General features: G+C 39.2%; 1 protein-coding gene across 2 annotated transcripts; it reads left to right on the top strand.

Annotated features, from left to right (window-relative positions):
• TMEM65 (transmembrane protein 65) lies at positions 59,245-108,090 on the top strand. Of its 2 annotated transcripts, XM_018058546.1 has the most exons (8): positions 59,245-60,058; positions 77,745-77,825; positions 92,663-92,707; positions 95,703-95,770; positions 100,489-100,543; positions 101,424-101,466; positions 103,786-103,891; positions 105,425-108,090. In XM_018058546.1, exons 1-8 carry the CDS (start codon positions 59,755-59,757, stop codon positions 105,524-105,526), a joined length of 804 nt encoding a protein of 267 aa, XP_017914035.1. In that variant the 5' UTR covers positions 59,245-59,754; the 3' UTR covers positions 105,527-108,090. The 2 variants fall into 2 exon arrangements, with proteins under 2 accessions (XP_017914035.1, XP_017914036.1); XM_018058547.1 differs by lacking the exon at positions 77,745-77,825 and having other exon boundaries at positions 59,248-60,058; positions 105,425-107,950.

Here is a 110,946-nt window from a genome sequence, read left to right as displayed (position 1 = left end):
GGTGTATAAATATAAAAGTCCAGGGCTGGTGTAGCTGCTCAGGGAAATCCTATTAACCAGGCTCCCTCTCAGCCTCAGTGAGATCCTTTCATCCCTGTGGTTTCGAAACGGGCACTACCTTTCCAGGCTCTGTGAGCTCACTGGGGCAGGAAGAATAGGGCAGAGCTAGAGGAAACAAGAAGTGCCTGCGCATGGACTTCTGCCTACCCCTCTGGGACAGAAGGCGGTCTTACTGCCATCTTCTGACAGCTACGGAGGCTGGAAATGGGGTTGGTTTTACTGTTTGATTGTGGAATTAATCAAGAACGCATAAGGGAGACTGAGCAAAAGCCAGGCACTAGGTTGACATTCCTCTAAGGCACTAGGTGAAAAAGCCCCTGGAAACAACAAACAGTCCTGAAGAGGAGTTTAGAAGAACGACAGGAAGGAGACCTAAGAGACAAGAATACCATCTATGGAAAAAGTGTTCATAAAATGTACAGTTTACCTAAGAAAAGGCTGAGCAGACTCTTGTTTACCTTCACCCAGCAAACTCCAGTGTGTTTCTGAAAGTTCCAACTCAGACTGGGGATCGCCTTTTTCAGGAAGTCTTTCCAGGCTTCTTTCTCCTTCTCCTCCCATCTTTTTTTTTTTTTTTTTTTTTTTTAAGGACAATGTAAAGCAAAAGATTTTAAATTGTTTTCAATAGGGGAACTAAGGAAAATAATAACGTTTAACAAGTGCTTACCATGTGCCAAGCACTGATGTCAATGTTTTAATTAACCTTCCCAAGAACTCAGTGAGGTGTGTACTCTTATTATTTGTGTTTTAAAGAAAAGGATATTGAAATTATCACACAGGGAGGAAGTGGTGGAGCCAGGATTTGCATGAAGGTCAGCTGGCTCCTGAGCCTGCATTTTCACTTGCGCCGGGTCTTAGTTGTGGCACATGGGTTCTTTTAGTGGCTGCTAAAAGGCTGTAAGATCTAGTTCCCTGACCTGGGATCATACCTGAGCCCCCCTGCATTGGGAGTGCAGAGTCTTAGCCACTGGGCCACCAGGGAAGTCCCTGCATCTACATTTTTAACCACTCTCTGGATACTGCTTCTAAGAACAATTTGACCACACTGCTTTTAAGAAGGCTCTATGATTAGTGCACCCCATGAGTATGCAAGACGGTCCCAGTGGGTGAGAAGGGGAAATACTAAACTTTTCAAATTTCAAATTTTTTTATATCTCATTGTTGAGATCCTTTAATGGACCAGAACCTGGTGGTCCGGAGTCGACCGAGAAGAAAGTAAAGGAGAGAGAAAGAGGCTGATATTCCTTGGTTTAAGCAGAAAGCCAGTGAAGCCCCTGCACAGGGCTTGCTCTGTTCACGAAGGCCTCGGGTGCCCTCTCGATGGGGTGAAGGCACAGAGCGCCTTCTCGAGAGGGTCTTAGAAGCCCGGGCAGGAAAGTGAACACAGAGAAATAGCCGGTGAGAGAGAGAGAAAGCAAGACACGGGGACCAAAGCTCTGATGGAGCAAAGGTGTTTTAATCAACATGGTGTGGGCATATATACTGTAGTTATCCTCAGCAAAGGAAAAGATTACAATTCCAGACTCACAAAACATAGGCAATCCGTATTAAAGAGAGAGAGAGTTGTAAATAATCACTTTTACCATATGGTTCATAAAAAGGAAGAGGGTACTTATCACCGTGTAGAAAAATTAATGAAGGAAATGTCTGGATTCCTCAGCCCCTGGGAGAGGCTTGCCTCTCCTCTTAATTCCTGAATATTCAGGAATTAATAAGGAACAGAGAATTCCTGACAGATCCAAAACAGCACACAGGAAGCCTCCTGTTAAGTGCTTCCTGACATCTCATATCTTTAATTTCCATATCTGCATATATTTAATATAGTACAGAATACATCAATACTATAACTCTTTTCCAAAATTTATAAATAAAATATGTAGATAGAAAGTTTAGAGCTCTCGAGATTAGAGTTGCTGGCTTAAAAGCCTGGGGGCAGTGAACACTTAGTCTGAATGCACATGTGTTACCAAGTCTCTGCAGGGGTGTGTTCATGGGATGGGAAAACAGACTGGAGGGATTGCTTCAGTTCCTTTGTGTGGCTGTATCGAGGGCTCCGTGAACATACTCCCTCTTTTCCTTCTGAGCAATGGATGCTTCTTACCCACCTGGCCAGTCCATCCACCTGTAGGCTTTAGGATGACCTATCACAGCCCAGGGAGAAGGCTGAAGGGCGTTGCTATCCGGCATCTCCACCTGCACCCTCCTCGCCTTGAAACTCAGCTCAGGCATCATCTTCCCTACGTTCCCCAACACCATCCCTCCCTCCCTGCCTCAGCCACACCCTCACGTCTGGAGGGGCTCATGCTTCTTCTAGGGGGCCGTTAAAGTTGCTGTTCATTTTTCATATGTGGTACATGCCACCGAGTACAGAGATCCACCTGGCCGGACAGTGACCCCTTCAAGAGCAGGGGTCCACATTTTCTTTCTGTCCTGACCCTCCGCACAGTGCCTGAGTAAGAAGATGCACAGCAAATAACTGTTCGTGGAGAAATGACTTTTCAGTGACTTCTCTGGCAACTTGGTGGGTAGTACTCTGAACTTGCACTGCAATGGGTACAAGTTCGATCCCTGGTCAGGGAACTAAGGTCCTGCATGCCGTGCAGTGTGGCCAAAATAATGAGAGAAATGACTATTTCAGAGTCAAGCTGTTCTGCTTTAGATGAGCAGATGTGTAGCCACCTCGCCAGCTGAGTTAAGGTGAGTACCCAAGACTCACTCTCAGCAGAGCAGCAGCTAGTGAGCTTCCTGTTCTCAGAAGCAGGTTTACTGTGACATTAATGAAGCTAAAAGCTCAGGTTCCTTCACTTGCATAGGCCCCTTCCAAAGGCCTTGCATGGGCCCCTTCACCACTGTTTCAATAGGTCATGTGTTTGGGTAAAATTTGCACAAGTAAAGATGTCTTCACCACAAGTGGTTAAGATCACCGTGTTACTCCATGCCACTTTCCGCCTGGCCCACTTCCCTTTTGAAGAGTAACCTTCAAGTGGCTGCAGACAGTCTGGGGACCGAGCAGGTTAAGATGAAAATACATTTAATTGGGGGTTAGTGGGATATGCTTATGTGCTGCAATCCACTTCTGTGTGTGGTTAAGTTCTAGCTAGCTGTTCAGGTTTGAGAAGTATACTCCTAAGGCTGACTGCTGACTCATGGGCATCTTGACACAAAAATGCAGGCCAGCTGTCACACGATGACATGAATGTGTTCTCTGGTGCTAAGCACTGGAAGGACACTGTTCGTGGAGGAGAAACCAGGTTTCAAAAGTAAGACATCAGTAACTAGAGTACAGAAAGTTCCTTTAATCTTCCGATAGGTATAATTTTATTTTTTTATTAAAAAATATTTATTTATTTGACTGTGCCAGGTCTTAGTTGGGGCACACAGGATCTTCAGCTGTGGCATGTGGGACCTAGTTCCCTGACCAGGGATAGAACCCAGGACCCCTGCATTGGGAGCACAGAGTCTTAGCCACTGGACCACCAGGGAAGTCCCCAGACAGGTACAATTTTAAACAGAAGATTCAGTTCTTGATAATGTCTGGTTAAAATGGAAGTTGTCTCCTGCTAGGAATATGTTCAATAATGTAGCACAGATAATCATAAATACACTAGACATTTAAAAAATTTTAAAGTAGAGTATCTAATGAAAAATCACATTCAACACAAGTTTTACTCACTAAGACACACTCTTCTAACTCACTAAAAGCACTCAGTAAACTGCTAGAACGGAAGAACAAAGCACAAAAGCCCGAAGCTGCTGGTCTATGTTCCAGCCTTCCTGTCTTGCTGCTGCTGCTGCTGTGCTACTTCAGTTGTGTCCGACTCTGCGACCTCATAGACGGCAGCCCACCAGGCTCCCCCGTCCCTGGGATTCTCCAGGCAAGAACACTGGAGTGGCTTGCCATTTCCTTCTCCAATGCATGAAAGTGAAAAGTGAAAGTGAAGGCGCTTAGTCATGTCCGACTCTTAGTGACCCCATGGACTGCAGCCTACCAGGCTCCTCCATCCATGGGACTCTCCAGACAAGAGTACTGGAGTGGGGTGCCATTGCCTTCTCCACTTCCTGTCTTAATCATGCCAAATTCACTCTCCAGTCTTAGCAATCTTCAAGTTTTCAGGTTTAGCTCTCATTTTGGCAAAACAGCATAAAGAAACATCTCACAAGAAGAAATTTGCTCTAGGACAGGAACATCGATCGCTCTTAGTCATGAGAAGGGAAGGAATAAAAGGGCAACCTGTTTATCAGACATCAGCAGCACAGTCAGTGCATGCAGAAGGCAGGCAAAGACACACATCTGATGGTTGGGGCTCACCTCAGCCTTCCTCTGAAGAATCTCCTGTCATTCAACCCATTTGTCTTAAGAAGTCTAATAGAAAAAAAAAAGTCTCATAGGTAATCTCTCTGACAATGTGATTGGATCCTTTATCAAGAAATTTTTAGGACTTCCCTGGTGGTCCAGTGGTTGAGAGTCTGCCTTGTAATTCAGGGGACTCAGGTTCAATCCCTGGTCAGGGAACTAGGATCCCACTTACCACAGGGCAGCTAAGCCCTTGGGCCACAACTACCGAAACCCATGTGCGGAAACTAGAGAGTCTAATTGGGAAAGATCCCACGTTACACAACAAAGATCCTATGTGACCCAGTGCAGCCAAATTAATTAATTAATTTTTAAAATTTTTAAACCAAGTAGTTGCTGGCTGTGGATTTTCCAAAAGTTTACATTTCTCATGTAAGCCAAAATAAGAAAAGAAAAATCCAGCATTACCCTTCCCTATGCCAACTACATCAGTACAGCTCAGGAGAGAAAATTAAATAGGATAGACTCCTTGTCTTGGCCATGAATTGCCCCTGATACTTATCCACTACATTTAGAACAAGCAAGGGCTGCTTTATTTTCTGTAATTCAACTTAATTTCTATCCTCAAGGTTCCCTTCCTCCCAACTGATAGAATCTTCCCATTGAGGACTGGGCTATAGATTTGCACTTGGAATTTTGACATAATTTCAAAATTATGATGATGCTGAAGTATGGGGTTAAGAGGGTTCTGGTCAGCTGCAACTACAACTGTATGCATTTGCGTGGTCTTTTGGGTCTTCCCACATTGGTGGGTCAGGGGACTTTGGGGAACCTCCCTGTCTTTTTGTTTGCCCAGGGAAATACACTCTGGGATGTGGTGGCTGTTTCTCTCTTTAGCTTGGCCCCTTAGGACCTTTCTCCTCTCTCACTTCTCCATCCTAAATATTTTCAGATTTTCCCTTTTAAAATTTTGCCCCCAGGCTTCTTGCTAATGGAAGAAAATTTCAAATATTGAGGCATGAGGAATTTTACAAGGAATGCATTGATAAAACCTTACATCACATATATACGGTCAACTAATTTTCAACAAAGATGCCAAGGAGATACAATGGGAAAAAGACACTCTCTTCAATAAATGGTTTTGAGAAAACTGAATATCCATGTGCAAAAGAATAAATTTGGATCTTTATCTTACACATATATAAACATCACCTCAAAATTATTAAAGGCTTAAATGTAAGACCTAAAGCCATAAAATTCCTTTTATGGACTTTTATTCTAGGACTTCCCTGGTGGCTCAGCTAGTAAAGAATCTGCCTGCAATGAGGGAGACCTGGGTTCGATCCCTGGGTTGGGAAGATCCTCTAGAGAAAGGAATGGCCACCCACTCCAGTATTCTGGCCTGGACAATTCCATGGACTGTATAATCCATGGGGTTATAAAAAGTCAGAACATGACTGAGCGACTTTCACTTCACTTAAATGTAAGACCTGAAACCATAAAATTCCCAGGAGAAAGCTCCTTGATGTTGGTTCTTCATAATGATTTCTTTGGGCATGACAGTCTCAGGCATGGGAATTCCCTGGTGGTCCAGTGGTTAGGACTCTGCACTTCAACTGCAGGGGACCTGGGTGTGATCCCTGGTCCAGGAACTAAGATCCCTCAAGCCTAAAGGCATGGCCAAAAATAAAAATAAATAAAAGCAAAGACAACAAAGGCAAAATTAAACCAGTGAGACTACGTAAAACTGTAACTGAGCAGGACCCTATGCAGCCTTCCCAGGACAGACTGCCCCCTTCACCCACTATGGAGGGGGACCTTAGGGTCCCCCTAAGGACCATCCTATGTCCTCTGCCTGCCTCTTGTCTGTACAAAAATCTTTAGGCAAAGTATAAATTTAATCAGAAAAATAAGAAAATGCAGAAACAAATGAAAATAGTCTAAAATGGTATGGACCTAACAGAAGCAGAAGATATTAAGAAGAGGTGACAAGAATACACAGAAGAACTATACAAAAAAGATCTTCACAACCAAGATAATCACGATGGTGTGATCACTCACCTAGAGCCAGACATCCTGGAATATGAAGTCAAGTGGGCCTTAGAAAGCATCACGACGAACAAAGCTAGTGGAGGTGATGGAATTCCAGTTGAACTATTTAAAATCCTGAAAGATGATGCTGTGAAAGTGCTGCACTCAATGTGCCAGCAAATTTGGAAAACTCAGCAGTGGCCACAGGACTGGAAAAGGTCAGTTTTCATTCCAATCCCAAAGAAACGCTATGCCAAAAAATGCTCAAACTACCACACAACTGCACTCATCTCACACGCTAGTAAAGTAATGCTCAAAATTCTCCAAGCCAGGCTTCAGCAATATGTGAACCGTGAACTTCCAGATGTTCAAGCTGGTTTTAGAAAAGGCAGAGGAACCAGAGATCAAATTGCCAACTTCCACTGGATCATGGAAAAAGCAAGAGAGTTCCAGGAAAACATCTATTTCTGCTTTATTGACTATGCCAAAGCCTTTGACTGTGTGAATCACAATAAACTGTGGAAAATTCTGAGAGAGACGGGAATGCCAGACCACCTGACTTGCCTCTTGAGAAACCTATATGCAGGTCAGGAAGCAACAGTTAGAACTGGACATGGACCAACAGACTGGTTCCAAATAGGAAAAGGAGTACGTCAAGGCTGTATATTGTCACCCTGCTTATTTAACTTATATGCAGAGTACATCATGAGAAACGCTGGGCTGGAAGAAACACAAGCTGGAATCAAGATTGCTGAGAGAAATATCAATAACTTCAGATATGCACATGACAACACCCTTATGGCAGAAAGTGAAGAGGAACTATTTTAGCCTCTTTTTAGTGAAAGTGGAGAGTGAAAAAGTTGGCTTAAAGCTCAACATTCAGAAAATGAAGATCATGGCATCTGGTCCCATCACTTCATGGGAAATAGATGGGGAAACAGTGGAAACAGTGTCAGATTTTATTTTTTGGGGCTCCAAAATCACTGCAGATGGTGATTGCAGCCATGAAATTAAAAGACGCTTACTCCTTGGAAGAAAAGTGATGACCAACCTAGATAGCATATTCAAAAGCAGAGACATTACTTTGCCAACAAAGGTCTGGCTAGTCAAGGGTATGGTTTTTCCAGTAGTCATGTATGGATGTGAGAGTTGGACTGTGAAGAAAGCCGAGCGCCAAAGAATTGATGCTTTTGAACTGTGGTATTGGAGCAGACTCTTGAGAGTCCCTTGGACTGTAGGGAGATCCAACCAATCCATTCTGAAGGAGATCAGCCCTCGGATTTCTTTGGAAGAAATGATGCTGAAGCTGAAACTCCAGTACTTTGGTCACCTCATGCGAAGAGTTGACTCATTGGAAAAGACTCTGATGCTGGGAGTGATTGGGGGCAGGAGGAGAAGGGGATGACCGAGGATGAGATGGCTGGATGGCATCACTGCCTCGATGGGCGTGAGTCTGTGTGAACTCTGGGAGTTGGTGATGAACAGGGAGGCCTGGCTTGCTGATATTCATGGGGTCACAAAGGGTCGGACATGACTGAGTGACTGAAATGAACTGAACTGAACTGAACTGAACTGAAGGACCTTTAGTTTCTCCTCATACATGGATTTTATTCTGATCCATACCCTTTGAGCTGCTTTGCAGATACTGAAACCCCCAGAGCAAGAAGTTTACTCTGTGCTGACCGCAAGCATGTAGACCCCAAACTGGTTAAAACCAGGACCAGCTAACCAGAGGATTGTGGCTCAGATGATGTTTCAACCACAACTGAGAAGGGATGGCTACTTAGAACCACGTGATAGAAATAATCATCTATGAAAACAGAACATTACCCCCTCCCCAGCATGTAGCCCTTTCCTCTTTTCCCTATCTAATCTCCAAACAAAACCTGGGCATTTGAGAGAATTAATTACAGGGCCCACAAGTCCACCTTCACCCAGGACTGCCAGCTTCCTCAATAAAGCTATCTTTCTTTTTACCCAACACTTGTCTCTCATCATCAGGCTCTTGAGCAATGAGCCCCTGAACCTGAATTCAGTAACAAAGCTAAAAATCTTCTGCATCCAAAAGGAAACCATCAACAAAATGAAAAGGCAGTCTATGGAATGAGAGAAAGTATTTGCAAACCATGTACATAACATATAACCCTTATATATTGGGTTAATATCCAAAATATATAAGGAACTCTTATAACTCAATAGCAAAACAAAACACCAAATATCCAAATTAAATAATGGACAAAGGTGATGAAGAGACATTCTACCATAGAAGACATCCAAATAGTCAATAGGAATTAAAAAAAGATGCTCAGCATCATGAATCATCAGAGAAATGCAAATCAAAACCACAATGAGATGCCACCTCACACCTGTTAGGATGTCTATTATGAAAAAGACAAGAGATAACAAATGTTGACAAAGGTGTGGTGAAAGGAAAACCTCATACACGTTTAGAGGGAATGTAAACTGGTACATGTAAAGCAGGCCTTAGGAAGCATCACTAGGAACAAAGCTAGTGGAGGTGATGGAATTCCAGTGGAGCTATTTCAAATTCTAAAAGATGATAATGTGAAAGTGCTGCACTCAATGTGCCAGAAAATTTGGAAAACTCCACAGTGGCCACAGGACTGGAAAAGGTCAGCTTTCATTCCAATCCCAAAGAAAGGCAATGCCAAAGAGTGTTCAAACTACCGCACAATTGCACTCATCTCACACGCTAGTAAAGTAATGCTCAAAATTCTCCGAGCCAGCCCTTAACAGTACGTGAAATCGTGAACTTCCAGATGTTCAAGCTGGTTTTAGAAAAGGCAGAGGTACCAGAGATCAAATTGCCAACATCTGTTGGATCATGGAAAAAGCAAGAGAGTTTCAGAAAAACATCTACTTCTGCTTTATTGACTACACAAAAGCCTTTAACTGTGTGGATCACAATAAACTGTGGAAAATTCTGAAAGAGATGGGAGTCTCTTTAAGAGACCAGACCATGTGACGCGCCTCCTGAGAAATCTGTATGCAGGTCCAGAAGTAACAGTTAGAACTGGACATGGAACAACAGACTGGTTCCAGATTGGGAGAGGAGTACATCAAGGTTGTATATTGTCACCCTGCTTATTTAACTTATGTGCAGAGTATATCGGAGAAGGCAATGGCACCCCACTCCAGGACTCTTGCCTGGAAAATCCCATGGGTGGAGGAGCCTGGTGGGCCGCAGTTCATGGGGTAGCTAAGAGTTGGACACGACTGAGCGACTTCACTTTCACTTTTCACTTTCATGCATTGGAGAAGGAAATGGCAACCCACTCCAGTACTCTTGCCTGGATAATCCCAGGGACGGACGGGGGAGCCTCATGGGTTGCCGTCTATGAGGTCGCACAGGGTTGGACATGACTGAGGCGACTTAGCAGCAGCAGCAGCAGAATATATCATGCGAAATGCTAGGCTGGATGAAGCACAAGCTGGAATCAAGATTGCCGGGAGAAACATCAATAACCTCAGATACACAGATGACACCACCCTTATGGCAGAAAGCAAAGAAGAACGAAAGAGCCTTTTGATGAAAGTGAAAGAAGAGAGTGAAAAAGTTGGCTTAGAGCTCAACATTCAGAAAACTAAGATTATGGTATCTGGTCCCATCACTTCATGGCAAATAGATGGGGAAACAATGGAAACAGTGACAGACTTTATTTTCTGGGGCTCCAAAATCACAGATGGTGACTGCAGCCATGAAATTAAAAGATGCTTGCTCCTTGGAAAACAAGCTATGACAAACCTAGACAGCATACTATAAAGCAGACATTAGTTTGACAACAAAGGTCCGTCTAGACAAGGCTATGGTTTTTTTCAGTGGTCATGTATGGATGTGAGAGTTGGACTATAAAGAAAGCTGAGTACTGAAGAATTGATGCTTTTGAACTGTGGTGTTGGAGAAGACTTTTGAGAATCCCTTGGACTGCAAGAAGATCCAACCAGTCCATCCTAAAGGAAATCAGTCCTGAATATTTATTGGAAGGACTGATGCTGAAGCTGAAACTCCAATGCTTTGGCCACCTGATGCAAAGAACTGACCTATTTGAAAAGACCCTGATGCTGGGAAAGATTGAAGGCAGGAGGAGAAGGGGATGACAGTGGACAAGATGGTTGGATAACATCACCAACACGATGGACATGAGTTTGAGCAGGCTCCAGGAATTGGTGATGGACAGGGAAGCCTGGTGTGCTGCGGTCCATAGGGTCGCAAAGAGTAGGACACGACTGAGTGACTGAACTGAACTGAAACTGGTAAAACCACTATACAGTATTACATTTCCTCAAGAAATTAAAACTACCATATAATCCAGCAATCCCACTTCTGGGTATATATTCAAAGGAAATGAAATTACTATGTGAAAGAGATATCTGCACCCCCATGTTCACTGCAGCTTTATTCATAATAGCCAACATATGGAGACAATCTGCCTGTTGATGGATGAACGGATAAAGAAAATATGACACACACACACAAATACACACAAACACTGGACTATTATTCAGCCATAGAAAATAAAGACATCTTGCTGTTTTTTCAATAAAATGAAGTTGAAGGCCATTATGCTAAGGGAAATAAGGCAGACAGAGAAAGGCAAATACTATATGATCTTACTTATATGTGAAATCTAAACAAAGAACGAAGGTGAATTCACAGAAACAGAACAAAATGGTGGTTCTGAGGGGGTGGGAGGTGGGGGAAATGGGGTGATGATAAAGATAAAGGTGTATAAAGTTTCAGTTATAAGATGATTAAGTTCTGAGGGCCTAAGGAAAAGGTCAGTTTTCATTCCAGTCCCAAAGAAAGGCAATGCCAAAGAATACTGAAACTGCCGCACAATTGCATTCATCTCACATGCTAGTAAAGTAATGCTCAAAATTCTCCAAGCCAGGCTTCAGCAATACGTGAACTGTGAACTTCCTGACGTACAAGCTGGTTTTAGAAAAGGCAGAGGAACCAGAGATCAATTTGCCAACATCTGCTGGATCATGGAAAAGGCAAGAGAGTTCCAGGAAAACATCTATTTCTGCTTTATTGAGTATGCCAAAGCCTTTGACTGTGTGGATCACAACAAACTGTGGAAAATTCTTCAAGAGATGGGAATACCAGACCACCTGATCTGCCTCTTGAGAAATCTGTATGCAGGTCAGGAAGCAATAGTTAGAACTGGACATGGAACAACAGACTGGTTCCAAATAGAAAAAGGAGTACGTCAAGGCTGTATATTGTCACCCTGCTTATTTAACTTATATGCAGAGTACATCATGAGAAACACTGGGCTGGAAGAAGCACAAGCTGGAATCAAGATTGCTGGGAGAAATATCAATAACCTCAGATATGCACATGACACCACCCTTATGGCAGAAAGTGAAGAGGAACTAAAAAGCCTCTTGATGAAAATGAAAATGGAGAGTGAAAAAGTTGGCTTAAAGCTCAACATTCAGAAAATGAAGATCATGGCATCTGGTCCCATCACTTCATGGGAAATAGATGGGAAACAGTGGAAACAGTGTCAGATTTTATTTTTTGGGGCTCCAAAATCACTGCAGATGGTGATTGCAGCCATGAAATTAAAAGACACTTACTCCTTGGAAGAAAAGTTATGACCAACCTAGATAGCATATTCAAAAGCAGAGACATTACTTTGCCAACAAAGGTCTGTCTAGTCAAGGCTATGGTTTTTCCTGTGGTCATGTATGGATGTGAGAGTTGGACTGTGAAGAAGGCTGAGGGCTGAACAATTGGTGCTTTTGAACTGTGGTGTTGAAGAAGACTCTTGAGAGTCCCTTGGACTGCAAGGAGATCCAACCAGTCCATTCTGAAGGAGATCAGCCCTGGGATTTCTTTGGAAGGAATGATGCTAAAGCTGAAGCTCCAGTACTTTGGCCACCTCATGCAAAGAGTTGACTCATTGGAAAAAACTCTGATGCTGGGAGGGATTGGGGGCAGGAGAAGAAGGGGATGACAGAGGATGAGATGGCTGGATGGCATCACGGACTCGATGGACATAAGTCTGAGTGAACTCCAGGAGTTGGTGACGGACAGGGAGGCCTGGTGTGCTGTGATTCATGGGGTTGCAGAGTCGGACACGACTCAGCAACTGAACTGAACTGAACTGAATGTCAGCTAACAGAGTAGATCTTATGTATTCTCATCAAAGGAAAAAAAAAGATGCATGAGGCGATGGATATTTTAATTAATTTGATTGTGGGAATCCTTTCACAATGTAGACATATATCAGATCATTATTTTGTACAATTTTAAATATATTGCAATTGTGTGTGTGTGTGTGTGTGTGTGTGTGTGTGCGTGTGTGAGTGCTCAGTCGTGTCCAATTCTTTCTGACCCCATGGACTGTACCCTCTGTCCATGGGATTGTCTAGGCAAGAATACTGGAGTTGGTTGCCATTTCCTACTCTGGGGGATATTTTTCATCCAGGGATTGAACCTGTATCTCTTGAGTCTCCTGCATTGTCAGATGGATTCTTTATCATGGAGCCATCTGGGAAGCTCATTACAATTTTACTTATTGTTATTTTATACCTCAATGAAACTAAAAAAAATTCCTTAAACCCTCCATACTTCTGTAATAGTTTAAACAGTTAATGAAGTAATGGTTCAGCAAGGAACTGCAAAATGTCAACACTTTAATGAAACCCTCAAGAGGACTCTCTCAGATCCCCATCTACTTAACATGCAGAAAGTGATATATTGTTCCTAACCCTTATAGGAACACTTATGTCAACTGCTAAGTCCCAAAGATGTTCTAAACTCTTAGATTTTCCCCTAGTCTCTTCAGGGAGGAGGGGAACTACCTAGGAAACTCTAGCCAGTTAGGTCCCAGTCATTTACAAACAGAGGTGGAAGAAAACAGAGCAGTTCTGGATTTCACCTTACTTTTCTTATGAAAAAAATGTTATCCTATTCCTCCCCCGCTTCTTTGTTACTTTTCATATTTCCAAGATGCTCCATCATAACTGTTATTGGTTACATGATCACATCCAATTTTTTTTTTTAGTTCCCCAGGTTATAATTGAGGTCTATTTGTTACACATGCCTCCTTTACAGCTTGTGTGGCTTTATGACTCCTTTAAGTTTCTGTAGCAAATACAAATTAAGTTATAAGTCATATGAACTGTTAAAATACCTATCCGTAAATAATATTCTTGCCACATTCTGAAGGTTTTCTAGCAAATGAAGTGGGTGGAATAGTGAGTGCCCTCCCCCTCACTTGCCTCCACTTGGAATCTCAGGATGTAACCTGAGAAATAGGGTCTTAGCAGATGTGATAGGTTAAGATGAGGTCATACTGGATTAAGGTGGGTGCTAAATCCAATGAGTGCTGTCCTTATAAGAACAAAAGAGGGGAATTCTCTGGTGGTCCAGTGGTTAAGATTCCACACTTCCACTGCAGGGGACATGGGTTTGATCCCTGGTTGGAGAACTAGCCTGATAACCTGGAGCTTCCCTGATAGCTCAGTTGGTAAAGAATCCACTTGCAACCCAGGAGACCTGAGTTGGATTCCTGGGTTGGGAAGATCCGCTGGAGAAGGGATAGGCTACCCAATCCAGTATTCCTGGGCTTCCCTTGTGGCTCAGCTGGTAAAGAATCAGCCTGCAATATGGGAGACCTGGGTTTGATCCCTGGGTTGGAAAGATCCTCTGGAGAAGGGAAAGGCTACCCACTTCAGTATTCTTGCCTGGAAAACCCCATGGACTATACAGTCCATGGGGTTGCAAAGAGTCTAACACAACTGAGCAACTTTTACTTTCACTGGGGAACTAAGATTCCACATGCCATGTGGCACAGTCAAGAGAAGAAGAAGACAAGATGCACAAAGATACACAGAGGAGAGAAGGCCATGTGCTGATGGAGGCAGACTGGAACGAAGCAGCTACAAGCTCAGCCACTTGTTTGTGGGTGTACTCTACTGTCATATTTCTGTGCCAGCATGCAGGGGGCCCTGACCTAGGCCTGGGGACCCACACTAGGTCAAGGGCGAGCTTCACGAGTATGCAGCCTGTGCAACAGCGCATGGCCAGGGGCTTAAAAGGGCCTCGTCCTTGGTTTAACATTCTGCTGTTGCTGTCTTAAAATTCTTGCTGCTGCTGCTGCTGCTAAGTCACTTCAGTCGTATCTGACTCTGTGCGACCCCATAGACAGCAGCCCACCAGGCTCCTCTGTCTCTGGGATTCTCCAGGCAAGAATACTGGAGTGGGTTGCCATTTCCTTCTCCATTAAAATTCTTAGTAATATTTTAACAAGGCGATCCCTCATTTTTCATTTTGCACAGAGCTCTACAAATTATGTAGCTCCATCTTCACTAGAATAGATACAGAATTACTAATGTTACAAAGAGGGTAGAGAAGAGAACCCAGAGTCTGAGGGGATGTTTCACTGAGGCAGCGAGGGAGGAGGAATTCCTTAAAGGAGGCGTTCCTGTGCCGGGCAGGTCTTTGGGGCAAAGAGAACACATGTGACTGACAGGACAACTGAAGGGACCTTGGCTGCGCTGGCATCTAACGCACCACTAGGGGGTGCTCACGGAGAGGATGACAGAGAGGCAAGGGTCTGATCGTGAATGGCCTGTGAGCAGTTCGGAACTTCTTGGCTTTCATTCAGAAGGTGATGGGAACCATGGAAAATGCTGACCCCCATCCAGGACACACCCCTCAAATTTGCTCCTCCAGGATTTCAGCTGATTCATTCTGTGCTCAAAGATCCAGTCCCCACAGACTTGTACATCTTTTCTCATATGGTCATGCTGGGGAAGGGTTTCAGTTCAGTTCAGGGGAAGGGTTTAGAGAGAATCAATCCTCCTTTCGTGTGATTATTGCTTTTTTTTTTTCCCCTGGGTATAACAAATTACATGAATAACAAATATGTGTTCAGAGCCTGCCAGGATTTACTAGCCTGAAACAGGATGGTCCAGGAGGGCTTTCTGGTGAAGCTACCTGGGCTTAGCCCCCCAGTGGGTGTCCAGACTGGTCATTGCTACAGCAAGGTTCATGCAACCCAGGAGATTTTAGGGACACCAGACTTGAATGGGTCCCCAAAGAGGTACAAGTCCTAGCTCCCAGAGCTTGTGAATATGTTACCTTACACAGTAAAAGGAAATTTATGGCTGTAATTAAAGATTTTGAGATGGGGCGATTTTCCTGGGTTACCTGGGTGGGCCAAAGTAATAACAAAAGTCGTAAGAAGAGGGAGATGGGGGCATCAAAGTGCATTGCAGGAGATGGGAAAACAGAAGCAACGGGCTGGAATGATGTGGAAAAGGGGCTGGAATGTAGGTGGCTTCTAGAAGCTGGAAAAAGCAAGGACATGAATTCTCTGAAGTCTACAGCCCCATCACCTCAATCTTAGATTCTGACCTCCAGAACCATAAGAGTTTCAATTTGTGTTGTTGTAAGCAACTAAGTTTGTGTTACAGCAGCAACAGGGAACTAATGCAGATCTTTAACAAGCATTTTAACTCATTCTTTGTAAAGTTCTATCTTAGTGTATGTTTATAATATACATAATATAGTTATATGATACCAAGCACATATATAGCTTAAAAAGAAGTGAAAAGACTTATATTGGGACCTTCAATCCGAATGACAGCTGTGTGCATATTTTAAAATTTTTAGGCCTCTAGGATAAAGTAAGGGTAACAGAAGTCTATAATATAAATTAATATAATTATATAAATTAATTATAATTAGTATAAATTTTCAATGTGACTATACACATACTCAATAATCACAAAAGAAAGAGAATACTGCTGTTAAGCAACTGGTAATATTTTCCATATATTTGGTGGTTGCCTTAACATAGATTAGAAAAGTCAAAGTTTAAAAGCAGGAAATTCTCTGTTCTAGTCTGTTCTCTCGGCTAACAGGCTGGAGAGCATGTGCCTGGACCTGTCACGCAATGATGCTGTTATTGCTCACCAGTATTGTTCTCAGAGAGTGATTTCCACTACAAATCAGTTTTACTACAATGAGGTATTACCTCACACCAGTCAGAATGGCCATCATCAGAAAGCCTACAAATAAATGAATGCTGGAGAGAGTGTGGAGAAAAGGGAACCCTCCTACAGTGTTTGTGGGAATGTAAATTGGTGCAACTACCATGCAGAACTCTATGGAGATTCCATTAAAAACCATATGATCCAGAAATCCCACTTCTGGGCAAATATCCAGAAAAGACAAAAACTCAAACTTGAAAAGATATATGCACCCCAATGTTCATAGCAGCACTACTTAAAATAGCTAAGACATGGAAGCAACTGAAGTGTCCATCAACAGATGAATGGATAAAGAAGATGTACTGTATATATAATTGGACAGGGAAAGACAAATATCATATGACATAGCTTTATCTGTGCAATCTAAAAACTGATACATATGAACTTATTTACAAAACAGAAACAGACTCACAGACATAGAAAACAGACTAGGTTACCAAAGGGGAAGTGGAGGATGAATTAGGAGTTTGGGATTAACAGATATATAATACAATATATAAAATAGATAAACAGCGATGTACTGTATGGCACAGGAACTCTATTCAATATCTTGTAATAACCTAAAATGGAAAATAATCTGAAAAAATATAATATATATTATATATCTTTTTCATATATATATATCTGAATCATTCTACTGTACACCTGAAACTAAATAACACTGTAAATCAACTATACTTCAATAAAGATTTTTATTCAGTTTTCATTCACCCAAGGATGTTAAGATTGTTTTGAAATATTGTTGATACAAACTCATTTTATCAGAGATCATTAAATAGGGTCAAGCATTAGTATTTGGGGGATATATCCTAGAAAAATCTATTATATTTTCACCTGCACAGTGCCTAGTTTGATTTTAAGGAAAATAATTATGCAAATAGTCATATGTTGGAAACAGAGGAGCCTGGTAGGCTGCAGTCCATGGGGTCTCGAAGAGTCGGACACGACTGAACGACTTCACTTTCACTTTTTACTTTCACGTATTGGAGAGGGAAATGGCAACCCACTCCAGTGTTCTTGCCTGGAGAACCCCAGGGACAGGGGAGCCTGATGGGCTGCCGTCTATGGGGTCACACAGAGTCAGACATGACTGATGTGACTTAGCAGCAGCAGCAGCAGTCATATATTTAGAATTTTTTCTGTGCCATTAAAAATAGTTCTCAGGCTTTTAAAAAAATAAAGTAGATAGTTGTCCAGATCAGAAGTGAAAGATAACCCTTTCTAGTAGGAATAAATAAAATGTTCTGAAAGGCGCTGTTCTAATTACTCTGCATCTCTTGACTAATTTAATCCTTAGAGCAACCCTGTACCACTTTTTAAAACATTAATTTATTCACTTATTTATTTTTGGCTGTGCTGGGTCTTTTATTTTTGTTGTGTGTGGACTTTCTCTAATTGCAGTGAGTGGGAGTTACTCTTCCTTGCGGTGCATGGACTTCTCATTGTGGTGGCTTCTTTTGTTGCAGAGCATAGGCTCTAGGCACACGTGCACATGCGTGCTAGGGCTTCAGTAGTTGCAACACGTGGGCTTGGTAGTTGCAGCTCCCAGACTTTAGAGCATGGTCTCAGGAGCTGTTGTGCAAGGCCTTAGTTGCCCCTTGGCATTCGGAATCCTACTGGACCAGGGATTGGACCTGTGTTCCCTGCACTGGCCGGAGAAGGCAATGGCACCCCATTCCTGTACTCTTGCCTGGAAAAATCCCATGGACGGAGGAGCCTGGAAGGCTGCAGTCCATGGGGTCGGTGAGGGTCAGACACGACTGAGCAACTTCACTTTCACTTTTCACTTTCATGCATTGGAGAAGGAAATGGCAAGCCACTCCAGTGTTCTTGCCTGGAGAATCCCAGGGACGGGGGAGCCTGGTGGGCTGCCGTCTGTGGGGTCGCACAGAGTCGGACACGACTGAAGCGACTTAGTAGCAGTAGCAGCCCCTGCACTGGCAGGTGGATTCTTATCCTCTGTGCCACCAGGGAAGTCCTGTACTACCGTTTATTTAGATGAGGAAATGAAGGCTCTGGAAAGTTAAAGGATGTACCCAAGATCACACAGCAGAAGACAGGGCTGAAATTTGCACCCTGTTAGTCTCGTTCTATAGCTTTTGCTCTCAACTGTGGCACTACGCTGCACACCCAATTAACAGAGAAACAAATGAAGATGTACGTTACAGTTTGAATTTGGGATTTTTTCATTGCTTGTTTGTTTGTTCATTTTTTTGGCCATGTGGCATGTGGGATCTTAGTTCCCGGACCAGGGATCGAACTTGCGCTCCCTGCACCAAAAGCACACAGTCTTACCCGCTGGACCACCAGGGAAGGCCCTTGAGTTCTATTTTAAAGTATGCTCAGGTTAAAGAAGGAATTCTTCTTTAATTCTGTCCATGGATTTCTCCAGGACAGAATACTGGAGTGGGTAGCCTTTTCCTTCTCCAGGGGATCTTCCCAAGCCAGGATTGAACCCAGGTCTTCTTCATTGTAGGCTGATTCTTTACCAGCTGAGCCACCAGGGAAGCCACAGATTTATATGATAAACAAATATAGATAGGCAGTCTATCCTTGTGTATGGCCTCTGGGCAAATGGAATAATTGTTCAGGATTTCTATCCTCCAAACTGGTTCCTTTACAACAGGTTTTGATTCTAATTTTCCTTTGCATAGTCTAATACAACGTGTCATATGGTAGAAATACTGCCCCAAGGACTAGAGATTTGGGCTAATCTTTCATTGTCTTCAATAATAGTTATCATTTGCATTTAAAGCACAAAGTGGTGGTCCCTGGTCACATTCCCTTCCCCACCCCCATATAGATTCACTTAAAAGCTAGCCCTAGGGACTTACCGATGGAGAAGAAATAAATAAATTAATAAAATGAACAAACAAAAAGAGGTAGTACAATTTACCGCTACCAGCTTCTTTACAGGGTTGCTCTAAGGATTAAATGAGTCAAGAAATGCAGAGCACTTAGAATAGCCCCTTTCAGAACACTATATACATTTACTTATTTCTGTTATTAGTGTTATCTTTCACTTGTGATCTGGACAACTATCTACCTTTACCTTAACCACTGTTAAGAATCCTCCTGCCAATGCAGGGGACATGAGTTCAATGCCTGGTCCTGGAAGATTCCACATGCCTCGGGGCAACTGAGCTGGCACTCTAGAGCCTGTGCTCTAGAGCCCAGGCTTGGCAAAAAGAGAGGCCACTGAGATGAGAAGCCCACTCACTGCAACTAGAGAAAACTTACAGGCAGGAAAGAAAATCCAGCTTAGCAAGAAAAAAAAAAATTAAAAAACTAGACTTTAAAGGGAAATAAGTGAATGAAAAGGAGTGGATAAATAGTTTCTATTAAATTATTTTTAAGTTAATTTCTTGGTTTCAAAGAGAAGGCTCCAAGGGTTAGAATGGTTCAAAGAAAGAAAGTCAGAAAAATACACAGGGTTGCCTGGGAAATCATCTTCATTTTGGAGTGCCAATTTCAGAGGAAATATAAAGAGCTCAGAGTGGTCAATGTTAGAAGGCGAAATTCCTGGCCAGGGTTTCTTTCTTTCTTTTTTTAATGTTTATTATTTGGCTATGCAGGGTCTTAGTTGCAGCATGCAGGATCTTTTAGTTGCAGTATGTGGGATCTATGACCAGGGATCGAACCCAAGCCCCCTGCATTGGGAGCATGGAGTCTTCGCCACTGGACCACCAGGGAAGTCCCCTGGCCATGGTTCTAAAACCAAGTTCATTACAGAAATGACCATAGACACCAAATTTGATCAGAGTTTATTTTTTTCACACGGATGTCTAATCAGTGCATTTTTCTGCGTAGTATCCTCTAATGACTGCCCATTCGTTTTAAAATACATTTAAAACTCCTTGGCATTGTCTCTGAGGCTTTTTGTGCCATGGGCCTTATCTGTCTCTTACCGAATATTGGGCCTGTCTCCTAAAGCACACTGTGCTCCAGCCCTGGGAGATGACCTCAGCCTCTTTCCTGCTTCCGGGGACAACACACACAGCTGCTTACATCTCGCTGTGAAATGGCTGCAATGCCAGCACCTTCTCAGATGTCTACCCTGGCAGCCTCCCTTTCACTCTGGCTCAGTTCAGCTCAAGTTGAGCTCAGAACTTGCTCCTTTGGGGTCCATGGTGCAGCTAATCCATAACGCTCCCATAGCACCCACCCCATTTGTTTTCCGGTCTGTCTTCTCCGCCACACTGAACTCCTGGTGGGTCATGACTTTGCTCTTTTCCTCTGAATCCCCTGCCTTCTGAGGATTCAGAGCTATGGGTAATCTCAACCTGCTGTTTTTGTCAGTTCTTCTCAACTCCTCCTTTTTAGCCCTGAAAGTATGAAAGGATGGATTCTGTATTAAACGTGCATGTCTTTGAAGACCAGAGGCAACTGCTGTTGGTGCTACACTGCATGGATGACTTAAGAGGTTTCCAAAGTCAATTTATGTCTACACCTGAGTGTTTGGGGCACACTTAAATGCCTGACTCCTGCATAAGATAAACTCCATTGACATTATATTTATTATATACACTTTTTGAAATATTTCAGTTTAAGAATTCTAATGCTATGTCTCAGTAAAGCCCAATTTTAAACTCATTAAGGAGCTTGCTATTTTATAACAAAAGGGAACATTAACGAAAGTATCTCTTCTGGAGAAATAGACCACTATTTGTTTGGATTTGTTTCAGCAAGTGATCTGTCATGGTTAAAAATGAGGACTAGGGCTAATGTCTATAAATAAGAAACTCTCAGGAAGAAGCAAATTAGAATTTTCTTTTTCATCCTGACATTGACAGTTAAAATCACTGGTTTATTTAGACACAGATGGCATCCATTTATTATATTCAGTGTTGCCTCTTAGAAAGGGGAATTGCTGAATTGCACTTAGGCGAATCGAATAGGTCTTATATTTCTTGGTATGGGTTCACCCAAGACAATATTTTATAGAGCAACCATTCTTAGGAGGAAAATGCTCTCACTTCAGCTACTCAGTACAATTTCATAATAAAGCTAAATGAGGATTGAGGTTACTGCATCTGCTAAAACTGATTTCCAGTTTTACCGTGAGTTCTCTTTTCTTGAGAACTTGATTCTTGAGAGTCCGTTGGATAGCAAAGAGACCAAACCAATTAGTCCTAAAGGAAATCAACACTGATTATTCATTGGAAGGACTGATGCTGAAGCTGAAGCCCCAATACTTTGGCCACCTAATGTGAAGAGCCAACTCACTGGAAAAGACTCTGATGCTGGGAAGTACTGAGGGCAGGAGAAGGGGGTGACAGAGGATGAGATGGTTAAATGGCATCATTGACAATGGACATGAGTCTAAGGTAACTCCAGGAGATAGTCAAGGACAGGAGGCCTGGCATGCTGCAGTCCATGGGGTCACAAAGGGTCTGACTTGACTGAGTTGAACAACAGCTCTTTTCTTTGATATCTCATAAGTTAGAAAATATAAGGATCATGTTGGTAGATTACAATGTAAAGCCTGAATAATCATCTGTAAGCTTTAATGTGTCACTGGCAATTTGTAACTTGACTTGCTACCACTCCTTAAGTTTGTGACGCTTCGCTCCTCTCCTCCCCAGTTCTCTCCAAATTTCCTATTTACACCTGCAGAAGCAGAGTTTCCTCAGGATGATCTTGGATTTCTGCTCTGAGAATCACTGGGAGCTCATGTTAAAGATGCAGGTTCCAAAGGGCTTCCCTTGTGGCTCAGCTGGTAAAGAATCTGCCTGCAATGCGGGAGACCTGGGTTCAATCCCTGGGTTGCGAACATTCCTGGAGAAGGAAAAGGCTACCCACTCCAGTATTCTGGCCTGGAGAATTCTATGGACTCGCAAAGAGTCGGACATGACTGAGTGACTTTCATTTTCACTCACTTTCCAAAGCCCTACCCCAAATCCACAGAAACCTTGGTGGAAAATGTACCTCTCTCCATACTGGTTCAATCAAATGGGCTTTTATTTTTCTAATAGCAAGAAGTCCCGAGGTAGGTATGGATATTTTTGGTGGTCCAGTGGTTAAGAATTTGTCTGCCAATGAAGGGGACACGGGTTCCATCTCTGGTCCAGGAAGATTCCACACGCTGCGGAGCAGCTAAGCTCATATGCCACAACTACTGAGACTGCTCTAGAGCGCATGCTCCAGGACAAGAGAAGCCACCGCAACGAGAAGCCTGTGCACTGCAATGAAGAGTAGCCCCCACTCGCTGCAACCAGAGAAAAGCCCAAGCAAATCAATGAAGACCCAGTGTAGCCAAAAATAAATAAATAATTTTTTTTTAAAGAGAGATGGCTTGAAAACAAGACACACAGTTTCTATAGAAAACTATGCTAAGAAAAAAGAAACTTTTGTAAAGTAATTTGTTTGCAATTTGGGGTTTTCTTATCCTGCTTTAAAATTTTTGAAGACATCACTGAATGTAATACATACTAAATAATTTGTCCAAATTACCCAAAAATGTGACGAAAGAAAACTACAAAATCCCTGTCCTCAAGGAACTAACAGAAAAGCAGGGATTTGATAAGTACTTATTGATTTCTAATGCACTGAACTTTGAAACTTGGATAATCTGGCTACTTATTCTGCCACGCCTTCCTGATATCAAATAGACAACCAAAGTCAAAGGATTTCAAAGGTGCCTATTTAACAAGGGACTGCTTCAAACACTGGCAGAATATGGAGTTCATTAAGTACAATTTAATCATTAAGACAGTAATGCTTCTTGCACATACTTTCTGGGGAAAATACCCAGTCATGTCCTTCTGTCTTAACTGCCATCTCAGTTATAAATTATATTTGCATTTACGTACCAAAGGTTACTGCAAAGGAAGGAAGCAACGGTATAATTAGAAACAATAAATTTTTTTGCCCAGAGCTATTCAGAAAATGCTAGTCAAAAGTGGAACTAGGCTTCTAAACACACTGTGAGTATTTGAATATTTCAAGGTCAAAGTCAAAGTAAGCAACTTGGTCCTAGATATTTTTAGCAGTAGCTACAATGAAGACTTAACAACACTGTTTAGGTCTGGAAAATGTCATAATGCCTTACACTGATTATTATCTTGAAATTTATTAAGAAATTCATAATCATTAGGGTTTGGGGGAACAAACAATGGACAGAATGTTTTGCTGGGTTCCTACTATGAGCCTGGTGCTCTATGCTTTTTACATAAATTGTCACATTTAATTCTCACAACAACACTGGCATGCAGATTTTTTTTTTATTCCCATGTTACAGGTGAGGAAACAGAGGGGAAATAATTTGCTCTGCGTCCCAACAGCTAGTAACTGGCAGAACTAAAACGTTTTAAATCCAAAAAATTAACTGCAAAGAAAATTACAAAGGAAGATAGCTGCAATGAATGATCATATTTTGCTGTAAAAAAATTATGACAAACCCGATGGCTTAAGACAACACATATTTGTTCTCTCACAGGTCTGGAGGTCAGATATCTACAGCAGGTCTTGTGACACCAAAATCAAGGTGTTGACACAGCTGTGTTCCCTCCGAACACTCTAGGTAGGGAAAAATCTGTTTCTTTGCCTTTTGAGCTTCTAGATATTGCCCACATTCTCTGGCTCAGGACATCCAGCGAGCAATTGTATCCCTCTGATTCCATGGTCACAGCCCCATTGCTCTGACTCTCGTCTCTTTTTTTTCCCGTTAAGGACCTTTGTGACTAGAAGGGGCCCAGCTGCATAGCCCATGATAATCTAACCATGTTAGGATCCTTCAGCACATTGGTAAAGTTCATTTTATCCTGTAGGGTGATGTATTCACATTCTGAAGGTTAGGGTGGGAACTAGTTTTTAAATTATTTACTTATTACTATTATTATTTTTTGTTGTTGTTGCACTGGGTCTTCGCTGCTGCGTGTGGGCTTTCTCTAGTTGTGGCGAGCAGGAGCTGCTCTTGGTTGCAGTGCCAAGGGCTTCTCTTTGCAGTGGTTTCTCTTTTTGCAGAGCACAGGCATCTGCTAATCCCAAACTCTCAATCCAACCCTCTCCTGCTCCTCTTCCGCTTGACAGTTCAGTTCAGTTCAGTCACTCAGTTGTGCCCGACTCTTTGCAACTCATGGACTACAGCATCACCAACCCAGAACCTGCTCAAACTCATGTCCATCAAGTCGGTGATGCCATCCAACCATCTTATCTTCGGTCGTCCCGTCCCTTTCTCCTCCTGTTTCAATCTTTCCCAGCATTAGGGTCTTTTCCAACAAGTCAGTTCTTCACATCAGGTGCCCAAAATATTGACAAAGTATCCCCTTGACAACCATCAGTTTTTTCTCTATGTCCCTGATTCTGTTTGGGGAACCATTATTATGTCTACTGAAGAGTTATAAAAACAAATTTATGATACAGTAATACATGTGACTCTTTAAAAATATATTAAATAACATGATCCATGCTGGGCCCAATAACTACTGTAACATTTAAGTAATGTTTAGAATAAATAATACTTTGAGATAGTTGCAAAAATTATAATGAAAATATAAAACATCTATGATTACTACTGGGTGGTCAATGTGAATAATACTGTGGTTTGTTTTCTCTATCCATAATTGAAGATATTGCTGTATTTCAGTTGAAGGTTAGTGATAATGAAGATGTAATTTTTTCCCATTAAAGTTTATGGATTTCCTAAATTTTATCCATGGACTCCAGGCAGTGGGGGGAAGGAAAATGGGAAGAAGGCCCTCTGCATTGAACCAATGAACAAAATTCATCAAGGGTCAGTTTTGAGTCATGAAAATATGTCTCTAGCTTATTTTATGGCTAAATATCTTATTTTATGGACTAAAACAAGGCTAGAACTTGAAGGTAAAAGTCTCATTTATTCAACAAATGTTTACTGCAAACCTTAAAGCAGTCCCTTGCCTGCAATGTGAGAGGACCATCGAAGTGGATTCTTCTGTCTCCTACTGGAAAGAGCCATCACTTGGAACCTTGACTCTACCACTGTGTGACCTTGGATAAGTTATTTAGTCTCCCCATATCAGTTTTCTCTTTTATGTGAGACATAAAAGATTCAGCTTATGTGATCTTCATCTTCACACCCAGCTCCAACAATCCATTCATGTACATATTGAATATTTATTGGTGGCTCAGATGGTAAATAATCCGCCTGCAAAGCAGGAGATCCAGGTTTGATCCCTGGGTTGGAAAGATCCCCTGGAGAAGGGAATGACTACCCACCTCAGTATTCTTGACTAGAGAATTCCATGCACAGAGGAACCTGGCTGGCTACAGTCTACAGGGTCACGAAAACACAACCGAGCTACCAACACTTTCTCTTTTTTCACTTTCACTGTTCATTTTAATGTTTTGTGAAAGTTCTGATTGCAATTTGTGAAGTCAATTCTTCTCTCCGGGCTGAGATTTAGACGACTGCAATGTTGATGGGGATCCATCAGAGTATTTGGCAAAAATGTCATGAACTCCTTCACTGAAGCTGAATACAGATGATAAACTGTGAAGCACCCCAACTGAGTCATCCTCTTACCTTCCGCTGAATTTACAGAAGCCCTCTCCAGTTTATACTGCCTAATGTGGCAAGGAAGAGAAGGCAAGAACTAAAAAATTAAAAAAAAACAAAGCATGAAAGCCTGAGAGGATAGGGTAAGGTAAGGTAAGGGATGTTGCCAGAAGTAATTTTCTGGGAGTCTATAGTCGATTTTTTTTTTATAGAAGCAGTGTGAATCACGGGGACCTGATATATTAGTACAGCACTAAATTTGGTCTTAAATTTAGTACTTTTTTTTTTTTTTTTGCCTTGCTTGACATGTCACCACTGAGAAGAATAATTTTTTTGGACAAACATACCCCAGGTTGCAAACAAACAATTTATCAAGCTAGTTTTTAGGGTTCCAGCCATTGACAAATTACAGATTGCAAAAAACAAGTGAATATTTATTGGAGAAGAATTTCAGCAGTTCAATATGAATTGATGGCATTCATATAAGCCCCTTATTGCTTATTGATAAAGGTTGTTATTTTAGATTACCAGTGATACCGTCACTTTTTAAATGTTTAATTGGAGGATAATTGCTTTACAGTATAATTGGCTTCCCTGATAGCTCAGTTGGTAAAGAATTTGCCTGCACTGCAGGAGACCCTGATTTGATTCCTGGGTTGGGAGGACCCCTTGGAGAAGGAATAGGCTACCCACTCCAGTATTTTTGGGCTTTTCTTGTAGCTCAGGTGGTAAAGAATTTGCCTGCAATGCAGGAGACCTGGGTTCAATCCCTGGGTTGGGAAGATCCCTTGGAGAAAGGAAAGGCTACCCACTCCAATATTCTGGCCTGGAGAATTCCATGGACTGTTTAGTCCATGGGGTCACAAAGAGTCAGACACTACTGAGTGGCTTTCACTTCACTATTGTGTTAGTTTCTGCCATACATCAACATGAATCAGCCATCAGCATTCATATGGGGGAGCTCCCTGCATCACAGAGCAAATTCCCACTGGCTCTCTATTTTACATATAGTAATGCACATGTTTTGATGTTACTCTTTCAGTCACTCTTCTCTCTCCTTCCCCTACTGCATCCACAAGTCTGTTCTCTATGTCTGCGTCTCCATTGCTGCCCTGCAGAGAGGTTCGTCGGTGCCATCTTTCTAGATTCATGTATATGTATTCATATACAATCTTTGTTTTTCTCTTTCTGACTTACTTCCCTCTGTATAATAGGCTCTAGGTTCATCCACCCCATTAGAACTGACTCAAATGCATTCCTTTTAACAGCTGATTAATATTCCACTTTATATATGTACCACAACCTCTTTATCCATTCATCTGTCCATGGACATCTAGGTTGCTTCCATGCCCTGGCTATTGTAAACAGTGCTGCAAAGAACACTGAGGTACATGTGTCTTTTTCAGTTATGGTTCCTTCCCTCAGGGTATATGCCCAGTAGTGGGATTGTTGAGTCTCACCATAACTTTTCAGTGATGTAATTGCAAACCCCAATCCATTCACTTTAGTGATGTGTTCTTTTATTTGGCCATGCCAAATGGCATGTGGGAACTAAGGTTCCCCGACCAGGGATCAAACCTGTGTCCCCTGCAGTGGAAGTTCAAAGTCTTAACCACTGGACCACCAGTGATGTGTTGTTAAAGCTAAAGTAATGTCTTCTGATTTTTCTTCTTTCTGAGCACATTTTCACATTTGGGTACATAGCTTGATTGCACAAAAATTATATTTCATATCTTCATTATGCAAAAAAAGTCAACAGGGCAAATAAATAATGCTGGTGCAGAGAGAACAATTGGACTTGACCATGAGCCTGAAAATTAGTAAATATTTATTGAGAATCTAATTTGGTTGCAGGCACTGGGCTGGGCAGGTACTGGGACTGCAATGGAGCATTAGACAGGGTACTACTTACTGCTTTTGGACAGCAGCAGGGGCTGCCTGGAGAATCCCAGGGATGGGGGAGCCTGGTGGGCTGCCACCTACAGGGTCATACAGAGTCGGACACGGCTGAAGCGACTTAGCAGCAGCAGCAGCAGCAGCAGCAGCAGCAGCAGCAGCAGGGGCTTACCTTGTTTTATTGTGCTTTGCTTTCTTGCTTCACAGATACTGCATTTTTGATAAATTAAAAGTTGGCAAACCTACCTCAAGCAAGTCTATCAGTGCTGCTTTTCCAACACTGTGTCTCTATCACATGATGGTAATTCTCTCAATATTTCAAACTTTTTCATTATTATATTTGTTATGATGGTCTGTGGTTAGTGATCTTTGATGCTATAACTGCAAAAAGATGACTTGCTGAAGGCTAAGATGATGGTTAGCACTTTTTAGCAAAAAAGTATTTGTTAATTAAGGAATGTACACTGTTTTTTTAGACATAATGCTACTGCACACTTAATGGGCCACTGCAGAGTACACATATAACTTTACATGCACTGGGAAACCAAAAAAATGTGTGTGGCTCAGTTTATTGTGGTGAACTGAAGCTGAACCTGCAGTATCTCCAGGTATGCCTGCACCTACTAGTAGGGTGAATCAATTAGCAAAGAAACAAATAACTACACAAGATAATTCCAGATCAGGGTAAGTACAACGGAAGAAATAAGGTAAGGATGAAGCGACAGAGAAGGGCTTGAGATGTGGGGACGTCTTCCATGTTGCATATTCAGGAAAGGCCTCTCTCACAAGGTAGCATTTGAGCTGACTCTGAATGAGATCAGGGGCTAGCAAAGTAGAGAGTTAGGGGCAGAATATTCCAGCCTATACATGCTAGAAAAGTACATGCTCCATCTTGATGTAGCGACATGCCTGGCACAGCCAATAAAGTAGCAAGTGGTAAGAATTGAGACCAGGTGGAGAAGTAGGTAGGAGCCAGATCATACAGAGATTTTAGACCAGGATAAGGAATCTGGATTTTTTAAGTACAGTGGAAAGCACCAGGAATTTTAAAGCATGGGAACAACATGTGCATGTTTATAAGCTTTTACACTTTCTTAGAATCATGAGTCTTTAGAACCTGAAGGTTCTTTAGAGATTACTTGGTAAAGTTTTACTTACATATTAAGAAAAATTAAATCTCACAGGAGGTAGATGATGTATTTAAAGCCATACAGTCAGCGCAGGTAGAGAAGTAGGATTTGCCCCAATTCTGGCTCCAGACCACTGTTCTTTCTGTTCTAGTACTTGGCCTTACCATTGTAATCCAGTACTGATGAGGAAGAATTTAGAACCTTCTTCTGAGTCTCTTTGAAAAACTGTTCTTAAGTTACAAGATGATCTATTAACAGGAATGCTGTAGTCATCGAGTTTTAAAACTAATTAATGCAAAGTCCTTGTTAATGTCCTAGGAAAAGTCAATACTAAATTGGGGTGTCAGTTGCACCAATGTCCCATGAACCCAATTATGTCATAGTAAGCTTGTCTACCTGTTCTCAAATCACCTAACATATAATCCTGGAATCCGAATTTTATAACTAAAGGGAACTCTGTGTTCATTTAGTCTAATCTTTTAAACAAGGAAATGGATTAACCTGTGTTCCTCTCTGAGCATACTAAGTGATTTTTTTCTTTTTAATAAAATATCATCTACCTATATACATATCACTTACATTGCAAATTTGAGTTTGGGATATGTTGGTGGTGGTAGGAATGCTTCATTTGAACTGTCATGCAACCTGGCTGATTCATTCATCAGCTGACAATTTAATCAGCATGTATTATGTGCTTATAGTCTATATCTAAGGGATAATTCATTAGCAAACAATTTAATAAGCATGTAATATGTGCTTACAGTCTACATCTAAGGAAAAGCAATGAATGAGGCAGAGAATGTCTCTGCCATTATGAAGCGTGTGCTATCTTCCATTAATTTTATCAGCTGAAGAAAGCTATAAAATAAAGGAAATGTAAGTGTCAGAAGTTTTTATAGCTATTTAGATTAGTATCAAATAGCCAGGAACCCAAATATGCCATAGCTATGGGCAGCATGATGACTGCATAAGCTCAAAGCTAGATTCCTCATGTTCTAAGTATGTGACTGCAATAAAAAAGTGAAATTTGCTATTTTTAGAGTCCATCCACTTATAGTTTAAAAAACACTTAAATGTATTTGTCATTAATTGTCATTAAGGACAAATTATTTGTCTTATTTGTCATTAATTTGACAAGCATTTTTTTGTGCACCTATTATACACTGTTGGCACCAGGGACTCAAAGCTAAGCAAAATAGGCACAGTCTTCAGGGAGCATAGATTATAGCTGAGAATAAGATACTAATCAACTGAAAGAGTGATGAGGAGTGTGTGTGTGTGTGTGTGTGTGTGTGTGTGTGTGTGTGTGTGATGGAGGCACTTGATGGAGGACATACTGTGGTTTGAGGGAAGTGAGAGTGAGAGAAATCTTTGAGGATGTGATAATGTTTCAACTGAGACCTGAGGAATGGGCAGAAATAAACTGGGTACAAGGAACAGAAAGGTGGAGAGAGAAGGAGGGGGCTCCAGGCAGACTGAAGAGTATATGATAGTGTCTAAGCCAGGATGGAGCTTGAAGGGTTCTAGAAGGGACAAAACGCCAGTATGTCTGGAGCTCAGCACAAGAGGGGTCAAGGTAAAGCTGGAGAGGGATCTGGGTCATGGCAACCTTTATGTACTTTGTCCTGATACCAAAGAGAAGCCTTTGATAAATCTCAAGGAAGTGAGATGCTGAAATTTACATTTAGTAAATAACTATGGTTGCTGTGAAGAATGGATCCAGTGTTGGAAGACTCTTTTAGAAGACTGTTGTTATGTTCCAGGTGGAAGATGATTGTCTAGGACAGTGAAATGGGGAAAAAAAAAAAGTGAACCTGAATGATAGCTGTCTTGGCTTTGGAACAGCCGGAGAAATCCTAAAGGAGAAATTCTAAAGAAGGTGTCCCAGATTTCTGACTTGAGCAGCTGGGTGAAGTGAGTGTTAGTTGCTCAGTCGTGTCCAACTCTTTGCAACCCAATGGACTGTAGCCTGCCAGGCTCCTCAGTCCATGCAACTCTCCAGGCAAGAATACTGGAGTGGGTTACCATTCCCTTCTCCAGGAGATCTTCCCAACCCAGGGATCAGACCCAGGTCTCCTGCACTGCAGGCAGATTCTTTACTGTCTGAGCCACCAGGTAAATGCTAATAATGCTGACAGAATACATTGTGAAAGGGAGTGATGGAGAAATAGTGGTTAAAAGAGGGCTTTTCCTTATTTTTCATCTCAACAACACTGTCATGTACACATTACTTTGGAGATTCAAAAAGGGTGAAAGGAAGACTCAAGATCACACAAATAGTAAGTGGTAGGGCTGTGATCCGAACTTTTCTTTTGATACCGAGTCTCATGCTTTTTCCTTCTATATCACATCTTGGTTTAAACCTTGATATCAGTTGCCTGAATCCTCTGTGGTAGAGAGACTAAATTTCAGGGGAAAAGAGGGGCATCTTGGAGACCAGAGTTGGGGAAGGGAATTTCTCACTCCAGGATTAAGGGGATAGTCCTGTAGAGGACTGGGTCAACAGAGGACATTTCAAAATGCCACAAACGCCAAGAATGTTGAGCCAGAAGCACGCACTGAACTCACAGTGTGGAGACTGAAATCTAGAAGGTGAGAAGGATAAGAATGAGAAATACATGCTGTAAAGAAACAGGAACTGGTCCTGGAATTTGGTCCAAAGGGGCCACAGGTCTCCGAACTTGCTTTTGCATCTTAGCAGAGGTCATCAAAAGTCATGAGCACCTGTACAGCTCATGGACCTCACCACCTGCTTCAGTCACCCCAGCTGCCCAGTCAGTGCAGGCTTGGGAAAGAGTGTGTTTCTCAGAGCTTCTTACTGTGGGATGGCCATCAGGTTTGTTCCAGGGGAAGATAATTCTATTTACATATTGGCAGTTTTCACGTCTACACTGCTGTTCAATCTTTATTTAAAAATGTATTTATTTGGCTGTGCCGGGTCTTAGTTGTGGCATGCAAGATTTTTAGTCACGGCATGAAAACTCTTAGTTGTGACATGTGGGAATCTAGTTCTGTGACCAGGATCAAACCTGGGGCTCCTGCACTGGGAGTACATAGCCTTAGCCCCTGGACAACCAGGGAAGTCCCATGCTGTTGAGTCTTTCATGAGAGTACAAGTATGTCTTAGCTCTCTGATAGACTGTGAGCATCTTCAGGGCAAAATGCTGTGCAATATGATTTGTATCCTTCATTTATTCACATCTGCAATATTTATCGAGCATGTTTTGTCAGGCCCTGTGGCAGAAGCAGGGATTTAGCAACAAGCGAGACAGATAAAGTCCTTATTTTCATAGAACTTATCTTTAAAATAGAAATAGACTATAAAAAGTATCTAACTATATGAACAAGGTTATTTCAGATAAAAACTGTTAAATAACAAAACAAAGTGACATGAGTGAGAGTCAGTTGGGGAAACAGTGGAAACACTGGCTGACTTTATTTTTCTGGGCTCCAAAATCACCGCAGATGGTGATTGCAGCCATGAAATTAAAAGATGCTTACTCCTCGGAAGGAAAGTTATGACCAACGTAGACAGCATATTAAAAAGCAGAGACATTACTTTGTCAACAGAGGTCCATCTAGTCAAAGCTATGGTTTTTCCAGTGGTCATGTATGGTGAGAGTTGGACTATAAAGAAAGCTGAGCACCGAAGAATTGATGCTTTTGAACTGTGGTGTTGGAGAACACTCTTGAGAATCCCTTGGACCGCAAGGAGATCCAACCAGTCCATCCTAAAGGAAATCAGTCCTGGGTGTTCACTGGAGGGACTGATGTTGAAGCTGAAACTCCAATACTTTGGCCACCTGATGCAAAGGCTGACTCATTTGAAAAGACCCTGATGCTGGGAAAGATTGAGGGCAGGATGAGAAGGGGACGACAGAGGATGAGATAGTTGGATAGCATCACTGACTCAATGGACATGGCTTTGGGTGGACTCTGGGAATTGGTGATGGACAGGGAGGCCTGGAGTGCTGTGGTTCATGGGGTGGCAAAGAGTCAGACACGACTGAGTGACTGAACTGAACTTTATACAGGGTGGTCACAATGGTTTTGACAAAAAGACAGTGGTGGGGCAACTGGGAAGCCAAGTGCAACATGTGGGAGAAATGGCAAGGGCAGAAGCCTTGAGGCAAAAACAAGATTTATCTGTCCTAGGGTTATAAGGGGCTTCCCTCATAGCTCAGTTGGTAAAGCATCTGCCTGCAATGCAGGTGATGAAGGTTTGATTCCTGGGTTGGGAAATCCCCTGGAGAAGGAAATGGCAACCCAGTCCAGTATTCTTGCCTGGAAAATCCCATGGACAGAGAAGCCTGGCGGGCTACAGTCCAGGGTGTCGCAAGAGTTGGACACAACTTGGTGACTAAACCACCAGGATCTTAAAGGGACATCTGCGCAAATAAAGTGTGGAGCAAAGGCCATATGTAAGGAGAAAAGCTAACAGATGTGGACAGAGGCCAAGTAGGTCATAGAAGGCCCAGTGGGACTCAGTGGAGAGGTGTTTTGGTTTCTTTTTCCTTAATATTTACTTATTTGGCTGCTTCTAGTCTTAGTTGTGGCATATAGGATCTTTCGTTGCAGTCCATGGACTTTCTAGTTGTGGTGCACAACAGTAGTTGCACTGTGTAGGCATGTGGGATCTTAGTGTCCTGACCAGGGATTGAACCCGTGTCCCCTGCATTGCAAGGAGGATTCCTAAACACCTGACTACCGGGGAAGTCCCTAGTGAAGACTTTTGATTCCATTCCAAGTACAAAGGAAAGCCATGGGGGATGGGTAGAGAGGGGTTAAGCAAGAGAGTGACATGGTTGGATTTACACTGTAAGAGAATCATTTTATCTGCTTTAAGGACTAGGGATTAACTGAGTGGAAACAGGGAAACAGGTTTTTGTGGTTATATTGTCCAGAGATGACAAGGCCAGAACTAAAATGTTGGCCATGGATATAAAGGGAAGTGGTTATATTTGAGACACATTTTGGAAGACAGCCCAAAGGTTTGCTGGTGGATTTAGATTTTGAGCATAAAGAAATCTTTAGTTTTTAAATTTCAGAGTGAAAAAGTTACTCTGAGACATTTTTTAGTTTTTTTTTATTTTTTGAGATATACTCCATATACCAAAAAATTCATCCATTTGGTGCCTTAATTCAATGGTTTTTTTAGTATATTCAGAGTTGTACAACCATTATTATAATTTTAGAACATTTTCATTCACTCCAAAAAGAAACCTCCCACCTACTGGCATTCATTCATCAATGCCATCCACCTGGCAGCCCTGTGTATTACCAGGACTCAACAGTTGAAAACAAGAGAAACTTACTTTCTCACAGTTCTGGAAAGCAGAAGTCAATAGTCAGCTGTCAGCAGGACTGCGCTCCCTCCCAAGGCTCAAGTGGGGACGCTTCCTTGCCTCTCTGGCTTCTGGAAGCTTCAGGCATTCCTTGGCTTGTGGCTGCGTCACTCTCGTCTGTCTCCATCTTCACGTGCCCTTCTCTCTTCCATGTCTTCTCTTCTTGTCTTATAAAGACACTTATCATTGGACTTAGGGCCCACCTGGGGAATCTTGGATGCCTGCATCCCGAGATTCTCAATTACATCTGCAAAGACTCTTTCCCAACAACATCATATTCATAAGCTCCTGGGACCAGGACACAGCCATATCGTTTTAGAGGCCATCATTCAATGCAGGGCACCTAGGAAATCACTACTTTATTTTCTGTCTCAGTAGATTTGAATATTATAGACATTTCACTTCAAGGTTTTCGGAAATGTGGGGCCTCTGATCTTCCCTGCAGCATGCAGGATCTCTAGTTGTGGCATGTGAAATCTTTTTTCACTGCAGTATGCAGGATCTTTTACCTGCCACATGTGGAATCTTTAGTTATGGTACACAAACTTTTAGTTGTACCATATGGGATCTAGATCCCAGACCAAGCATTGAGAAAGCAGAGTCTTAGCCACTGAACCATCAGGGAAGTTTCCACTTCTAGGATTTTGACCCAAGAATTTGGGTGGATAGTAGTGCTGCTTACCCAAGGCTAGACCAGGAGTAACTGGTGTAGAATCAAAGAGTTCTCTACCTATGTCACATTTGAGATGCAGATTGGACATCCAACTGGAGATGTCTAGGAAACAGCTAGATACAGGAGTCTGGACATATTAGTCTAGAGATAGAGATTTGGCAATCATTGGCATATAGTTGGCATTTATAGCTGTGGGACTGAATGAGACCACCTAAGGATCAAGTGTAGGTAGACAGAGAAATAAGCTGAGGAACAATCCCTGGAATACGCCGGAGTACTGCAGAGAAGCCTTTAAAGGACACTTAGAGGAAGGAACAGCCAATGCGATGGTAGGAAAACCAGAAGAGTGTTTTCCCAGATGTCAAAAAACAAATAAATATAGGGAATTCCCTGGTGGTCCAGTGGTTAGGACTTCATGCTTCCACTACAGAGCACGGGTTTCAACCTTGGTTTGGGCACTAAGATCCCACATGACTTATAGCACCATCAAAAAAATAAGAGCATTTCTAACATGAGGGGGCTAGTTCATCATCTCGCAAAACTTTGCAATTTGGAGGAAAATCAAAATAGAAAAGTGAACACTGAATCTGGCAACACTGCCCTTATTGTCAGATAAAAGCGGTTTCAGGGCAGTGGTGGGGATGGGGGTATAACTGAGCAGGTTAAAGAGTAAGTGTGAAATATGGAAGTGGAGATGCTGAGCACGAACACCTCTGGTCTGAAGTGAAACAGACAAATGGGCAGAAGCTATAAATAAGTGTGCTCAAGAGATTTATTTTAAAGATGAAAGATAATGGGAGATGCCTTTATGCTTTATCCAGTGGGGAGAACTTAAAGATGCAAGAAACTGGGGATTCACACTAGCAGTGGTCTGCCTGGGCAAGCAAGATCCATAGACCACACCTCTAATGAGAGAAGGAACCCCTCCTCTGTTGTAAAGGGAGAGGGACTCCCCTGGCAGTCCAATAGTAAAGAGTCTGTGCTTCCATATCAGGGGACAAGGGTTTGATCCATGGTTGCAGAACTAAGATTCCATGTGCCACGTGGTGCAGTCAAAAAATTAAAAAACTCGGGAGCTGGTGTGGATGCCTGGCAAATATTTGAGTTTAGCCAGTTGACAACTTGCCAAACAAGGAGTATGGAGAGAGAGAAAGGCAAGCAAGTTAACAGTGTTTCAAAGGGAGTCATGATAAGGCTGTGTAATATAAGATGGGCTCAAAGAGAAGGGAAGACACAAGATGATTGATGGATAATAAAAAAGTAGTAGAGTCAATGGATTGAAGTTCCCCATAGAGTCAAAAACTAGAGTGAGGAAGAGTAAGAATAAGACTGTCTAAAAGAATAGAACATGATGATCAGAGAGAGGAGTGCATTAATTGAACGTTGAGGTTTTGACATTTAAAAAACATTTATTTATTTAACATTTGGCTGCACTGGGTCTTTGTTGCTGTGTGAGCTTTCTCTAGTTGCGGTGAGTGAGGGCTACTCTTCGTTGTGGTGCACAGGCTTAACTGCTCTGCGGCAGGTGGAATCTTCCTGGACCAGGGATCGAACCTGTGTCTCCTGCATTGGCAAGCGGATTCTTAACCACTGGACCATCAGGGAAGTTCAGAGTATTGACATTATTTGTGATGGCCAGGCCAGGTATGACCATGGGGATTAGTGGCTAAAGAGAGAAGGAGTAAAGAATCATTGCAGGGGGGGAATGAGGTCATGGATCTGAGAGGTCAGAATGTCAAGTACAATGCTAAGCATAGAGGAAGTTGCCAATAAATACCTGTAAGTGGAAAAGTGGAAATATATTAATCCTGTTTAACGTATTGTGCTATGGTTAGTCTCAATGGAGGCTAATGGAGACTAAGATAATACCCTAAACATATTTTATATATTATCTTATACAACTTTTTCTCAAATGATATATTTTCCAATGCCTCAAGGACAACATTACACGGAGAAATCATTTGAGGTAGTTAAAACAGGTAATGATAACGGGAAATTCAAACTGGAGGTTAACAAAGTCATTAAATGTGAAGCTAGTCAGGCAACAGATGATTTATTGAAGGAAATTGCTGCTGGAGCTATCAAGAGGGAAAACAGACTTTTTGATTTTGAGGAACCTTCAGACTTACACAGAGATATGTCTGTGCCTAAACTTGGGCCAGGCTTTTGAGGGGTCTCTAGAATCATAGAGACCAGAGGTCTGAATCTGTCTCATTTATTAGCTGTATGACCTTGGGCAAGTTAATTAACCTGCCTGAACTTCTAGTTTCTCATCTAAAAAATGGGGATTAAAAATAGTTCTTACCACATAGTGTTATTAATAAAAATAAAGAGAAGCAATCTATATCAAAGGTTTAGCATAGTGCCTGGGCCATGCCCAGCAGTCAAAAATGTTTCCACTATAAGGATTGTTATTACTGTTATCTACAAACCAAAGATAACAAAAGCTACTTTTGCAAGGCTAACAGGATTAAATGAGATGAACTATGTACTTAGCACAGTGTCTTCCATGTTGTGAATACTAAATGATGATTAGCTATTACTATGAAACTGATCAGCAGAACTAATTCTTTAACTTTATAGCAGCCGGAAAGAGTGGAGGAAGAATTAACTTGAGTTTTGCTTACATACATCAAACAAGCTGCATTTGAGTTTTGCTTATGTGGCTTAAATGGTTTTGTCTGCCTGAAGGATTTTCAAGCAGTCTTCATTTTATTTTATTTTAGCAATATGCCACTTTTTAAAAATCCATTCATCTGCTGAAGGCCACTTTAGTTGTTTCCACATCTTGGTTATTGTGAATGATGCTGCAATGGACACGGGAGAGCAGATCTCTCTTCAAGATCCTGATTTCATTTCCTTTTGATATACCCAGATTGAGGAATCTTCATATTGTTTCCATAATTGTTGGACCAGATTACATTACCATCAACAGTGCAAGAGGGGTTCTCTTTTATCCAACCATTGCCAACTCTTGTCTTTTGGAACTAATCATGCTAACAGGTGTGACGTGATATCTCATTGTGGTTTTGATTTGCATTTCCTTGATGATTAATGATATTAAATGCCTTTTCATATACCATGGCCATTTGAATGTCTTCATTAGAAAAATGTCTTTTCAGGTCCTCTATCCATTTTTACCTCTTATTTTTTTCCTATCGAGTTATGAGTTATTTATATATTTTTATTAACTCCTTATCAGATACATAGTATGCAAATACTTTCTCACATTCTACAAATTGCCTTTCCATTTGTTGATTATTTCCTACGCTGTACAGAAGCTTTCTAGGTTGCGGCATGTGGACTCTTAGTTGTGATGTGTGGGATGAGTTCCCTGACCAGGGATCTAACCTGGGCCCCTACATTCAGAGTGAGGAGTCTTAGACACTGGACCACCAGCGAAGTCCCAGCAAAGTCCCCTCCCTCATCACTTTTAATAAGAACTACTCAGCTCTGTTTGATTAAAAACTAGTGAGCGTTCTTGACAACTGCCTAACAGCTCTCAACACTGATAATAAAAAAAGAATCTATCATTTCCAAGGTGTACATGATGTATTCCAGGCATTCTGCAAAACTCTTCATGTGTATTACAGGCATACCTTGGTGACATTATGAGTTCAGTTCCAGACCATCAAAATAAAGCAAATATCTCACTAAAGCAAGTCACATGAATTTTTGGTTTCCCAGTGCATATAAAAGTTATACTTTCACTATACTGTAGTCTATACTAAGTATGCAATAGCATTATATCTAAAAAACAATGTACAGCCTTAGTTTAAAAATACTTTGCTGCTAAAAAATGCTAACCATCATCTGAATCTTCAGTGAGTGCAGTAGTAATATCAAAGATCAGAGATCACAGAACATTATAGTATATATAATAATAATGTAAAGGTTTGCAATATTGACAGAAATACCAAAATACAGAGACATGAAATGAGCAAATGCTGTTGGAAAAATGGTGTCAGAAGACTTGCTTAATGCAGGGTTGCCACAAACCTTCAATTTGTAAAACACAGTAACTGTGAAGTGCAATAAAGCAAAGTGCAATAAAGCAAAGTGCAATAAAATGACCTATGCCTGTATCTCACTTAAATATATGAATGACTTTGGGAGGTAGGTAACATTATTGTATAAATTTTTTCCAAGAAGGAAACAGAGGAAAGAAGGTTCAAAGAAGCTAACTGGTCTGAGAAAATGCAGCCCTTGGGGGCAGAGGCAAGATTTTAACTGAGGTTAATCTAACTCCAATACCTTTGTACTCATACTTTATTTACATTGTGGCCACAACATTGGGTTTTGGCTTCTCAGTTTTAATAGAACCTTTCAGTTCCCCTACTCTCTATCTTTTTCTTAAGAACCATATAATATTTTCCTGTCTTCCTGGGACCTGGGGTTTGAAGTTAGCTGCTCTTATGACAGCAGGTCTTAAGATCACTGCTCTTTTTTGCCTTTCAAATGACAGTATATCATTGTCGGGAGCCGTGGTAGGCATTACTGACAAAATGGAGGCACGGCCCCAGCCCCCTTTCCTCATTCTGCAGGCACGGACCCAGGATGAAGGAGTTAGCTCTTGTGATTCTGACTTGTTTCTTCCTTTCTTCGGTTGAGTTGGCTGGAAAGAATGTTAAGGTGCTTATTGTTCTTGAGAGAAGCATGAGAAAGCACAAAGCTTTCTGCAGTTGTGCCCAGAAAATAATCTATAAAGTAACCATTGACATTTGTTCAAGGATTTTTACAAAGAATGTCCCAGGATGAGCATGTAGGCTGCAGCTTGAGGCGATGGGAAGGATTGTTATCTGAGACCTCTTTGTGAGGGAAATGTTTATGGCAAAGGAAGTCTGCTGAGCTTAGGGTTTAGGAATAATTAAGAATAGCTAGAAGCCTTTTTAGGAGATAGTGAGCTTAAGATACTAGGGGCAAGCAGGATTTAGAAAGACAAGAAATAAACCGAGGAATGTGGTATGCAGCCCAGACATCAGCATGAGTTACAATGTGATCACAAGTCAACACGATTCTGAGAGAATCGCTGAAGCAGGAACTCTGAAGGGCAACAATCAGACAATAATCTGGGTGAGGGGGAACTGAAAATGTCAGACCTAATGCTTTTGAAAAAGCATAAAAGAGAACCTGATGCTTGAAATAAACATGTAGTCCCGTACCTCGAGTCAAAGGCTACATCATTTCCCACCAACACCACTCATCCCTTCAGGCTGATCCCCTGGCTGCTGGAGCTGGACTCCAACATATCATAAAGTCAAATATTGACTGGCTGAGTGGTGGTTACCAAGGGACAGGGGGGCAGGAATAGGGGAATCGTTCAATGCATATAAAGTTACATTTATATGAGATGGGTAAGTTTCAGGGATCTTCCATACAACACAAAGCCTATAGCTAACAATAAGATGTCATGTGCTTAAAATTTGTTAAGAAGGTAGATTTCATGTTAGGTCATCTTACCAAAAGCCAAAACTAAAACAAAGAGATATAAAAATTTTGGAGGGGATGGATATGTTTATTACCTTGATTTTGGTGATGGTTCTGTAAGTGTATAAATTTGTCAAACTGACCAAATGATATGGGCTTCCCAGGTGGCACTAGTAGTAAAGAATCCGCCTGCCAATGCTGAAGACATAAGGGACGCAGGTCCAATCCTTAGGTTGGGAAGATCCCTTGGAAGAAGGAATGGCAACCCACTCCAGTATTCTTGCCTGGAGAATTCCCATGGGTAGAGGAGCCTGGTGGGCTATGGTCAGTAGGGTTGCAAAGAGTCAGACATTATTGATGCAACTGAGCACACATCAAAAGATAAACATTAATTATGTGAAACTTTTGGTATACCAGTTATATTATCAATAAAGTAGGAAAAATACTGATTGGCTATTTCATTTAAAATTCAACAAATGTATTGAGTGTGTCACGACCCAGATAGTCATGATGATGTGATCACTAATCTAGAACCAGACATCTTGGAATGTGAAGTCAAGTGGGCCTTAGAAAGCATCACTACGAACAAAGCTAGTGGAGGTGATGGAATTCCAGTTGAGCTGTTTCAAATCCTGAAAGATGATGCTGTGAAAGTGCTGCACTCAATATGCCAGCACATTTGGAAAACTCAGCAGTGGCCACAGGACTGGAAAAGGTCAGTTTTCATTCCAATCCAAAGAAAGGCAATGCCAAAGAATGCTCAAACTACCACACAATTGCACTCATCTCACATGCTAGTAAAGTAATGCTCAAAATTCTCCAAGCCAGGCTTCAGCAATACGTGAACCGTGAACTTCCTGATGTTCAAGCTGGTTTTAGAAAAGGCAGAGGAACCAGAGATCAAATTGCCAACATCTGCTGGATCATGGAAAAAGCAAGAGAGTTCCAGAAAAACATCTATTTCTGCTTTATTGAGTATGCCAAAGCCTTTGACTGTGTGAATCACAATAAACTGTGGAAAATTCTGAGAGAGATGGGAATACCAGACCACCTGACCTGCCTCTTGAGAAATCTTTATGCAGGTCAGGAAGCAATAGTTAGAACTGGATATGGAACAACAGACTGGTTCCAAATAGGAAAAGGAGTACATCAGGCCTGTATATTGTCACCCTGCTTATTTAACTTCTATGCAGAGTACATCATGAGAAATGCTGGACTGGAAGAAGCATAAGCTGGAATCAAGATTGCCAGGAGAAATATCAATAACCTCAGATATGCACATGACACCACTCTTATGGCAGAAAGTGAAGAGGAGCTAAAAAGCCTCTTAATGAAAGTGAAGGAGGAGAGTGAAAAAGTTGGCCTAAAGCTCAACACTCAGAAAACGAAGATCATGGCATCCGGTCCCATCACTTCATGGGAAATAGATGGGGAAACAGTGGAAACAGTGTCAGACTTTATTTTTGGGGGCTCCAAAATCACTGCAGATGGTGATTGCAGCCATGAAATTAAAAGACACTTACTCCTTGGAAGAAAAGTTATGACCAATCTAGATAGCATATTCAAAAGCAGAGACATTACTTTGCTGACTAAGATCAGTCTAGTCAAGGCTATGGTTTTTCCTGTGGTCATGTATGGATGTGAGAGTTGGACTGTGAAGAAGGCTGAGCACCGAAGAATTGATGCTTTTGAACAGTGGTGTTGGAGAAGACTCTTGAGAGTCCCTTGGACTGCAAGGAGATCCAACCAGTCCATTCTGAAGGAGATCAGCCCTGGGATTTCTTTGGAAGGAATGATGCTAAAGCTGAAACTCCAGTACTTTGGCCACCTCATGAGAAGAGTTGACTCATTGGAAAAGACTCTGATGCTGGGAGGGATTGGGGGCAGGAGGAGAAGGGGACGACAGAGGATGAGATGGCTGGATGGCATCACGGACTCAATGGACATGAGTCTGAGTGAACTCTGAGAGATGGTGATAAACAGGGAGGCCTGGCGTGCTGCGATTCATGGGGTCGCAAAGAGTCGGACACGACTGAGCGACTGAATGGAACTGACGTACAGGATGTCATGCTAGCTGCTCAAGGTAAACAAAGATGAATTAGGGAAGTTTTCTTTAAGTTGCTTTTAAGTGAAACACCCCAAGGATTAGAATACAAGGATTTCTTTCAGAGAAACTGATGGTGTGGGGGTGGGGGAGGGTGGTGGTGGTGGTTGGAAACAGAGCTCATGCCTTCCTGGAAAGCATCTCCAGAAGCCAATTCAAGACCTTAGAACTGGGTCCTGAAGACTGGGAACGATTTGGTACACAGAGAAATGACAGTGAAGGTGTGCTGCAAGCAGAAGGGGCAGTGTGAATACAGTCCTGGGGAGTGGAACTCTTGGTAAGCACCAAAGGAGTGTTTGGCTCGAGAAAGGGGAAGTAATAAGACCTGTGGCTGATTAACAAGGGTACCTATTGGAGATGGAATTTAGAGGCTTACAGAAGGAGTTAGTCTCATACTGACATCACAAATCCACTCTGTCAGGGTTGGCTGGGGTGGAAAGAAGGAGCTGAAAATGTTTAACTGGTAGAATGTATAGCATTTGGCAAGGACATGTTAGAATTGAAAGAAGAGGTCAAAGAAGGTTCAAATTTTGACTTTTGAGTTGAGAAGGTGTACAAAAGTGTACAAAGAAAATAGAGCAGGAGGGATGGATGTCAAAGGCAAGGTATTATTTCAGGGACAGGTTAAGAAATAACAGCCAGAAATCATTTTAATAATTAAAAGCACAAAACAAAGTTTGAATCCTAAAACTTCACATGAATATACTAGACACATGAATTACATATGTGGGCCCAATATGCAGAGCTCATTAAAACACAAATCCATGCACCACACCTTTGACCTAGCTAAATGAAAAGACTAGCTATTAAAGACATTATTTAAACATTTGATTAATAACATTTGGCTGCATTTTAGAATTCAACTCCCACTCGTCTTAGCCTCTCTTCTTAACCCACTATATCTGACCTCAGCTCCCAGCGCATAACTGAAATTTCATGGCAAAATGTTATCAATGATTTTCTCATTCCAAATCCAAAGAGCACTTAAAAATTATTTCTGTCAAATTTACATTTAGTTTGTAAAAGTCAAATTGTTCTACAAAGTTTATAATCAGTACCCAGTCATTGTGTAACACATGATGATACTTATTGTACAACAAAGCATGAGTTTTTACCAGCTCTAAACCCCTGGAGTTAGGTGTCTCCCTCCTAATCCATTCATCTATGGCCTTTTCTCTTCACATTCAGCAGATTCATAAGGTTATTCGCCTTTAGTGATTTCACTTTCTTACAGTATGAAATGATGAAGGTTGATAAAATAATAATAGGTTTAAAAATAATAATAAAGAACAGGAAAGCAAAGCTAAAAGAAACAGCAACTCAAATTTATTCCTCTGTGAGAGTCTCAGGTCTCCTTAACTGTTTTCCTGTTTTGGCTCTTCAAATCCAGCCTAAGCTAAAATGAAGAGGTATGGTAGATGCTGTTACACATATGCACAGTTCCCAAAGACCCCAGTAGGGTAAAGACCAAAAGGAAGCAAAACTAGAAGATAAAACAGGAGAGCTGGGTTTAATCCCTGATTTGGGAAGATCCTCTGGAGAAGGGAACGGCAACCCACTACAGTATTCTTGCCTGGAGAATGCCATGGACAGAGAAACCTGGTGGGCTACAGTCCATGGGGTTGCAGAGTCGGACATGACTGAGCAACTTTCACTCACTCACTCATATATAAAGCAGTTCCCAACCCTGATCTCCTAATTTCTGATTTTTATTTCACAAAGGCAATTATTTTCAACTCTTTGAGAATTCTCTGCTGGGTACATAAGAGGATCATGCCTTTGATTTCTTTTTTTTTTTTTTTGGCTTTCTTATTGTGTTGGCTATCTCCCTTGTGTCCTCTGGATCTATTCTCTACCCTTCTCCTTGCTCTCCGTTCAGAGAAACTCATCTGTATGGACCACATCAGTGGGCTGATGAATGGGCCTTTTGGCTTCCAGATAAGTTTGTGTTTCTCCTATTGGGAGAACCTGAAGAGGAGATCAGAGAGAGAGAGAAAAGACTGTGAGATCAGAACGTTTATTCCCCTGACTCCCTCCTTGACCATCTAATCCAGCAGGCTGTGTCCTCAACAGGAGACTTCTTAACTCTTTCAGTCTAGATTCTCATTCTAGATTGTGATCCCCATGTACTTTTCCACTCATCCCTGTGAGCCCAAGGCTGGTAACAGTGCAACGGCTTCTAAGCCCTGGGTTACTGCACTCTCTCTTGTGACTTCTCTACATCCATTCCTTTGCAAATAAACCCTCAAGTGATCCTATTTAGAGGGGACAACCACCTGTGTTCTATTGTGATGCTACCTGCTATGCTGACTAGGAGAAAAATTTAGCTTTTTCACTCTCTCTTCCTTGTCCCACAACACATGTCCAGTATAAACACTTAAACACACTTTTTATTAGGAACTGAATGTGTCTCCCACAAAGTTATATGTTGAGGCTCTAAGTTCCAATGTGATACTATCTGGTGGTGGGGTTTGGGGGAGGTAATTAGGATTTGATAAGGTCATGAGGGTGGGGCCCTCATGATAGGAAGAGCACCCTTATAAGAAGAGACACCAGCTTTTTTCTCACACACTTGCATAAGGAAGAGGGTTATGTGAGCACAGAGCTGGATGGTGGCTGCCTGAAAGCAAAGACAAGAGGTCTTAAAAGGAAATCGACCTTGCTGACACGTTCATCTTGGACTTCCAGCTACCAAAACTGAGGGAAATAAATTCCTGTTGTGTAAGCCATGCAGTCTATGGCATTTATTATGGCAGTCGATTAAGATCCTTCTCCTTGCCCATCTGCCTTGCTGTTTTTGTTAAGTCATGTCTGACTCTTTGCCATCTGCCTAGTTTAGATTTATCATAATTTTTGGTTAGATCAGTATTTGCTATTATTGTAATCCTGTATATACTATTTACCTGTGACTTTTAAATTATAATTTCTCCCTAATGTAACTTATTACTATAGTTAATAATGTTTCAGTTTACTTAATTTTGTATTGTTCATCCACTCCCAAACTCTCACCCAGAAGTGTAACTCCCCTTTAATATTTCAAATACATCAGAAAAATGTATTAACTCCATCTCTTTGTTAGAGACCCACCTCCCAAAACCTTCCATTGCCTTGTTCCCAGGCAGACCTGATGCTTTCTAGACACCCTGTGACTGCTCATTTCCTGTATCTCTTGGTTTGCCCCTTCAGTTTGATGGAGTGCATCTTCCAGTGTCTTCTGATAAGATGGATGGGACATAGACATTTTGAGATTTCAGTGTCTGAAACAACCCTCACACTAGATTGCTGGATACAGAATACTAGATTGGAAATGACTTCCTTCAGGATTCTAAAGTTATTTCTCTGTTGACTTCTGGCTTTCAGCAATGCTGTTGAAAATCTGGATGCCATTCTAATGAGATTACTTTTCATTGAACTTCCCTTGACAACCTTTGAGTTTACTGCTGGGAACATTAGAATCTTTTCTTGGTTCCTAGTGATTAGAAATGTCAGCATGACAGGATTTGGAGTGGGCCTTTTTCTCATCTAGTGTTCTGAGCCGTTAAGAACTCTTGATCTGGGAACAAATGACCTTAACTTTAGGAACTTTCCTTCAGATTTGACAATTTTCTCCCTTGTGTTTTAAAAAAACTATTTTATCTTCTTTAGCTCCCATCTACCTCCTGACCTGTTTCTATAATGTTGTCACTTACCTTCTATTTTATCTGTTATATTATCTATCATCTACTTTTAAAGTTTTTTCTGTTTATCTTCCAATTTTGCTACATTTTTCACTTTGTCATGTTTTAATTTTCAAGTCAGTTTTTTTTTGGTTTTGTTTTTTGAATGTTCTTACTTTTAAAAATATTTATTTATTTGTATTTTATTTATTTGGCTGCGTTGAGTATTAGTTGCAGTACACAGGAACTTTAGTTGTGACAGGCGAATTCTCAGCTGCGGCATGTGAGATCTAGTTCCTGATTAAGGATCAAACTGGTGCCCCATACATTGGGAGCACAGAGTCTTAGCCACTGGGCCACCAGGGAATTTCCTGGATGTTCTTACTTTTACATACTCCTATTTTCCCACAGATGAGGTATATCTTTCCTTATTTTGCAAACATGTTAATGTTATGCATTTTCAAAAGTTTTATTTTGCTCCCCATGTGCTCAGAGGTCCTTTTTTTAAAATTCAGTTCTGTTTTTCCATCTTGAAGGCTTTCTTCAGCTGACTAGTGAATTTAGGTTGGTAGCTCATATTTTGTATATAAGAGTAAGACAACAAAAAGCTGGAAACTGAGACTAGTGAAACTGGTTAACTGGTGGCCTGGTTAACTGAAGGTGGCCTGGTTGTACTCTCTTATTGGATTCTCAGAGTGGAATAATGAAACAGAACAGAACCTATGATACGTCCCTTCATGTCCTCTGCCTGCCCTTTGTCTATGGAAAACTTTAGTCAAAGAATAAGTATTATCAGAGAAATGAGAAAATGCAGAAACAAAGGAAAACAGTCAAAGGAGACCAAATAATAATAATGCAGTCATTAAGCAAAGTCAAGGACTTTTAGTTCCTTCTTGAGGGCTATAGATAATATTCTGAGCCATATCCTACGAACTGTTTTATAGTTACTGAACTCCACACCGCCCCCCGCCACAAATAGGTGAAGTTAACTACATGATGACCAGACTGTAGCCATGACATAAGCTGCCACAATTCTGAAAACTGGCCTCAAGGAAATGGAAACAAACTGACCCTGGAACTGAAGATTAACTGTACCTAAAACAATCCAGATGACACTGGTTAGAACACTGCATGACCAGTTTCAAGATGATTGTCAGAGCTGACTGTGCCGTTTCTGCATGTAACACCCTTCCTCTGTCTATAGCTCTTACACCCTGCTTGCCAGTGCAGAAGGAGGCCTCTGGACAGACATCTGTTACTCCCCTCTAGTTGCTGGTATCTGAAATAAAGCAAACTTTCCTTTCCACAAGCCTAGCCTATTTACTGGCTTTTAAGTGGCGAGCAGCCAGATCCCACACATTTTTGTAACAACAGTATGGCTAATGGTGTTGTTGAAGCAGAGCGGGAGAGAGATAAGTGATTCATAAGTCAATCTGTGGCATTCACTTAACCTCCTTGTTTGTGGGTGGCTTCCCTTACCCTCAGGTGTTCCTGGAGCCCCCAAGCTAGTGTTTCTCCACTAGTAAACATCTAGATTTCTCCTGGGGTGAAGGAATGGCAATCCCAGCTGCACGGAATCTGAGTTTATAACTGCTCCATTAAAAGTTTTCACCCAGATCTTCTAATTTTAGTTCAATTATATTTCTACCTTCAGAGATACCTGATGCCTCCAATTTCTATACTTTTTTGAGACTGCTACTAGAATGAACCAGTGCTGGAGAAGACTCTTGAGAGTCCCTTGGACTGCAAGATCAAATCAGTCAATCCTGAAGGAAATCAACCATAAATGTTCACTGGAAGGACTGCTTCACTGCTTCCCTGGTGGCTCAGAGGAGCATCTGCCTGGAATGCGGGAAACTCAGGTTCAATCCCTGCACTGGGAAGATCCCCTGGAGAAGGAAAATGGCAACCCACTCCAGTACTCTTGCCTGGAGAATCCCATGGAGCTAGGAGCCTGGTAGGCTACAGTCCATATGGTCACAAAGAGTCAGACATGACTGAGCAACTATACTTTCACTGGTGGAGGAAGTGGCAATCTACGCTAGTATGTTTGCCTGGATAATCCCATAGAGGAACTGGGTGAGCAACAGTCCATAGGATTGCAGGGTCCAACACAACTGAGTGACTAAGCACTAAGCACGGAAGGACTGAAGCTGAAGCTGAAATTCCAATACTTTGGCCAGAAACTCTCCACGTGGTCCAACTCTCACATCCATACATGACCACAGGAAAAACCATAGCTTTGACTAGACAGACCTTTTTCGGCAAAGTAATGCCTCTGCTTTTTAATATGCTGTCTAGGTTGGTCATAGCTTTTCTTCCAAAGAGCAAGCATCTTTTAATTTCATGGCTGCAGTCACCATCTGCAGTGATTTTGGAGCCCTCCAAAATAAAATCTTTCATGGTTTCCATTGTTTCCCCATCTATTTGTCATGAAGTGATGGGACTGGATGCCATGATCTTAGTTTTCTGAATGTTGAGTTTTAAGTCAGCTTTTACACTCCCTTCCTGCACTTTCACCAAGAGGCTCTTTAGTTCTTCTTCGCTTTCTGCCATAAGTGTGGTATCATCTGCATCTCTGAGGTTATTGGTATTTTTCCTGCCAATCTTGATTCCAGCTTGTGCTTCATTCAGCCCAGCATTTTGCATGATGAACTCCGCATATAACTTAAAAAGGCAGAGTGACAATGTACAGCCTTGATGTACTCATTTCCCTATTTGGAATCAGTTGCTCAGTCATGTCCTACATTTTCTCAATGCTGCTGCTGCTGCTGCTATGTCACTTCAGTCGTGTCCGACTCTGTGTGATCCCATAGATGGCAGCTCACCAGGCTCCCCCGTCCCTGGGATTGTCCAGGCAAGAACACTGGAGTGGGTTGCCATTTCCTTCCCCAATGCATGAAAGCGAAAAGTGAAAGTGAAGTCACTGAGTCGTATCCGACTCTTAGTGACCCCATGGACTGAAGCCCACCGGGATCCTCTGTCCATGGGAGTTTCCAGGCAAGAGTACTGGCGTGGGGTGCCATTGCCCCTTAATGTTATAGACTCCCAAATATTTATCTGTGACCCCAGCCCCACATAAATCACAGAAACCAGACAAAGGGAAAGAGGGTCCTGTTTCCCTGTATCTTAAGCCTGAGGAAAATCAAACACCTGGGAGCCAAAATATCCTTTTAAAGAAAATAGAAGGAATGAAGGAAGGCATTCAAGGTAAGAAACAAAGGAGGAGCTGTACTAGTCATAACAATATGGAAGTTTTTGTCTAAATCACACTGACTCAACACACAAAAAAGTTGATTTATCTGTCATGTAAAATCTGCTGTGAACTGGGCAACTCTCTAGGGCAGCTATCCTCCTATATTGTCTCACTACTCCTTCAGTTCAGTTCAGTTCAGTCACTCAGTCGTGTCCAACTCTTTGCAACACCATGAATCGCAGCACGCCAGGCCTCCCTGTCCATCACCATCTCCCAGAGTTCACTCAGACTCGCATCCATTGAGTCTGTGATGCCATCCAGCCATCTCATCCTCTGTCGTCCCGTTCTCCTCCTACCTCCAATCCCTCCCAGCATCAGAGTCTTTTCCAATTAGTCAACTCTTCTCATGAGGTGGCCAAAGTACTGGAGTTTCAGCTTCAGCCTCATTCCTTCCAAAGAAATCCCAGGGCTGATCTCCTTCAGAATGGACTGGTTGGATTTCCTTGCAGTCCAAGGGACTCTCAAGAGTCTTCTCCAACACCACAGTTCAAAAGCATCAATTCTTCAGCGCTCAGCCTTCTTCACAGTCCAACTCTCACATCCATACATGACCACTGGAAAAACCATAGCCTTGACTAGACGGACCATATTCGGCAAAGTAATGTGTCTGCTTTTGAATATACTATCTAGGTTGGTCGTAACTTTTCTTCCAAGGAGTAAGTGTCTTTTACTTTCATGGCTGCAATCACCATCTGCAGTGATTTTGAAGCCCCCAAAATAAAGTCTGACACTGTTTCCACTGTTTCCCCATCTATTTCCCATGAAGTGATGGGACCAGATGCCATGATCTTCGTTTTCTGAATGTTGAGCTTTAAACCAACTTTTTCACTCTCCTCTTTCACTTTCATCAAGAGGCTTTTTAGCTCCTCTTCACTTTCTGCCATAAGGGTGGTGTCATCTGCATATCTGAGGTTATTGATATTTCTCCCGGCAATCTTGATTCCACCTGTGTTTCTTCCAGTCCAGCGTTTCTCATGATGTACTCTGCATATAAGTTAAATAAGCAGGGTGACAATATATAGCCTTGATGTACTCCTTTTCCGATTTGGAACCAGTCTGTTGGTCCATGTCCAGTTCTAACTGTTGCTTCCTGACCTGCATACAGATTTCTCAAGAGGCAGGTCAGGTGGTCTGGTATTCCCATCTCTTTCAGAATTTCCCACAGTTTATTGTGATTCACACAGTCAAAGGCTTTGGTGTTCAATAAAGCAGAAATAGATGTTTTTCTGGAACTCTCTTGCTTTTTCCATGATCCAGCAGATGTTGGCAATTTGATCTCTGGTTCCTCTGCCTTTTCTAAAACCAGCTTGAACATCTGGAAGTTCACAGTTCACGTATTGCTGAAGCCTGGCTTGGAGAATTTTGAGTGTTACTTTACTAGCGTGTGAGATGAGTGCAATTGTGCAGTAGTTTGAGCATTCTTTTGCATTGCCTTTCTTTGGGATTGGAATGAAAACTGACCTTTTCCAGTCCTGTGGCCACTGTTGAGTTTTCCAAATTTGCTGGCATATTGAGTGCAGCACTTTCACAGCACCATCTTTCAGGATTTGAAACAGCTCCACTGGAATTCCATCACCTCCACTAGCTTTCTTTGTAGTGATGCTTTCTAAGGCCCACTTGACTTCACATTCCAAGATGTCTGGCTCTAGATTAGTGATCACATCATCATGATTATCTGGGTCGTGAAGATCATTTTTGTACAGTTCTTCCGTGTATTCTTGCCACCTCTTCTTAATATCTTCTGCTTCTGTTAGGTCCATACCATTTCTGTGCTTTATCAAGCCCATCTTTGCATGAAATGTTACCTTTGTATCTCTAATTTTCTTGAAGAGATCTCTAGTCTTTCCCATTCTGTTGTTTTCCTCTATTTCTTTGCATTCATTTCTGAAGAGGCTTTCTTATCTCTTCTTGCTATTCTTTGGAATTCTGCATTCAGATGCTTATATTTTTCCTTTTCTCCTTTGCTTTTCGCCTCTCTTCTTTTCATAGCTATTTGTAAGGCCTCCCCAGACAGCCATTTTGCTTTTTTGAATTTCTTTTCCATGGGGATGGTCTTGATCCCTGTCTCCTGTACAATGTCACGAACCTCCATTCATAGTTCATCAGGCATTCTATCTATCAGATCTAGTCCCTTAAATCTATTTCTCACTTCCACTGCATAATCATAAGGGATTTGATTTAAGTCATACCTGAATGGTCTAGCGGTTTTCTCTTCTTTCTTCAATTTGAGTCTGAATTTGGTAATGAAGAGTTCATGATCTGAGCCACAGTCAGCTCCTGGTCTTGTTTTTGTTGACTGTATAGAGCTTCTCCATCTTTGGCTGCCAAGAATATAATCAATCTGATTTCGGTGTTGACCATCTGGTGCTGTTCATGTGTAGAGTCTTCTCTTGTGTTATTGCAAGAGGATGTTTGCTATGACCAGTGCTTTTTCTTGGCAAAACTCTATTAGTCTTTGCCCTGCTCATTCCACATTCCAAGGCCAAATTTGCCTGTTACTCCAGGTGTTTCTTGACTTCCTACTTTTGCATTCCAGTCCCCCTATAATGAAAAGGACATCTTTTTTGGGTGTTAGTTCTAAAAGGTCTTGTAGGTCTTCATAAAACCGTTCAACTTCAGTTTCTTCAGCGTTACTGGTTGGAGCATAGACTTGGATAACTGTGATATTGAATGGTTTGCCTTGGAGACGAACAGAGATCATTCTGTCTTACCGCCTCGATTTCATGGAACTTCCATTTCAACACATGTTGTGAATCTTACCATGCTAGGGGAGGACAGAGCTGCATGCTAAGCACAAGCAATTAAGGGCCTGTATCTGGAGGTGAAAATGTGTCAGTCAGGTTTCCATTCATTGGCCATAGCATGTCACATGGCCACCCTCAACTTTAAGGGGACAAGGAAGAATACTCCTCTCATGCCCTGAGAATCAATTCTGTTGAGCAGTAGTGACTAATAACAGTGAAAATATTTGGTCTGAAATGGAAAATCTGGCCTTAAACAAAATATTTTTTATTTTTATACTTCCAGTCCTAGCTTGGTGGCTGGTACAGAGAGGGGAAGGGTCAATATTATTTGAATATCAGATAACACAGGTATGTGTTAGAAGGGGCTTCCGTAGTGTCTCAGTGGTAAAGAACCTGCCTGCCAATGCAGGAGATGCAGGTTTGATCCCTTGGTTGGGAAGATTCCCTGGAGAAGGAAATGGCAATCCACTCCAGTATTCTTGCCTGGGAAATCCCATGTACAGAGGAGTCTGGTGGGCTACAGTCTGTTGGGTTGCAAAAGAGGCAGACATGACTTAGTCACTAAACAACAGCAACGTGTTAGAAGATAATTTAATAAAATGTCTATTTAAAAGTTATTCAATAAAGTCTGAGTTGATGCCTTATTTTCCTTCAAAACCAAACAACAAAAGGGACTTCCTTTGAGGTCCAGTGGTTAAGACTCCATGCTTTCAATGCAGGGACCACAGATTGAATTCTTGGTCAGGGAATTAAGATCCCACATGCCTCACAGCCAAACAAAAACAAAAACCATAAAACAGAACTAATATGTAACAATCAGGACCTTTAAAATGGTCCACATTAAAAAAATCCTTAAAAAAATAAAATAAAGTGGACAGCAATAGCTGGGTATATAACATATCATAAGATGTAGACAGAACATGGCCTTGTGCCATACCATAAACAGGGATGCCAGGAGTTCTGGAGAGCACCTGCATGATGTAACCTATTGTGGACTGCTGATTCAGCAACAATTTTTCATGAGGAGGAGACAGTGATTGTTAACTGAGGCACAATGTTTTCATCTTTGTCATCTTGAAAAGTGAAGAGCAGCTTCTGCTGAGCCCAGGCCAAGACTGCCTTCTGGGCCCTCCTTCTCTCCATCTTTCACCTCTGTAACCTTCTCCAATCTGCTGAAGCTACCTGCTCAGCACCCTCCCATTTCCTCACAGCCTTCCTCTTGCTGCCTGTAGCTAGACCTGCTTTATCCTACCCTTCTCCATAGCTCTATACACGAACCCTGCCCCATCTCCTTCATTTATGTATATTTAGGGTATTCAAGTGTTCAGAGAAACAGTGGATAGGGGATCCAGGTAGTACACATGATATATGTATCAAATGATGATAGCTAGGTAAGTATTTCCCAAATTAGGGTCCAAAGACCTAACCCTAGAGGTCTGAGGGGTCCACAGGAATTAAGGTAATAATGATGTATTGCACACTTACATGTTTCAAGTGCTGTTTGAAATGTTTTACAGATATTTACTTTCACTGTAACTTTCTAAAGCAGATACTCTTACCTCCATTTAACACATAAGCAAACTTAGCAACATGTTCTTATTACCATCAAAGACATGAACAGTTATACAGCTAGGTTATACAAGGTTATACATTTACAGCTAGTAAGTAGTAGAGTGGGGACTCAAAACCTAGTCTGCCTCCAGAGAGAATGATCTCAACCACTGCGCAATGTTGTCATCTGGGACTTGACAGGGACTGAATGGTCCAAGATGGCCTCATGCATGTGTCTGGTAGTTAGCTGGGGCTATTGGCTGTCAATGCAAAGAAATAGAGGAAAACAACAGAATGGGAAAGACTAGAGATCTCTTCAAGAAAATTAGAGATAGCAAGGGAATATTTCACGCAAAGATGGGCTCGATAAAGGACAGAAATGGTATGGACCTAACAGAAGCAGAAGATATTAAGAAGAGGTGGCAAGAATACACCGAAGTGTACAAAAATGATCTTCACGACCCAGATAATCACGATGGTGTGATCATTCACCTAGAGCCAGACATCCTGGAATGTGAAGTCAAGTGGGCCTTAGAAAGCATCACTACAAAGAAAGCTAGTGGAGGTGATGGAATTCCAGTGGAGCTGTTTCAAATCCTGAAAGATGATGCTGTGAAAGTGCTGCACTCAATATGCCAGCAAATTTGGAAAACTCAGCAGTGGCCACAGGACTGGAAAAGGTCAGTTTTCATTCCAATCCCAAAGAAAGGCAATGACAAAGAATGTTCAAAGTACCACACAATTGCACTCATCTCACACGCTAGTAAAGTAACGCTCAAAATTCTCCAAGCCAGGCTTCAGCAATACGTGAACCGTGAACTTCCAGATGTTCAAGCTGGTTTTAGAAAAGGCAGAGGAACCAGAGATCAAATTGCCAACATCTGCTGGATCATGGAAAAAGCAAGAGAGTTCCAGAAAAACATCTATTTCTGCTTTATTGAGTATGCCAAAGCTTTGACTGTGTGAATCACAATAAACTGTGGAAAATTCTGAAAGAGATGGGAATACCAGACCACCTGACCTGCCTCTTGAGAAATCTGTATGCAGGTCAGGAAGCAACAGTTAGAACTGGACATGGACCAACAGACTGGTTCCAAATCAGAAAAGGAGTACGTCAAGGCTGTATATTGTCACCCTGCTTATTTAACTTATATGCAGAATACATCATGAGAAATGCTGGACTGGAAGAAACACAAGCTGGAATCAAGATTGCTGGGAGAAATATCAATAACCTCAGATATGCAGATGATATCACCCTATGGCAGAAAGTGAAGAGGAACTAAACAGCCTCTTGATGAAAGTGAAAGAGGAGAGTGAAAAAGTTGGCTTAAAGCTCAACATTCAGAAAATGAAGATCATGGCATCCAGTCCCATCACTTCATGGGAAATAGATGGGAAACAGTGGAAACAGTGTCAGACTTTATTTTGGGGGCTTCAAAATCACTGCAGATGGTGATTGCAGCCATGAAAGTAAAAGACACTTACTCCTTGGAAGAAAAGTTATGACCAACCTAGATAGCATATTCAAAAGCAGAGACATTACTTTGCCAACAAAGCTCCGTCCCAGTCAAGGCTATGGTTTTTCCTGCGGTCATGTATGGATGTGAGAGTTGGACTGTGAAGAAGGCTGAGCGCCAAAGAATTGATGCTTTTGAACTGTGGTGTTGGAGAAGACTCTTGAGAGTCCCTTGGACTCCAAGGAGATCCAACCAGTCCATTCTGAAGGAGATCAGCCCTGGGATTTCTTTGGAAGGAATGATGCTAAAGCTGAAACTCTAGTACTTTGGCCACCTCATGTGAAGAGTTGACTAATTGGAAAAGACTCTGATGCTGGGAGGGATTGGGGGCAGGAGGAGAAGGGGACGACCTAGGATGAGATGGCTGGATGGCAGCACTGACTCGATGGAGGTGAGTCTGAGTGAACTCCAGGAGTTGGTGATGGACAGGGAGGTCTGTCGTGCTACGATTCATGGGGTTGCAAAGAGTCGGACATGACTGAGCGACTGAACTGAACTGATTGGCTGTCACTTCCTCCTCCGAGTGGCTTTTCCAACAGGATACTCCATACCTGTTTACATTGCAGCTGACTGAGATTGTACCATTGGTCATGGAACAGATAGGCTTATAGATCAAATTAAGATGCGTGAATCAGATTGTTAGGTGGCAGCTTTAAAACATTTCCCCAAATTCTTTGACATTTCTTTCATTGACAGGTGGAGGTCCATTGTTATTCAGTCTCTTGGTGGTGTCTGACCCCATGGACTGTAGCATGCCAGCCTCTCCTGTTCTTTACCATCTCCCTGTTACATGGGCTGGCCCTAGTGGCTTGCTGGTGGCTGGTAGAATAAGTGGAAGTGATACTGTATGATTCCTTAGGATAAATCATTAAAGGTCATGAACCTGTTTTTTTTTTTTTTTTTTTTTTTTAGACACTTGCTCTCAGGGAAGCCAGCTGCCATGTGAGACGTCTGACCTGTGGGAGGGGTATGTGAAGGTACTCTGGTTCACAGTCTTAGCTGAGCTTCCAGCCAGACAACAGTCAGCATCAACTGTCAGCCACATAACTGTGCCATCTTGGATATCCAACCTTGATGAGCCTTTAAATGACTGCAGTTGCAGTGACATCTGATAAGAGACTTCAATAAAGAACTGCCCAAGCAAGTCCTCCTTGAATTCCTGTTACAATATCAGGAGCAGGATAAACTGCCTAGTTAAGCCACTAAGTTTGGTTTAACATGTTCACTCAAATAGCAACAAGAATAACCCAGTTTATCAACCAATTTAGAACAGAGTGAGAAGCAAGGAGAAAGAGATGGAGTAGATAAACAAGCTTAGGATGAGACATAAGCAGGGTGGAAGGACCATTGTAAAAACCATTTTGTTTTATGCGACGTTCATATGTGTTAACACTCTCTGCCAGTCTTCTCTACAGATGGCATAGTTTTAAGGACCAGAGTGGAGAGGAAGTGAGGGGTTTCAGCAGATTGAAGGGGCCTGGAATCAGCACAAGGCAAGTGTGTCTTGTCAAAACTATAGCTGTCCATCAGCTGGCTGAGTAGCTAGGATCTGCTAGAATAATTTATCTGCTAGATTTATCTGTGCAGAGACTATATAAGGCCATGATGTGGGCATAATGGATATCACGAGTTGGTGATAACATAGCTGTCAGTCTAGAGGTAGTATGATCCATGCCTTATTAATATTTAAAGTTCACTTGGTCTATCTCTTTCTATATAAAGTAGAACTTTATTTGACTGCATTGGGTCTTAGCTGTGGCATGCGGGATCTACGCAGCTTCTCTCTAGTTGCCGTGCATGGGCTTAGTGGCCCCTCAGCATGTGGAATCTTAGTTTTCCAACTAGGGATCCAACCCATGTACCTTGCATTAGAAGGCGGATTCTTGACCACTGGACCACCAGGTAAGTCCCTAAAGTAGCGCTTTCGTTTTTTCCAGCCTTTTTATGTTTAACACAAACCCATTCAGTCTATGTGTAACATGTCTTATAAGCAAACTGTATCTATGTTTTCATTTCTCTTAATCTCTGTAGCAGAGATGATTACTCCTTAAGCATGAGCAAACACATTTCAGCAAGCCTCAAGGAACAAACACTTATTGGAACATGGTTGTGATGTCCCACTTACTGCTGAAAGTATCACATGGCCATGCCCACAATCATATGGTACAAGTCTACACAAGGGGGTGTATACCACAAAGCATGATTTGTTGGGACCATAATGGAACAATCGAACACTAACACATAGCTAGGAAGCGATTGATCCAATTATTGAACTTTCAGCACTCTATGCTTTTGGAGCTTACACACAAAACTGGTGTCCTGGAGACTGCTAGGAATTCTTACTGAAGAGCTTTTTCAAATCTCTCTTCCCAGGCCCCACCCCAAACCCAATGAATCAGAATCTCTTCGGGGTAAAAGGTATATATGGGAGGAGGTGGTAGAAATCCCAAGAATTTGAGACTTAAATAACTCTGTAGAAGATTCCAACACACCATGGGGCATGTAGGGGGTTTCAAAGACAAGAGAGTCTCTTCACTCTTAAGGGCTTGCGTTTTCCAAAGAGAACATTCTTAATTATCATTACAACAGGAACATTGCCCTGAAATTAAAAAAAAAAATTTAATGCTTTCCCTGTTTAAGTTAGAGCAGTGGTTCTCAAACTTCTGTCTTGTGCCTGTGTGTGATGTGTTAGTCACTCAGTCGTGTCTGACTTTTTGAGACCCTATGGACTGTAGCCTCATCCAGGCTCCTCTGTCCATGGAATTCTCCAGGCAATACAGAAGTGGGTTGTCATTCCCTTCTCCAGGGGAATCTTTCCAACCCAAGGATCAAACCTGGGTCTCCCGCATTGCAGGCAGATTCTTTACCATCTGAGCCACCAGGGAAGGAATCAGTATTAACTGGAGGGTCTGTTAAAACGCAGATGACTGAGTCCAAAACCCAGTTTCAGATGCAGGATGTCTCTGGTGGAGCACCTGAATTTGCATGTCTAACAAGTTCTGTTGTCTAGGGACCATACTCTGAGAACAACTGAGTCAGAGCAGTAGAAGGATTTGGTGACCAAGTTCCTCCAATGACTCACATTTTTTGTACTTACATTTTTACAGCACATCTACGGCATATATGGTCTTGGGCTGGGCGCAGCAGCGGATATAAGGATAGGATTTAGGTCTTGATTACACTTGAGCAGATTTATTCTCTAAGTGGATCTATTCTCTAAGAAGCCAGGAAGCCTAAGTGTCATCAGAGAGTTCAGACAGAGCAGAGATCTCCTCCCTTGGGAAAAGATAAATGCAAGCTTGTAAAAGGAGACCCTATGACTCCTCCGAAAATGCCTAGGACACGTGGAAATGGAAAATCGCAGAATTCTTTCCGTTTCAGCATAGGTGAAAAAAATCAACCCAACAGACCTGAACAAATACCTGGAAAAGGTCTGCGACTTTCTTGCCTCGGGCTCCAGCATTAACAATCTGCAAAGTGCTTGCATCAAAACGGGGAACAGTGTTCTCAGTGTCAAGGTCTCAAAGACTTCTTGGGAAGGGGTAGACATGGCTTCGCCTTCCCTTTACAGTTTCCAGAGATCGGGTTCCGGCGGAAGCCGGGGTGTGCGGTGACTTGGCAAACGGCGCGGCTTGAGCGCTTCAATAACCCAAAGCAGGGCGCTGTGGTGAGGCCTGTGTCAAGCGAAGGGGGCCACACGCTGGACCATCATTCAGAACCAGCCTCAGATTCAGGTATGACGCTAGGGCAGGACGGGTGGCAGTCGCACTACCCAGCCCAGCGAGGGGCTCAAGGATCTTCCGTACCCCTCAGTCTGGACTCAAACGCGGCGGAGGTCAGAGCCGGCAGCCACTGCCTTCTTCCTACACCTTCAAGCACTGGAGGGCGGGAGGACCCGCGTGCACTCCCCTCACGCGGGAGCGCGCGCGCGCCCGGCGAGCCTGCGCACTGCGCCTGCGCAGCTCCGCCCCTTGCCCGCCCCTTTCCTTCGCCCCGCCCTGTTACCCCCTACCCTGCCGCTAGGGGTAGTGGCGGCGGCTGGGGCCCGAGAGCGCGGCTCCTTTGAGGCAGACTTGAGGCGTGAGGACGAGCGCCGGCCAGAGGCTGGGAAAACCGGCGATAAGGGAGGGCGGTGCCGGAGAAGGGCGGCGCGTGGCTGACTCATCCCTCTGGAAGATAAGACTGACAGACGCAAACCCTTGCCGAACCCGCCCGCCCGCCCGCGCTGCTCCGGGTCGGCTGGGAGGCGCCCGCCCGCGCCGCCAGCCCGCCCGCCAGCCAGTCTTCTCCTGGAGCGCTCTCCCGGCCCGGCCGCCTCAGAGAAAGTTTTCCTCGTCGGGAGGGACTGGAGGCGCCGCGGGCCTTCGGGGAAGGGAAGGAGGACGCAAGAAGAGGCTCCAGCCGCGCGGGCCGAGGAGTGCATGGTGCCCGGCGCCTCGGTCGCCTGTCAGGAGGACATTGGGGCGGGGTCGGGCTGAGGCCAGCTCCTTCTTTCCCGCGGCCTCGTCAGAAATCGCCCTCCCGGACTGCCGCGGGGTCCCCGCTCCTCAGCCCGCCATGTCCCGGCTGCTGCCGCTGCTGAGGAGCTGGACCGCGCGCAGCCTGAGGCCGGGCCCGGCCGCCGCCGCCGCCGCCGCCGCCGCGCCCCGTCCGCCCTCCTGGTGCTGCTGCGGGCGGGGGCTGCTCGCGCTCGCGGCCCCGGGAGGCCCCCGGGCGCTGGGCACCCACCCCAAGAAGGAGCCCATGGAGGCGCTGAACACGGCTCAGGGCGCGCGCGACTTCATCTACAGCCTGCACTCCAGCGAGAGGAGCTGCCTGCTCAAGGAGCTGCACCGCTTCGAGTCGATCGCCATCGCTCAAGGTAAGGGGGACCCGAGGGGGGCGATCCGGGGGGCCCGGCGCCCTCCTTTCCCCCACCCGCCCCTCGGCCTGGGCCCCTGGCCGCCGCTCCCTTCGCCTTCCTGGCCTCGCGCCTGGGACGTCAGAGGAGGGGAACTTTCCGCCTCCTGAGTGTCCCCGGGGCAGGTAGGACAGGCGTGGATCGTGCCAGGCAGCCGGGGCCAACGCTTGGCTGGTTCCTCCCCAGCCTCAGAATCGGAGCTTCAGCCCCAATTACCAACCGACGAGAATCTGATTTTGTTTAGATTTGCCGTGTTCACTCTCCCCCGCCCCCCACGCCCCCCAGTCGTCCTGTCCCCTAGCTCGTGCTGCTTCTGGGAACGTGCAGCCGTGCAGGTGGCTAAGCCAACAGGCAGGAGGAAACTTTGTTGAATGGTTATCAAAAGATGTGTGGGTCCGAAAGAAGGGATGTTGCTTCTTAAGGCAGAGATACTCTCAGCTGCTTGTTTGTACACGCCTCCAGTTGGATTCATTTGAACAGCCGAAGGAAACATTTTCCTGGGAAATGGAAGGAGTGGAGTAGACCAGCAATAGCACATACAGACTGGCAAGTCAGTCCTTCATAGGTTTGGTGCTACCCAAGTTAAACTCCCCTTTCTGTTGTTTCCTCAGAGGATGAAAGAATGCAGTAGATAGGAGGGTATTTTTTTTTCTGGAAATCTGTGACTCTACAATAAAAAGCAGACTTCTGCTCAAAAATAATCTGGAATGGTGAAAACCAAGCTATTTTTAAGCTAACATGTTAAAAGAGGATATTTTTAAAACTAGTGCAGAATGCTGGTAGGTCAGAATTTGAGTCCAAGTGAAAAAGCTAAAAAGTCAGAAAACCAGAAGAGGTGAAAGGGACCAGTGATCAATCATTCATTCTTAAAATACCTTTGCCAATTAAATACCCTGATACAAACAAAATACATTGCTGCTGTTTTATATTACATACTGGTGTGTTTGAAAGTTGTGTTTTTTTCCCCTTAGTTTACGCCTCTCCTCCTTCAGGGTTGGTAGGTAAATAAACATTTCATAGATTCCTTACATTAAGAGCCCATTTATTTGGAAAAAGACGTTTCATTTGCCAGAGGCACTTGGAAGTGCTTCATTGATCTGTGGATAGGAATGGAGGAAAGAATTATGTACCTCATAAGCATGATTTTTCTATACTACTTTTTCAGAAACTTTTTATTAGTTGGGCCTTTTAACTGCTTTCTTTTCCTCAGTTCAGGGAATTGTGGAACAATTTATGGTACTGGATCATTCCAGACATTGTCTACTCACAGTGCTTCCATAGGAAAAATGTAACATCCCAATCAATTCGATTACTCAATATGTAATCATGATATTATATGAAGTCATAATCAGATATTAGCATATTTGTAAGCTATATGTGCACTCTGTGTAGTTTTTAAAATAATAATTTCCAAAAATGTGACCATTGGAAAAAACTATAAAGACATCCATGCCAGAGCATTAGTTTTGGGAATCTTTCTCTGTGGATAAGACTGTTTGAACTCACATTTGGCCTTTTCTAAGTAATTTCTTAGAAATTCTGCATTAACATTTTTTCAAGATTGGAGGGCCTTCTTAATATGATTTTATAACAGTTCATAAAAAGCATGTTCTGTGATACACATGGATAAGTTTTACCTTGTATCTTATTGTTTTAGCACATGCCAATAGTATTGTGGTAGGAATGCTACATTTTCCAGTGAAGGTAATGCTTTAAAATTTAACATGGTTTTAAATACTGGAAGGGACCTATAAATTTCAGTCAATGGAGATCAGTTAATGCCAAACTTAATAATATATAAGTTACATGAGAGAGAAGTTGGTAATTTAAATTGTGTTCAAGATAAACAAGCAAGGATATAGGAAACAATGTAGTAGCCAATGCTTATTTGACTTATATGCTAAACAATTGTAAAGTTTAAGTCAACTAATTTTACCAATGTTGATGACTAAATTAGTGCCCTTTGACTCATGTGACATTTATCGATGATGATGCTTTAATTTTTAGTATAGAATTAATTCTAATACAGTTTTCGATACCAGTCAGTGCATATAGTTTTGAGGGAGATAACTGGAATCAAAACTAGTAAATTACCCTATTCATTAACCATGTAAGGTAAAGAAATTTCTTATGTCAAGAATGCATACAGCTCAGTCTATTGCTGAAATAAAATTTTTCCCCAAATGAAAAATTGTCATGTTTTTCTTTTATTGTTGCTTTTTGAGTGTTTTTAAATACTCAGCCTGTGTATTAAATGTGTGTGTACTAAGTGCACTTTCTAATGAAATAAATCATTAAAAGAGCTGTTTCTTATAATAGGAAATCTTATATGTTTTTGGAAAGCGTGTGCTTGGATGATCTAATGTAATGTTTTGGATGTGGTGTGGAAACTTTACAGGAAAACATCTATGCTTTGAAATGGAAGTGGGTCTACTGCTGAAATATGTCACATTGGCCCTTATCTTTCTTATGTGTTTATCAGTAGGCATTTGATATAGTCTGTGGCAAGATAAAGCCTTATAATCAATTTGTATAGATAAAGCAAACTTTGTGGGATGTCTTGTTATTGTTAAGTAAGATATTGTGATTTTTAAATTACAAATTGATTTCCTCCCAAGTTTTTTTAAGGTAGATGTTCAACCCACTGTCTTTCTTCCAGAAAGAGTCCATATTTTCCTGACAGTACATTGTTGTGCTGATATTATTACTATTGCCTTTTAATTTTAGCTGACCTTTTTAAAACAAATTTGTTTTCAAATTTCTGCAATTACTGTTTCTATTTGTAATTATTTTTAAAGACATTTAAAATATCAACTTGGTTTTTCAATGAGCAGATTCATTGTATTAGTTATACATTCAGTTCAGTTCAGTTCAGTCTCTCGCTCAATCGTGTCCGACTCTTTGTGACCCCCTGAATTGCAGCACACCAGGCCTCCCTGTCCATCACCAGCTCCCTGAGTTCACTCAAACTCATGTCCATCGAGTCAGTGATGCCATCCAGCCATCTCATCCTCTGTCATCCCCTTTTCCTCCTGCCCCCAATCCCTCCCAGCATCAGAGTCTTTTCCAGTGAGTCAACTCTTCGCAGGAGGTGGCCAAAGTATTGGAGTTTACGCTTTAGCATCATTCCTTCCAAAGAAATCCCAGGGTTGATCTCCTTGAGAATGGACTGGTTGGATCTCCTTGCAGTCCAACGGACTCTCAAGAGTCTTCTCCACACCACAGTTCAAAAGCATCAATTCTTTGGCGCTCAGCTTTCTTCACAGTCCAACTCTCACATCTATACATGATTACTGGAAAAACCATAGCCTTGACTAGACGGACCTTTGTTGGCAAAGTAATGTCTCTGCTTTTGAATATGCTATCTAGGTTGGTCATAACTGTCCTTCCAAGGAATAAGCATCTTTTAATTTCATGGCTGCAATCACCTCTGCAGTGATTTTGGAGCCCAGAAAAATAAAGTCTGACACTGTTTCCACTGTTTCCCCATCTATTTCCCATGAAGTGATGGGACCAGATGCCGTGATCTTCGTTTTCTGAATGTTGACTTTAAGCCAACTTTTTCACTCTCCCCTTTCACTTTCATCAAGAGGCTTTTTAGTTCCTCTTCACTTTCTGCCATAAGGGTGGTGTCATGTGCATATCTGAGGTTATTGATATTTCTCCCAGCAATCTTGATTCCAGCTTGTGCTTCTTCCAGCCCAGTGTTTTTCATGATGTATTTTACATAAAAGTTAACTAAGCAAGGTGACAATATACAGCCTTGACGTACTCCTTTTCCTATTTGGAACCAGTCTGTTGTTCCATGTGCTGGAATGCAAAAGTAGGAAGTCAAGAAACACCTGGAGTAACAGGCAAATTTGGCCTTGGAATACGAAAAGAAGCAAGGCAAAGGCTAATAGAGTTTTGCCAAGAGAACGCACTGGTCATAGCAAACACTCTCTTCCAACAACACAAGAGAAGACTCTACACATGGACATCACCAGATGGTAAGTACCGAAATCAGATTGATTATATTCTTTGCAGCCAAAGATGGAGAAGCTCTATACAGTCAGCAAAAACAAGACCAGGAGCCGTCTGTGGGTCAGATCATGAACTCCTTAGACTTAAATTGAAGAAAATAGGGAAAACCACTAGATCATTCAGGTATGACCTAAATCAAATCCCTTATGATTATACAGTGGAAGTGAGAAGTAGATTTAAGGGACTAGATCTGATCGATAGAGTGCCTGATGAACTATGGAATGAGGTTTGTGACATTGTACAGGAGACAGGGATCAAGACCATCCCCATGGAAAAGAAATTCAAAAAAGCAAAATGGCTGTCTGGGGAGGCCTTGCAAATAGCTATGAAAAGAAGAGAAGTGAAAATCAAAGAGAAAAGGAAAGATATAAGCATCTGAATGCAGAGTTCCAAAGAATAGCAAGAAGAGATAAGAAAGCCTTCTTCAGCAATCAATGCAAAGAAATAGAGGAAAACAACAGAATGGGAAAGACTAGATGTCTCTTCAAGAAAATTAGAGATACCAAGGTAACATTTCATGCAAAGATGGGCTCGATATAGGACAGAAATGGTATGGACCTAACAGAAGCAGAAGATATTAGGAAGAGGTGGCAAGAATACACGGAAGAACTGTACAAAAAAGAGCTTCACGACCAAGATAATCACGATGGTGTGATCACTCACCTAGAGCCAGACATCCTGGAATGTGAAGTCAAGTGGGCCTTAGAAAGCATCACTATGAACAAAGCTAGTGGAGGTGATGGAATTCCAGTGGAGCTGTTTCAAATCCTGAAAGATGATGCTGTGAAAGTGCTGCACTCAATATGCCAGCAAAATTGGAAAACTCAGCAGTGGCCACAGGACTAGAAAAGGTCAGTTTTCATTCCAATTCCAAAGAAAGGCAATGCCAAAGAATGCTCAAACTACCACACAATTGTATTCATCTCACACGCTAGTAAAGTAATGCTCAAAATTCTCCAAGCCAGACTTCAGCAATACGTGAACCGTGAACTTCCTGATGTTCAGACTGGTTTTAGAAAAAGCAGAGGAACCAGAGATCAAATTGCCAACATTTGTTGGATCATGGAAAAAGCAAGAGAGTTCCAGAAAAACATCTATTTCTGCTTTATTGACTCTGCCAAAGCCTTTGACTGTGTGGATCACAATAAACTGTGGAAAATTCTGAAAGAGATGGGAATACCAGACCACCTGACCTGCCTCTTGAGAAACCTATATTCAAGGTCAGGAAGCAACAGTTAGACTGGACATGGAACAATAGACTGGTTCCAAATAGGAAAAGGAGTACATCAAGTTATACATAGCTATACAACAAATTACCTCAAAGCATAGTGACTTAAAACAAATATGTATTTTCTCATGGTTTCTGAGGATTAGGAGTCCTGAGGCAGCTTAGGGGGTTATTTCTGGCTCAAGGTCTCTCATCAAGTGTTAATCAAGCTTTCAGCTGGGGCTGCATCATCTGAAGTTTGGACTGGGGCTGGAAGAACCAGTTCCAAGAACACTCACTCACATAGCTGTTGGCTAGAAGTCTCAGTTCCTTGCCATGTGGATCTCTCCACAGTGCTGTCTGATTGTTTCAAGACATGGCAGCTGGCTTCTTCCAGAATGAGTGATTAGAGACCTAAGCTGGAAGCCACAGTATTTCATAACCCAGTCTTAGAAGAGCTAGTCCATCCTTTTTTGCCCTAGTTGTACACTATGGGAGATACTATATAGGATGTGAATACCAGGAGGTGGAAATAATTGGGGTCATCTTGGAGGCTACCTTGAATGCTTATTAACTTGTTGTAATTAATGATTGTTGGAGAATTACACAGAAAAGTAAGAGCTGGCTTTTGGGGAGGCATAAAGAAAGACATGATTTGAAAAAAGAGCTTCTTAGAAAATATTTTTTTAAAATGTGTACTTATGTTATTTTAAAAATGAGATTCTTTATATATATATGCAAATAAATGGCAACCCACTCCAGTACTCTTGCCTGGAGAATCCCATGGAGGGAGGAGCCTGGTAGGCTACTAGTCCATGGGGTTGCAAAGAGTTGGACACTACTGAGTGACTTCACTTTCAACGGATGTTTTGAGGTGAACAGGGCAGTTTTTTTTTTTTATTCAATCTTAGATCCTAATCAGCTTGCATTTTTTTTGTTTCTCTGTATAAGTGGTAATTGTATATGTTTAAAAAATTTTTTTAACCATTTATCTGCATTCATATAGATATCCCATATAATTCTAAAGTTAATCTTGTAGTTCCCCACCTTTGTGATTGTTTACTTAAGGTATAATAAGGAGTTTTGTTTTGAGAACTTGCCATATAGCATACTTAGAATACATAAAAACAAAAATGACTTTTTCCTGGAGTTCAAATCCAGTAGGGATCTTGGACTCTTAACAAGAGTATTCTCATTTTTGTCAACCCTTTGTATAGGATTATATAAGAAAGTAGCAAAGCTGTTAAGCTGTTAGCCTCTGGGATAAATTGAAGATAATCTTGGCTTTTGCTCAGAGAGAATAGGAAAGAGGGCAAGAAAACATTTCATACTCCAGTTTAACATTTGCAAGTAAAGATATTTCAGTGCCTTAGTGAAACAGTAAAAGAAAATAATAACTGGACCTCCAGGAGGAGAACAGATGAGGATATGAAATGTGGACTGAATCAGGAGGAGTGAGTCATCTCTAATAAGCTGGGAACTTCTATATATTGGCCGTGGATAAGTAAATGAAGCTTTGTTATGATCAGTTATTTTTCCAATATGGAAAGAGCCTGATTATGGCAGTATATCCCAACAGCCTTAATTATGAATAGTTTTAAGAGTTAATGAGCATATTGGAGTAGCCCTATAACTAGGGATTCTGCCTAGAAAACAGATAACATAAGTAGAATTTTTTCCCTTCCATTATAAAATGGATATATTCTATTAACAACCTTTAATCATCATTTAACATGTAACTTGAGCTCTAGAGTTATTTGTGACATAAAACAGTGGCCATTGTGTTATAGCTCATGGTTTTATGGATCAGGAATATAGGCAGGGCTTAGCTGGGTGATTTGTCCCTTTCATATAGTATCTGTGGGGGTCATGTAGTAAACAGCTGGCAGATGAGCTAGTTACAGGATCCAAGATGGCTTCACTCACTTGTCTGGTACTTTTGTTGGACATGACTGGGAGTTTGGGCTCAAATGGAACTACTTACCAGTGTAGATGCATTTGATTTCACCAGCATGACAGTCTTAAAATGAATCAGGACTCCCAGAGAAAATGTTCCAAGAGAGCTGAGTAGAAGTGGTAAGACTTTGTATCAGTTTCCTATTGCTGCTGTAACAAATTACCACAAATATAGTGGCTTCAGTTCAGTTCAGTCACTCAGTCCTGTCCGACTCTTTGCGATCCCATGAATCGCAGCACGCCAGGCCTCCCTGTCCGTCACCAACTCCTGGAGTTCACTCAGACTTGCATCCATCCAGTCAGTGATGCCATCCAGCCATCTCATCCTCAGTCGTCCCCTTCTCCTCCTACCCCCAATCCCTCCCAGCATCAGAGTCTTTTCCAATGAGTCAACTCTGCATGAGGTGGCCAAAGTACTAGAGTTTCAGCTTTAGCATCATTCCTTCCAAAGAAACCCCAGGGCTGATCTCCTTCAGAATGGACTGGTTGGATCTCCTTGCAGTCCAAGGGACTCTCAAGAGTCTTCTCCAACACCACAGTTCATAAGCATCAATTCTTCAGCACTCAGCTTTCTTCACAGTCCAACTCTCAGATCCTTACATGACCACAGGAAAAACCATAGCCTTGGCTAGATGGACCTTAGTCGGCAAAGTAATGTCTCTGCTTTTGAATATGCTATCTAGGTTGGCCATAACTTTTCTTCCAAGGAGTAAGCATCTTTTAATTTCATGGCTGCAGTCACCATCTGCTTAAAACAACACAAATTCATTCGTTAGAGTTCCGGAAGTCTGAAGGCCAAAATTAGACTTAAGGGGCTAAAATAAAAGTGTTACCAAGGTTCTGTCCTTCTCCAGGCCCTAGTGGAGAACCTGGTCCTTGTTTCTTCCAGGTTTTGGCATGTGCTCATTCCTGCTCACGTTAATCTCTGCTTCAGCTGTCACATCACTGACCTTTTTACCTTTCTCTTAGAAGGGCCCTTGGGATTACATTTAGAACTGACCTGGATTATTCAGGATAATCTTTCTCTCTCAAAATCCTTAATTTAGTCACATCTGCAAACTGTGCTGTGAACACAGGTAGAAGAATTAGAATGTGGACATATGGTGGGGGGTGGGGGTGGGTAGTATTCAGCCTACCACAGATTTATGACCTAGCCTTGGAAGTCCCCAAATGTCATTTCTGCTGCATGCTGTTGATCAAGCAAATTGCTAAGGCCAGTGTAGATTGAAGGGAAAGAAAATTAGAAGGAGATATTCTGTGTAGTAACCATAACTGATAACTGTAGTTTGTTCCTTTTTCTCAGTATGTGTAAAAATTAATCATTTCTGTTAGAAATTTTATATCGTATCGTTCTTCATTAATGTACACCAGTAACATATTGAATTTTTGTTTAAGACTTTTCAACATTCTGAGTGCCAGTGTAGTGACAGTGATTCCTTTGTTATATATTAATATATTGATTTATATACACACACACACACACACACACATATATAGGTGTATGGGACCTTTCCTCTATATCAGGATTTCTCAACTTTGGCAATATTGACATTTTGGATTGAATAATTCTTTGTTGTGGGGGTTGTCCTTCACATAGGATATTTAGCAGCATCCCTGTCTTCTAGGCACTAGATGCCAATAGCCCCCTCCCACCCTCCTCACCCCAAGTTTTGTGAACCAAAAATGTCTCTAGATATTGCCAACTGTCCCTGGAGGAGACATTGAATGGGAGGAAGGGGAGGAATTGAGTAAAATAAAACCAGTCTGATCAACGGCCGTTGCTTCATATGAAATGCTATATTTCATATAAATATATAAATAGAAAAGACGATTTTTTCTTCACTCTTTGTCCCTGTCTCTCTCCTTTTCCTATCATCCATTGATACTTACTATTTTCAGTATATTCTCTGCTTCTAGCTCATTTCCTTCATTTTACATTTATTTTTCTCTGGATAAGGACATAAGAGTAATTCCTCACCTCTCTATCAAACTCTTTGGGGCTTCCCAGGTGGATCAGTGGTAAAGAGTCTGCCTGCAAGGCAGGAGACTCAAGAGATGTGGGTTTGATCCCTAGGTTGGGAAGATTCCCTGGAAGAGGGAATGGCAACCCACTCCAGTATTCTTGCCTGGAAATTCCTAGACAGAGGAGCCTGTTGGGCTACAGTACATGGAGTTACAAAGAGTCAGGCACGACTGAGTGACTGAGCACATGTTCACTATCAGACTCTTCACCTCATTATCATAAGTGAACTTTGCAATAACTGTTTTCCTTGATTGTGATGTCCTTTCACTTCTAAGTTCTTAACTAAATTCTAAAAGTTAGACACTTAGAAAATAGGACTTCAGATAAGTCAAACACTGCTATTGTTGAATTCACCAGTAATTTGGTGGTGGTCCTCTCAGTAGTGACTATTTGCTTACTTTTTATAGTAATTGTGACAAGTAAATTTTTATAAACAAATTTGTAGATAGGAAAATCGAAAGAATATAAAGTCCGCAGTGTTATAGGGTCATCCAAAGGGTCAGGCAGAACTAACGATAATGGATGACCTTGAAAGTTAGGGATGATCTGTTATTGAACCACTATTAACAATGACTGTTTTAGTTTTTCTAAAAATAGTAATGAGTTTGCATAACTATACTCTTTTCTGGTTTTCTTTGGCATGTGAGAGTATAAAGCTAACTGGAACAAATAGGGGCTAAATTCCTGAGTGCAGAGTTTATTAGCATTTTGCTAGTCAGCTGAATTAATTTGTAAAACTCTAGCCTTGTCCTTGACTCATAGGTTTATGTCTGCTCTAAGTTAATGAAAAAAATCACATAAAAGCAAGTAGTTACTTGTTAAAATATAATAAAGTAGTTACCTGAAACTATCTGGTAAATGAGAGACTCTTCTACACAAAGGACTTTGCAGGTAGCAAAATGCCATTTCTCTTAACCTCTGAAATATTTACTTTGACTATTTTTGATGGCAACATATCTGAATATACTGCATTTTTCTCTGCCTTAGTAAAGTGTATTGAGCACAGTTTTGCTTCTACCAGATGTCATAGTTTTTGTTTACTGTATTTTAATACAATGATTTTCTTTGGGGCTACTTACTTCTATTTGTAGATGTACTAGTCATCACATTCAGTGCCTCCAGAACACTGTGCTGTTTCAGTTGGCACGCTTTTCAGACTGTGTCATAGTGCTGGTGAAAGGTGTTGGATTTATTGTGCCGCTCCCCATCGTATCTCCAGTGCCCTCAGACTGTGCTACTCTGTTCTCATTCATCCCTTGTGGTTGTGGTAAACTTTTCTGCTGTGTAAGGAGGACTGCTTCTTGGCATCTGTTACGGTTTCTAATGTCTGCTTTTTGTCACTCTTCCATGGTGTTTTCTTCTTATTCTTATTTTTCTTTCATTTTCTCTCTCTCTCTTCACCCTTAGGTTTTTCAGTAGAGTTTAATCTTTTTTTTTTTTTTTTTTAATTTTTTGCTTGAAGGAGAAATGCTTCACCAACCTGAATCAGCCACAGGTATACCATATGTTCCCTCTCTCTTGAACCTCCCTCCAGCCTCCCTCCCCATCCCACCCCTCTAGCTCGGTTTGAGTTCCCTTAGTCATACAGCAAATTACCATTGGCTATTTACTTTACACATGGTAATGTAAGTTTCCATGTTACTCTCCATCCATCCTGCCCTCTCCTTCCCCACCCCTTATATCCACAGTCTGTTCTCTATGTCTGTGTTTCCATTGCTGCCCTGCAAATAATTTCATCAGTAGCATCTTTCTAAATTCCATATATATATGTTAATGTACATTATTTGTTTTTCTCCTTCTAACTTACCTCACTCTATAGAAATCTTGATAGACGTTTCAGTGACACAGACCACTGCTTTCTCCTGTCTTTCCAGCTAGCCCATTGTGCCTATCACATTGATACTGATCTTTGACTCTTCAGATCTCACACTGAAGAGCTCATATTTGTGCTAACATTACGATTATGGCCGTTCAAAGGATTGTTGTAAATATCTAAAAGGTACTTAGTTGAAGTTAGAATGGTGTTCTTTACTTGGCTTAATTTAGATTTTCTGTCTTCTTTCTGAGTCTTAGTATAGAGTATTTCGGGCATTAGGTTATTAAAACATTTGTGGTTTTAAAAATAGCATGATATTTTTGTAGTATAGCTTCAGAATTTCTGTTGTATAATGGTTATTATATTTTATAGTACACATCCCACTGCTCCCCTATTGCTGCTGCTGACGCTAGTTTCATTACATTACTTAGCAGTTACTGAATATTTGCTATAGATATACTGAGCTAATTAAGTGGGTTTTCATGTAATTCTTCTGTTTACTTCTCTTGGAGAGAGAATGAATCATCTCCATTCTCTGGATTAAGATGCTGAGGCTAAGAGGAGCTTGCCCAAGATCTTAAACCTGTGTGGCAGAGTGGAGTAAGTAGAGTAAGTTTTTAGCTTAGCTTTGTTTGACTCTAAAATCCCTGTTTTTATTATTGCACCTTTTTAGATATTCACAGGGCTTTCCTGGTGGGTAAGGAATCTTCCTGCAATGCAAGAGACCTGGTTTTGATCCCTTGGTTGGGAAGATCCCCTGGAGAAGGAAATGCCAACCCACTCCAGTATTTTTGCCTGGGAAATCCCACGGACAGAGGAACCTGGCAGATAACAGTCCATGGTGTCACAAAGGAATTGGACATGACTTAAGGACTAAATAACAATGACAACAGATATTCATATCTCGGATTTTTAACATGCTGGAAAAAAGGTAACAACTCAAATGCTCAATAAAAGTCACCTGTGCTGGTAACATAACTTAGTCTACCTTTTATATGTTTACATAATATATACATTCAATACGAAAGTGAATATGGCATTGTTAGTTTTAAAATAAGGGAAATCAAAGCAAAGTCAATGTGCAAAAAGTTTGTAAATTGTGGGAGAATTTTGAAAAAGTCAAAAAACTAGTATCTGGGACTTCCAACTGTCTTAATAGATCTCTTAACTTTCTAACTTTTACTGTAATTTTCCTTTAGATTTTTGAATGAGCTTTTAAAAAACATACCTAGCATACTGTTCAAAGAAAACCTTCCTAAACTTTGAAAATTTATTTATGTAACAAATATTTGTTAATCTACCATATCATAAACATGGTACTGGATATTGTGGGTGCATCAGAGAATTAATTCAGGAAAATATTCTCATGAAACTTACATTTTTGAGAGTGGAAAGATATGAGAAATAAAGTAAATAATGAAATAATTACAGATAGTGTGTGGTATTAGAAGTATAAACAGAAGGGCCTTTACTTAAAGGTGATCTAGGAAGGCTTTTGTTTAAGTAATATTTAAGATGAAAATAAAGGATTAACAAGAAGCCATTCATTCAGACAAAAAGGAAGAGCATTCTCAGAAGGAAAAGCAAGTGTCAAGGAAGGGACTTGGCGTGTTATAGAAATTGAAAGAAGGCAAATATGAGTGGAACTTAATGAACAAAGGGTATGGGATAAGATGTTGGCAGGCAGAAGCCAGATTAGTCAGGACCTTTCTGGGTAAACCATATGAAGGCCATTTAAACAGGAATGGAGTAATGGTATTTAAAGAGCCCTCTGGCTGCTAGGGTAGCAGAGTCAGACACAACTGAGTGAGCACACTGGCTGCTACAAGTTGGAGAGTGCAGTGCACAAGCTTGGAGACCAAGCTGTTACAGTGGTCTAGGCTAGCAATATTGGTGGCTGAGACTAGGAGGCCATGGAAATGAAGAGGAAGAGATAGGTTCCAAATAGACTTTTGAGAGTGATCTGATGGGACTTGCTGATGGGAAGGAAATTAAGGGAAAGGAAATAGTAAGTGATGACTTAGGTTTCTGACTATAGTGACTGAATAAAACATATTATTTACTGCAAGGGAGAAGACTGGGGAAAGAATAGATTTGAAGTTTTAGATACCTCTGTGAATATAAATGGAGATGTCAAGGGAGTAGGTGTGTGTGTGTGTGTGTATTTATATGCTTAAATCTAGAGCTCATTGAAGTTTAGGCTGAAGATGTAAGTGTAGGTGTCAACAGTTGTGTATAGATGGAGAAGATCCAGGATAGAACTCTGAAAAACAATGATGTCTGTTGGAAGGGAAGACGAAGATCAAGAAACATACATACACCTGTGGCCAATTCATGTTGATATATGGCAGAAGCCAACACAATATTATAAAGAAGTTATCCTCTAATTAAAAATAAAGAAATTAAAAGAATGAAAACTAGAGCGAGACTGAGAAATGTCTACAAAGTTAGGGAAAATAACAAGAATAGTGTATTCCAGAAGCTAAGTGAAGAAGAGAGCGTTTCAAGAAAGAGGGGATGATCTGATGCTTTAGATAGTTCAAGTAAGAGGAAGACTGGTGAGAGGGGTGGGTGCTGGGGGTATAGAAGGTTTATTGGATATAATAACTCGAAAGAGAGTGATGTATTTGTCAGTTTTGTAAGAATTATGTGAGGAGAAGCTGGATTTTAGTTGACTGTGGAGGCAGTACCAATAAAGAATTCAGCTGTTTAAAGGGAACTTTGGACGTGGAGGGCAGGGGGTGTTGGGCAGTATTATGAGTAGTACTGAGGTTATCTCTTTCGCCATCAGTCAGGAGTCTGAAAGTAATTTAAACATATGGTACTAGTTTGCTCATTTTTTGCAGAGTCCTGTGTAAAATTCTAGTTTATCAGAGAAAAATGTAAGCATGCGTAAGCAAATTACACCTCTTTTTAGCAGCATGCTGTAGAAAATATGCAGACCATTTAGCAAGTAATGTCTTTTCATTTCCTTTGGTAGGAAGCTTAGAGAAATCAGGAAGATGATTTGAAACTCCACTTTCAAATTAAATTACCAAAGGACTAGGGGGAACATTTCTTTTCTTGAAATGTGGGACTTTGAGTGCTAAAACTGAATTAGTCTGAGGCAAAACCTACCCTAAGAGTGACAGTATTTTTGCCCTTTTCATAGATTAAGGCTTTGACGCATAGGAAAGATTGAAAAAGGGATTCAGATAGTTTCCTGTCCCTTCTGCAGCTTTTCCTTTCCTCTAGATCTGAACCACTGGACACTTTCTTAGGGCTCCCTCTGTTATCGTTTGTGTCTGGTGAGATTTCTAGTGAAAGAACCTGCAGGAAGGTGCAGACTCCCACAGAGTATTCGTACTGAATCCTTGACACTGACTCACTGATCATCAGCCTGCCTTCACCTGTTCTCTTACTATTCTAGCCGTCTTTTTCTTATGGTGTCCGGTTGCATCTGTCTCAGATAAACATGTGCTGACATCTCCTTTGTCCTTGCAGGGGCCTCTTCTGTTTTGATTTAGGCCCAGCTATTTGTTTTTGTGACTTGAGTTCCCTTAAAGCTTAAAAATAAATCATAAATTTGAGTTTAGTTTGATGTTATTTCTCTGTAGGGTTGGGAGCAGTGCTCTTTGTAGCTCTCTGTATTCCACAGTGAAAACTAGAACCTGCTTCACGAAATTTAATGTACATATAAAATCACCTGGGAATCTTATTGAAATACAAATGCTGTTTCAATAGATATGGGTTTGAACCTGAGTTCTGTGTTTCTGACAATTCTGTGTTTCTATGTTTCCAGTGGTTCAGTGCTACAGGTCCAGGGGGGCAATATTTTCTGTAACAGTATAGCAAGTGTTTGTTTTTAAGGTGAGAAAGAGTTGAGGTCATGTAGATAAACTCAGGCATACTTGCATTTTGAAAGGAAACAGGCAAACAGGTGTGAGAACAATAATGTAAGATGTGGCATATTTTGTGAGCTTGCAAAATTTTATGTTTGTGTGTGAGAAAGACCTTATGGTTTCAAAAACATTATAGCATTTTTAATACTCAAAAGGGTTTGTTAAGGATATTACAGAAAGTGTACATTGTTAACACTGATTTATAGTCATGCAGTGATCACTGAGTGATAAATGGTGTATAATAGATTTATTCCTTGTTGCTCATCTCTTTTTCTTTTGCATTATTACCTTGAATATGCTGTTCATTGGTTAGTCTCATTTCTTTGGTAAACCATGCCCTCTGTCATACGTTTTTCTTCTGCTTTTCATCAGCCTGTTCTTTCTATATTTTCCCCACTCAATTTTATATTGCCTTTTTTCTTTTCTTTTTCAATTTTATATTACTTTTATTAAAACAACCTCAAGTTTCTAGAAAAGTTTCACATATTGTACAGTATAAGCTTTTTTTTTTTTTTTAATTCTTTCCCCCGAATCATTTGGGATAAATTGCTGACATGATACCCTGTCATCCCAGGCACAGGGTAGATTACTTGGGAAGCAGTCTCTGAGACAAAGCTTAACACGCAAGGAGTTTATTGGGAGTGCTGTCTAAAATCCTCACCAGGAGGATACTTCAGTACTTTAATATCATGAGCTATTTCATGGTATTAAAAATATGAAAGATAAAATGTAAGCTCTTTCAGACTTAGAAAAGAGTATGACAATTCCCCAAGGCATAGGAAAGATACTTGTTCCATACTGTAAGTTACAGGATGAGACAGAGTGCTAGACTATTGAAGCAACTTTTGATCATTTAACTTTTTTTTTTACAAAGAATAAAGCACTTTTTTTTAAAGGTCCTTGTTAGTTATTCATGACGAAAGAGACAAAACCAAATTGAAGTACTGCTACAACATAACTGGTCGATAATCCTCAAAGTATAATCCTCACCAGAGCCTTGAGTGAGGCAACTTTCTTCAGCTGAGGCAGTCCCCTCACAAGACTGTCACTGAGGAGTGTCTCTCGGAAAGATTTCAGGCAGCTAGGGATTGACTGCATCACAGTGCCTACTACAGCTGGCTTATATTTCCTACAAACAAGAACATTGTCCTATATAAGCCATAATATAACATGGATAGATTCCTTCCCTCTTATACTCTGGTGTCATTCCAGTTTTCACCAGTTGCCCCATTGATATTCCCTTACATCAAAAAGATCCAGTCCAGAACCATGCATTGCACTTAGATTTCCCTCTATTTGAAACAGTTTCTCATTCTTTCCCTTGGCTTTCATTACGTTGATACTTTTGGGGATTATAGTCTAGTTATGTTGTAGCAGTACTTCAATTTGGTTTTGTGTCTTTCCTCATGAATACCTTCCAGTTAAGCATCTTAGGCAAGAATATCACAGAAGTAATTTTATGTTCTTTTTTCCATCCTGTCAGTGGCTCATGATTTTTATTTATTCCTGATGATATTAACCACTTCTTGGTTAACCATGTCCTTTGAACACTGGACTAAGTAGTATCAGTCTGATTTATCCACTGTAGAGTTTCTATTTCCCTTTTGTGATTAGTATTTTGTGGGGAGGTACTTTGAGTCTATGAAATACCCCATTCCTCATCAACTATTAAAGTTATGAATTCATATCAATATATGTTCATAAATTCTTATTCTGTTTAATGGGTTACAGTTCATTACTTTCATTTTTGACCTTCCAACTGTCCCATGCTTCACATTTTTTAAAAAAAGATAATCAAAAGAGATTGACCAAAAAAAGGGTGAAAAGTGGTAATGCTGATGTGATATTTTAATCAAATGTAAATGAGGTTATAGAAGAAATAGCTGACATTGGGAATATTCATACTGCTGTTGAACTCCTGCCATTTGAGAGACTCCAGATACTCAGCCAGAAGAGTTAAGAGAAGGCAAACTTACGAACATAAATGAGGAAAGTGAGAAGGTTGTGGTGAAAGGATGAAGACTTAGGGAGGAAGTGATTCTGGTAAAATTTTCACATTCAAGAAACTCTCTGAGCTATTTCATAATATTAAAAATATGAAAGGTAAAATGTAAGCAATTTCAGACTTAAAAAGGAGTGTGGAAGTTCACCAAGGCACAGGAAAGTTGCTTGTTCCATATTGTAAGTTATACAATGAGAAAGTGCTAGCACTATTGAAGCAACTTTTGATAATTTAATTATTTTACAAAGAATAAAGCACTTTTTTATAAGGTCTTTGTTAGTTGTTCATTTTATATATAGCAGTGTGTACCTGTCACTTCTAAACCGTAACTGTCCCTTCCTGCCACCCTTCCTTGCTGGTTCCCATAAGTTCTTTCTCTAATCTGTGAGTACCAAGAATAAGACACTGTACTGTAATTCCAGTGTGTCTGATATTTTCAGTTACAAATATTTTAGTCAATCATTTTACTGTTTAAAACCTTTCCCTTTATAACTACCAGTAAGAGAATTTTTTAATGTTTTGAAAAGAAATTTAAAAATCACAGAACAATGGTTATTTTCCTCATCAGTTACTAAGATTGCTCTGCCACTTACATTGTCATTTTTATGTCCCCACAATATTGTATGAAGTGAAGACTGCCCATATACTAGCATGTTTCACTTCAAAATTTCATATACATTTAAAGTTTTATACATATTTATGTTATTGCTTGAATACATTGATTTAAAAATATTTTTAGCATGCAGGTATCCCAAACCTGAGATTGCCATTGTGAAGCGAGCGAAGGAGTTATCATCAGCAGAGACCTCTGATAGTTTTGGTACAGTACAGTATTGCAGTATTGATTGTTTGTCAGATGTTTATTGCAAGTGGAAGAGCATCTATTTGACAGGACTTCTTGCTTGTTTGAAATAGAATGCTTTGATTATAGTGATGGTCCTTTTTTGTTTGTTTACATCAGTGTTTCAGTTTTCCATTGTCTTTGGAACATCTGTTTTTATTATCTAACCCTAGACCTGTGGACATGATTGACTAATAATTGCATGTTTAATTGACTGAAAGATTGCATTTATGATCTTAAAAGGCAGAATCACTAATATTTAAATAACATATTTTAAATGTTGTTGAAATAACCACAGCAAAGTGAGACATCAGAAGCAACAAAGATTATGAATTTCTTTAGGATGAATAAGACAGAGGGACCACACACAGAGAAACCTTCAGAATATTCTAAGAGAAACTATGTTTCAGTAACTGAACTTCAGTAAAATACATTTTAAGAGTATATTCTTGAATAGTTTGAAAGTGTTATGTACGTTCATTGTAAGGCCATTCATCAACATTTTTATAGATTAAGTCTCCGTACAGTTTGATATCTGACTTACATTGTATGCTGTGGTGGTGGTGGAGGAGGAGGAGGAATTGTGTTGAGTGTGTGTGTGCGTGGGATGGAGGGAGAAATAAAAATAAATATCTCTGTCCATATTTTATTTTTTGATTACTATTTAATATAGATGAATTGCCTCAGAAGTATAACACAATGTATGGAAAGGAATAAGAACTATTTTATGCACCAATTGAAATTTTGTAAGAAAAAGTTTCTTAGACTGTATATATAGTGTCAAGAGCAAAAGATAAACTGAAAGATCCTGATTTCTCAGTGGGGAGGCATGTAGTGTGTATGTATAAGCATACACACTTGTGTATATTTTAACGTATCAGTACAGTACAAAAATCCTCCAATTTGCTCTACTTTGCCAGTTCTAATGTTATTCTAAAATTAAAAATTTTATCTTAGTGTGTATGCAGAAATTAAACATTTAATGAAAATGTCTTTTGGAGAAGAAAGTTTCAATTTTGGATTATTCTGAAGGTTGTTTTTAAATAACCCTTATTTTTAAGACAATGTAGGGAAAAGGAATGATACTTATTTTATACATAATGGCAAATGATATCACTAGGAGGAAAAGTGCTACTGAACAATAACTAATAGGATTTAACCTGTCAGTGATTGCCTTTTGAGACCCAGTCTTTAATTATGTCCCTACTCACTGTGTAGTGTGCTTCTTCATAAATGTTTATGTGGTACACCTCTATTTTTTAACTCCTACTAGTTATACAATAAGGAAGCAATATAGAGTCAGAATATTAGAGCTAGAAGGGATGCAGAGACCTAAAATCTTCATTTTATGTAACATGAAACAGAGATATAGAGGGTTTATGATGTAGTCAAGGTTTGGTGACTGATTTTATATGTATATATATGTATATCAGAGCAGGGATTCATGTCAAGGCCTTTGAGTTTATTATTATTATTGATTTGTTTATTTGGCTGCCCTGGGACTTCCTTGCTTTGTGCAGGCTCTTAGTTGTAGTTCGTGGGATCTTGGCTACCCGATCAGGGATTGAACCTGGGTCCCCCGAATTGGGAGCATAGAGTTCCAACGACTGAACCCCCAGGGACGTCCTGGCCTTTGGGTTTTTAGTTCAGTGCTCTTTTCATGGTAATAAATTACTTTAGGGTTAGCAGGGGAGATTAGTGCTAGACTAGAGGGTATCCGATTTTGATGTTCTTGCAGGAGAAGATGCATGCACATCCTTCTACTCTGTCATCTTGACTTCTGTGCTGTGGCATGGCATCTAGTCACATCACATCTTGGCAAGTAGAAGGGAAAAAAATGAGAACAGTGGCAGATTTTATTTTCTTGGGTTCCAAAATCGCTGAGGACTGTGACTGCAGCCATAAAGTTAAATGACGCTTGCTCCTTGGAAGGAAGGCTATGACAAACCTAGACAGTATTTTTAAAAGCAGAGACATCACTTTGCCAACAAAAGGTACATATAGTCAAAGCTGTGGTTTTTCCAGTAGTCATGTACGAATGTAAGAGTTGGACCATAAACGGGGCTGAGTGCTGAAGAATTGATGCTTTTGAACTGTGGTCCTAGAAAAGACTCTTGAGTCGCTAGGACAGCAAGGACATCAAGCCAGTCAATCCCAAAGGAGATCAACCCTGAATATACATTGGCAAAACTGATGCTGAAGCTGCAGTACTTTGGACACCTGTTGCAAAGAGCCGACTCATTGGAAAAGACCCTGATGCTGGGAAAGATTGAGGCAGGAACAGAAGGGGGCGACAGAATGAGATGGTTGGATGGCATCATCAACTCAATGGACATGAGTATGAGCAAACTCCAGGAGATAGTGAATGACAGGGGAGCCTGACATGCTGCAGACCATGGGGTCACAAAGAGTCAGACACAACTAACTGAACAACAGCAACAACAAAGAGTATCCAGTTCTGAAACCAGCAGAAACCATGTAATTTTCCCATTCAGAAAATGTTTTATTTGGTAACTATAATAGATGAGTTGATTTCTTCCCCTCTCTTTCAACCTTGATGGATTTTTTTTTAATGATTTGTATGAAAAAGAATGATTTCTTAGAAGAGAAAAAAAGCAATTGGAAAAGGTATTAGTATTTTAGATAATTGCAGTTTTACTTCAGTTTCAAATATTAATGCCTGGCCAATGTTTTGACAGTGTTTTATATATTCATTGTACAATGAATATATATATATATATATTGGCAAGCATTATATATATATATATATATATATATATATATAAATGCTGTGTTTTCCTATTAAGAATGTACTCACTGAAGAGAAGTAAGACAAGAGGAAGAGAATCTGGGTTCTAGACACAGTTGTGTGTCCTTGAGTAAGCACTTATTAATAACGTCTCTGGACCTAACTGGCTAAATCTTTGAAATGGAGAAATAAGTCAGTACACTACTATGTGGGCATAGTACGCATATGGGCTGGATAATTCTTCATTAGGAATGACTCTTTCTTGCATTGTAGGATGTGTAGAATCCCTAATACCAACAGCATTTCTCAGTCATTGGTGGTGGTTTAGTGGCTAAGTTATGTCCAACTCTTTGTGACCCCACGAACGTTAACCCACCAAGCTACTCTGTCCATGAGAGTTCCCAAGCAAGATTACTGGAGTGGGCTGCCTTTTCCTCTCTAGGGGATCTTCCCCACCCAGGGATCAAACCTGTGTCTCCTGCAGGCAGATTCTTTACCATTTGACCCATCCTCTCAGTCATTATCATATCCAAAAGCAACCCTGCATTTCCCAGCATCTTCTAAGTGAGGCACCGTATTGAGAACCACTGGCAAACTGTTTCTAAGGATCCTTTCAGCTCTAACATTCTGCTAAACAATTCTTATTTCAGGAATGATTAAAAGGGGAAAAATGTAATACTGACTGAAAAACTCTTCTCCCTCCTAATATTAAGCAGTTTTATTTTTTAAATGAGTGTTTTCTAGTAATTTATGTCACCATACCCACACACATGTCAACCACTTAACGATGTTCCAAGATGATTTTTTTTAATCCACTTTAAGCTTTCCATCTATAATATAATGTACCCATGTTATATATGCTCAGGTATATAATTTTAAAATTTAGAGTTGTATAGTACTGTCTCTATACCTAAAACATAAAAGTAAGATCTGCTTTTTTAAAAAATTTGTACTGTCAGTTTACTATCTTAGCCTTTTTAAAAAAGGAAAATCATTATATAGTAATTGTTTTCTTTGTCTGTTTTCCTTTGGCATGAAAGAAGGAAAGGAATACAGTGTCTGAGTTAAGCATTGAGTATATAATTGTTCTAAATACACAACTTAGACATGTGAAAGCAACCACAGAGCAATAGTATGTTTGATTATCCTAAAAAAAAAAACACTCCATGAAATGACAGATACAAGAGGAATAAATTACTATACATCTAGTATTTACTGTTTTTTAGATTTATTTTTATGTATTTAGCTGTGCCAGGTCTTAGCTGCAGCGGGCAGGATCTAGTTCCCTGACCAGGGAGTGAACCCTGGTCCCCTGCATTGGGAGCAAGGAGTCTTAGCCATTGGACCACCAGAGAAGTCCCAGTATTTACTATTTCTTAAGCCAACATTAATGAAGTTAACAAAGGTGATGATCAATTAGGCACTACTATCACCTTCCTGGGGCTTCCCTGGTGGCTCAGAGGGTAAAGAATCTGCCTGCAGTGTGGGAGAACTGGGTTCGATCCCTGGATTGGGAAGATCCCCTGGAGGAGGGCATGGTGACCTCATTCCAGTATTCTTGCCTGGAGAATCCCCATGGACAGAGGAGCCTGGTGGGCTACAGTCCATGGGGTCGAAAAGAGTCAGACAGGACTGAACAACTAAGCATGCACATATCACCTTCCTCATCATTAGTACTGGCCAACTCCTGTCATCTGTTATACCACTGGACTGCCTCAGACCAGGAATTTGTTAGTCTCCCTTAAGTAAGCTGCACTGAAGCCCTAGGTTGCATGCTGTGTTCCCCTGAAGTTTAGTGAGTGACAATATTACATGATCTAAGTAAACATTTCTTTGCATGTTGCAATAAACTTTTAGATGCTAAATAACAAAATCATACTGAAATACTGTTTTTTGGTCTTAACTAAGGAATGTGTTTAAAAAACTATAATTAATAGCCATTATTTTAAAAGATAAGACCTGTTAATTGAAATTTACAAAATTAAAAAGTGAAGTTTTTTTTAGTTTCTAAAGTGTTTCAATGTTCAGTTCAGAATGTCAGGTTTTGTAAGTATATTGCTCAACCATATTAATTTATTTCTTTTAAAAAATATTGTGTTGTAGCTTTATAAACCCTTTTGGATGCATGTTTGATTTTTTGGCATCTGGTATGATTTGCTTTGCTTAAATCATTTTGAACAGCATGATTTGCATTTTAAGTTTGTCTTCTTTAATGCATTATATATTTATTGTAAATTTAACCTCACTTGTAGGAACTTTTGGTTCTGTTAAAAGTCTAAACAGTGTATGTTTATATATACATCTATTCTTTTTCAGATTCTTTTCCCTCCTAGATTATATAAAATATTGAGTTTTAATTAATAATGTAATATGTCACACTGTAGTCAAGGGGTATAGTTTTGTTTTCTAGTGAAAGTGAAAGTCGCTCGATCATGTCTGATTCTTTGTTACCCCATGGACTGTAGCCTGCCAGGTCTTCTGTCTGTGGAATTCTCCAGACCATAATACTGGAGTGGGTAGCCTTTCCCTTCTCTAGATCTTTTCAACGCAGGGATCAAACCCAGGTCTCCTGCATTGCAGGCAGATTCTTTCCCATCTGAGCCACCAGGGAAGCCCACCACTTTGTAAACACATTGTTTTATAGTGGAAACTAAAGAAACTATAAGTGTTCCACTTACTTTCTTCTACCAAAGTAGTTTGATTTTCAGTTTAATATATATTTCCTTCTAGAATGACTTACAATCCTAAAAGATATTATAGAATCGTTTGTTGATGTTGGACTAAAGCTTTTTAAAACTTATTTTTATGGGAAAATATAATTAAGGAAGACCTGGACACAGCATGACTTAGTGACTGATCAACAACAACTTAATTAAGGAGGGAGCCCACCAGGCTCCCCCGTCCCTGGGATTCTCCAGGGAAGAACACTGGAGTGGGTTGCCATTTCCTTCTCCAATGCATGAAAGTGAAAAGTGAAAAGTGAAAGTGAAGTAGCTCAGTTGTGTCCTACTCTTAGCGACCCCATGGACTGCAGCCCACCAGGCCCCTCCGTCCATGGGATTTTCTAGGCAAGAGTACTGGAGTGGGATGCCATTGCCTTCTGGGGTTGCACAGAGTCGGACACGACTGAAGCAACTTAGCAGTAGCAGCAGCAGCAGCATGCAGGTTAATTAAATTTCATAGTAAACTCCTTGAACCTGTCCTATTTATTTGTTGTATTGGAATCTTCTGTCAGTTAAAGTAACTTGGCAGTTGACTGGGGCTTGAAAATTTCTTTCAAGGATTTTGTTTTAATGACATTTTACCTGTGTTCTGAGAGCGTAAGAATATTTTTAGTAAAAGTGTAACATTAAAAAAATTAAAATGTAGCAAGATGGGAGTAATTTGGCCCTACTTTTTCTAAGAGAAATTTTGTAAAATTTTAAAAATCCTTAAATATATGCCTTTTTTGGACTCAGTAATGCCACTTAAGAATAATCTATGTTAAAGAACTTTCAGGGAAACATAAGAAGATTTAGGTACAGGTTTATGTAAGTGTTATTTTTAAAGTGAAAAATAAGGAAGAATAAATATCTAGTTAAGGGGATTAAACTATTGTGTATCATATAATGAAATAAAATACTATCAATTCAATTATTGCCTTAGGGAATTAAAAGGGGAAGTGTTCACCTTATAATGCTTTGTGAAAATGACAGAATACAATTTTATGTGCACTTCTGTATAGAAAAAGGGCTTCCCATGTGGCACTACTGGTAAAGAACATGCCTGCCAGTGCAGGAGATATAAGAAACCATGGGTTTGACACCTGATCGGGAAGATCCTCTGGTGGAGGAAATGGCAACCCACTCCAGTATTCTTGCCTGGAGAATTCTGTGCACCGAGGAGCCTGGCGGGCTACAGTTCATAGGGTCGCAAAGAGTCGAACATGACTGAGTGACTAACACACATACAATTATGAATAAAGAATGGCTACTTAATGAAGAAATACAGTGGAGAGACTGAAGAAAACCATGTCCCAGCAATTCCATTCGCCCAGATCTAGAATTTCCTTCTTGTGTGGCCTTCAGTGAGGCTCCTTTCAAAATTTTTCTCTCTTTTTAAAAAATCTCTACAATTGTTCCTCATCTGTTTTTGTTACCTTGCTCTGTTTCTCATTTCTTCCTATGTCTTTCTCCTTCTAATCTGACTTCCCCCTCCACTTCCTTTTAAGTGAATATAGTATGAAGTAATTATTTATACTTATATAGCAAAATATAAAAAGTTGCTTGATTAAATACATTTTTATTCTTGAGATATGAGAAAAAAACCCTTAATTTGTGTTTCCTTCTGACGCTGTTTTGACTTTTATATGGCAGTGACCCTCAGTTTTATATTTCCTAAATAGATAATAGTTGACCATTAAATGATGATTCTGATGCACTATAATATTCCAATTCATCAAGGAAATATTTCTTTTAAAAATTCAGTATTACTTAGGTAGTAACAGTATTTTGTAAGCTACAACAGGTCTTTGGTTGCTTTTGTTAATTAGAAGACTAATTGGAATTCCTCATTTTCTATACATTCTAAAATATCAGAATGTCATTTCGTAAAAGTAAAATTGCATGTTTTAAATTGTTTTCTCTATTCTTCCTGGGTTACTGAAGCAAAACAAAATGTTGAAAGTATTGGAATTTTTTGTATTTAAACATGCAAAGTGTTATAGTTTTCAGGATTTATAATTAATATCTAGGGAGCTTTTAATTAGGTAAAGATTTGTTTATACATTAAAATACTTGAATATATTTCTGTTCTCAAGGATAGAAGGAGAGAAAGTCCTATTTAAAATAATTTTCATTTGGTTTGATGCAGTATAAATTAGTAATTTGTAAGAACTATCATGTCTTATTTACTTTCCTGCTAGTAAAGACTTAAATATGAAATCAAAAGGAAAAGAAATTTACATGTAAATATTATCTCATAGATACATACAGATAATTGTCCTAACCTCTGTATTTCTTTCTGTGTGTGTGTGTGTCTTGTTTGCATTTTCATTTTTAGTAGATCAATTTGGTTGTTTTTAGCTAAAGTTTATTTGCCTTTCAGCCTGCATACATAAGACTTTTAAGAACAAATTTCAAAAGCGCCTAACTTCTTTTACTCCTGTTTGTTAATTTTAATTAAGCTTTTTATTTTGACATAATTGCAGACGCGCATGGAATTGCAAGAAATAATACAGACTATCCACTTTCGCCAAAGGTGACATCTTGTAAAAACTTCATATGGTGTGACATGCAAGATATTGTCATTGATAGAGTCAACATACAGAAGAGTTAACAACCCCACAAGGATCCCTGTTACTTTTCTTTTTATTTTTTAAATTAATTAATTTATTTTAATTGGAGGCTAATTACTTTACAATATTGTAGTGGTTTTTGCCATACATTGACATGAATCAGCCATGGGTGTACATGTGTCCCCCATCCTGAACCCCCCTCCCACCTCCCTCCGCATCACATCCCTCAGGGTCATCCCAGTTTACCGGCCCTGGGCGCCCTGTCTTGTGCATCGAACCTGGATTGGTGATCTATTTCACATATGATAATATACATGTTTCAATGCTATTCTCTCAAATCATCCCACCCTCGCCTTCTCCCACAGAGTCCAAAAGTCTGTTCTTTACATCTGTGTCTCTTTTGCTGTCTCGCATATAGGGTCATCATTACCGTCTTTCTAAATTCCATATATATGCGTTAATATGCTAACCTATATATTTCAGGCTTTATTTTTTGGGGCTCCAAAATCACTGCAGATGGTGACTGCAGCCATGAAGTTAAAAGATGCTTACTCCTTGGAAGAAAAGTTATGACCAACCTAGATAGCATATTGAAAAGCAGAGACATTACTTTGCCAACAAAGGTCCGTCTAGTCAAGGCTATGGTTTTTCCAGTAGTCATGTATGGATGTGAGAGTTGGACTGTGAAGAAAGCTGAGTGCCGAAGAATTGATGCTTTTGAACTGTGGTGTTGGAGAAGACTCTTGAGAGTCCCTTGGACTGCAAGGAGATCCAACCAGTCCATCCTAAAGGAGATATCAGTTCTGGGATTTCTTTGGAGGGAATGATGCTAAAGCTGAAACTCCAGTACTCTGGCCACCTCATGTGAAGAGTTGACTCATTGGAAAAGACTCTGATCCTGGGAGGAATTGGGGGCAGGAGGAAAAGGGGACGACTGAGAATGAGATGGCTGGATGGCATCACTGACTGGATGAATGCGAGTCTGAGTGAACTCAGGGAGTTGGTGATGGACAGGGAGGCCTGGTGAGCTGCGATTCATGGGATCGCAAAGAGTCGGACACGACTGAACGACTGAACTGAACTGATACATTTCTAAACATGAAACCCTATTAAGTCAGCTTCTTCAAACAATGAAAAATATCTGAGAAAAAGAAAAAAATAAGGAAGTCTGGATGTTAGTTATTTTTGCCAGTATTTTAAATAAACACACTTTGGAAAAGCAGTTTTCATTCCATTATCATCCCGTTAAATTGTTTTTCCACCAAGTTATCATTCTGTTAAGAATTTTTCTGTCTATGGTCATGAAGGGTATTGGTCTGTAGCTTTCTCTTCTTTCGGTAAATTTTTGGTTTGATTTCATTTTTAGTACTCTTCTGACCTTATAAAATGAGTTGGGAACTATTTCTTCATTTTTTATTTTTCTGAAGAAACTTGTAAGTTTGTCTAGGGTTGGCATTTGCTTTTCTTTAAGTGTTTAATAAAACTCATTAGTGAAACCATCTGGGTCTGGAGGTTTTTTGTTTTGTTTTGTTTTGTTTTTAGTGTGAATGTTATGGAAAGGTGCTTGTTAACAAATTTGATTTTGTTAGAGCTATTCAGATTTTTTGTTTCAGCTTATATCTTTTAGTTTTCAAGGAATTTGTTCATTTCATCTAAGTTGACTAGGTTGGCATGAAGTTATATGTAATATTCTCATTTTAATGTCTATAGGATCTGTAGTGATGTTCCCTGTTTTATTCTTGACATTAGTAATTTGTGTTCTCTTTCTAGGTTGGTGTACCGAAAGATTTTTTCATTTTGTTAATCTTTTCAAAGAATCAACTTTGGTTTTGTCTATTTCTGTTATTGTTTACTTTTTATTTCATTGATTTCAGCTGTTTTTGTTGTGATAGCCTTCTTTTTACTGCTTACTTTTCATTACCTTGCTCTCTTTTTTTTCGTAGCTTTTTCAGATAGAACCATATGTCATTTATTTTAGGCCTTTCTCCTTAATATTAGTACTTAAAACTCCTCTAAGCTTTCATTGAGCTGTCCTGACAAATTTCAGTATACTGTACTTTCATTGTGATTCATTTGAAAAGTATTTTCAATTTCCTCTTTGATTTCTTCTTTGGACCATGTATATAGAAGATGTTACTTAATTTCCACTTTCTTCTCTAGATATCTTATTATTATGAGTTGTATTTTGGTCAGAGAACATATTCTTTACAGTTGTAATCATTAACTTATTAACACTTGTTTTGTGGATCAGCAGATCAGCATATGGTCTATTTTGATAAATGTACCATCTGCACTTGAAAAGAATATGCATTCTGTAGTTGTTGAGTATGGATGTTTAAATATTAGTTGAATGGAGATGATTGGTAATGTTGTTCAGATAATCTATTTCTTAGTGATAATTTCCTCTAGTGTTCTATCAGTTGCTGAGAGAGAAGCTTTTGTATCTTCAAGTATGATGGTAGAAATGTTTATTTTCCCTTTAATTCTGTCAGATTTTGCATCATGCATTTTGAAGCTCTGTTACTAGGAATAAGCAAATTGTTATTATGCCCTTTGATGAGTTGACTCTTAACATTTTGAAATGTCCCTGGTTCTGGTAATACTCTTTGTCTTTTAAGTCTACTTTATCTGCTTTTAACATCACCTTTCCAGCTTTTGCTAACAAAGGTTCATATAGGCAAAGCTGTGGTTTTTCCGGTAGTCATGTACAGATGTGAGAGTTGGACCATAAAGGAGGCTGAGCACCAAAGAATTGATGCTTTAGAAATGTGGTGCTGGAGAAGACTCTTGAGAGTCCCTTGGACTGCAAGGAGATCCAACCAGTCAATCCTAAAGGAAATTAATCCTGAATATTCATTTGAAGGACTGATACTGAAGTTCCAGTACTTCGGCCACCTGATGAGAAGAGCTGACTCACTGGAAAAGACCCTGATGCTGGGAAAGATAGAAGGAGGAAGGAGAAGCGGGTGACAGAGGATGAGACGGTTGGAAGGCATCAGTGACTCAGTTGACATGAGTTTGAGGAAACTCTGGGAGATAGTAAAGGACAGGGAAACCTGGTGTGCTGCAGTCCATGGGGTGCAAAGAGTTGGACATGGCTTAGCAACTGAGCAGCAACTCCAGCCTTAGGGGCTTCCCAGGTGGTAAAGAATCCACCTGCTAATGCAAGAGACACAAGAGATGCAGGTTTGATCCCTAGGTCAGGAAGATCCCTTGGAGGAGGATATGGCAACCACCCCAGTATTCTTGCCTGGGAAATCCCATAGACAGAGGAGCCTGGCAAGCCACGGTCCATGGGGTCACAAAGAGTCAGACGTGACTGAGTGACTAAGCACAGCACTGCAGCAGCTCCAGTCTTACAAGCTTACTGTTTGTATAATATGTCTTTTGCCATTTATTTACTTTTAATCTATTAAAGTGTAATTCTTTCAGATATCATATAGTTGGGTCTTGCCTTTATATCCGTTTTAACAACCTTTGCCTTTTAGTTGGATTGTTTAGTCCTTTTACATCGAAAGTAGTTACTGATATATTTGTAAGTAGGTTTACTATTTTACTGTTTGGTTTCTGCTTGTGCCTCTTCTTTTCTTCTGTTCTCATTTCCTGTGTTCTTTTGACTTAATATTTTTTGCAATCCTCTTCACATTATTTATTTATCTTTTTAACTGTATCCTTAATGTATTTTGTCTGTATGTATGATTGCTCTAGGAATTACAAATAGGCATCCTTGAACTCTACAGACTGCTTAGAGCTAATTCTACTTAGAACCTTGTACCACATCACATACATTGTGGAAACATTGCAACCACATTTCCAAATTGGTCCATTTGTGACCTCCTTCATCCTTTATGCTTTGATGTCAAATGTATTATATCTACATACATTATAAACTCCACATGGCAGTGTTGCAGTTTTTGGACAATCAGGTTTATTTAATTTACTAGGGAGAAAGTAATCTTTGATATTTACTCAGTATTTACCATTCCTGATGCTCTTCATTCTTTTTGTTTTCTTTCTATTTTACCTTACACTGGGATTTTTGTGGTTTTCCCTGCACAGGCGTGGTTCACACAGAAGCCATGTTTGAACTGAATGTACATCAGAATTTAAGGCTCCTCCTTTCTGACTCTGCTCTTTTCTCTCACTTTGCAGTGGCTTTGGTTACCTTGTACCTTGCCCGCTGCTTCTTTAGGCCAGAAAGACTGCAGGTTTTTTTTTTTTTTTTAAAGAGCTGGATTAGGCCAAAAGCTTCGTAAAATGGGTAACTCACTTAGTTCCATTCTTCCTTGTAATTGTTGATTCCTCTCCACAATCAACCTGCTTTTTGGTCATTTTCCAGGGCTCTCAAATATTTATTTATGGTTATAGTTGTTCTGTATAGGATTGGTCTGATAAAAGATAATTCAGCCTGTACTGGAAGTAGAACCAGGACTTTTTAAGCTAAAAATGGTTGGAAAATATGGTGTGGTAATGTACAATCTTTGGAGAAGGAAGTGGCAACCCACTCCAATATTCTTGCCTGGAGAATCCCGTGGACAGAGGAGCCTGGCAGGCTACAGTTCATGGGGTCACAAGAGTTGGATACGACTTAGTGACTAGATCAATGTACAATATTAATAGTCTTCTTATTTTAAAATATTTAGAAAAAGAGAGAAATTATGATGCATGTAATGCACATGCACACTGAAACAGAAAGAACTAATTTTTCTAACTCCAGTCTGCTTAATGAAACATTAGATTGGAGTAAATTTCCATGTAAATGTACATAATTTACCGTGTATCAGAAAAAATTTAAGGTTAAGATATGTATGTAGGGATATAAAGCTTTGGGATTTATTATGATTATTTTCAAGGGGATTATATTAGCTCCCTTCACATTTTAAAATTGGTACAGACTGCTGAAACCTTGGGCTTATTTCAAATAAAACGCTTATTTGCGTTTTATTGTGTGTTATACACCTAATGTTTTTTCACTTCTGATATATAGTTGTCTTCTTTCCGTTAATGTAGTAAAGAAGATAATAGTCTCAGAATCCTCAGAATGGTCAGTTTATGAGTCACAATTTTTGATGGATACTTTCCAATAAAATTTCCACTTTCTAGGAAATGTTCCTTTTCTGTTTCCTCTTATTACTCCTTGGGTTCTTTATAATGCAGGAGGCAAAACTCTATGCTTTGATTTTGCTTTAACCTCTGTGCCAGTGGTTTTCCTCCCTGCTGTGTCTCCTTTACTTTGTATTATTTTCTTTTTCTCTCTCTTTTAAAAAGAGTTATTTTTCATTACCTTCAATTTTTTAATCTTTGTAAGTACTTAGAAAGACAGATTAGAAATATTGCTTACATTATTTGATTTTTTTCCCCCTCATTACTTTTACACATTATGTATTTGCCTAGCTCTTATTCTTTCATCCTAGGAGTTGTAAAATATTTTAAAATACTTTGCTCAGTATGTAGAGAATTTGAAGAAGTAAAAGCAAGGACTCTATATATTCTCATTACATTGGGAAGGTCCTGCTTGTTGAATTTTTAGGTATTTCAGGATGTTCCAGTCAACTGACAAGGACTTCTCCTCACAGTGTCAGAACTGTAGTGATGATGAGAGTAATGCAGCTAGGAAATAGTTCTGGTATGTAACCACTTTTGCATGTTTACTTCACCAGAAAACTCTGTGGAGTACAGTGGTATCTTATATTCCTTGTTAAAAATTTGGAAAACTATTTGCATGCTTTCAAAGTAGATTTTGAGGTAATAGTACTAGTTAAAGAATAGAGATTATATTCTAAGCAGATATAAAATACTGCAAAGTTTTAGGGTATCTTCATTTCTTTACTGTCCTAGAAAAGGAAAAACAAAACGTAAACTTGCATTCATAGAACTTTCTTAATAATCCAATAATTGCCTAAACCCTAGGTTTTAGCACATTGCTGATTATAAAGTCATTATGATACTATATGCTTTTTCAGTAAAATAGCTTATTGATGGAGATTCATTGGCTTTTCACTTTTTAAAAACTAAACTCTTCAGTTCTTATATTGTCACAGATTATAAATAAATATTTTAGAAAATATTTATCCAGTTTATAATGTATTTCTTTGGACATTTTGGTTATACTAGATCTTTATTGCAGAGCAACCCATGGTTTGGGTTCTTTTGTATAGTGTATCAGTTAATTCTGTTGGATTAAATGAGGATAAAAAAGGTGGAATTCTCTGCCATTTTACTGTAATTTACTGTTATACAAATGATGAGTTGGTTATTGTTATGAGATTACATAGATAGCGTTTTTGTAATTGTTAATTTTTAGATTTAATGATGGCACTTGAATATACTTTGATATAATATACTTGAGAAAACTTTCTGTGTTTATTATGACATATAAGTAATGTTACTATTTGGTGAATCACACCCTACTCTCTGGGGTCATTTTGTTGTGTAAATGTTCTTTATTGTCCAGTAGTATTGCTTTCAAAACTTAAAATATTCAGTATGTTATCAAGGGATATTAATTAGTCTCATTATCTTACAAAAACCCCCAAATAAGTGATTTGCCCAGGGATATAGGGTCATAGTAGGCCTGTAACTAAAGCTCAATTTGTTTTTCTAGCCTTGTAATTTAATCTATACCAAGAAATATTTCCTGTATGAATAACTTTGGTTCATTCGCCTAAAGATAATTTATGAATAAACTCTGCTGTTCTCTCATTTTGTAATTCTGCTAGTGTTTTCTTCATTGTAATAAAAAATCATGCTATAGTAACTAATTATTGACCACACCCTCTCTTTCCCCTTCAGAAAAGTTGGAAGCTCAACCACCAACCCCAGGACAGCTGAGATATGGTAATGGTTCTATAATTATTTGTGCATCTGTCTTTTGGACTTGAAATAACTATATTATTCATTAATAGTACAGAGAGTTAATAAATTAATTCATTCCAGATAGAATAGATTATCCTATTTATTATGCTAAAGCAAAAGGTTTGTAAACTTAGTTTAAAACATAATATTATGGAATTTCTGAGATTGTTAACCATGTCTGTTAGTGTTTAAATACTGTTACCATCTAGAGATAGAATTATAGTAGAGGTTTTCTTAGTTCCTGGGAAAAAGGATATGTTTACTTTAGTTTGGATTTAAGTTGGGTCATTTCAGAACTAGAATTTCTAAGCTATTTTCTTTGGTGGAGAAAATGCTCTGACTTGTTTCTGATAATGAAGAAAGTAAAGTTCATTTTAAGCCACCCCAGAGAAGAACCTTATAATGCTGCTGGTCTGCTTTCTTTACTGTATTATGATTGGAATAACTGTTCAAGGGCTAACACCAAAGTAATGTAAAACAGTTTAGGGTCTTATTATAAAGACAATGGAAGAAGAGAATTATTTAACAGTGCAGTGAATTTGAATTGGTTGTAAGTTAAAGCTAAATATTAGATATGGTTTACTAATAACTGCTGAGTTATAGAATAATATTTTCCAAAGGAAACTGAAGAAATCACAAATTGGTAGTCTGTCATTACATACTGGAGAGCAGACATATAATTAAAATTTAGTAGCTAGTTCCTTTTTTTCTCTCAGAGGTAGAATATAATTTATCTTAGAAATCAGTAGCTTTTCCCAGGTATCAAAACAATTTGAGAATTAAGATTTTTGTTTCCTTGGTAATCTTTTCTGATACTTCTAGGCTGGATTCATATACTCTTTATCCATAGCACTGTATAATGCTATCACCATTTAGGGGGTCATATTGAAGTTAACTATATGGCTCTGTTATCATTCCCAGACTTCTTGAGGGCTGGAATCAACTATCTCTGTATCTCAAGTGCCCAGTGGAGTGTCCAGTACATGTTTTGTAATTTTTTGAAATTTATATTTTTCCTTTGGGTTGAAAATAAATTTTTATTTATGGGACACATTTATTTACATCTAAACATCAAAACATGATATATTTTACAGTTGCAGGTAATTATTATAGCAATGTAGCAATGCTTTGGTTTACTGACCAAATTTCTACTAAGATAACTATTAGCTTAATCTTAGTTTTGTAATCTTGACACCTAATTTTAAGATGATTATAACTCTAGTTTTAGAGATGTCATCAGATTAACCCCAAAATGCTTAGTAATTCCAAAAGTTTCATATTTTACCATATTTACTTTTCAAAGATGATTGAGAAGGTGTTTGGGAGTCTTCTCTCCAAATATATATAAGTAGTAGCTCTCTCTTCACTATAAACGTTTCATATAGTGAACTATTAGAATTTCATTATACTCCTTTGACTTACCAATTTGTAGTATTTTTTGAAATTCTGTATGTATTTTAGAAGCCGATTATTATAAAATTTTGAATGTCTGGTCATTAAGCACCTGGACCTAGGCAAAAAGTTGAAGAATTAAGACAACCCTTTACGAAGAAACCCTGTTTCATTAATGTCATTTGATTTTTTTATTATCTTTTAAAACAATATACTTTATAATTAAAAAGGTGCTGCTTTTTACCTGGGACATTCTTATGTGGTAGCAAGAACTCTGAAATGACCTAGAATATATACTATTTTCCCCCTTGCTTCTTAGTCTCTGATAGTGCTTGTGGGTAGAAATATTTCTTGTTTTACTCTTCATTAGCCTTCCCTTATTGGTGCAGAACTCACCATAGTAGTATCAAATTTTCTTAACTTCTGGATTATATTTTAATTGTACTTTCTGTGGACTTAACTGCATTAAAAGAAAAAAGATGTAAAGTCACTGAACACTAAACACATAACTAACCAATGGTTTAAGGGACTATTTTTTGATGTGGTATAAAACTGAATGCTTTGATGCCCTATTTTTAAAAAGTCCTCAGTTGAATGGATGTTGACTATACCTTGGCAGATTTATAGATTAATTAGAATAAAGTCTTAACTATCCTCAGCTTTTAATCTATTTCTCAGTCTTTCCTCAATTGTCGTAGTTTGGAATTTTCTTCCTTTCCGAGGTAGATGTCCTGAACTTAATTAACTAATGTTTGTTGAGCATCTACTATGCACTAGGCATTCTGCAATGTGCTGAAGATGCTAATAGGAAAAAAAGATGAAGCTAAATGTATTTTAAAAATAGACATTAGCTCTTCCTAGTTACATTTCTGTTTTCTCAGGTCATCCAGATTATGTACAGATTATATAGATAAGGTATGATGTGCTTTTGGTAGGAAGAGGCCAAGTTACATTTTTATTTAAATCAAATATTGTTTTTTTTAGTTTGTGAAAGCAGTCAGAGATACTGATGTGTTGAGGAAGGAAAGAGGATTTTGAATCCAGATGTCTAATAAAAATGACATAATCACATTTCCCTAACAGTGTTTAAAAAATTGTTTGATAAGTAAATGTGACCAGATAACTTCCCTGAAATTTGATTCAGGGAAGTTTGATTTTTTATTATTTCTAATATGGAGATCAATTTTATGATATCAGTCTTTAGGTCTAAGAGAGAAAAAGATTGATGTCAATAGTTATTTAACAGGTAAAATATGGTACTCATAATATGTATTTATTTATTTGTTCTGTCATTAACTGTACATAATTTGTACATGTGTATGTGTGTTGCCAGTAAGAAAACACAAAAGCCTAACACAATTAATTTTGCATGTTATATGTTTTTTATTTTGTTTTTTCCCCATTATAGCTTCTACCAAGTATATAAACACAGCAGAAGCAGAATCTTTTGGCTGTGGGGAATGGAAAGCAAATTCCAAAATTTAAATCATATCTACTTATGAGACTTTAACCATATGATCTGTTTTTGTCATTTTAAAATTATAGAAATCTTAAAATGTATTTTTCTGTTTTTGATGTTTTTCAGTATTCATCCACAATGCGATACCTTTCATAGGGTTTGGCTTTTTGGATAATGCAATTATGATTGTTGCAGTAAGTTCTTTCAACCCTTCTATTTTGAACTAATAAAGAAATGTGGTCTTAATTTTCCTAATAATTTATATATTACAGTTGTAAAGCTTTAATTAACATAATGAATAAGACTATTTTTAGCTGTATTTCATGTTAATTAGACCGTAGCTCAATTTTAAGGCATTATATCAATTAATCATCAAGACTTTTGGTAAAGCATTGACAATAATAAACAGATATTTATTGAGTCTGTATTATTCTGTTCTAGTTTCAACATTCTTATTAAAGAAAAAAGTTTGTAAAATTTTCTGATGTTCTTTAATTTTATCAGCAGTTCTTATATGTGTATGTTATTAATTAGTTCCTTGTCCAGTTTTCCCATACAAAAATATTTACAAGAGTGTTTTGATATTTAGTCTATCCATTTAACTCAAAGATGATTTAAGTTTCAATTCAGGATACTGTAAATGATAAGCCTTCAGTCTTTGTTCCATCACACTGTTAAAAATTCTCTTTTGCTGGAGTCATTTTCATTTAAGGTTGCTTCTTAAAGGTATTGTTTAATTGTAGGAATGGTCAATTGACCTTTCATACTCTTCTGTGACAGCTTTTGTCAATAGATACCAATTTTAAGTCTAGATTATAAAGTCATGATGAAAATACACGTCCATCATTAGTCCACGAGGAAAATGCAGTTCTTCTGAAGCTGCCTAGTGCTGTGTCCAATTCTCCTCACTGACTCAAAGTTTTAAAAAGTCTAAAAATTCTAAATATTGTATAGGAAACTGCTCAAAAAATTAAAAAGGGGAGTGATTTTAGGATTATTGAATATGAGGAAAAAATAGTTGAGAGATGCCAGGGTTTTTTTTTTTTATTTGTCGTCGTTTGTTTTGTTTTTTGTTTCAGTGTTTTGACGGTCACATATACTATAGGTGGGTAGAAATAGAATATTTGGTTTTAAAATAGGGATGAAAGTATAGTTTACATTGTATAGATTATAAAATTTGCTTGAAGACTGTCTAAAATTGGTTCACTCAAGAATGGTTTTCTTTGCTATATAGTCTTACTTTATGTCCAGATTGATGGGGATCAGATATCCAGAAATTCTAGCCATTCAGCTGGTTGAGGAAACACAAGGTTTACACATCAGGAAGGTATCTCGCTTGGTAAACAGTCATAGAAGATACTGTAACATGCACATAATTTGAAAGTGATAAGCACCCATTGGATGGATAATTCTTGAGCAGAGTAGTCTGGTAAGAGCATCTAAAATATAATTTCAAAATGCTAGCTTTTTGGCTGATAATGATATTTTCCTAATGCGTATATAAGAATCAAGTTGATTAATTTATATATCTGTGAGTAAAAGAAACTTTCAACCATGCCATACTACCTTTTCTGAAATAAGTAAACCTTTAGTAAGCCTTGAGTTGGTTAGATTATTTAAATTGTTAATGTAAATAAAATCTAATTTTATTTACTACTTATAGAAAAACCCGCTATGATTAAATTATAAACTGTCGTTTAAGTCTTGGTATGTTCCTGAATAGATTGGATTAAAGCTTCTTTGTGACAGTTTTACACTCAGTATTTTAATTCTACCATCTTAATAATCTTTTTATTTTTTTTTGGCCTCAGTTGAGCAAACCTTAGATATTCAAATGATGAAAGGCTATCCTAAAGGGAAGTGTTGAGATGATATACTTTGCTTAAAGAGGGAGGGCAGGGAGATTTTGAAGAGGGAGCAGAATAGGGAAACTGGGTAGTTTCTTAGATCCTGAATAAGACCTTTGCAGTATGGTCTTGGGGCTTCCCTGGTAGCTCAGCTGTTAAAGAAATCGCCTGCAGTGCAGGAGATCCCAGTTCGATTCCTGGGTCAGAAAGATCCCCTGGAGAAGGGAATGGCTACCCACTCCAATATTCTGGCTTGGAGAATTCCATGGACTGTATAGTCCATGGGGTCGCAAACAGTCGGACACAACTGAGTGACTTTCACTTTCATCAACTTTCAGTATGGTCTTACTATTTCTTTGAAATAAATATCTCTAGTAACTGATGTGCTGTACTTAGTCGCTCATTTGTGCCCAACTCTGTAACCCAATGGACTGCAGCCCGCCAGGCTCCTCTGTTCATGAGGATTCTCCAGGCAAGAATACTGGAGTGGGTTGCCATGCCCTCCTCCAGGGGATCTTCCCAACCCAGGGATTGAACCCTGGTCTCAATCAATGCAGGTAGATTCTTTACCATCTGAACCACCAGGGAAGCCCAAGAATACTGGAGTGGGTAGCCTATCCCTTCTCCACGGGGTCTTCCCAACCCAGGTATTGAACTGCAGTCTCCCACATTGCAGGCAGATTTTTTATCAGCTGAGCTACCAGGGAAGCCCCAAGAAACAGATTTCTGTGTTTAAATACAGATACAAATTAAGACGGAACAACCACACCCACATTCTAAAGTCAAATTATTGCAATGTTCCTATCTTGTGTTACTCAGGCCTGTGTCTCATTGTTAGTGTGACTGTTTTTCTAGGCCTGAGATGATTGACTCTAACTCAGTAAAATTTGTTTTTCTGGTTTATGTTGAAGTCCAGTTTCACAGACAGCACCAGTTTTTTATTTATATAGTACTGAAATAAGTGTTTAAACTACCGGCTTAAAACTGATTAAGAGTAAGAGGTGTGGCAAAATATCCTGTGATAATTGCAGAATAATTCAGAAACAGTTAAATTTTCCAGAGAGACTTTTTTAATAGACTGCTAAGACTAAAAATCTATAAATAATATAACTATAGAATCTATGAGAAGGCAAATAAGTGAACATTGTTATCTTAAGAATGTTTTTCACCTTTTTTTTTGTTAAACACTAATTGCCGTTGTAGGATAGCTTTGACTGTTTGAAGATAGTAAGTTAAGAAAACATTTTTTTAAATGTTTAATTTTTAACTGATTCTTTTTTTTTGTATCATGTCATTTGATATTTTTCCTGTTCGGTATACTCTCTTGACTGCTACCCTAATTGCGATCATGTAAACAAATTCCTATATAACTTCTTGCAGTAGATTTGACCTTTATTATTGGCTGCTGTTCATACTAAGCATTTAATTTCATAGTTTTTTTATTTTTGTGTTGTTGGATTGCTTCTTATAACTTATATTTTAGTGAGTGGTGGGGGGGGCGGAATTCTTCTTACAATTTAATTAAGATAGACTTGATTAGAATTCTAGAATAGAATTGAGGTGATGAACCAAGTACAACTTTAAGACAACTAGTACTAGGTTTATTTATAATTTCTATACCACCTGTTAACATGAAATTTGATATTATTATGGGCAAAAGGAAAAGAGTAGAGATTTTATTGCCTTCAAACCAACTTTGACTTTACATGAAGCTTTTCATGCTATTAGAAGCATCTTCAGTTTTCTTAAATTCAACCAAGTGATTAAGCATGTAAATGCTTTATAAATACATATGTTTGCAGACAGATTCATTTTAGGTAATTTCCAATGATTCATTGCTGTTAAAGATGCTGTATTTATTTTTTATACATTGTAGCTGTCGGGAACTTCTCTCCTATATTAATACTCCAGGGTTTTTTTGCATCCATGTATAAAGATATTTTTTTGTGCCTGTTTTCTTTTCCTTCAGAAATCTGTTTCTTTGCGTTCCTTTACAACCTTGTAACTTTAATGCCTGGGAAACCTTTACATTAGGCTATTTGGTCCATACTCTATAGGAATTATATTTTAAAGGAGTGGAATCAAAAGGCCTATGGGAAGGAAAATTGAGGAAGTTAAATTTAACTTCTCTTCCGTTTCGTAAATAATTGGGTAATGCAATATAACTGTATACCAGATAAGGCATCTTTTTTGTTTTTCCTCAACAAATACTGAGATTTGTAGGGTGTTTTTTTTCTCCACAAGTATCATTGATATTAAAAAAATTTTTTTAGAAATTTTCAGCCATCAGTATTTAAGAGAACTTTTGAAAAGTCCATTTTTGGCAGCATTGCGTAAGGGTTAGAACTGAACTAGCACAATAGATTCTAGAATTTCTTTTTTCTATATAGTAACCCATCAGAATCGTTTAATCTTCAGTTCCTTATCTTTAAAAGTAGAGGCGAAAATATGAGCCCTTGTTTTCTTTAGAGAAAGTCTTAAACTCTCAATAAATAAATTCAGTGGAGCTTCATTTTTGCTGTATCTCCATTGTATTAAATGCTATTGTTGCTTGTAAATGAATTATATAGTCTCATTATCTAGTGATTAAAGAGTTAAATGTTTTAAGGATAATTTTTGAAATCTGAGTTTTTGGGTCCTTAGAAACTGGTCTAGTCTTTTAAATCTTTTATAAGGTAAATACCAATAGTATATAATTATATCATTCAGAATTTAAAATTTAGGTGAGTTGGTTATCTTTGTGTTCAAAAGCGTTAAAGCACCTTTCCATAGTAGGAAAATATAAATTCTAGATTATTAATGATGAATTGTATTGCTCTGTGTGTTGCTATTTTTTAATTTTATGAAGGCTTAATTGTAATGAATAAAATATTGATGTTATTTCTGCATGAATGCATATATGTAATAAATAAGTTATTTTCTATAGTATATGCATATTTATGTATATTGTATATATAACTGCTGTAATAACATTGTTTTATCTGTTTTAATTAATGCTTTGTTATTCTTTTATAGCCACTTCGGTTTTAATTTTTAAGATTAATTTCTTTGTAATTGTTTTTCAGGGAACCCATATTGAATTGTCTATTGGAATTATTTTGGGAATTTCAACTATGGCAGGTATTTAATAATAGTAGTATTATTATTCCATTGTCTGTATATTTATGAAACATTTTAGTAGGTTAAGTATAGAAGAAGATACTTCATTTGAATGAATTTACTCACTGAGATGTCTGTCATTAATAGTTTATCTCCTTAATCCTATCCTTTAATTTTTAATTTTGTAAATGTAGTGTGCATTTTTCTGAGAAAGTTTGGGTACTTTATGTTAGTTAATGAGTAAGAATAATCTGCTATATTGACTGTGTAAAAAAATTTTTTTTCTCTCAATTCAGTGTTACCCTAAAACCTTCCTGCCCATATTCTCTATCAAGTTATTTATTTTCAAGTTGGGAAGAAAAATCAAGGAAGGAAACACAAGACCAAAAATCTGATTTGGTTCTGTCTCCTTCTTTCCCCACAAATACTACTCTACTCTTCATGATGGTGGAATTTGGGAACAATTCTGTGTTGTGTTACTATGGAACATGTGAAGTAGATGAGTAATGAAAGAGACATTTCTCTCCTTGATTTTCTTGAATGTCATAGCTGTACTTTACTCTTTAACTTTCAAGTATCCAAATTCCCTTAAATATTGTCTGAAAGTTGAACTACAGAATGTTATGCAAATTTTTTAATATTGAAACCAAAATGGAAACTGGCTGCCACATCAGGAAAAAAAACTACTAATCGATGGAGGTAGAAGACTATAATCTCAGATCTCTATTTTGAGATCTTGAAATTCAGAGCTATCAAATGAGTTACTTTGGATATAGTCATTGTAGCTTAGAAAGGTGGTAACACTTCTAGACCAGTGCTTTATTGATTACACGGTGATCTACTATAGTGATTTTTCTGACTTTTATGTAGTAATTCACTTGTCCATTTTTCATTTTTTTAGCTGCTGCTTTGGGAAACCTTGTGTCAGATTTAGCTGGCCTTGGGTAGGTTCACTTGTGCATGTGTATACTTACTCTCTATTCTCCATTCTCCTTTAATTGGGAAGGATTTTGAAAAGGGACATTTATTTTTGCATGTGTGTTTTAGAACTAAATTTTTAAAATTAATGTTTCTAAATCAGCAGCACTAAATCTTTGGTGTGCATCAAATATAGATGCCTAGCTCACATCTCAGTCTTGCAGGATTAGTGTCTCTAAGGATGGGGCCCTGACATTTGAGTTTAAGAATCTTCTCAAGCAATTCTGATATGTGTAAAAATTTTTTTTAAAACTACCGTAAGGTAAGCAGACAGAGTTGAATTTTTCATGTCCTGAAATGTTTATATGTATTTTATAAATATTTCTACAGGTGAGACAGGACTAAAAGTAAGAAACCCTGTCATTATTTCATAACCCCCGTCCTCCCACTAAGTCCAAAGATAAGAAATATGGCTCAAATGTGAGGATACTGACTGGGCATGTTTTCTAGAGAGAGGAATTTTCAAAGCGAATAATGGCCAAAGCATACATGGACTTGGCTAATTTTTGCTCTTTTTATTCCATGTGGCAAGAAGGAATGATGAAACAAACTGAGGGTGCCTACTCAGAAAAGGCCAGCTTTCTCTCTTTCTGTTTTTACATCTTCTCTTCTAAGCAGCAGATGGCCTGGGCTGCTTCCTGAGCTTGGGGAAGCCTAGGAAGTATGAATTAGACAGAGTTGGCATTAACTATTGTGATAAACATACTCTGTCTTGCTCAGTCTTTGGTTCTGTTTCTTCCTCTTTTTTTTGGTTCATTTTGATGGTAAGTTTTGAGATTTGAATTTGGATCTAGGAGCAGTCTACTTAGCCCTATAATCTAGGGAAAGGCAGCTTTATACATGATCTAACTCTGTATATTAGACATCTGCACTTGAGTATGGGGCCACAGGTACTGTTCAAAACACAATTTCTTTGTTCTGGGCCAAAGCAGAAATTTTGTAACCTGCAATTTCTGATGTAAACCTACAGTGATATTATCCCTTAAACATTCCATTTCCTAGTTTCCAACATTAAGGTTTATAATGATAATATTACAGATTTGTTGGGACTCTTCCATCTAAGAACTATTTCTCCTCTGCCTTAAAAAAATTATGTAATAAATACCACATTTTATCAATCTTAGTTGCATAGATTTTTAGAGCTTAACATATCTAATATTGGGATCCATCTTATAATTGATGGTATGCATAATTTAATTGGCAAATATTTTTCTTTCTTCCAGTTCTTAAAGTAAGATTGTACCCAATAAGCAGTTGCCACTTAGAAGATACTTGAAATTGCCCTGAAAATTATAGGCTGTTTTTCTTAGTATATCAATCTGATAAATTTTAAGAAAACTTTTTTTCTGGTGACAGTTATTAAATTATATGTTAAAGTGCTTTGCTTTGAATTTGGAGTAAATGTATTAATTGTAATTGTAAAATTTTTATATACCTTGAATTATTCTTTTTAAAGTAATGATAGAGAGTAATTACTCTTAAGTCAGTTAATTTACCTGTGTATTAAGTATGTCAATCTGGAAAATTTTAAACCAAATATATGTATATACAATAAAGATGAAAATTGTAAAAGAATGTTTACACCATTTCTGGAGTATACAGATATAAAATTATCTTTGTTGTAGTCATGAGTTTTTCATATGTGAGGACATAGGTTTTCATATGTGTCTCTTTAAAAACTTACATTCTGTCCTCTTGTATTTTTTTTAATTTATTTATTTTAATTGGAGGCTAATTACTTTACCATATTGTAATGGTTTTTGCCATACATTGACATGAATCAGCCATGGGTGTGCATGTGTTCCCCGTCCTGAACCCTCCTCCCACCTCCCTCACCATCCCATCCCTCAGGGTCATCCCAGTGCACCAGCCCTGAGCACCCTGTCTCATGCATCGAACCTGGACTGGCGATCTGTTTCACATATGATAAGATACATGTTTCAGTGCTATTCTCTCAAATCATCCCACCCTCGCCTTCTCCCACAGAGTCCAAAAGTCTGTTCTTTACATCTGTGTCTCTTTTGCTGACTCACATATAGGGTTGGATGGCATCACTGACTGAATGGACATGGGTGTAGGTGGACTCTGGGAGTTGGTGATGGACAGGGAGGCCTGGCATGCTGCAGTCCACGGGGTCGCAAAGAGTCAGACATGACTAAGCGACTGAACTGAATTAAACTGATATAGGGTCATCGTTACCATCTTTCTAAATTCCATATATATGCGTTAATATACTGTATTGGTGTTTTTCTTTCTGACTTACTTGTCCTCTTGTATTTTTAAAGACTTGCGGGCTATGTTGAAGCTTTGGCTTCCAGGTTAGGCCTATCAATTCCTGATCTCTCACCAAAGCAAGTTGACATGTGGCAAACACGTGTTAGTTCACATTTGGTGAGTACTTTGTGTGGTTTATGATAATGAATTTGGGTAGCCAGAGCAAGACACTGTATATAATTCAGTCCCTTGAGAAATTTGAGATTAAAATTGATTTGAGTGGAGTTTTTAACAAAAACTGTCCAAACCTTTGACTTTTTTTGTAGGCATACTTGAAAAAGATTTTTGAAAAAATCTTTATATGATTCAGTTACTGTTGAGGAGTATCAGTTATGTGCTGAGACTGAAGGACATAAAATGAGTAATAAACTATAGTTCTTTTTGAGGATTGTATAGGTAAAGAATCAGACATATTAAACAAATTATAATTTAGTGTGACATATTCAGTAATAGAAATGTACACTGGATATAGCAGAAGCACCAGGAGAAGAAATAACTCTCTGTGGAAAGAAATTTCTTTTAGTGGGGAGATTTCTTGGTGCATATCAGCTCTAAGGTTATTTTTAAATTATTGATGAGACATTTATTAGGTGGGAGAGAGAATTCCAAGTGTATTGATTAGCAAGTAGAAACGTATGATGATAACTAACTGGAAGTTCCTGGCGGAGAGAGGGACTGCGTCTGACTAATCTCTGTCTCCCTGGTACCTACCACAGAGTTTGGTACTTTGTAGATTCTCAATAAATGTCTATATGAAGATATAAAACTTAATTGGTAAGTATTTTAACCTTAATAGTCATCATAGGAATGCAACATTTAAAAATCATTTACAAAAATTAAATAAATTTTTCATAATATAGAAGAGATCACAGAAAAATTGTGCGTATGTAGACATATAAATATATTGCAGTGGGTATATACATATATTTGCAATTTTTTCTAAAATAGACAGCAAAGCAGTATAATTATGCACAGATATTCGTATTATTTGATTTTTAAATAAATCATTGAGGAAGAACTATACACCAAAATGTTTATTGTTCTATCACTGACAGTAGCGATGATTTTCAATGGTAAGAAGAGCTTTTACATTTATTATAGGCCCATCAGTTCAGTGGAACTTAGAAGTTTTTGTATGAAGTTTATGAAACAGTTTGAAAAAGAGTTTATTCTAACGTGTGACTGGTGGGGGGCAGGAGGAAAGCAGTAAACAAAGTTATGTTTACGTAATGATTAGACCTACATTCATAATTAGGTGTACATGGGGATAAATACTGAAAAGGAATATGTACAAAGGACAGCAAATCCAAATATGTTGAGAGTACTGGGTGAGATTTTTCGTTCCTTTCTATCTTCTGACTTTAAAATGTATGTACATTTTCAAGGTATTTTCTTTCTGAATACTTCTCTAATGTTATGGCAATTTGAAAAAAATTTTAAATTTTTTTCCTGGTTGCCTTGAACTTTACATATTATTTGTTTTAGAACCTTTTTGAACGTCATTTTTTAATTTAAGTTAGTATGATCAAAAGAAATATAGTAACAGTTGAATTATATAGTACATAGTAATTTTTATCATAGATACTTAAGCAGAGGTTCCTCTTACAGGGATAAATAACTTTGAAAAAATGTTTTCTTTTGTTTCCGTAGGGTAAAGCTGTCGGGGTGACTATTGGCTGCATTCTAGGAATGTTCCCTTTGATCTTCTTTGGAGGAGGTGAAGATGATGAAAAACTGGAAAAGAAAAATTAACTCACATAGAATACCTTTAAAAAGATGTAAACTAATGTACCTCAGTTATCAAATATGCTGTCAACAGCGTTTAGGAATTAAGACAGTAACAGTGTATAGATAATGGGATCAAATAATTCAGCATGTATTATGGAAAACACTAACTTATTGTGGCTTGGTTTTCTTAGGACATCTTTTTAAAAAAATTTTTTGTGTAAATTGGTAAAATGCTTTTTCATCAATGGCAGTCAACATTTTACCTTTTCTTTTTCTTTATATACCAAAATACCATGTAAGTATCAGTCGTTGATGTACTGTGCTAACTTGAGATTTGCCTGTTTGTTACTTACCATGTGTACACGCATGAAAGCATTTACTGTCGTCGTTGTCCCCTACAGTTACAATCCAACCTTAAAATTTTTTCCAAATTACTTAAGATGTTTAGTATCAGTTGAATATTTCTTTTTTACTCTCTTTTTGGCAACATCAATTTTGTACTGTTTCACAGTAAACATTTACAATCATATAGTTTCAGTCCTTTTTTAAAAACTCTCACATCTATTCAAAATGAACAGACTTTAAGTACTTACCACTCATTTCGATTTTCTGACCTCTTAGTCTCAAGAGCCAGAGATTAATTAGGATGAACAATTATTTTTACTACATAAGAACATATATGTTAAGAAGTGCATTATTTTGAGTTGGTTTTTATACTTTTATTTTCTCAAGTTTGAATGATTACGTAGTGATTTTTGACTCCTATGGGAAAGAAAGTCATTAGAGTGCTTTTATGGGGATTGTGGGATTTAGGTCAACTAAGAGGTTTCACATGACACTTGGAAAGTTACGAGGCTAAAAATAGTTTTTTCACAGAAGTATAAAATGGAAACTGTTAAGAAGGTCTATGGTATAACTGGTGAAGTTGAGGTGATGTTCGTAAGGTTAGTAAGTACAAATAATATTGTTTGGGAATGCTCCTCCCCTCCAAATGTTGTCCCCTTATCTAAGTTGAATTAATTTGAATCCTAATGTTATATCTTCTTTAGCAGATTTTATTTCTGGATAACTTCTTTTGAGGTGAAAAACAAATATTTTATATTTTACTTTTTGCTATATATATATAGCCTAGTAATCGAAAGATGTATGAGGAGAAATTCTTTCTCCCATTTTTCGTTCCCTTTCTTTTTTTGTGGCGTTTCAATCATATTCTAGATTGAAGTTCCTTATGTCCAGTCTTGTGTATCTGACTTAAGTGTAGCTAGAATTCACATCTATACTTGTGAGTCATAAATTTTAATTTTATGAACCTGTAAAGTTTGTTAGCATGTGATCTGTTACACATGCTAAAAAATTACTCTTAATTGTAAGAGTACTTAAATACATCACAGAGGAGGAAAACAAATTAAAATGACTATTTGGGCCACTGAAACTATTTACTTTGCTAAATAGATGAAAAAGAAGGGAAACTTAAAGATGGCTGTATTTACAGCTACCTTATTTTAAAGTTTTATTTGCACATTTACTTTGAACTCTTATTTTCAGAGGAGCTGGTTTCTCTTACAAGACAGTTTGTGATAAATTCTTTTCTGTTTACTTCAAAATTATTTTAGAGCTATCCTGTAATCATAGATTTTTGAGGGAAAAATAGATCATATGCTATAAAAATAAATATATAACATTCTTCTTATGTACAAATAATGTGACAGTCTCGTTTGATCAAATTAAAATTATAAAACTTAACATCTTAAATAGAATTGTGGTTTGTATCTTCCACATAACATCACAGACACCAATTTTTTTTTTTTTTTATTATTTCAGGTAATAAGATTAGGGTGATTATTTAAAAAAATTTTTTTTGGTGAATGTTTAAGTGCTTTTGTGCCTAACTTATATTGCCAGCCCTTTCTGTTCTCTGAAAACATATGTTTTTGTGGTGCTTAAATTTTCTTTTTATTAAGTCTTATATCCAGAAACCTTACCTATGAGTTTAGAAAGGGCTTTTGATTTTACTTTCTTCTTCATTTTTTTTCTGCTCCTGAAAGTAACACAGTCCTACAGAATCTTTTAGTTTAACTGAGCATCTGTAGAAGTATTTAAGATTTCAAAATATGGAATATATAACCTTCATATTGAAAAGTACTTTAATTTGTGGTCACAATACAATTTGCATAATTCAGGTAATTAGTTTAAAAGAATGGAGCCCTTTCATCCTTAACCTAAGGTACACATTTTTTTCTAGTATGGTGCTTTGCACAAAGTGGCTTCTGAAAAATGGTTCCCTTTAAGATAATGACTTCATATAATCATTGTTTCATGTTACTTGTCATGAAGAATGTTATTTCAGGTTGAAACTGGAATTCTTATTTCTCACATTAACTATTTCTTTATTGGGAGCAACTATAACTATGATTAAATGCAACATGAGCTGCATCAATACTGTTCATTGATATCATGTTGTCCGTGTATTATGATTTATTGACTTATTTATGCATGTAAATTGGGTGCATTTTGCTGCCACTGTATGTTAAATGGTGACCAATGTTTTTACAAAGGAATTGAACAAAGAAAAATACCTTTTAAGAAAATTTGGAATGTGGTTTTGATTTTGAAATTTGATTTTCTTTCTAATCTCAGAAAATCCTGGTTATTCTGTAGCTTAAAGGAAATAGTATAAATAAATGCAGATTTGTTTCAGGGTTCTAGCAGTGTCACTGAGACAGTAAAATGGAACTATTTACCATTTCCCTGAAGTCCACACTTGAGATACAACATTATAGATTATGAGAGCAGGATGATCCCATATTGAGATAATTTGACCTTTAATAGGATGTCAAAAAAACTTTAGATAGATTGGCATAAATTACTCTGATGGCTGTTTATTTACAGCAGAGATATCCAGGCCTTCTATATAAGAATGCATCATTTACTTTACTCCTTTTCCTCAGAAAATGAATTTTGAAGGTAATAAAAATTTATCTTTTGTATCAAAAACTTGTGCAAACCATTTTGAAGTAAAATTTCCCAGTTTAAAAATTTTATAGTTTCTTGCCATTTTAAGAGTATATTAAATGTAATATAATTATTCTACATTAATATTAAATATAATCTTTTCCTTGACCAATTGGGATCTTACCTAGGATATAGTAGTGGGTCAGTATAAGGGTCAATCACTGTAATACACTGCATTAATAGAACGAAGCAGAAAATACCACATGATCTTCTCAATTCTTGCAGAAAAGTAATTTGACAAAATATAACATCTTTTTTTGTGGAAAAAATCAGAAAATTAGGTATATATCTGGTTTTTATAGCTTTTTAATTTTCCCCCCATTTTTTGCTGCTCTCTCTTCTGGCAACTGCTCTCTCTCTCTAATTTGCTGTTTTTCAGTTGTGTGGACTTAGAAACTTGATAGTCAGTCTTACCATAAATTATTTGAGAAGTATTAGAAAATAGGCTATGGAGCCTAAGTGAGATGATGATGGCAGTGGTGATGATGATAAATATAATGTTAGTTCCCTTTCATTAAGCACTTACTGATTGCTTTGTACTATAGTATTTTACATACATTATCACACTTAATCTCTGTAATAGCAATGTTAAGTTGGTACTGTTATTATCCTTATTTCATGTTGAGCAAATGGAGACATGGAGAAGTTAGTTTGCACAGGGCATCACTATTAATAAGGGGACCAAAGTCTGACTTTGTCCAAGCATGCAGTCTGTGATTTTAACTACCTACTATGCAGTCGGGATAGCAGTTGCTTGGACTCTGTAATGTCTGTTCTCTGCTCAGTCTTCTTTTTGCCTGTATATTTATGGAGTTATTTTCTCACTTATAACTTAAGGGAATTGTACTAAAACTCTCCAAGTTCATTTAACAAATCTTTTGTTTTTAACTGTATATTATGTACTAGGAAGTGTTCAAGTCTCCGAATGAACAGCCAGAACATCCATATATCCTTAGGAAGCTTGTTCTGTAGGGGAGGAGAATACAGGAAAGCAGTTGTACCCTTAAATAAGTGGTGATAAGTTCTTTAGAAATAAATGAAACGAGAAGGATAGAAAGTATTGGTGATCATATGTAGGGGGTTATTTTTACAGAGTGGTCAGGGAGCACCTGAAAGAAGTAAGAAATAAACAATACATATATCAGGGAAGAGAAGGTATTATGCTAGGTTCCAGAAAGTTGATGTTTAGAGAATCTCTACTATATGAAATATTTTCATATTTCACTTTGGAATGCATCATACGATTTTTTTCTTTATGCTACTACTGCTAAGTCGCTTCAGTCGTGTCCGACTCTGTGTGACTGCATAGACGGCAGCCCACCAGGCTCCCCCATCCCTGGGATTCTCCAGGCAAGAACACTGGAGTGGGTTGCCATTTCCTTTCTCTTCTTTTTTCCATTTCCTTCTTTATATTTTTTTAAAATTGAAGTGTAGTTGTATACAAACTATGTTAGTTTCAGATGTGTAGCACAGTGAGTTATATATACATATTTATGTGTGTATATATATGAGTTATATATACATATTTATATGAGTTATATATACATATTTATATGTATATATTTTTTCAGATTCTCTCCCCTTACAGTTAATTATAAAATATTGAGTATAGTTCCCATGCTGTACAATAGGTCCTTGTTGGTTATTTATTTTATATATAGTGGTCTGTTTATGTTAACGTCAAATTCCTAATGTATCCCTTTCTGTTCTCTTTCTGCTTTGGTAACCGTAGTTTGTTTTCTGTGTCTGTGGGTCTATTTAAGTTCATTTGTGTCTTTTTCTTTAGATTACACATATCAGTAATATTATATGATATTTGTCTTTCTCTGTTTAATTCACTTAGTATGATAGTCTCTAGGTCCATCCATGTTACTGCGAATGGCATTATTTCACTCTTTTTATGACTGAATAATATTCCATTGTATATGTGTGGCACATCTTCTTCATCTGTTCACCTCTTGATGGACATTTAGGCTGCTTCCGTGTCTTGGTATTGTAAATAGTGCTGCAGTGAACATTGGGGTGTGCGTGTAAATTTTCATAATTGATTTTCTCCAGATACATGCCCAGGAGTTGGATTGCGTGTAAAAAATTTCCTTGTTTTGCAGTATTCATGTTTTCAGAATTAAGCCTGAATATTAATATTTAAGTATTAAGATTAATACTCCCTGCATATTTACTGACAACAGTAAAGGGAAATGACTTGGAAGCATGGGGAAGCTACCTTGGGACTCATAAAGCAGGGGGTGACCAGTCTATCAGCAAATGATTTAGGGTTTATTATGTGCTCATAATGAAACCTTGTAATATTTTTTACCAAGGTAGTAAATGCTATTGGTGTATGAGTTTTAACACTGAAATAAGTTTTTTTCCTCCAACTTTTAGGATTGAAGTAGGAATTAAAGCAGGAACTTGCAACATTTTAACATTGA

The sequence above is a fragment of the Capra hircus genome, chromosome 14 (genome assembly GCF_001704415.2).
Source record: "Capra hircus breed San Clemente chromosome 14, ASM170441v1, whole genome shotgun sequence".
NCBI classification, from domain to species: domain Eukaryota; kingdom Metazoa; phylum Chordata; class Mammalia; order Artiodactyla; family Bovidae; genus Capra; species Capra hircus.
The sequence above is the reverse complement of the archived record's forward strand: the minus strand, read 5'-3'. Positions and strand labels throughout refer to the sequence as shown.

Coding starts and splice junctions, on each gene's coding strand:
- TMEM65 (XM_018058546.1), top strand. CDS start 59,755: ATGTCCCGGCTGCTGCCGCTGCTGAGGAGCTGGACCGCGCGCAGCCTG. Junction 95,771..100,488: donor ATGCAATTATGATTGTTGCA/GTAAGTTCTTTC, acceptor ATTGTTTTTCAG/GGAACCCATATTGAATTGTC. Junction 100,544..101,423: donor GGGAATTTCAACTATGGCAG/GTATTTAATAAT, acceptor TCATTTTTTTAG/CTGCTGCTTTGGGAAACCTT.